The 144,179-nt window shown below is 33.5% G+C and overlaps 5 long non-coding RNA genes and 1 other non-coding gene across 8 annotated transcripts; 1 reads left to right on the forward strand and 5 right to left on the reverse strand.

The window, feature by feature from the left end:
- Window positions 1-15,841: 15,841 nt before the first annotated feature.
- LOC148764652 (uncharacterized) lies at window positions 15,842-22,074 on the reverse strand. Its single transcript, XR_016024177.1, has 3 exons — window positions 21,869-22,074; window positions 16,859-16,942; window positions 15,842-16,023 (listed from the first exon to the last, which is right to left on the reverse strand). It is a non-coding gene; the product is annotated as an uncharacterized LOC148764652 (long non-coding RNA).
- Window positions 22,075-23,878: 1,804 nt separating this feature from the next.
- Window positions 23,879-91,703, reverse strand: LOC108662221 (uncharacterized). 2 transcript variants are annotated; one of them, XR_016024133.1, is made up of 4 exons: window positions 91,165-91,703; window positions 90,967-91,058; window positions 74,456-74,541; window positions 23,879-24,060 (listed from the first exon to the last, which is right to left on the reverse strand). It is a non-coding gene; the product is annotated as an uncharacterized LOC108662221 (long non-coding RNA). The 2 variants fall into 2 exon arrangements; XR_016024134.1 differs by lacking the exons at window positions 23,879-24,060; window positions 74,456-74,541 and adding an exon at window positions 86,912-86,936.
- LOC148764653 (uncharacterized) lies at window positions 44,938-46,756 on the reverse strand. The gene is made up of 3 exons (XR_016025096.1): window positions 46,644-46,756; window positions 45,912-45,995; window positions 44,938-45,077 (listed from the first exon to the last, which is right to left on the reverse strand). It is a non-coding gene; the product is annotated as an uncharacterized LOC148764653 (long non-coding RNA).
- LOC148764654 (small nucleolar RNA R71) lies at window positions 70,642-70,747 on the forward strand. Its single transcript, XR_016024309.1, has one exon. It is a non-coding gene; the product is annotated as a small nucleolar RNA R71 (small nucleolar RNA).
- Window positions 79,614-81,496, reverse strand: LOC148764655 (uncharacterized). Its single transcript, XR_016027817.1, has 3 exons — window positions 81,390-81,496; window positions 80,661-80,745; window positions 79,614-79,789 (listed from the first exon to the last, which is right to left on the reverse strand). It is a non-coding gene; the product is annotated as an uncharacterized LOC148764655 (long non-coding RNA).
- A 1,778-nt stretch (window positions 91,704-93,481) lies between the features above and the next one.
- On the reverse strand, window positions 93,482-103,398 carry LOC148764656 (uncharacterized). 2 transcript variants are annotated; one of them, XR_016024135.1, is made up of 4 exons: window positions 103,268-103,398; window positions 102,535-102,618; window positions 94,494-94,577; window positions 93,482-93,658 (listed from the first exon to the last, which is right to left on the reverse strand). It is a non-coding gene; the product is annotated as an uncharacterized LOC148764656 (long non-coding RNA). The 2 variants fall into 2 exon arrangements; XR_016024136.1 differs by lacking the exons at window positions 93,482-93,658; window positions 94,494-94,577 and adding exons at window positions 100,676-100,890; window positions 101,634-101,699.
- Window positions 103,399-144,179: the final 40,781 nt, after the last annotated feature.

Below are 144,179 nucleotides of genomic sequence, written 5' to 3' on the forward strand. Positions count from 1 at the left end.
AAGAACCTTGATTTTTTCTAAACCCTCTTCTAGTTAGTCTCCAGTTTCTTCTTCCCATAAGCTTTCTGAAATTCCTTGCAACTAGTGCCAACTCATCATCATCATCACAAGATAGCTCTTTTAACTCTTCTTCAAGAATGTTGGCTTTCAATGCAATGCTCTTTTTCTTTTCTTTTGCTTCCCTCTTATCTTCTTCTTCTTCTTCTTTGAGTTCTAGTTCATGAGTAAGGAGAGAACCACAAATCTCATCTAGAGTAATAAAATTTAGGTCCTTGGCTTCCCCGATTGCAGTCACTTTAGGCTTTTAATTTTTTGGTAGGCTTCTACGAAGTCTTTTAACAATCTCATGCTTGGGTATTGGTTTACCTAATTGACTTAATTTGTTTGTGATGTTTGTGAATCTATCCAACATGCTGGTGATATCTTCACTAGGCTCTATTTTAAACATTTCATAATTATGGGTCAAGAGGGCTATCTTGGACTCCTTGACTTAAGAAGTTCCTTCATGGATAATCCTAAGCTTATCCCACACTTGTTTAGCTGTTGTACAGCTTGATACTTTATAGAACTTGGTGAGAGTGAGAGCACAATGTAATGTATTGATTGCCTTAAAATTTGTTAGGACTCTCTTAGTTTTAGCCTCGGTCCAGTCAGACCTTGGCTTTGGGATCATCTCATTTGTCACTACATTTAGAGTAAAGGGAATATATGATCCATCAGTTATAACATCCCACATATCATAATCAATTGCTCTAATATATATTAACATCCTAGTGCTCCAATAAGGATAGTTAGAGCAATCAAACAGAGGTGGTCTATTTGTTAATTGTCTCTCAACAACTACTGATTTTATTTGAGCCATTTGGATCCTCTCAAAGGGTGTTAGACCTTAATAACAGGGAACTAACTCTGATACCACTTGTTGGTCCCAAATTAAATGTGCTAAGGGGGGTGAATAGCACAATTTGGCTCCTTGAAAAATTGACTTTAAGTGTAGACAAATGCAAGATAAAAGAGAGAATGAAAATAAAAGAAAAATAGAGTAAATAAGACAGCAAAATTAAGAGTGGTTCGGTCCAAGACCTACATCCACTACCTTGATTATCCAACCAAGGATTTTCCAACCAATCCACTAAGAATTGGTGAAATTCACAAGCTTTCACCAAGCTTAACAATGGCTTTTACCAAGTTTAGCCAAAACCTTTCATAATAGTTCTTCCCTGGCTCAACTATAACCCAACACCTAACTTTTCAAGGCTAAGTTAGAGCCTTAACACAAATAAGCAATCCTAGCTTGATTAAACCCCTTAGAGTGACCCTTTCACTCTAAGAACATAAAGAGAAATGAAAAAGAAGTGTTCCTATGATCACAATGATGATCTAAGTGGTACAAGTTGAAGTGCAAAATACAATTACAAGGATGGGCGTTAATTACAGTGAAGTGCAGAGGATGTTTTCTAGTTTTTCAGCTCTTTTGTGTGTTCTTGGAAGCCTTCTCTCTGTTTCTAACCATTGGAACCCTCTTTTATACTTGGAGAAATAACTTTGATGGCAGTTTGACAGTTTTCTAGCCATTGGAAACAGTTGGGAGTTGGTTTTAGTCGTGAAATTGTCTTTTAATGCAGAGTTCAAACTTGTAGACAAAATGCTCTTGTCGACTAACCGATATCTTAGTTGACTAAGTCGTCTCTATCTTCTGTTCCCAGTTTTTGGTAGTTCTGGTAGTGTGCATTTAGTCGACTAACTTATTCCTTGGTCGACTAAGTTGGTTCTGTTTCTCAATGCTTTTCAACCCGCCAACCTTTGATTTAAATCTTAGCTGACTAACTCTTCATTAATCAACTAAGGGACTTTTGTCTTGTTGTTCAATTGTGACTTCCTTATATCAATGCTCTTTGATATGTGCATTTTAATGATTGAATATTTATTTACATACAATTTTGTCCTGCACACTCAAGTAGAAATATTAGACACAAATGATTGGAAATGTTTTATTATCATCAAAAACTAATGGAGCCAATAGCTAGGGCTAGGGGTTCCAAAAAAAAGGTCAATAGGTGCTAAACATGTCTTTAAGGTAATCAAACCAAAGATCATTTCTTGTCATTTGAAGGATCTTTCTCAAGACTTTAATCTTTGTATGCCTATTGGGTTCTTTTCTCTTTTTCTGTTTTCATTTTCTCTTTTTTGATGATTGTTTTCATCATTTATCTTTTTTTCTTTGTATGATGTTGAGAACCAATCAAAACAAGGCATTTTTTTTACCTTGAAGTAAAACATTAATCCTTTTTTGCATTTGCCCCCCAATGTAGAGGGTGATCCTTGGTTAAGGTTCAATTTTAAAAGAATTTAATAAGCTCAAAGAGGACAAAAAATGGATGGTTTCATATTTGTGAAAGGAATATGAAAAATGGCAATTTGTCATCATACATACGATTACTTTCAGTAAAGAGCAACCTTTGAAGATTTTCTTTGAATCTGTACATCTTAAGTGCATGATGCTACCATTAATTTTTTCTTAACATTTCAAGCTTGATTCACCTTAATTTCTACTTGAACAATAGCTTGCATACCACAACATCTATGCTAAGTCTTGGCATATCTTGACATGGTCATGTGCACACGTCCACATATTGTGACATGCCAATCAATTGTTTCAGTGCCTTCTTGATAAAGTGGTATCTCTCATTCTACTTGGTCGACTGTTCTTAACAAGTCAAGAGACAAAGTATAATCATTGCATTCTTTTCATTATCAAGTTCATCAATGTTTGTGTTTCTTTAAAAATCGAATCCCAAATTGTTATCATTGTTTTCACATTCATTATCCAAATACCTAGAAATGGGTAAATTGAAGAAATGTAAGGATGTATCATGAAATTAATGCATGAAAGCAAAACGAAAGAGGAGATATGAAAATGAACCGCATGAATCATTTTATTAGAAATGATGAAATGAATAAAAGATGCTCTTCATACATTAAAACCTTTTTAGTGCTATTGAGAAAAAGCACGAGACCACATGGGTCATTTCATGAAAAAAAGAAACCCATCCTACTTAAAACTTCCAAATGTTCTTGGGTATAAGCGTTACAGATTGTGATTCATTTCATCACTACCTAAAAGGTCTATAAATCCGTGGTAACTTTATCGCCTCTCAATTTCTTAACTCTAAAATGTTGCCACCTCATATTCACTTCTTTCTTCATTGATCATTCACATAAACCATCTCATCACCCAAAGCATTTACTAATGCCCCTAAGGATTTTTGTTGATTTTTGGCTCAATTTACTCTGAAAAGTTTAACAGTCTAACCCTAATCAAACCTTACACATTACGTTTTAGCATTGAGCAATTTTCTGTTGAATGTCCATGAATCCCATAGTGGTAGTCACAATAAGCATTAATATCATACCATTTTGGGTGAGGTGGCTTTAATGGATCTAAATGGACTAATGCCAAAAAGTGACTGTCAATGAGTTGGGGAAGTAAATTGGTATAAGATATGCAAATTGGGTCAAATTGGATTTTCTCTTGATTGTTCTCGAGTTCCCCATGATTGTTTTTAGTGTTATTTGGTCCAACATCAAATTGGGATGGTGGTACAGGAATTGGTTGTGGTACCAACCGATAAGGTAAGGTTTTGGGAGATATTTCTTAAAGTGGGGTAGTACGGTTGGTAAGGAGTGTACCCTCTCACTTAATGCCCATCATATGTGATTACTTGTGCTTCATTTTCCTTTTTCTTTGGCATGTTTCCTTCCTTAGGATCTTCAATCTTGCCATTCTTGACAAGGCCATATCTGCAAAGTTTTTGGTGGCATTGTCGATCAATCTTTTCATAGTATGGGGCCCTCAAAGTGTTAACATGTCAATCTCAGCTCTGCCATTCCTACATAAGATGCATATTTGCTTACTTGGGTACCTCGAAAATCGTTAAAGGACGGCAATGTACCAAATGGTACAACTAAGTTGATTTAAGCCTCGAACTAGTCCAAATAGAGATCTTAAGATGAAATTGAGAATTTTAAAACCTCAAAATGACTTAAAATGGTGATTCGGAGTTCGAGGACCGATTGAGAGTCAAATTGGAATTTTCATGACTTAGGGGCAAAATGGTCATTTTGCTACCCGAGGTTAAGATGTGAGTGTTGGATGAAATTTTTGACTAAGATTGATCATTTGGAGTATAATTTGAGCTTGAGAAGTGAAAAATTTTAATTTCGGCATTTTTTCGAGCATAAGGGTAAATAGTCATTTTGCCACTTCAAGGGCAAAATTGGAATTTTACACCACCCAACGTTTGTCCAGCACATGGATTTCACCCATTATTATTATGGATAATTAAAGGATTTTATGTGGTGGAGAAAGAAAGCTTAATAGTTAAGAATTTAAAAATGGACCAATGGTAAGGTGACAAGTGTCAAGCTTTTATTTCTTTATTATTTTCCTTATAAATTAGCACAAAATCAGCCCATTTCTCATTCTTATAGCTGGCCAAAACAAGAACAAAGGAAGAAAAGGAAGAACAAAACCCTAGGTGGAAAAATTCAAGGGAAAAGTGTGAAAATTCAAGGAAACAAGTGAAAAAAAGGTAAGATTTTTCAATTAAGCTTGAGATCTCTCTTTCTTAAGCATTTTTTCTTATTTTCCATGGTTGAATCACAAGATATCATGAAGGATAGTTTGCTGATCAAACCCTAGGAGAGAGAATTTGATGATGATTTAGATAGATTTTTAAGATATACGGATGTTTTTAGTTATTTATGGTGTTAAGTGTAAGAATTAAGCTTGAAATTCACATATTCCTCATGAGTTCATCATTGGCCGAATCTTCCTTGTAGAGTGTTGATGGTGGATTTGATTTTATTTCAAGTGAATTGGTTAGGAAATGATGAATTATGGTGAGAAAATCAAGTAGGAAAAATCATAGTGTTGATGCACCCACCATGGCCAAATTTTCCAAGAGAAAATGTGAGGATGATTTTGCCATATTTCAAGTTATGTAACTTGTGTTTGATAGTTTGGAGAATTGGAAGAAAAATGGAATTATTTGGAGTTGAATTGGACGTATTGGTCAATTAATCGGGTGATAGATCGAGTTAGGCCAACACCGCATGTAGACGATAATCCGAACAATTCACGTTCCATATCATGCATTCATATAGAGTTTAGATTAGTTCCATAACGATTTAGCACCAATGTGGTAAATTGCTTGATTTTGAATTATGTCTAGGTGGTGAATCCTCTGAAAAAGGGTAAAGAAATTGCACCCCGAGGATTAATAGTTAGAGTACTCCAAAATTCAAAGTCCTGATATAGTAAGTAACTTTACTATCATCTTAATTATCTAAAGTGGTCTTTTTATCCTATTTTGTGATTTTGTGGAAAATGAGTTTAAATAGTAAATCTTTATGTTTTATAAGCAAAATGTGATTAAATGAAATGATTTTATAAAATTGTCTTGAAATTGAAAGATGGTTTTGAAAATGGAGTAATTGAAGACTAATTGCTGTGTTGTAAATTATGGTTTGAATTGAATGGCTTATGATAATGTGGGTATGAGTGGCTAGATTTGGTAAATGTGCTGAAAAAGTATGAACTGTTGATTTGCTGTCACGACTCGGAATTCCCATTGAGCCCATGACAACCGCCTCGACGTCCCGATAGGCACTTATTACCCGAAATGCCGAACGGAACCCCGCAAGGCTTAGCATCAACTTCCGCATCTCCCCGGTGAGTGACAGTTATTAAATCTCACATTTTAAGAAATTATAAGTCATTTCCAAATCAAAACAATATAATATTATTTTCTGGCTCACAAGGGCATTTTCGTCATTTTGCTTCAAAAATATCGAAACTTGCCAAAAACATGGTGTGTGGGTGAAAAACACATGTTTCATAATTAAAAGTAAATTTAGATGTCTAAAATAATTATTTGAAATGAAATTATAATTGTTTGAATAAAATAATAATATTCAATGAAATATTCTATTTTCTAAATAAAAAAGAATATTTATAGAGAAATCCGTAATTTAATTTCTGTAGTGTAAAATCTAAATATATTCATACGTACTTTAAAGCAAATAACTGAAGTATAAAATTACTTTTACAGTGACACGTGAGCCCCCAACTAACCAATAAGGTGCGAGTCTGTGAACCTACAATTTTGTCGATGCAAGGCTAACTGAAGTCTTTGATGCAATCGGCTATCTACCGGCTATCCTAAGCCTGAAATGTGAGAAATTGAGGGTGATGAGATTATAAAATCCTAGTGAGTAAACAGACACCATCTAAACTATCTAAAGGCGAGTAAATAGAGACGAATTAAGATATTCTTTTCCAATATATGTTTCATAACATGAATATTCAGTTTACTCAATTAATCAACAAGGCTTATATATCTCACAAAACTTGGCTCCTGCCAAAATCGTTCTCGCAAGTGCTTTCGTCAAGGTATCCCACTACGACCACCTGTTAAATGTCCCATACCCATAAACATGTTTTTGCATCTGACACACAGCCATTCCTTGGCGTTGGCTGAGTCTTACTCTCACGCAGTGGTCCACGTGAAGTGCACTCAAATCTTTACCTCTAGAGAAACCCTTCACATGGCTCTTTGATCGAGGTAAGATATATCTGATTCAGTGCCCCCTCTTTTAGGCTGGTCCACAGAACCTCCACTGTAGGGATTATGGATTATTTTATCTACCACTTGATTTATAAAATCCTTATCTGCATGACATGGTAATTTATTGAAATCTAGCCTCTCAAGGCTGAATACATAGTATATATAATTTTGATACAAATACCGACTTTGCCATTCATGCTCACATATTGCTATAAGCCATATAATTTAAAACATAATTTATAACACAAGCAGGCACTCTTTAATTACTCTACTTTCAAAACCAGTATTCAATTTTTCAAAAAATTTATAAAATCATTTCATAAAATCACAATTTCTTCTAAAACATAGCAATTTACCATTTAAACCCATTTTCTATAAAATCACACAATTGTATAAAACTACTCTAGGTAATTAAGATGATAATAAGTTCACTCATAACTCTAGGAGTCGATGTACTCCTAATCCTAGTCTTCAAGCACAATCTCTAAATTTTTACCAGTGTAATTTGCTCACCACCTATCCACAATGTACAATAAATAATTCACCACATTAATGGTTGACCATTATAAATCAATTCAGGCTCGGTGTATATGCATGATATGATATGCAACTTATCCGACTACCTCTTAAATGCGGTGCTGACTTAATTCGGCCTATTACCCGATTAAATGACAATTGTGTCCGATTTGGCTCCAAATTGCTCCATTTCATTTCTAATACCTCAATTCACCAAACATTATTCAAATAACATCAATTTCAGCATCAAAACCCTCCCATTTCTTCATGAAAAAATTCGGCCATCATAGTGCACTAACACCGTAATTTTTCCTACTTAATTTTCTCACAATTATTCATCATTTTCTATGCCATTTCTCTTAAAATAATAACAATCCATCACCCAGACACATCAAGGAAGATTCGACCATGAAGATTCATGAGGAAAATGGATTCTTCTCTTATTGTTTTGCTTCTAAATATGCTAAATTAACTAAAAACACTAACATATCTTAAAATCAATTCAATCCAACATCTTTCTCTCTCCTTACCCATTTTGATCAGCCATGAATTCATCATGAAAACATGTAATTTAAGCATGGAAAATAAGGAGAAATGTTTAAGGAAAATAGATTTCAAGCTTAAGTTGAAAAATCCTACCTTTTTCACTTGTTTTCCTTGATTTTCCACACTTTTTCTCGTGAAATTCTTCACCTAGGGTTTGTTCTTCCTTTCTTTCCCTCTCTTCCTTGCTTGGCCGAATATTTGGAGAGATAATGGGCTGATTTATGCTGATTTTTAAGTTAAATAATAAATATCCTAAGCTTGACACATGGCATATTTCCATTGGTCAATTTTTAAAACTTTAAAAATTTTAAACCTTTTATCTCCACCACATGCTTAGTCAAAGGTCAAAATGAGGATAAGGGAAAACCATGTGCTGGACAAATGTCTTGGTGGTGGAAAATTACAATTTTGCCCCTGGAGTGGTAAAATTACCATTTTACCCTTATGCTCCGAAAAATACTAGGATTATAATTTTTCACTTCTCAACCTCAAATTATACTCCAATAAGTCAAATATGATCAAAATCTTTCAAAAATATTCCCATTTTGTCATCGAGAGGCAAAATTACCATTTTGCCCCTAGATAGTGAAATTTTTGGTTTGACTCCAAATTAATTCTCGAACTTCGAATTACCATTCTAATTTATTTTGGGACTTTAAAATTTTCAATTTCACCCTAAAATATCTATTTGATCTAGTTCGAGGCTTAAATCAACTTTGTTGTACCACTAGGTACAATACCGACTTTTGTCGATTTTTCAAGGCTCTCCTAGTATGTAAACATTCAGTCAATCACATGCATGTCATGACAAGTATTTTATAGAGTCTGGCTTGACATCTTCTCCCCCATTTGGATCAACCATATGATCCTTCTTCATGATTGATTTCGACATCTGACTAAATATTAATATTTTAATATTATTTTATTAATAAAATATTATTTCATTCTAAAGGTTTTATCTTGTCTCTTTGGTTCCCAAAATACCTTATTATGCCTCAATTCACATCCGATAAGTTTTATTTGTCACCACATCAAAGTATGGGGCATTTCATTTGCCTTGGGAAGTTGTAAAATAAAATAATTGCCATGTCATGCTATTGAATTTTATTGAATTGGTGGGTTATAAATTGGTCGCTGGAGTGGACGAGTTTCGTGGACCAGCCTATTAGAGGGGCACGGTAACCCTATTATATTCTTACCTCAGTATTAGAGGCGCGGATGGATAACTCCTAAGGTTAACACTTTAGAGTTCACTTCACGCCAAACCACCACGTGAGGGTGAACTCAGCCAACGCCAAGGAATGGCTATGTTTTCAAAATAAAAACATGATTTATACGTACATGTCTTTTTATCAGTGTTGTCGGACTCGGTTGGGATAGCCCTCGGCTAAGGTATCCCTGATAATTGAGTATGATAATGATTTTGGCACAAGCCAAACTTTTCAGAAAATCATAAGCCTCGTTGTTTATTTGGGTGAAATGAATCTATTTTATCTTATTAAAATGAGTTCAAAATGCTGTGAATCATTTTTATGCTAATCTATTTTAGCTGTCTCCATTTACTTAGTTTTAGATATTTTAGATGATAGTTGTTTACTCACTGGGATTATATAATCTCACCACCCTCATTTTCACCCATTTCAGGCTCAAGATAGTTAGTAGATAACTCATTTCGTTGACGGCTACAGTTGGACTGGTATCCTCAAAAACTGTAGGTTTACCGCTTTTGATACTTTTGGTCGTTCGTGGGCCCACGTGTCACTGTAAATTAAATCTTATGCTTTGGTTATCAATATTACACTATGTATGAATTTATTTAGCTTTTACACTACAAAAATTATTTACAAGTAACTCTATAAATATTATTTTATAAGAAAATAAAATATTTTATTAAATATTTTTATTATATTCAAATAGTCAAAATTTCATTTTAAATGAAGGTTTTAGACGTTTAAACTTATTTTTATTATGAATTATGCGTTTTATACTCGCATACTACATTTTTAGCTAGTTTCAAAATTTTCGTAGAAAAATGACCAAAATGCCCCTGTGAGACAGAAATAATTTTTTTATTGATTTAAGTTGGAAATAGCTTAAAATCTTTTAGAACATGATATTTGGCAACGGTTACTCATAGGGGAAATGAGAAACTAATATTAAAGCCTTGCGAGGTTCCGGTTGACATTTTGGGTAATAAGTGTCGATTGGGACACCGCGGCGGTTGTCACGAGCTCGAGGGGAGTACCGGGTTGTGACATAATAAACATGACTTTTTTTTCTTTATCAGTCAATGGTGGCTGGATTTGTGAGGTAATATCTCTTTATCTTCGAGCATAGTCTTTGAAGCCTTCAATAGTTTTATTCTCCATACTTGGGAGCGTCAAACGATCTAGAGCCATATCTAGAACATGTTTATATTAAATCCTTTTATGAGTGGACATAGCTTCTATCCAACTTGTTATACCATCTAATGGTTGATCTTGTGAGGCTATCTTGAAAACAATGGATCAACAACTCATGAGTGAGAGCAGCCATCTTACGACAATGCATGGTGACATGTGCCATTGGACATTTAGTCCCATCACACCTTTCAAAATCTCGAACCTTGATCTTTGGAGGAATCATTAGTCCAGGTACAAGACTTAGTTTCAATACATCAATGGAACCCAAGGCATTTGTCCCTTCCATAGTGCACAATCATTCTTCTAAGAGATCAAACTTTTTTCTATGTTCCCAAATTATCTACAGCCTTGGACATACCTCAACTTTTCTTGTTCTCTCATATCATCGAGGTCTAGAACTATATTAAGATTAACAGGATTTACTCTAGTAGTGGTTCCCTACACTAATGATTATCCTCCATAAGGATGTCCACCTATAAATGGTATGAGATACTGGTGTTGTTTTTTAGAAACAGGGGGTTGGTACATGGAACCATTGTTGCTTGAAATTTGTTGGCTAGTTTAGTTAGTAGGTTCTTCAACCATTGTTTTCCCTTTGCTCATGTTCATAATTACCTCCATCATCTGAGCCAACTGCTCTTTTATCTCTTCTTGAACCTACTCTATTTGATCCATTCACACAGCTTGTTAATTTTCCATAATCCTAATTTACAAGCGAGTATTGTATAAGTGACGAGTAGGTGGCCTTGGTGGTCGAGCTATTTTGAGGACCTTATTTTACCATAAAAATGAAATATGCTTATTAAGTAATTGTGCAAATGTATGTTCAAATGAAAAAAAATTCTTGGTTATGTAAAGGTATGTTCTAAATATGTTTTGGAAATTTGTCACACAACAATAAATGACGAAGGGAGATTCTTTTTAGTCATATGTCACGTGGCTAATATCCTTATGTGATGGATGCATGATGCAAGTGCATGATTGTAAAAAGACAAAAATTAAACAATAAGATATCTTTATATGATTGATGCATGATGCAAGATGCAAGTGTGTGATTGTAAAAATACAAGTTAACATAAAACAACATATAATACCAAAATCTTGTGTACCTATCTTCGAGTATTTTCTATGGTACATGGTTAAAGGGCTTTAACTTAGAGTTGTCTCCTTATGGTTCACTATTGGATTAGACATAAAGCTAAAGGTTCTCAAATTGTTCCCCATTGTTATCCACTTTATACTAGTAAGGCACCCCAATCCTTACCCATTATGGGCTACCAACGGAAAGGGTTCAATTTAAGTAGAAGTATTTTACTTGCCCACATAGAAGTTATCACCTCACGAGAGCAGGGTACTTTACTTCCTCCTAAAAAGGATAAAGCCTAGGTTGAAGGTTTATGCATGCATGGAAGTGTTATGTGTGAATAAATAAATTATGTACAAGGAATATGAACAAAATAATAGATAAATAAATAAATAAATTTAAACTACAAGGCTTAAGACAACAAACAACTAGTTATAGGCTCGACTCTTGAGATCACTAGTGGAGTCGCCAAGTTGTCATAACGTGGTGAGTCCTAAAACTCAACAGTTTGACTTAATAGAAGTCACTATCAATCTTTTTGGTTTAGGTGTAATTGATTATCTAGGTAAATCTATTTTTCTAATAAGGTCTCAAGCTTGACTTAGGTTCATTAAGATTAGGTTCTGGCCTACAAAACAAATTTAGGTTTAGGAGTACAGTTACGTGTAAGGAAGGTATTAGCACCTTTACAACGCCCATTTAATTGGTACTTAATTAATTATTTATTATCTTTAGCCTTATTCAATTTTATTCCATTCCCCAAAACAAACAAAATCTCTTTGATATTGAAATTTTTCTTGAAAATTCCAACAATTATGAAGAAATTCAAGAAAAATCTCTCACTTTGGAATTTGCAAGAAGCTATTATTCATAATCTTCTTGAAATTCCATCATTGGAGATTTTTTATTTATTTATATTTGTGATTGAAATAATCAAAAACTTGATACTGAAATATTCCTTGAAAACTCTAACACTTACGATAGAATTCAAGAAAAATCTCTCACCTAGAAATTTTCAAGAAGCTATTATTCTTAACCTTCTTGAAATTCCATCATTGGTAAGTCTTTATTTATTTAATTTAAACCCTCATTTTTTATGTCACAAATATCAAAATAAAAATAAAGATTAAAAAGAAAAGAGAAATAAAAATAAACAAAACTTACCTAATTGGCTAAAAAACCAACTGTAAAACTAGATACCAAATGTGTAATGTCAAGAATGAGGAATCCTCTCTAAACCTTATTCACGAAACTAGGACACTCTTTCTGTTTTTCTTTTCTAATCTCTTTCTTTAATCAAAATAGATTCCTTAGAAACTGAATTGATTCTCTTTGATCTATATAAAAAAATTGAAACCCAAGAACCCAATAACTCTAAAGAATATTATTTCTCTCCTTTGCCAATTGTTTTTTCTCAGTTTTCTCTATTTTTCTCTGTCTCCATGTCCCTCAGCATTGATGCTTAGGTATATTTATAGCCAATGGGTTCTATTTCTTCTTCAATTAGTGTCTTGAGTTTTAATGCAACCTAACTTAATCTCTTTTTAGATTTCCCAATTCATGTAAGAATAGGATTGGTGCACACATATTCTTATTCTTTCATATTTATCTCTTTTTATTTTCGTTTTTTATTTTTTTATTTTTTCAAAATAAAATAAGTAACCCAAACAAAATGGGGTGTCTACAACCTTTATCTAGGATTTTTACATGTAACTTGGATTATTTGTTTCTCTTTTACTTATTTTGAATGGGTATGTTCACGCTTATTCAAATCGAAAATTTATTGACCATTGATTACTTGATGACCAATTCGATGGGTATGGTATCTAAATGAGGCTTGACAAAGTTAGTTTAGATTAGACCTAGGTTTGGAAAATATGTGAACATATCACTTAGAAATTAAGTGCCTTGATTAGCATCTAGAGTAGACATACGCATGATGCCACATATAGTCAAAGTTAGTTTAATTGAATCTTGTAGACATTTAGAGAGCCAATTAATCTAGCCATTGTACAAACACTAGACATAGGATTGTACAAACATTAAGATTCGAGACCAACATAAACCCCCGTTGAATTAAGTAATTAGAGAAATAATAATCCAAATAAAATGTTGCATGAAACAATAATCCTAGACTTTTAAAATACTGCTTCCAATTTATTTTACCTTGCAATTCTTTAATTATCTTAAATAATTTGTTTGTTTTATTATTTTCCACACTTCGGTTAGCTTAGACAAGGTTAGCTTGACCTAAGTTTAGTACTTAGTGAAGAATTATAGTCAACTTCTCATGGGATCAATAATTGACTTTATTACTTGTTCACAGCACGTGCACTTGCATGTTAGTTTAAATTCATATAGGATTTAAGCCCGCAACAGTGAACAACAATTTAAATATAGTTCCAAAATGAAATCTTAGATTACAAAATATCAAGTTCATAGCATTTTTCATTGTACATTGCAATCACTCACCATATAAATATTTTTGTATCATAATTATTATTATGCATTTATCATTTATTCTTTGTTGTTATTTATATACAAGATTCGTTTTTATTTATCATTGCATTTTTTTATGTCTATTATTAACATATTAGACGTCAGTGCTTATATACAATGATGAGTGACAATCTTACACTTATTATTTATCTACAGAGGTACAATAATTAATGCCACTCTTTGGAGAGATTTAGCATATTGCATTGGTGACAACATCATCAGAATCAAATCAAAGCTGATCATGATCTTTGGAAGCATTGAAGGTCGATCATTTTCACAAATGGAATTCTTTCCCAGTACTCATTTTAGAAAATGAGACCATTGTCATCTCATGGCTTACATCTCAGAAAGACAAATCACAAAAAAACAATTTATTATTCAACAAGTTGGATCTTCAAATTAAAAATATTACTAGAGTTCATTTTGTCCATAGTCCTCGTGACGCTAATTTCTTTGTTGACTCAGTTTGCTAAAGAAGGGATATATGGAGTAAGAGAATTAGTTGCTTGAATTTCTTAATTCACTTACTTTCTAGTCTTAGGATCAAAGTTTCTAACTTTTTTGGGATCGATCTTTTCCTTTTAGTTTCATTTTTGGGCTTGTTTTATGCAATTATGCTCACCTTTTGCTTTGTGGTTGCTCTATAATCAACCATTCTTTAGGTTGGCGATTTCTCAAGATATCTAATGTCTTGTTATTGTTGACCTTTCTAGTATTTTCTTTCTTTTTAATAAGATTTCTTTTACTTTTCCAAAAAAATTAGTGAAAAGGTGAAAAAAAGGAAAAATTTACATTTAGTGTTTTTTTTAACATTTTAATTGTCATAGTTATATTTTTGTGAAGAGGGGAAAAGAAAGTAAAAAGAGGGAAGACTTACGCCTTAGTTGAAAGAGCTTGAAATAGAAAATGACATTTTAATTTTGTTACTTTCCTTCTTCAAATTAAAATATAAAAATACTTTTAGAAACCCTAAATCTCTTTTGTACCTTTCTAAATATATTACTAATTAATAAAGAATATTCTAACTTTCTCACTCAATGACTCTACAATCCATGTTAATATTTAATCATGTAAACATTGTAGTTTTGCACCCACTTAGACAAAAAAAAAAGATAAAAATTGTCCACCAATAAGCAACACAACCCATGTTGCTCACTTTTGATTTAAAATAGATGATAGATTTAAGGGTAAATTACTCTCAATTTTTAGGATTTGATCATAATTTACTTTGGGTCTATTAATATTGAAATTGACATTCCGTCTCAAAATAGTATATGTCATCGAAAACATAAATCATATAACTTGAATTTTCGTTGACTTGATGATGTGATATCAATTTCATGATCATTTTACCTTCTTAAGTTAAAGAAACAACAAGATTAGATTTTGAACTCAAAATGTTTTCTATCTTACTTCGATTTTGCATCGAATGTTTTAAGGCAATGCCGCATATCAAAAGGAAAATAAAATGTTGAGACAGTAGAATTGTGTTAGTTTCTTTATGTACAATAAATGCAGAATTTTTATTTTTTATTCAATAACAACAATAGTCATTTAATATAAAAGCCAAAGATTTATCGCAAGAAAATTATAAATCAAGATACACATACCTTAAAAGCAGTTCAAGTACCTCAACTCCAAAAGAGATTAAATTTTAGATCAAGATTCAAGTAGCTCAAAAGCGATTCAAGTGTCTCACCTCTAAAGGGATTCACATTTTTTTTGTCACGACCCGGTACTCCCCTCGAGCCCGTGACAACCGTCGCGGTGTCCCGGTAGACACTTATTGCCCGGAATGTCAACCCGAAACCCCGCAAGGCTTTACTATCAGTTTCTTTGTTCCCTTGTGAGCAACCATTGTCAAATATCGTGTTCTAAAATATTTTAAGCTGTTTCCAACTTTAAACAAATAAAATATTAATTTTTCGTCTCACAAGGGTATTTTGGTCATTTTTCTCAAAAATTTAAAAACTGGCTAAAACGTAATATACAAGTACAAAACACACAATTCATATTCAAAATGAGTTTAAAAGTCTAAAATCTTCATTTAAAACGAAATTATGGTTATTTGAATATAATAAGAAAATAAAAGAAATATTAAGTAAAATATTCTATTTTCTTATAAAACAATATTTATAGAGTTATACGTGAATAATTTTTATAACGTAAAAGTTAAATAAATTTATACATACTTAAATACAGTAAGCCAAAATATTTAATTTAATTTACAATAACAAGAGTGCCCCCGAATAAACAAAAGTAAAGAGGACTGTGAACCTACGGTTTGGAAAATGCAGATCCCACTGTAGTCCTCGATGAGATCAGCTATCTACAGTCTATACTGAACCTGAAATGGGTGGAAATGAAAGTGGTGAGATTATAAAATCCCAATGAGTAAACAAACCTCATCATAAACATCTAGAGTTGAGTACATGGAGACAATAAAGTAAATCATCATAAACTGGGTTATAGCATTAGAACACATTTTGTTCAAAACACGTAAAGAGGCTTATGAATCTCATAAAAATCTAGGCTTGTGCCATAAATCCATTCTCGGGGACACCTTGGCCGAGGCATCCTACCGAGACCGCCAAGGCTATTAAAATTCACATTTCACATAAATCATGTTTTTGTTTTGAAAACATAGACGTTCCTTGGCGTTGGCTGAGTTCCCCCTCACGTGGTGGTTTAGCGTGAAGTGAACCCTAAACTTTACCCCAGGAGATACCCTACGCGCCTCTCCGTTCGAGGTAAGAATATAATGGGGTTTACCGTGCCCCTCTAAAAGGCTGGTCCACAGAAACCCCCTACTGCAGTGATTAATTAATATATAATCCACCATATAATAAAACTCAATAACATGATATGGCAATTTTGTAATTCGTAGTTTTTCAAGGTAACCAAACAATTCGCATTTCAATACAATTGCCAACTAGCCAATCATGCTCGATTTATCATAAGCCAGTTAATTTAAACAATCAAATTACCACAATTAACAGTCTCCGTGTACTCTATTTTTCAAAATCACTATTAATTTCAAAACAATTTATAATTTAATTTCATTGAAACTCATTTATTCATAAAACATGAAAATTTATCTTTTTAAATTCCTCTTTCCATAGAATTCATGAAAGCATCTAAAAACCACCCTAGATAATTAAAATGATAGTAAGTTTACTCACAATGTCTAGAATGCAGACTTTCGAAGCACTCTGTCTACTGGTCCTCGGATGCAATTTCCTTGCCTTTATCGGAGGACTCACCACCTTGACACAGTACAAAATCGAGAGTTTCACCAAGTTGGTACTAAATCAAAATTAAACTAATTTAGACTACCAATACATGATATGGAATGCAAAAATGCACTGGTAACTATCTAAACCCGGTATTGGCCTAATTCGTCTTATCACCCGATTAAATTCCTAACGGGTCCGTTTAAACTCCCATTTAATTCTTTTCAGTTTCTATACCTCAATTGCACCCAAATTAACTTAATGTCCCTCAGTGTGGTGCAAATTATCAGTCCCAACAACAAATTACAAAAATACCCCTAGTGGGTAAAAATTCGTATTTTTGCTCCGAAAATTCCCATTATTTTTCTAGGCTCATAATTCATCATTCCTTAACCAATTCTCCTAGAATAAAATCAAACTCATCCTCACTCACTACATGGTAAATTCAGCCATTAATGGTTGGGGGAGAAAATAAATTCTTTTCTTGTTGTTTTGTTTCTAAATATGCTAAACTAACTAAAAACACTAACATAAATTAAAATCAAATAAATCCAATAACTTTCTCTCTCCTAACCCATTTTTTCAGAATTGAATTCATCATGAAAACATGTAATTTAATCATGGAAAATAAAGAGAAATGCTTGGGAATAAGAAAACTCAAGCTTAATAGAAAAAACTCACCTTTTTCACTTAATTTCCTTGAAAATTCACACTTTTTCTTTGATTTTCTCTCTCTAGGGTTTTGTTTTTGTTTTCTCTCTCTTCTTGCTGGTTTGGCCGGCCATGGGGTGGAAGATGGGCTGATTTTGTGCCTTTTAAAAAGGAAAATAATAAATTAATAAAGGCATGACACATGGCATCATGTCATTGGCCCGTTTTTAAAATTTTAAAAATTTAAACATTTTATCTCCACCACATGTTTAGTCAAGGGTCAAAGATGAAGACAAGGAAGACCATGTGCTGGAAAAAATATCCTGGTGGTGGAAAATTACAATTTTGCCCCTGAGGTGGCAAAATTACCATTTTACCCCTATACTCCAAATTATACCGAAATTAAAATTTTTCACTTCTAAACCTCAAATCATACTTCAATAAGTCAAATTATACTCTAATAAGTCAAATGGGGTCAAAAAAATCTTTTCTAAAATTTCCATTTTGTCCCTAGGTGGCAAATGACCATTTTGCCCCTAGTTAGTGAAAATTCCGATTTGACTCCAAATTGATCCTCAAACTCCAAATTACCATTTTAAGTCATCCATGAACTATGAAACTCTTAATCTCACCTTAAAATTCCTATTTGATCTAGTTCAAGGATTAAATAAACTTTGTTGTACCTCTAGGTACAATACCGACTTTTGTAAATTTTTCGGGACTCTCCTAGCATGCAATCATGCTATCATCACATGTATGTCATGAATAGTATTTTATAAGGTCGTGCTTTACAGCACTACCCCCCTTAAAATAAAATTTTGACCTCAAAATTTCACTTACCTGATTCGAATAAAAGATGTGGATATTGGTTTCTCATCTGGCTCTCGACTTCCCACGTCATCTCCTCCATTCGAGCATTCTTCCACAATACTTTCACCATTGGAATGCTCTTGTTCCTTAGCACTCGATCCTTTCGATCTAGAATACGTACAGGCTGCACTTCGAACTTCAAATCCTCATGCAACTCAATGGGAGGTGTCTCTAAAATGTGAGAGGGATCGGGAACATACTTTTTCAACATCGAGACATGGAAGACATTATGAATTCGATCTAACTCTGGGGGTAATTCAAGTCTGTAAGCCACTGGCCCAATCCTTTCAATGATACGAAAAGGTCCAATGTATCTTGGATTGAGCTTTCCCCTCTTCGCGAATCGAATCACACCTTTCATCATCCAATAAATACCACAAATTATCACAATAGTATAATCAAATAAGATTTAATACTTGGAAATTTCAAATTATTACCTTTCCAAGGAGAAACCTTAAGAAAAACTTTATCGTCGACTTCAAACTCTAAATCTTTCCTTCGTTTATCCGAATAATTCTTCTGCCTATCTTGAGCTGTCTTTAATCGCTCTCGGATAACTTTGACCTTATCGTTTGTCAAATCAATCAATTCCACATTCACCAATTTCCTCTCACCTACTTCATCCCAACAGAGCGGAGTTCGGCATTTCCTTCCATACAAAGCCTCGTATGGTGCCATCCCAATACTAGACTGAAAACTGTTATTATAAGCAAACTCCACCAATGGCAAATGTCTGTCCCAACTCCCGATAAAGTCAATGACACAAGCCCGTAACATATCCTCCAAGGTCTGAATGGTTCTCTCAGATTGACCATCTGTCTGTGGATGAAAGGCAGTACTAAATCTCAATTTAGTTCCAAGAGCTTCCTGAAATTTCGGCCAAAATCGAGAAGTAAATCGAGGGTCTCGATCTGACACAATAGAAATTGGGACTCCGTGTAATCTCACAATCTCATCTATATAAAGTCTTGCCAGCCTCTCAATAGAATACGTGCTATGGATAGCCAAGAAATTGGTGGACTTAGTCAATCTATCCACAATCACCCAAATAGCATCCTTCCCACTTTGTGTCCGTGGCAAACCCAATACAAAGTCCATAGTCACATGTTCCCACTTCCATTCAGGAATCGGTAAAGGTTGAAGAGTACCTGACGGTTTTTGATGCTCTGCCTTGATCTGTTGACATGTGAGACATTTCGCTACAAACTTTGCTATGTCTCGTTTCATACCCGGCCACCAATAACTTTCTTTAATAGTCCGATACATCTTGGTGCTTCCGGGATGTAAAGCGTAGGCGGAAGAATGAGCTTCCTCCAAAATAGCTCGTCTCAACTGATCATCCTTAGGAACACAAATTCGGTCTCTAAGCATGAAAGTACCATCATCGTTGAGTCTAAACTCACTAGCTTCTCCATCTTGCACCTTTTGAACTTCCTGTTTCAACCAATCATCAGATTTCTGCAATTCTCTTATCTGATTCAACAATGAAGGTCTCACGACGAAACTAGCAAGTAGGGTTCCATCCTCACCATTATTCAACTGGATCCCTAGAGATTTCATCTCAAGTAACATCGAAAAATAAGAACTTTGAAGTGTTGCTAACGACGATGAGGATTTACAACTTAAGGCATCCGCTACAACATTTGCTTTTCCCGGATGATAATCAATCACTAAGTCATAATCCTTAATCAACTCCAACCATCGTCTCTGTCTCAAGTTAAGCTCTTTCTGGGTGAGCAAATACTTCAAACTTTTATGATCAGAAAAAAATTCGACAACGCTCACCATATAAATAATGTCTCCAAATCTTCAATGCGAATACTACTGCTGCTAACTCCAAGTCATGAGTAGGGTAATTCGTCTCGTGCTTCTTCAACTGTCGGGAAGCATAAGCTATTACTTTCTCATCCTGCATCAACACACACCCTAATCCCAACTTAGATGCATCGCTGTATACCACAAATTCTTTTCCACTAACAGGAAGTGTTAAAACGGGAGCGGAGGTTAACCGGTTCTTTAGCTCCTGAAATCGATTCTCACAAACATCATCCCACTCATACTTAACTCCTTTACGAGTCAAACGAGTCAGAGGAGCTGCTATCAAAGAAAATCCCTGAATAAATCTCCGGTAATAACCGGCTAAGCCAAGGAAACTACGAATCTCAGTTACCGTTCTCGGTTGCTCCCATTGCAAGATTGCCTCAATCTTCTTGGGATCGACATAAATTCCAGCTCCGGACACCACATGTCCCAAGAAAACCACTTCCTTCAACCAGAATTCACATTTAGAGAACTTGGCATAGAGTTGTCTCTCGCGCAAAGTTTGCAACACAAAGCGCAAATGGGCAGCATGTTCATCATCATTCTTTGAATAAACCAAGATGTCATCGATGAATACTATCACAAACTTATCCAAGTATGGATGGAACACCCTATTCATAAGATCCATAAAAACTGTCGGGGCATTAGTCAAACCAAACGGCATCACCAGAAACTCATAATGCCCATAACGCGTCCTGAAGGCAGTCTTAGGTACATCCTGCTCCTTAATCCTCAACTGATAGTACCCAGATCTCAAATCAATCTTAGAGAATACCATAGCACCTCGTAATTGATCAAAAAGATCATCTATCCGGGGTAAAGGGTATTTATTCTTGATGGTCACTCGGTTCAGCTGACGGTAATCAATACACAATCGAAGAGTGCCATCTTTCTTCTTTACAAATAGAACTGGTGCTCCCCAAGGAGAAATGCTAGGGCGAATGAAACCTTTATCCACCAAATCTTGCAACTGGGCTTTCAGTTCCTTCAACTCTGCTAGAGCCATTCTATATGGAGGAATAGAAATAGGTGTGGTACTCGGAAGTAAATCAATAGGGAACTCAAGCTCTCGATTAGGAGGTATTCCCGGTAAATCATCAGGAAATACATCAGGAAACTCACTTACTATTGGGATATCCTCTAACTTAGGTTCCCCCTTTGAAGTATCAATCACGTATGCCAAATAAGTCGGATACCCTTTTTGCACTAATTTTGAAGCTTTGATGGCCGAGATTACACAAGATGGTAATACTCGACGTTCCCCTACAAACACAATCTCTGCTCCCTCCGAATTCCGAAGAACAACTTCTTTTCGGAAACAATCCACGTTCGCCCGATGTGCAGTTAACCAGTCCATACCTAATATTAAATCAAAATCCAAGATCTCTAGAGGAATTAAGTCACCCCTAAATTCTTCCTCACCTACCCTTACCCCACAGTCTCTATAACAAGTATTTCTAATCAACTGTTCTCCTAGAGGGGTATGCACTACAATTTCTTCCTCTAATGGTGACAGGTTTCTATCAGTAATTGATGCAAATGTCGTACTCACATAAGATCTATCTGAGCCAGAATCTATCAAAACATAAGCATCTTTATCAAATAAAGACATAGTACCTGTCACTGCTCCAGGTCGGACTCGTGCCTCATCTTCTGTCACAGCAAAAACTCTTGTTGCGGTACGAGTCTGTGGTCTCGAAGGCGGATGTGACGGGGTATTACTCTCCACACCAGACCGTATGGCTACTCCCTGTCTCGGTGGTAACCCAGAAGAATCTCTCCTCTGTATATCTGTGCGAGTTGGTGGAGATGATGCAGCTACAGTGGCTCGTCCTAACTGTGGGCAATTACTCCTAATGTGACCCGTCTGTCCACATTGAAAACATCTTGTTGGCCCTCTACATAGCCCACTATGATAATTTCCACAATTTCTGCATCTGTCAGAACCTCCGAGACTCTTCCCAGAACCAGTCATAGCAGATCTGCTAAACCTCGAAGGTCTCTGCTGTGATGGTGGAAATGAAGGTCGAGGAGATGTCACAGAAACAGAAGTAGTGCTCCCTGAAGTCGCTGAGTCCTTGCCTCTTTTTACTGGCTGACTAGAAGACATACCAGGATTCCTCCTTTTTGCAAACTCAGTCCGAATCCTTCTATTCTCAATCGCGAGCTTCTCAGCCCGTAAAGCCATCCGTACCACCTCCTTATGTGGCTCCCTACCAATCACTGTCATTCGCTCTCTAATCTCATTACGGAGCCCTTCCTCGAAATAGCTGGCCTGATCTTGCTCAGATTTCACCAGATCCGGCACATAAAACATCAACTCGTTAAAACGAGTCTCGTACTCCTCTACAGTTAGATTTTCCTGTTTCAAACTCAGAAATTCTCTCTTCTTTTCTTTTTGATGGAAATAAGTGAAATACTGACCATCGAATTCCCTGAGAAAATCGGACCATGTCTGAGGAGTAGCGGAACGGGACTTCACCGAATTCCACCAAGTACGAGCCCTCTTCTCTAATAATCTCGTAGCCACCATCAGCTTCATGTCATCATCTAATCCCATATCAGAAAGAGTCTCGGACACCTGATTAATCCAGTCCTTTGCCACAGTGGCATCCAACTCACCAGTGAAAGATACACAACCCAATTGCCTAGCCTCCTTCAGCTTCTTGGAAATGGATACATCCAGTATTGGTGGTGGAACTAAAGGAGTAGCTGGAGGCACTACAGGTGGAACTTGACCGGTCTGAGCTTGACCAACCATTGCTGCAAAGAAAGCTGCCAATGCCTGTGCTGCCTCAGTAGGCATGGCGGGAATACCAGTAGGTGGCTGAGGAGATGGAGGATGTGGAGGACTATCGGCCTGCTCAACAGCAGGTGCTGCCCGAATGGTAGATGCAGCTGATTCCTCCTCTACTGTATCTGGCTGATGACGTTGGGAACGACCTCTTCCCTTCCCATCCAATCTAGTGAGATGTGGGCGTCCACGTCGAGGAGGCATTATAATCTATAAAAAAAATACGAGCAAGTTTAGGTAACCTTAGGCTCTATATGCAAATGCATGCATTCTATTCAACCTAACCTAACTTAACTTCATCCGGGGCCACACTGATATTGTAAATATTTAAAACAACTTTAAAACTAAAAACTTTGATCTTGAAAACCAAAAGCTCTGATACCAATCGAATTGTCACGACCCGATACTCCCCTCTAGCCCGTGACAACCGTCGCGGTGTCCCGGTAGACACTTATTGCCCGGAATGTCAACCCGAAACCCCGCAAGGCTTTACTATCAGTTTCTTTGTTCCCTTGTGAGCAACCATTGTCAAATATCGTGTTCTAAAATATTTTAAGCTGTTTCCAACTTTAAACAAATAAAATATTAATTTTTCGTCTCACAAGGGTATTTTGGTCATTTTTCTCAAAAATTTTAAAACTGGCTAAAACGTAATATACAAGTACAAAACACACAATTCATATTCAAAATGAGTTTAAAAGTCTAAAATCTTCATTTAAAACGAAATTATGGTTATTTGAATATAATAAGAAAATAAAAGAAATATTAAGTAAAATATTCTATTTTCTTATAAAACAATATTTATAGAGTTATACGTGAATAATTTTTATAACGTAAAAGTTAAATAAATTTATACATACTTAAATACAGTAAGCCAAAATATTTAATTTAATTTACAATAACAAGAGTGCCCCCGAATAAACAAAAGTAAAGAGGACTGTGAACCTACGGTTTGGAAAATGCAGATCCCACTGTAGTCCTCGATGAGATCAGCTATCTACAGTCTATACTGAACCTGAAATGGGTGAAAATGAAAGTGGTGAGATTATAAAATCCCAATGAGTAAACAAACCTCATCATAAACATCTAGAGTTGAGTACATGGAGACAATAAAGTAAATCATCATAAACTGGGTTATAGCATTAGAACACATTTTGTTCAAAACACGTAAAGAGGCTTATGAATCTCATAAAAATCTAGGCTTGTGCCATAAATCCATTCTCGGGGACACCTTGGCCGAGGCATCCTACCGAGACCGCCAAGGCTATTAAAATTCACATTTCACATAAATCATGTTTTTGTTTTGAAAACATAGACGTTCCTTGGCGTTGGCTGAGTTCCCCCTCACGTGGTGGTTTAGCGTGAAGTGAACCCTAAACTTTACCCCAGGAGATACCCTACGCGCCTCTCCGTTCGAGGTAAGAATATAATGGGGTTTACCGTGCCCCTCTAAAAGGCTGGTCCACAGAAACCCCCTACTGCAGTGATTAATTAATATATAATCCACCATATAATAAAACTCAATAACATGATATGGCAATTTTGTAATTCGTAGTTTTTCAAGGTAACCAAACAATTCGCATTTCAATACAATTGCCAACTAGCCAATCATGCTCGATTTATCATAAGCCAGTTAATTTAAACAATCAAATTGCCACAATTAACAGTCTCCGTGTACTCTATTTTTCAAAATCACTATTAATTTCAAAACAATTTATAATTTAATTTCATTGAAACTCATTTATTCATAAAACATGAAAATTTATCTTTTTAAATTCCTCTTTCCATAGAATTCATGAAAGCATCTAAAAACCACCCTAGATAATTAAAATGATAGTAAGTTTACTCACAATGTCTAGAATGCAGACTTTCGAAGCACTCTGTCTACTGGTCCTCGGATGCAATTTCCTTGCCTTTATCGGAGGACTCACCACCTTGACACAGTACAAAATCGAGAGTTTCACCAAGTTGGTACTAAATCAAAATTAAACTAATTTAGACTACCAATACATGATATGGAATGCAAAAATGCACTGGTAACTATCTAAACCCGGTATTGGCCTAATTCGTCTTATCACCCGATTAAATTCCTAACGGGTCCGTTTAAACTCCAATTTAATTCTTTTCAGTTTCTATACCTCAATTGCACCCAAATTAACTTAATGTCCCTCAGTGTGGTGCAAATTATCAGTCCCAACAACAAATTACAAAAATACCCCTAGTGGGTAAAAATTCGTATTTTTACTCCGAAAATTCCCATTATTTTTCTAGGCTCATAATTCATCATTCCTTAACCAATTCTCCTAGAATAAAATCAAACTCATCCTCACTCACTACATGGTAAATTCAGCCATTAATGGTTGGGGGAGAAAATAAATTCTTTTCTTGTTGTTTTGTTTCTAAATATGCTAAACTAACTAAAAACACTAACATAAATTAAAATCAAATAAATCCAATAACTTTCTCTCTCCTAACCCATTTTTTCAGAATTGAATTCATCATGAAAACATGTAATTTAATCATGGAAAATAAAGAGAAATGCTTGGGAATAAGAAAACTCAAGCTTAATAGAAAAAACTCACCTTTTTCACTTAATTTCCTTGAAAATTCACACTTTTTCTTTGATTTTCTCTCTCTAGGGTTTTGTTTTTGTTTTCTCTCTCTTCTTGCTGGTTTGGCCGGCCATGGGGTGGAAGATGGGCTGATTTTGTGCCTTTTAAAAAGGAAAATAATAAATTAATAAAGGCATGACACATGGCATCATGTCATTGGCCCGTTTTTAAAATTTTAAAAATTTAAACATTTTATCTCCACCACATGTTTAGTCAAGGGTCAAAGATGAAGACAAGGAAGACCATGTGCTGGAAAAAATATCCTGGTGGTGGAAAATTACAATTTTGCCCCTGAGGTGGCAAAATTACCATTTTACCCCTATACTCCAAATTATACCGAAATTAAAATTTTTCACTTCTAAACCTCAAATCATACTTCAATAAGTCAAATTATACTCTAATAAGTCAAATGGGGTCAAAAAAATCTTTTCTAAAATTCCCATTTTGTCCCTAGGTGGCAAATGATCATTTTGCCCCTAGTTAGTGAAAATTCCGATTTGACTCCAAATTGATCCTCAAACTCCAAATTACCATTTTAAGTCATCCATGAACTATGAAACTCTTAATCTCACCTTAAAATTCCTATTTGATCTAGTTCAAGGATTAAATAAACTTTGTTGTACCTCTAGGTACAATACCGACTTTTGTAAATTTTTCGGGACTCTCCTAGCATGCAATCATGCTATCATCACATGTATGTCATGAATAGTATTTTATAAGGTCGGGCTTTACATTTTTTTTTTAGGGTTCTTTGTTTTCTAACAACTGTTGCTAATTAATTCTAATGGGCAACTAAGTAGCAACCCTCGCTTTTATAAATATACTAATAAACTTGGATCTATTAGACCCAATTAGAGTCCAACAAGATTTATATATAAAATTATGTGTGGAAACCTTAGGGATTGTCAGTTAAAATTCTACCTACACAAATATATGTATTGAACAGGTAGTATATTAGCAAGTAAAGTATCTATCTCTCAGAGAATTATCCTAAAAAATTACTAAGTACTAAAATTAAAACAATTTAATTTTATTCAAACAATCAAAATTTTGATAACTAATTAAACTAAAAACTAATCAACCACAACTAAAACTATTTATCAAAGCAAAAGATACTTTATTAGAAATCAAATTAGGGAAGCCTAGGATTACAAAATCCCTCACACTTCATTTAAATCTTACTTCTCTCTCTTGACTTAATCCAATGGGTTAAATTACTAACCTAGAGTTTTCAATTATTTATAATACTCTCCTAAGACTCTTATAAAAATATCCACTTTAACAAAAACACTATATTCCTATATGAATTGAAATTAAAATAGACTCATTAAGTTCAGGCTCTAATTTGGCTACATACGACATATAGTTATACCCCTATCCTATACTCAAATCAATTAATATGATCATATGCTATTCTAATTTTAGTCTACACTAAACTCCCTTTATATTTTCAAATCTCCCTCTAAAATTTTGATTATTTACCTTTGGCAACTTTGCTCTATTCCTCTTTACACCCGATAAATCAAATTTTTACCACAATTTACTCCTATTTCATTAAACTCACTGAGTCTTATTATTTAAGAATGTCAGGCCACTCTTAGTTGACTAAGAATTCCTTAGTCGACTGAATGCATTATGTTTTCAATGTGAGAGTCAAAGATATTCTTATAATTCCTTCACATTAACCATCCTCAAATTTCTTCTAATCTCACAAAATCTATCTTCACTTAGTGGTTTGATAAAAATGTCTGCTAATTGATGTAGAGAATTCACAAAATCTATTTTGATGTCATTTTTCACTACATGGTCTCTAATAAAATGGTGTCTAATTTCAATGTGCTTTGTCCTAGAATGTTGTACAAGATTTTTTGATATATTGATTGCAGTTGTATTATCACAGTATATCGGTACATTATGCATAGTTATTCCATAGTCTTTTAAGTGTTGCTTGATCCAAAGGATTTGTGCACAACAACTACCTAATGAAACATATTCAGCCTCTGCTGTAGATAGTGTTACTGAGTTTTGCTTCTTGCTGGACCAAGACACAAGCATCCTTCCTAAAAATTAGCATGTTCCACTAGTGCTTTTCCTATAAGTTCTACTGCCAGCAAAGTCAATGAAATACCCCATACTTTGATATGGTGATAAATAAAGTTGATCGAATGCAAATTGAGGTCAATTAAAATATTTAGAAGTGATAAAAGACGAAAGGAGTAGTTTAGGATAAAATATTCCGCAAGTGAGAAAATAACAATAAAATAATAATAATTTTATCGGAGGAGAATTTGTGAGATAAAAGGCGATTTGGAAGTCAAGTGAGGCATAATAAGGTATTTTGGGTACCAAGGAGACAAGATAAAATTTTTAGAATAAAATAATATTTTATTAATAAAATAATATTAAAATATTAATATTTAGCCGGATGTCGAAGTCAATCAAGAAGAAAGATCATATGGTTGATCCAAGTGGGGGAGAAGATGACAAGCCCGACTCTATAAAAATATTTATCATGACATACATGTGATGGAAAGCATGTTTGCATGCTAGGAGAGTCTCGAAAAATTTACAAAAGTCGGTATTGTACCTAGAGGTACAATAAAGTTGATTTAAGCCTCGAACTAGATCAAATAGAGAATTTACAATGAAATTAAGAATTTTAAAGTCCCAGAATGGTTTAATATGGTGATTCGGAGTTCAAGGATCAATTCGGAGTCAAACCAAAATTTTCGCTATCTAGGGGCAAAATGGTCATTTGCCACCTGGCGACAAAATGGGAATTTTTAGAAAAGGTTTTTGGCCCCATTTGACTTATTGGAGTAAGATTTGAGGTTTAGAAGTGAAAAATTTTAATTTCGGTATAATTTGGAGTAAAAGAGTAAAATGGTAATTTTGCCACCCCAAGGGCAAAATTGTAATTTTCCACCACCAGGACATTTTTCCAGCACATGGTCTTCCTTTATCCTCATTTTGACCATTGACTAATTGTGTGGTGGAGATAAAAAGAATTAAAATTTTTAAAATTTTAAAAACGGGCCAATGACATGATGCCATGTGTCATACCTTTATTATTTTATTATTTCTTTATAAAAAGGCATAAAATCAGCCCATCTTCCACCCCATGGCCGGCCAAACCAGCAAGAAGAGAGAGAAAACAAAAACAAAACCCTAGAGAGAGAAATCAAAGAAAAAGTGTGAATTTTCAAGGAAATTAAGTGAAAAAGGTGAGATTTTTCTATTAAGCTTGAGTTTTCTTATTCCCAAGCATTTCTCTTTATTTTCCATGATTAAATTACATGTTTTCATGATGAATTCAATTCTGAAAAAATGGGTTAGGAGAGAGAAAGTTGTTAGATTAATTTGATTTTAAGTTATGTTAGTGTTTTAAGTTAGTTTAGCATATTTAGGAACAAAACAACAAGAAAAGAATTTATTTTCCTCCATTACCATTATTGGCCAAATTTTCTAGGGGAATATTGGCTGATGATCTTGATGTTTATTTGAGGAATTATGATGGATTATGAGCTTAGAAAAATAATGGAAATTTTCGGAGCAAAAATACGATTTTTACCCACTAAGGGTATTTTCGTAATTTGCTACTGAGACTGATAAATTGAATCTCATTCACAGTCATGGAGGTAATTTAGTTATAATTGGAGTGTAGAAAGTGAGAAGAATTGATTTGGAGTTAAATTGGAGACAATAGGCCGAATTAGGTCAACACCGCATTTAAGCGGTTGTCGGATAAGTTGTATATCATGTCATGCATATATACCGAGCCTGAATTGATTTTATAATGGTCAAGTATTGATGTGGTAAATTATGTATTGTACATTGTGGATACGTGGTGAACAAAGTACACTGGTAAAAGTACAGAGATTGTGCTTGGAGACTGAGATTAGGAGTACATCGACTCCTAGAACTGTGAGTGAACTTATTATCGTCTTAATTATCTAGAGTAGTTTTATACAACTGTGTGATTTTATGAAAAATGGGTTTAAATGGTAAATTGCTATGTTTTAAGAGAAATTGTGATTTTATAAAATGATTTTATAAATTTTCTGGAAAATCGAATATTAGTTTTGAAAATAGAGTAATTGGAGACTGCTAGTTTGTGTTGCAAATTTATGGTTTTGAATTGAATGGCTTATGATAATAAATGAGCATGAATGGCTAAACTGATTTTGGTGTTAGAATTATTTATACTGTGTATTCAGCCTTGAGAGGCTAGGTTGCGATAAATTGCCATGTCATGCTAGAATGAATTTTATTGATTGGTGGATTATATATTAATTATTTACTGCAGAGGGGGTTCCGTGGACCAGCCTATTAGAGGGGCACGGTAAACTCCATTATATTATTACCTCGAACGGAGAGGCGCGTAGGGTATCTCCTGGGGTATAGCTTAGGGTTCACTTCACGCCAAACCACCACGTGAAGGGGAACTCAGCCAACGCTAAGGAAGGGCTGTATTTTTCTCAAACTAAAATATATTTTAAGTGTATACAAAATTTTAACAGCCTTGGCGGACTCGGTTAGATGCCCTGCGCAAGGTATCACCGAGTATGAGTTTTGGCACGAGCCAAAGTTTTAAGAAATTCATAAGCCAAGTTGATTACTCGATTTTTTATGGATTGATTTTATTTGGTTGAAATGAGTTGAAAGGTAATGAAATTACAGTATGATGATTTATTTTAATTGTCTCCATTTACTCGACTTTAGATAGTTTAAATGGTATCTGCTTACTCATTGGGATTTTGTAATCTCACCACCCTCATTTCCTCATATTTCAGGCTCGGGGAATTCCATAGTTAGCTGACTTTGAGAAGGACCTTCATTTGGACTCAAATCGATAAAAGCTATAGGTTTCCAACTTTCGATGCATTTTGGATAGATGTGGGCCCACGTGTCACTGTAAAAGAAATTTTATGCTTTGGTTATTTGCTTTATAGTATATATTAATATAATTAACTTTTACGCTATAAGAATTATGTATCGATAGTTTTACGAAAATTATTTTACAAGAAAATAGTTATTTTATTGAATATTTTTATTATATTCAAATGGTCAAATTTTCACTTCAAATGAACGTTTTAGATACTCAATTTGTATTTAAATCATTAAATATATTTTTTTTACTTACCTACTACATTTTTAGCAAGTTTTGAGATTTTTGACAAAAATGACGAAAATGCCCCTATGAGTCGGAAAACAATATGTTATGTTCTGATTTGGAAATGATTTGTAATCCTTCGAATTTTGATATTTGATAACTATTGCTCACCGGGGAAGTGCAGAAGCTGATACGAGAGCCTTGCGGGGTTTCGATCGGCATTCGAGGTGAAGAATGTCTGTCGAGGTCTCGCGGCGGTTGTCACGGGCCCGATTGGGAGTTCCGGGTCGTGACAGTCAACATTTGAATATCCAATTAAGCTAAGAGTTGAGTCTCTAGAGTACCATATTCCTATTTCTTGAGTGTCTATGAGGTATCTAAAAATTCTCTTAACAGCTATTAGGTGTGATTCTTTAGGCTGTGACTGAAATCTAGCACATAAACACACACTAAACTGAATATCTGGTTTACTTGCTGTTAAGTAAAGAAGAAAGCTGATCATACCTCTATAGAGCTTTTGATCTACATATTTTCCTTTTTCATCTATGTCAAGTTTGGTAGATGTACTCATTGGTGTGGAAATTGATTTCAGCTTCAGCATATCAAATTTCTTGAGCATATCATGAGTATATCTTTCTTGGTTGATGAAGATTCCTTCCTCACTTTGTTTGATTTGAAGACCAAGGAAGTACTTCAACTCTCCCATCATGCTCATCTCAAATTCACCCTGCATTTCCTTTGCAAAGTTCTTGCATAAAGCTTCATTAGTTGCACCAAATACAATATTGTCCACATATATTTGCACAACAATTAAATCATTTAAATATCTTTTTATGAACAATGTAGTATCGATGCTACCTCTATCATATCCTTTTTCAACTAGAAATTTTGAAAACCTCTCATACCAAGCTCTAGGAGCTTGTTTAATCCATACAATGTTTTGTGAAGCTTAAAGACATAATCAAATTTTTCAAAATCTTCAAAACCAGGTGGTTGTTCTACAAAAACTTCCTCTTGAATTAATTTTTTTATAATGTACTTTTTACATCCATTTGGTACAATTTAAAATTCATGAAGCATGCAAAAGCTAGCAACAACCTTATGGCTTCAATCCTAACTACGGGAGCAAAGGTTTTATCATAATCTATTCTTTCTTCTTGGTTGTATCCTTTTGTTACTAGCCTAGCTTTGTTTCTAACTACATTTCCTTGCTCATCTACTTTATTTCTAAATACCCATTTAGTACCAACAATAGGATGATTTGGAGGTTTAGGTACCAATGACCGTACATGATTCCTTGTAAAACCCAACCCTATAAACACATGTCATGACATACATGCACTGAGTAGCATGTTATTATGCTAGGAAAGCACTTAATAATAGAGGAAACCCGGTATCGTACCTAACGGTACACTTGAGTTAATTTAACCTCGAACTAGTTCAAATAGGAATTGTAGGATGAAATTTAATGTTTTATTGTCCAGGAATGACTAAAAATGATTGTTCAGAGTTCGAGGGTTAATTAGGGGTAAAATTAAAAATTTTGATGTTCAGGGGCAAAAATCGTCATTTTGCCACCTAAGATAATAATTTGATCATGGAGTGAAATTTTTGACCAAGATTAACTTTTTGGAGTATAATTTAATGATAGGAAGTGAAAATTTTCAATTCCGGCAATTTTCGAAACATAGGGGCAAAATGATAATTTTATCATCCCAAGGTAAAAACCATAATTTCACCACCCAAAACTTGTCAAAATCATAGGATTTATTTATTTTTGGTATGAACAACTATGGTATGTTAAGTGGTGAAAAATTCAAGTTTAAAAGATGAAATTTTAAAAATAGGCCAATGAGAAAGTGACACATGGCACTTTTTAATGATTTAATATTATTTTAATGAAAAGTCAGCCCATTTAAACCTCATTTTAAGTGATGGCCAGCCATAAGGGAGAACAAGAGAGAAAATAGAGAGGAAAGGAAGAAAAAAAAGAAAAACCAAAGAGAAACAAGAAAATTCAAAGGGGATTCGCGTTTTTCGCTTGTTTACGCGTCTAACGATAAGACTTTTCAACTTTTGCTTGATTTCTACCTTTCCTATGCCTTTGTTTCCATTCAGCATGCTTGAGGAGAGAGATCTAAAAGTGACATCAAGGGCTGGCCGAATTTCAAGAGGGGAGAAATTGAAATTTTTAGGTTTTGATTTTTAGTTAAATTGATGGTTTTAGTTAGTTAAATGTGTTTAGAAATTAAGTTGGGCAAGAAAGCATTAAATTTTCACAATACCCACCCTTGGCTGAATCTGCAATTAGGTATAATGATGATGATCTGATTTTTATTCTAAGAGAAATGAAGAGAAAATGATGAAAGATGGTTAAATGTGATAGAAAAACAAAGTAGAAAATTTACCGAATTAATGTCTAATTTTTGGCTGAATTTTCGAAGGAGGAAAGTGAACTGATTTTGGTGATTTTAGAAGGTTATTGGCTGATATTTAATGGTTAGAAATGTTGGAGAGAGAATGGGACGATTTAGAGCTAAAATGGAGCGCGTTAGCAATTTATCGGGTAAAATGCCAAAAATAGGTTAATACCGCGTTTAAGCCATTTTAGGCTATTTCATTTCATACCATGCATTAGTATAGGATTTAAGTCAATTATATAGTGATTTAGCATCAATGTGGTGAATTGGGTAAATTTTGCAATGCGTCTAGAAGGAGAGCCTTTCAGTAAAGGCAAGGAAGTCGTACCCGACCAATAGTGATCGGGGCACCTAGGAAGCATTTCATCTGTACAAATGGTGAGTAAACCTATAATTATTGTAAATTATCTAGAGTTTATTTTTAAATGCTCTTTATGTATTTTATGAAATGAAAATGAGATTAAAACAGGATTTTTGATGTTTCAGAAATAAATGTGACAAATAAAAATATATTGTGTTGATTATGAAATTGAGTAATTGGAGGCTACCAATTGTCTTGAAAAATATATTTTCTTATGAATGGCTTATGATATATAAGTATATGTGGCTATATTTTATAATTGCATTGGGAATAGAATGTAAGCTATCTTTTACTATGCAGGCTGGATAAATAAATAAAAGTCACGCTATACTGTCGAAATTTTATTAAAATAGGTGAGTTTAGTCACTGCAGTGACAAGTAAAATAGGTGGACTGCCTATTAGAGGGGCACGGTAAACCTGGTTTCATAGTTACTCCTGTTGTAGAGGCGAGGAGGGTAACTCCTGGTGCAGTGTTAGAGTTCACTTCACGTTGAACCCCCACGTGAATGTGTAACTCAACCAACGCCAAGGAACGACTTGTTTTCAAAACTAGAATGTGTTTAACATGCAAATATCTTAACAACCTTGGCGGACTCGGTTAGATGCCTCGACCAAGGTATCCTTGAGGACTAGATTTTGGCTTGAGCCATGTTTTTTAATAAAGGTTATAAGCCTTGACAACTGTTTTGGTAAATTACAAATGTTTTATGGTTTAAGAAAGAAATTGAAAACCTTATGAAATGGTTTGTGATTTGTTGTTTAAACTTACCTCCATTTTACTCGCCTTTAGATATTTATGATAATGTCTGTTTACTCATTGGGATTCCAAAATCTCACCCACCTCCTTTCCAAACATTTTAGGCCTGTGGTAGCTTGTAGATATTCGATTTTGTCGAGGATTCCAATTGACCCCTCTATCCCACAAACAGTAGGCTACTATCACCAATACTGGGTGTATTTATGGGCCACTTGTCATTATAATTATAATTGTACATTATAACTTTGTAAATTATTGTATGTATGAATTTATTTCATTCTCACGCTACAAAAATTATTTATGTATAGTTCTATAAAAATTGTTTTGTAAAAACATGAAATATATTATCAAATATTTTTATTTAGTTTAATTAGCCAACTTTTCACTCTAAATGAATGATTTAGATTATAAAAATTTATTTTTATTCGGCAATGGATATTTTTCTACCATACGTTGTATCTTTATCAGGTTTCAAAATTTTTTTGTAAAAATGACCAAAATACCCCTATGTGGCGAAAATTTTATTTTGATTGTTTTCGATCTAAAATAGTTTATATTTTCTTAAAACTCAATATTTAACAACGATTGCTCATAGGAAAGGCAAGAAACTGATTCGTTTGCCTTGCGGGGTTTCGATTGGCATTCTGGATAATGAATGTCAATCGGAACGTCGAGGCGGTTGTCATAGGCCCGAGAGAAGTTCCGGGTCGTGACATTCCTAGTGAATTGATCAAGTTCTTCTTGCATGGCCATTATCCAACTTTCCTCCTTTTCAGCTTTTTCAAAGTTTTTAGGTTCAATTTGAGATATAAAGGCTGAAAACTCACAAGTTTCTCTAGTTGCATTCCTAGTCTTAACTCTTTGTGAAATGTCACCTATTATTTGGTCTTGTGGGTGGTCTCTTACAAATCTCCAACTCCTTGGTAGATCATCATGCTGATTTTCTGCTCTTTGCAGATTTTCTAGAAATGGAGTTTTATTTTCTCTTCTAGATGAGCTTTCTTCATTATTTTTATTGTTCTCTAAGCTCATTTCCTCCATTTGTTTTTTTAGGATTTCAATATCATCATCATCATCATGAACTTCTTTTTGTGAAGCATTTGACTCAAAAAAAACTACATGGATTGATTCTTCAACGGTTAGGGTCCTTTTGTTAAAAACTCTATAGGCCTTTGAGTTTAATGCATATCCTAATAATATTGCTTCATCATTCTTCGCATCAAACTTCCCTAAGGGCTGTTTTTCATTGTTCAATACAAAGCATTTATAGACAAAACTCCTAAGGTGAGAAATATTTGGTTTCCTACCTTTGTAAAGTTCATATGGAGTCTTTGAAATTAAGGGTCTTATTAAGACTCTATTAAGAATATAAGCTGTTGTATTTATTGCGTCAACCCAAAGATATTTAGGTAGGTTTTTCTCACATAACATGGTCTTAGCCATTTCTTTTAATGTTCTATTTTTCCTCTCTACAACTCCATTTTGCTGGGGTGTTCTAGGTGTAAAAAAATTATGATCCAACCCCTTTTCATTGCAAAATTTTTCAAACTCATCATTCTCAAATTCTCCTCCATGGTCACTCCTTATGCTAACTATGGCTAGTCCTTTTTCATTTTCTACTTTCTTACAATAACTTAAGAATGCTTGTAGAGCATCATTCTTATGAGCAAGGAAGTATACCCAAGTATATCTAGAATAGTCATCAACTATTACAAAGCCATAAGATTTACCTCCTAAGCTAGTTGTGCTTATTGGACCAAATAGATCAATGTGCAACAATTCAAGAGGTCTCGATGTTGACACTATTTTTTTAGCCTTAAAGGATGTTCTAACTTGTTTTCCTAATTGGGAAGAATCACATATCTTATCTTTTTTAAATTTCAATTCTGACAGTCCAGCAACAAGATTTTTCTTTATTAATTTAGACATAGTATGCATGCTCACATGTCCAAATCTTCTATGCCATAACCAGCTATCATTCTCAGCATTTGCAATAAGACATTCTTCACTATTCACATCAAGGTCTTCAAGAAAAATTACATACATGTTCTTCAACCTTTTTCCTATAAATGAGATTTAATTTGTACTTATATCAATCACTTCACACTTAGTTGAATCAAAACATACTTTAAATCTTTTATCACATAATTGACTAATACTTAGTACATTATGCTTTAAGCCTTTAACTAGCAACACATGACTAATTTGAGTTTGGGAACTCTTACCAACCGTACCTATACAATGTATTCTGCATTTTGAATCATCTCCAAAGGATACGGTTCCTCCCTTTCTCTTATCCAACTGAGCAAACAGCATTTCATGTCCTGTCATGTGCCGTGAACAGCCACTATCCAAGTACCAGGGCTGTTTCTTCTTGCGTTGAGCTCTTGAACATGTCTCTTTTAAGTCCAACTCAACCTACAAAACAGAATTTCAGTTTTTCTTTATAGGTACCCATACTTTGATGGGCCTTTAAGTGTTAGTTGCAGCAAAGGATCCCTTAGGAACCCAAATTTTCTTAACTTTTTGCACTTTTCTTTTCTTAAAACAATCACATGACAAATGACCAGGTTTACCACAATTATAACATCTAGGTAATGCTTTAGCTGAATATTTGTTGTGGTATGCATATCTTTTTGAAGATTCATTTTTCAAACATTTAAGCGCTGTGTTTTCATCAAAAGTTATTTGCAAGGCTTCAGACTTATTTTCCAACTCTTGTTTTAAAAACTCAAAGTCTATTTTTGATTGTTCTAACTCAACTTGCAAAATATTTCTTTGCTCAAAAACAGAGGTGAACTCTTGTTTGATCTATTCCAAATCATTTTCAAGTAATGTAGCCTTTTTCTTCAATGATTTGTATTTAGAAAAAAGTTTTTCAAATTCATCGTAAAGGCATTCATATTCATCCTGTAAATCATCATAAGAATTAATGCAGGGGGATAAGGATACCTCTGATTCATCCTCTTGTGCCATTAAATAGATGTTTACTCTTTCCTCAAATTTTTCATCATTAGTTTCAGAGCTTGATGTGTCACTGTCCGACCATGCAGCAGCCACCATTGTTTTCTTGAATCTCTTATTTTTCTTAGGGGTTTCATCTTTCAACAATGGACACTTAGACTTGAAGTGACAAGGTTTCTTGCATTCATAGCAGATCATCTCCTCCATTTTGTTGGAATCATTTTTGTTCCTTATTTTCCATGAAGCACCTTGGTCTTTCCTGAAACCTCTTCTAGTTAGCCTTCGATTTCTTCTGCTCATTAGTTTTCTGAAATTTCTTGCAACTAGAGCTAAATCTTCATCATCATCATAGGAAAGCTCTTCTAGCTCTTTTTCAAGAATGCTAGCTTTAAGTGCAATACTCTTTTTCTTTTCCTTTGCTTCTCTTTGGTCTTCTTCTTCTTCTTCCTTGAGCTTCAGCTTATGAGTGAGAAGAGAACCACATATCTCATCGAGAGTGATGATGTTCAAATCTTTAGTCTCTCTAATGGCAATCACTTTTGGTTTTCAGGATTTTAGTAGGCATCTAAGTAGTCTCTTAACTAATTCATGTTCAGGGATAAGCTTGCCTAGCTGACTTAATTTATTTGTAATATTTATAAACCTATCAAACATGCTGGTGATGTCTTCACCAGGCTCCATTTTGAACATTTCATAACTATGTGTTAAGAGAGCAATTTTGGACTCCTTTACTTGAGAAGTCCCTTCATGGATTATTCTAAATTTTTTCCACACTTGTTTAGTTGTTGTACAGCTTGAGACTTTGTTAAATTCAGTGGGGGTCAAGGCACAATGTAATGTGTTAATGGCCTTAAAGTTTATTTGAACTTTCTTAGTTTCAGCCTCAATCCATTCAGAACTTGGCTTGGGCATCAACTCATTTGTAACTACATTCACGGTTGAGGGCATAAAGGATCCATCAGTTATGACATCCTACATTTCATAATCTATAGCCCTAATATAAATTGACATTCTAGTGCTCCAATAAGGGTAATTAGAGCCATCAAACAGAGGTGGTTTGTTTGTTGATTGTCCCTCAGTAACTATGGTTTTTTGTTGAGCCATTTGGATCCTCCCAAAGGATGTTAAGCCTTAAAAACAGGAAATTAGCTCTGATACCAATTATTGGACCCGTTGATATGTGCTAGAGGGGGAGTGAATAGCACAAATTGGCTTTTGATAAGGTGTGGAACTAATTTTCAGAACAAAGAAAATAAAAACAGAGTAGACAATGGACAACAATTTATAGTGGTTCGATCCAAGACCTACATCCACTACCTTGATTATCCAACTATAGATTTTCCAAACCAAATCACTAAAACAGTGGAATTCACAAGCTTCTACCAAGCTTTTACAATGGCTTTTCGTAGGCTCAGCCACAACCTTTACACTACTTTTTCCGAGCTAAACTAAAATCCAAAGTGGTTTTTCAAGGCTCAACCACAACCTATAACATTCAAGCTTTCCCAAGCTTGAACAACCCCTTAGAGTGACTCCCTCACTGTAAGTATACAAGAAAAAGTGGTAAAAGAAAGTACCTACGATCACTGGATGATCTGATTGGTACAAGATTGAGTGCTAATCACAGATGCAAAGAGTAGGCGTTAAAGTGCAGACAAGTTCAGTGAAGCTTTTCTGGATTTTCAACTTTCTATAGCTCAAATCTCATTCAAGCCTTAAAAAAAAACTTGTTTCTCATTGTTGGAAGACCCTTTCATACTTGGAGGTGCAACTCTGATGGCAGTTTGGTAGTTTATATCCATTGGAAACAGTTGAGGATGAGTTCTAGCCGTTAATCTATCTTGTAGTGCTCTGGTTCAAATTGCAGATAGAGAGCTCTTAGTTGACTAACTTGGTTGACTAAGTTGATTCTATTCCTGGTTTGCAGATTTTGGTAGAGGGCATTTAATCGACTGACTTGGTTGACTAAGTTAGTTCTGTTTCTCAAATTCTTCAACTCGCCATTGCTCCAATTTGAATTTTTGGTCAACCAATGTTCTTCCTTGTTTAACCAGCAAGCTTCCTCCTTATTATTTAGTTACATCTTATTGATTTTATTCCTGTTTTTCTTTCAAAGATACTCTTTGAAGAGTTAAGAAATTAATTTCATATATTAATTTCCTGCACACTCAAGTAAAGGTATTAGATACAAATAAATGGGAATGTTTTATTATCATCAAAAACTAATGGAGCCAACAATGGTTTCATAATTAATTTACCTTGAGAGCAAGTAGCATATGAGAATTCATTAGATTGAAAAATCTTCTAGTTTTTCAATAGATGACCACATGAATTTTTAATAATTTTTCACATCATTATTGATCCGAGATGGCCAATCTGTCATGTCATATATTAAAATTATTAGTAAACTTCTAGTTCAATATAACATGAGTTTCAATCATTCTAATTTTTGTGTAGTATAATCTAGAGGATAAAATGGGTAATTTTTCCAATACACTTCTTACTCAAGATAATAGATGTAATATAAAAGTATTAAATGTCTCTTTCATTTGCTGTTTCAATATGATATCTATTCTAATGAATATTTTTAAAACTTAATAATTTTTTTTGAAACTTACTAAAAAATAATACATCTTTTATTATAAACTTTGTTCCTCCTAGTAGTAAAATATTGGCTCTTCCAGAGTCTTCAATTAATCTTGTACTACTACATATTGCATTGACATTGGTTTCTTCCATTGTCAATTAAGAAAAATATTTCTTGTCTTCAAATATAGTGTGTTGTAACACTATTTGTTAGACCTATATCTATATCATTGATCTTGGATCCAATTAGATGAATATTCATGTTTAAAATAACATATATATTAAGAAACTTGCAAGTTAACATAAGATAACATTAAATATAGAATTTGTTATTAAAGCACATAACAAGAACATATCATTTCAATATAATGAGAACATATAAAAACATCTTTATAATAAAGTTATATTAAAACATACCAATAAAGTATTAAGAAATTTCATTTTTGAATATTTTAATCACTAATTGCAAGATCAATTCCTCTTTTAGGGTTAACAAGAAAAACGATCATCTTAAACAAATTTTTTTTGATATTTTTTCTCTTTTAGCTTTCTGTAATGCTTGATAAAGTTTAATAAGATGTTTCGATGTACGACAAGTACACGACCAATGGCCTTTCCTGCCATATTGATGACAAACATTTTTAATATTCTTTTTATTCAGTCCACTTTTGTATTTTTCGTATATTTCTTCACTACTCATCTATTTTTGGTGGGAAAAGAGTATTAATTCACTTTTTATGGGTTAAAGTATGCATCCACTTTTTGTGGGTAAAGGTATCCATCTACCTCTTCCACATCCACGACCATAATTATTAAATTATGTCACATTCACTTCAGGAAATGGACGAAGTTCATGATTTTACATTAGTAGCTTGTTGTTTTGTGCAACCATAGAAAGACATTAAATCCAAAACAAAACGTATTTCAGATTATCCAACTATAGTATTTTTCACTTGTTACAAAAATAAATGTCCTACAAATTCAGATATCATACAAAGTCAATTTCATATGTTTAATTCAAAAATGTCTTATGCAAAATCTCATAATATCAAAGATAGATCTATATATGTTGAGCAAAATCATAGTCAGAATTTAACAAATAAATTATATATTGAGCAAATCATATTCCAATACCAAAATAAAGAGATAATATATAATTATATATGTTCACGTGTTCAATTTGATTTAATAAATCAAGGGAAAAAATGATACATACTACATGATAGCAAGTTCACATTCCATTTTAATAAATCAAGAAACAAAATATATTATACACGACATGATAGGAAATTCACATTTAAGTTAATTTTTAAGGATTAAAACAATTAAGAGATATCAAGTTACTTACTTGATTTGCTAAAACCAAAAATCAAAAATCAACCATTGAAATCCTTTTGAAGCCTAAAAGAACTTCAATTTCGACTTTGAGATGATGTTGAAAATTAAAGAAAATTGAACTTCGACTTTGAGATAATGATGAAAACTAAATGATACTAAAGTTTGAAAGATTAGAGGATTGTGCTGATAACGTGTTATAAAATATAGCTTAAAAGAACAACTGTGATCATGATGTTGAAAATTGAAGAAAATTAAAATTCAACTTTGAGATAACGATGAAAACTAAATGATACTAAAGCTTGAAATATTAAAGGATTGTGCTGATAACATGCTATGAAATATAACTTGGAAGAACAACCATGAAAGAAAGTATTTAGAGGGAGCAAGAAGATCTTATTTGAGAGTGAGTTTACAAATGAAGTGAAGGGCTTATTAATATGCTAATAGCCTCTTATTTAGATAGAATTTACGAGATAAAGATAATACTTAAAGGATTTAATTTGGATGGATTAAATCTTAATCTTAATCCAATCTAATCTACATCCAAATATAGATATACATAATCAAATATAAGAGTTCACATCAGATTACACTGTTGGCTCCATTAGTTTTTGATGATAATAAAACATTCCCATTTCATTTGTGTCTAACATTTCTATCTAAGTGTGTAAAACAAAAAGTCATATGGAAATAATAAATCAACCTTTCAAATGTATATATCAAGCATCATGAAAATGAAGACAAGTGATTGATCAACTAAGAGGAAAGTCTTTAGTTGAATAATGAAGAATGTCGGTTGACTAAAATTTAAATTGGAGAAATGGCGGGCTAAAGAATAGTGAGAAACAGAACCAACTTAGTTGACCAATATAAGGGTTAGTCGACTAAGAAGCTACTACCAAAATTTGGACCTCAAGACAGAACCAACTTAGTCGACTAAGAAATGGGTTAGTCGACTAAGTGTACACTGCAAGAGTTGCCAAATACAGGGAGCAGAAAACAGAGACAGCTTAGTCGACTAAGATATCAGTTAGTCAACTAAGAGCATTCTACCTGTAAGTTTGAAATCTGCACTAAAAGACAGAGTAACTGGTAGAACAGACTCCCAATTGTCTCCAACGGCTAAAAAACTGTCAAACTCCCATTAGAGATGTTTCTCTAAGTATAAAAGGGTCTTCCAATAGTAAGAAACCATTTCTTAGAAGTTTTGGAAGAGATTTGAGTCATTAAGAGCTGAAAAACTAGAAAATTTTCTCTCCACCTCACTACACTTAAACGCCCATCATTTGTATTTATATTCTGCACTCAACCTTGTACAATTTAAATCAATTTGTGATCATAGGTACTTTCTTCTACTTCTCTTCTTGTATTCTTAGAGTGAGGGAGTCACTCTAAGTGATTGTTTCAAGCTAGGATTGCTTGAAAGTGTTAAGGTTTTAACTTAGCCTTCAAAAGTTAGGTGTTTGGTTATAGTTGAGCCTAGGAAAAACTAGTGTAAATGGTTTTGGCTGAGCCTAATAAAAGCCATTGTAAAGTTTGGTGAAAGCTTGTTAATTTCACCGGTTTCTAGTGGATTGTTTGGAAAATCCTTGATTAGATAATCAAGGTAGTGGATGTAGGTCTTGGACTGAACCACTCTAAATTCTACTGTCCTTTTTACTCTGTTTTGTTTCATTTTCTTTCCTTCATTTGTCTCACCCTTATCTTGACTTTGAGACAATATTTGAAAGAGCCAAATTGTGCTATTCACCCCCCTCTAACACATATTATTGGGACCAACAAGTGGTATCAGAGCTAGTTCCCTATTCTTAAGGTCTAAAACCCTTTGGGAGGATCCAAATGGCTCTTCAAAAATCTATAGTTGATGAGCGACAATCAACAAACAGACCACCTCTGTTTGATGGCTCAACTATCCTTATTGGAGCACTAAGATGTCAATTTACATTAGAGCTATAGATTATGAAATGTGGGACATCATAACTAATGGACCCTTTATTCCCTCAACTTTGAATGTAGTAACAAATGAGTTGATGCGTAAGCTAAGGTCTGAATGGACCAAGGCTGAAACTAAGAAAGTTCAAACAAATTTTAAAGCCATCAATACATTGCATTATGCCCAGACCCCCACTGAATTCAACAAAGTCTCAAGCTGTACAACAGCTAAGCAAGTGTGGGATAAACTTAGAATAATCCATGAAGTGACTTCTCAAGTCAAGGAGTTCAAAATAGCCCTCTTGACACATAACTAAGAAATGTTCAAAATGGAGCCTGGTGAACACATCACTAGCATGCTAGATAGATTTACAAACATTACAAATAAATTGAGTCAGCTAGGCAAACCAATACCTGAGCATGAAATAGTTGAAAGACTTCTTAGAAGCCTACAAAAAAATTGGAAGCTTAAAGTGACTGCAATCCGAGAGGCCAAGGACCTAAATGTTATTACCTTAGATGAGATTTGTGGTTCTCTCCTTACTCATGATCTGGAGCTTAAAGAGGAAGAAGAAGAAGATAGAAGGGAAGCAAAGGAAAAGAAAGAGAGCATTACTCTTAAAGCCAGCATCCTTGAAGAAGAGCTAGAAGAGTTGTCATGTGATGATGATGAAGAGTTAGCTCTGGTTGCAAGAAAATTCAGAAAGCTTATGGGCAGAAGAAACCAGAGACTAGCTAGACAAGGATTTAGAAAAGATCAAGGTGCTTCATGGAAAATCAGAAACAAAAGTGACTCCAACAAAAAAGAGGAGATGATCTGTTACGAGTGCTAGAAACCTAAACACTTCAAGTCCGAGTGTCCATTGCCGAAAGATGAGACTCCAAAGAAAAATAAGAAATCCAAGAAAGCAATGGTGGCAATTGCATGGTCGGACAGTGACACATCAAGCTCTAAAACTGAAAATGAAAAATTTGAGGAAAGAGCAAACCTCTGCTTGATGGCACAAGATGATGAAACTGAGGTATCCTCACCCTCTGTAATATTTATATTGATGATTTACAAGATGAGTGTCACGACCCAAATTTTGGGTCATGACCGGCGCATGCGTCCAATGGACGTAATCCACTAAACCCAAGCAAGCCTATTATTTATCTTACTTATGATTCTATTTATTATCACTAAGTCCTATTTCATGACTTTGAGTCAAAATAGTGATATACATTGCCAACTCGTACTGGCATTACTCTTTTAAAATTTACATTAAGTTCATCTATACATAACAAAATAATACTCGACCTCCAGCGGAGTGACTCGGATGGATATTGTCACGACCCGGTACTCCCCTCGAGCCCGTGACAACCGCCGAGGTGTCCCGGTAGACACTTATTGCCCGGAATATCAACCCGAAACCCCGCAAGGCTTTACTATCAGTTTCTCTGTTCCCTTGTGAGCAACCATTGTCAAATATCGTGTTCTAAAATATTTTAAGCTGTTTCCAACTTTAAACAAATAAAATATTAATTTTTCGTCTCACAAGGGTATTTTGGTCATTTTTCTCAAAAATTTTAAAACTGGCTAAAACGTAATATACAAGTACAAAACACACAATTCATATTCAAAATGAGTTTAAAAGTCTAAAATCTTCATTTAAAACGAAATTATGGTTATTTGAATATAATAAGAAAATAAAAGAAATATTAAGTAAAATATTCTATTTTCTTATAAAACAATATTTATAGAGTTATACGTGAATAATTTTTATAACGTAAAAGTTAAATAAATTTATACATACTTAAATACAGTAAACCAAAAAATTTAATTTAATTTACAATAACAAGAGTGCCCCCGAATAAACAAAAGTAAAGAGGACTGTGAACCTACGGTTTGGAAAATGCAGATCCCACTGTAGTCCTCGATGAGATCAGCTATCTACAGTCTATATTGAACCTGAAATTGGTGGAAAGGAGGGTGGTGAGATTATAAAATCCCAATGAGTAAACAAACATCATCATAAACATCTAGAGTTGAGTACATGGAGACAATAAAGTAAATCATCATATACTGGGTTATACAATTAGAACACATCTCGTTCAAAATACGTAAAAAGGCTTATGAATCTCATAAAAATCTAGGCTTGTGCCATAAATCCATTCTCGGGGACACCTTGGCCGAGGCATCCTACCGAGACCGCCAAGGCTATTAAAATTCACATTTCACATAAATCATGTTTTTGTTTTGAAAACATAGCCGTTCCTTGACGTTGGCTGAGTTCCCCCTCACGTGGTGGTTTAGCGTGAAGTGAACCCTAAACTTTACCCCAGGAGATACCCTACGCTCCTCTCCGTTCGAGGTAAGAATATAATGGGGTTTACCGTGCCCCTCTAAAAGGCTGGTCCACAGAAACCCCCTACTGCAGTGATTAATTAATATATAATCCACCATATAATAAAACTCAATAACATGATATGGCAATTTTGTAATTCGTAGTTTTTCAAGGTAACCAAACAATTCGCATTTCAATACAATTGCCAACTAGCCAATCATGCTCGATTTATCATAAGCCAGTTAATTTAAACAATCAAATTGCCACAATTAACAGTCTCCGTGTACTCTATTTTTCAAATCACTATTAATTTCAAAACAATTTATAATTTAATTTCATTGAAACTCATTTATTCATAAAACATGAAAATTTATCTTTTTAAGTTTCTTTTTCCATAGAATTCATGAAAGCATTTAAAAACCACCCTAGATAATTAAAATGACAGTAAGTTTACTCACAATGTCTAGAATGCAGACTTTTGAAGCACTCTGTCTACTGGTCCTCAGATGCAATTTCCTTGCCTTTATCGGAGGACTCACCACCTTGACACAGTACAAAATCGAGAGTTTCACCAAGTTGGTACTAAATCAAAATTAAACTAATTTAGACTACCAATGCATGATATGGAATGCAAAAATGCACTGGTAACTATCTAAACCCGGTATTGGCCTAATTCGTCTTATCACCCGACTAAATTCCTAACGGGTCCGTTTAAACTCCAATTTAATTCTTTTCAGTTTCTATACCTCAATTGCACCCAAATTAACTTAATGTCCCTCAGTGTGGTGCAAATTATCAGTCCCAACAGCAAATTACGAAAATACCCCTAGTGGGTAAAAATTCGTATTTTTGCTCCGAAAATTCCCATTATATTTCTAGGCTCATAATTCATCATTCCTTAACCAATTCTCCTAGAATAAAATCAAACTCATCCTCACTCACTACATGGTAAATTCAGCCATTAATGGTTGGGGGAGAAAATAAATTCTTTTCTTGTTGTTTTGTTTCTAAATATGCTAAACTAACTAAAAACACTAACATAAATTAAAATCAAATAAATCCAACAACTTTCTCTCTCCTAACCCATTTTTCCAGAATTTAATTCATCATGAAAACATGTAATTTAATCATGGAAAATAAAGAGAAATGCTTGGGAATAAGAAAACTCAAGCTTAATAGAAAAAACTCACCTTTTTCACTTAATTTCCTTGAAAATTCACACTTTTTCTTTGATTTTCTCTCTCTAGGGTTTTGTTTTTGTTTTCTCTCTCTTCTTGCTGGTTTGGCCGGCCATGGGGTGGAAGCTGGGCTGATTTTGTGCCTTTTAAAATGGAAAATAATAAATTAATAAAGGCATGACACATGGCATCATGTCATTGGCCCGTTTTTAAAATTTTAAAAATTTAAACATTTTATCTCCACCACATGTTTAGTCAAGGGTCAAAGATGAAGACAAGGAAGACCATGTGCTGGAAAAAATATCCTGGTGGTGAAAAATTACAATTTTGCCCCTGAGGTGGCAAAATTACCATTTTACCCCTATACTCAAAATTATACCGAAATTAAAATTTTTCACTTCTAAACCTCAAATCATACTTCAATAAGTCAAATTATACTCTAATAAGTCAAATGGGGTCAAAAAAATCTTTTCTAAAATTCCCATTTTGTCCCCAGGTGGCAAATGACCATTTTGCCCCTAGTTAGTGAAAATTTCGATTTGACTCCAAATTGATCCTCAAACTCCAAATTACCATTTTAAGTCATCCATGAACTGTGAAACTCTTAATCTCACCTTAAAATTCCTATTTGATCTAGTTCGAGGATTAAATAAACTTTGTTGTACCTCTAGGTACAATACCGACTTTTGTAAATTTTTCGGGACTCTCCTAGCATGCAATCATGCTATCATCACATGTATGTCATGAATAGTATTTTATAAGGTCGGGCTTTACAGATATACAGCTACTGAATGCCGAGACACCTACCAGAAGATGTACACAGATCTACAAGGACACCTCGTCCTAATTATCGGCTACCTCGTGATCTGAAAACATGAATTTGAAAATGGTGAGTATAAACCCAGTGAGTGAACAAGGAAGGGAACAAGCAACAATTAGGAAAAATTTAAAATCATGATGCACTTGTTTCAAACAATGCAATTTAGTTCATTCCTATTTAAAACCCCTCCAAACCCCAGAGTTGTTCGCTACAGCGAGCATGAATTTCGATGTAGTGAAAACAAAGCAACAAGAGAAACATTTTTCCTCACTCAACAAAAGCTATCCTGCTAAACTAATAAAATCAACCTAACATTCATGAAAATTCTCAAAGTATAATGTGTCAAATTTTACGTACATTACAACCATAAATCATTGTCCATCAATTTGCTATATCACACACATTTACATATGTATATATATATACGTATATACCCATCATCATCATCTCACCAACCCATCATCATCATCACCAGCTCATGCGCACTCCCTACTCGCACATGGCTGGGTCATCACCGGATTATGCGCACTCCCTACTCGCACATAACCGGGTCATCCTCGGCTTATGCACACTCCCTACTCGCACATAGCCGAGTCAACATAATTACACAACATTATATTCAAGCATATATGTATATCAACATAATGCAGCCACATAGAAATCCATAATAACCACATTTCATAACATAAACCTTTTCTCAAAAGCTTGTTCCCAAGGCATTCATTTTCATGAAAAATTTCATAAAATCATTCAAACACTTTGTTCAAAACAGTCATATTCCCAAAACAATTTTGATAGGCAGTCCACTCACAGGTGTCGAAAATTCAGATTTCGGGTGAACTCTGACTAATAGTCCTCAGGCGTAATTCCTTTGCCTTTTCCGGACGTCTCACCACCTTGACTCAGTTTAACGGAATAAGTTACTAACCTAGAGTCCTAAATTATTTACTAGTCTTTTTGCTTATAAGTGTATGTCTACCCTATATACAAATCAAACCACCTAATCAACTAAGTGCATTCGATCATATGTTATTCTATTTAAAATCTACCTAAATCTCTTTCGTCAAGGTTTAACCTGGATTTCCAATTCAATTTAATTTGTGATCTGGCAATTAGAAGCATTTAGAACAAGATAACATAAACAACTTAAATTCGTAAAACATAAGCAAAAGAGAGATAAATAAATCAAACTACATATTGAGTTCAATCATAATCTTAGTTTAAAAACTTAGTTCCCCATCAAGTTACACATCATTGTCAAATAAAGTTTAAACAATAAAAACAAACTAAGAAAATAAAAGAATAATAAAAAAAGATAAAACTCAAGAATTATAATCTTGATCTTTCAAATCTTCTTGAATCCTTCACATTCTTCTCAGCTTTAATGACTTTTTGGCTTGATTCTCAACTGTTAATCTAATGTTTCATTCTCTTTTTAAAAAGTCCTTCGAAAGGTTATTTTTATAAGGCTTTGAAGCTAGGCCAAGTTGAGTGAAGAAAGAAGTCAATTTAAGCTAGGATTTCCTCATCAGACTATATGGGTCGCAGCTTTGCCTAATTAATTAACAGAAATTGTAATTGCTCTAGGACTACTACAGTGCATCAAATTTGACAAAATTTTTTACCACCTTCCAAGCCGAACTGGGTGAAGTAGAAAACATAAAAGTTGTAGAGTTTTCTCTTATATTTCCAATGGTTTAAGAATCATCTCATTTGAAGCTTTGTAGAGATAGTTATATCTAAAATACCGAAACATATGCAATGGAAGCCTACACTTTGAAATTGCTCTCCTTCTTCCATTAAAATTCTTCTTTCATCAAACACCTGCAAAAGCATAAATAAATCAATAACAACCTATCTTAACCACATTAATATTAAATTAAGCATAAAATTAACTAAGATTAGATTGACTCACCTAAAATAACTAATTTAAAATAATTAAATAAAACTTACTAATTTTTATGCATTACTACAAGAACTTTGTTAAATTATTATCAAAATTAAGCCCAAATAACTTTATATCATAGAGTTATCGTACCCCCAAACTTAATATTTTGCTAGTTCTCGAGCAAAATATAAAAAAGAAACTAACTTATGAAAATCAAATTTAGTTAATGAAAACTAAAATAAATATAATTATTACTACTACTGTTACTATTACTACTACTACTACTACTACTAGAGATAAAGTGCACCAACTCAATGATCCCCTATAATTTTCTCAAAAGTATGTCTATCAATCATTAACTGAAGGAAAAATATAAGCCTCATTCAAATTCATGTTTCAATTACAATGCAAGCATATTCTAGAATGGATTTTCATGTGTGTGTGTAGTCTTTTACTAAGAATATCATGATATCTAGATGAGTTTATGCTAACACAAATATCAAATTAGTACTAGAATTCCATATGTTTACTTTTTATCTCTCTCTCCCCACTAATGTAGACTAACACCAAGGTAGGAATCAATAGGACTTTAATTGGCTTGTAATATATGGCTAGGGTCAAGGTATGATAAAGGATATTAATGTGGCTCAAATCACCCTAAGCACATAATTACTTTAGGACCTATATATGGAGCTTTATTCTCTTTCTCCAAGTACACTTTTTCTTCCACATTTGAACTTTTTTTTTCAACACATTTTTTTTAACACAATTTCAAAATTTTACACCCTTAAACTTATTTTCTTTGTATTGTAGGTAATGGGGTGATTGTTAATATTTTGAACTCTTTTTTTTTTTCACATCAATATCACCTTTCTACCTTTTACAACATTTAGCTCAATCTATATTTCCTAAAACATTATACATGCTTAAGGGTGAGGGTTGCAAAATTGAAAAGTTAATTTTAAGACTATGCTCAATTATTATGTAGTTAAATAAAGAAAAGTAAAATTAGGCTCAAAAGGGTATACTTGGTATAAAAATTTGACAAGGTAGGCTTTTTAGGCTCAAATGGTCTAAAAATGGCCTAAATCATCTCTCTAACTAAGTATTGCCTAAGATTCACCTCGAGAGAAAATCAAGCAAATTCTAGAATTTATGACATAATCTAAAATTTACATCAATATCAATCTTCTTTAAATATTCAGAATAATTCAAAGTAAAAGATATAGTGCTCAAAATATTGGAAATCACATCCTCGTAATGATACTTAGCAAAAGAATTTAAGATGAATCCAAATAAAAACCTTATTCACCAAAAGTTAAGAATTCAAGACAACTGGTTATCATTATTGGATAGAAAAATCATCGAAAAAATTGGCATAACTTTACTCTAGATTCCTAAAATTCGAACAAATAATAAATTCATTTACCAACTAATCCTAAATTATTTATAAATCTAGATAAAAAAGCAAATATAATTAAATCTAAAACTTTCATAAAATATTTTTCACCAGAAAAATAAATCCACCCTCTAAACTTAAACTTAACATTGTCCTCAATGTTAGAAAAAATAAAAAAGGTAAAGAATACTCCCCTAATGATTGGATGAATATGGTGACGCGCTAGTCCTCCTCCTCGTTTTTATTGTCATCTTCCTCATTCTCACTGCTAAGAAGAATTTTTTTTAACTGCAAAAAGAAAATAAATAAAGATTAATGTAGAGAAATAAAATAAATAATAAATAAAAATAACTAAAAAGAAAATAAATAAAGAAAAAGGGTTTTTATTGGGTAAGTGGGTTGCCCTTTGTTTGCAGCCCACTTCAGGGGGTTTATGTGATAGTGGTGTCACGACCCGGAACCATCCTTGAGTCCGTGACAACAGCCGCGATTTCTCAATAGGCACTCATCTCCCGAATACCATATCAAGACCTCGCAAGGCTTTCATATCAGTTTATTATCTCCCCTGTGGTTAATCGTTGGCAAATGTCGTATTTTAAAGGCTTTTAAGCCTTTTTTCGATTTAAAACAGTGGAAAAATAAATTTCACTTCACATGGGCATTTTGGTCATTTTTCATCAAAAATTTCAAGTTCGACCAAAATGTAGTACTTAAGCGAGAAATGCATATTTCGAAATCGAAATTAAATTTGAATGTCTAAAATGTGATTTAAAATGGAATTATAACCATTTAAATAAAATAAAAATATTCGACAAAATATTCTATTTCTTACAAATTAATATTTATAGAGTATTCTGAAAATAATTTTTAGTAGCGTAAAAGTTAAATATATTTATACAAACTATAATACGAAAAACCAAAGTATGAAATTTAATTTACAGTGCTACGTGGGCCCACAAATGAACAAAAGTAGTAAAGATAGTAAACCTATAGTTTTTGAAGTAGTATGGCCAATTATAGTTCTCGACGATGTCTGCTATCTACAGGCTAACCCGGCCTGAAATGATGGGATAAAAAAAAAAGGGTGAGATTATAAAATCTCAGTGAGTAAACAAACACCATCTAAATAATCCAAAGGCAAGTAAAGGGAGACAATTAAAAATAATTCATTTCAACAAATTTCTTACAACACGAATATTCATTTCAACCAAATAATCAATATGGCTCGTGAATTTCTCAAAACTTGGCTCATGCCAAATCCTGTACTTGGGGACACTTGGACCAGGGGTATTCAACCGAGTCCGCCAAGGCTGTGAAAAATTTTATATAATCATAAAGCTTGTTTTTATTTTAAAAAAAAAAAAGCAGCCGTTCCTTGACGTTGACTGAGTCTCACTTCAGTGGTGGTTAACGTGAAGTGCACTCAAAAAGCCAACCTCAAGAGATACCGTACTCGCTTCTACGACTGAGGTGAGAATATAAAGGAGTTTATCGTGCCCTTCTAATAGGTTGATCCACGGAACACTGCCACTGCAGTAGCTAATCTTTAATCCACCAATTGATCAAATTTCAATGGCATTGCATGGCAATTACATTACTAACCAATTTATCAAGGCAAAACAGACAATTCATATTTTTCAACACAAGTATAAATTCAGCCAATCATGCCAATTTATCACAAGCCATTTAATTCAAATAATAATTTACAATAAATCACATGGTCTCCAATTACTCAAATTTTCAAATCCAACATTCTATTTTCAAATCAATTTATAAAAATTTCAATTTATTTTATAATTCCATTTATTTTATAAATTCGTATTTTTCTCATAAAACAAGAAATTCATCATTTAAAATAATTTTCACAAATCAAAAAATTGAATAAAAACTACTCTAGATATTTCAAACGATAATAGGTTTACTCACAGGTTTCAAAAGTTCAAATTTCGAGTGTACTCAGCTTAGTGATCCCCAAGCGTAATTTCCTTGCCTTTGTCAAAGGGCACACCACCTTGACACAGTATAAAATCAAGGAATTTACTACGTTGCCCTTAAATTGAAATAACTAATTTGGATCACTAATGCATGGTATGAAATGCAAAAGGTCTAAATTTTGCCTAAACACCGTATTGACCTATTTTGGTCTTTTACCCGATAAATTGAAATATGCATCCAATTTAGCTCCAATTAATCCCATTTCTTTTTCTAATGCTTCAAATCACCAATGTCCAGCCAAATAACCCAAAAATCAGCAAAGCCACATTCATATTCCTTCTTGGAAAAATTCAGCCAAAATGGTGCATCATTGTCACAATTTTTCCTATTTGATTTTCTTTCCATAATTTACTAATTTTCGTATCAAAAACCATGATTTCATAATCAAATAACCTAAAATAACATCACATTCTTCCTCACCATTGACTTGAAAATTCAGCTAAGGCTAGGTAATGGGAAAAATGAATGTTTTTCTACATATTTTGTTTACTAACATGCTAAACTAACACTAAACACTAACATATATCAAAATCAAATCAATCCAACAATTTTCTCTCTCTAGACCCATATGACCAGCCACTAAATCACCATGAAAACATGCAATTTAATCATGAAAAATAAGGAGAAATGCTTGGGAATAAGAAAACTCAAGCTTAATAGAAAAAATCTCACCTTTTTCACTTAATTTTCTTGAAAATTCACACTTTTTCTTTGATTTTCTCTCTCTAGGGTTTTGTTTTTGTTTTCTCTCTCTTCTTGCTGGTTTGGGCGGCCATGGGGTGGAAGATGGGCTGATTTTTGTGCCTTTTAAAAAGAAAAATAATAAATTAATAAAGGCATGACATGTGGCATCATGTCATTGGCCCGTTTTTAAAACTTTAAAAATTTTAATCTTTTTTATCTCCACCACACAATTAGTCAATGGTCAAAATGAGAATAAGGGAAGACCATGTGCTGGACAAATGTCCTGATGGTGGAAAATGACTGTTTTGCCCCTAGGGTGGTAAAATTACCATTTTACCCCTATGCTCTAAAAAATACCAAGAATAAATTTTTCACTTCTTAATCCTCAAATCATACTCCAATAAGTCAAATGGGGCCAAAAATCTTTTTTAAAAATTTCCATTTTGTCCTTAAGTGGCAAATGACCATTTTACCCCTAGATAGTGAAAATTTCGGTTTGACTCCAAATTGATCCTCGAACTCCAAATCACCATATTAAACCATTCTGGGACTTTGATATTCTTAATTTCATCTTAAATTCTCTATTTGATCTAGTTCGAGGCTTAAATCAACTTTGTTGTACCTCTAGGTACAATATCGGCTTTTGTAATTTTTTTTCGGGACTCTCCTAACATGCAAACATGCTATCCATCACATGTATGTCATGACAAGTATTTTATAGAGTCGGGCTTGACATCTTTTCCCCTACTTGGATCAACCATATGATCTTTCTTCATGTCTGATTTCGACATCCGGCTAAATATTAATATTTTAATATTATTTCATTAATAAAATAATATTTTATTCTAAAAATTTTATCTTGTCTCTTTGGTTCCCAAAGTTCCTTATTATGCCTCAATTCACATTCGACCAACTTTATTTATCACCATATCAAAGTATGGGCCATTTCAAGTGGGCTGCCAACAATGGGCAGCCCACATCATAAGGGGTTGTGGCCTGCCCTTTAGTGGAAGCCACGACCCATGTCACAAAAAGGAGCAAGGCCGTGGCCTATGCTTCAACGATCCGTTGGGCCGCAGCCACCTTGTAGGGGAGCTGCGGCCTTAGTTATTTTTTTTTAAGGCTGCGGCCTAGAGCCTAGTGGGTCGTGGCCTGCATTCATTAAAGTTAATGAGGCTGCGGCTTACCCCCCCCTTTTTCTTGAAATTTTTGTTTTCAATTTTTTTACATGTTCCTTCAAAAATAAAAGAGAATATTAATAATTTAATAATTAAATAAATAAAAAAAAATAAAAGAAAGTAAGTTAGAGTGCTTGGGTTGCCTCCTAAGAAGCGCTTCTTTATAGTCACTAGCTTGACTATGGCATCCCCTTTTGCACTATTTTAAACGGCTTTAGACTTTCTTTATTGATCTTGACTGCTCCGGTAAGCCCACTATAATCTCGATAATATCATAAGGTTGAATTTTTACCACCTTAAAGGTGTTCCCCCAATATGGTCTAAGATTCCATGGCAAAAGATGGAGTTGTAAATCAGAAAATACTATTCACTGTCCAACCACAAAATCAAGATGACTGAAAAGTGGTGGTGGTTTTGTCTCAAGAGTTGGCGCTTGCTTCGTTGAAGCTGGTGGACTAGGCTTACCTTTACCTTCATTAACTAAATCCACTTTATGGCAACTATCTGTATAGGGGTATTGAGTTGTATTGAACAAATTAAATACCATTTCCTCCTCTTCAATTTTGGAAGTTATTTTGCCATTCTTCGCATCAACAATTACTCCAACTGTAGCTAAGAATGGTCTTTCCAAAATAAGAGGAATTTCAACATCATCTTCAATCTCGAGCATAATGAAGTCCACTTGAATGTATAAATGCCCAACTTTAAGCAAAACATCCTCTATAATCCCAACTGGGTACCTGATTGTTCTGTTTGCTAATTGCAAGGTAACTGTAGTAGTTTGTATCTCTTGAAATCCAAGGTTTTTGGCAACAGATAAAGGCATTATTGAAACACTAGCACCCAAATCACACAAAGCTTTAGAAATTTTAAAACTACCAATAGTGCAAGGAATAGAAAAACTCCCTAGATCCTTAAGCTTTGGTGGAAGCTTATTCTGGATTATAGCACTACACTCCTTAGTAAGTGCAATTATCTCAAAATCTTCCAATTTCCTCTTTTTGGTCAAGATATCTTTCAAGAATTTAAGATAACTTGGCATTTGTTATAAAGCTTCAACAAAAGGAATATTAATGTGCAGCTTTTTTGAATACCTTAAGAAATCTTTGGAATTGTTTGTCAAGATTTTGCTTGTCACGACCCGGAACTCCCCATCGAGCTTGTGACAACCGCCGCGAGGCCTCGACAGACATTCTTCACCCCGAATGCCGATCGAAACCCCGCAAGGCTTAGCATCAACTTTCGCATCTCCCCGATGAGCAACAATTATTAAATCTCGCGTTTAAATAAATCATAAGTCATTTTCAAATAAGAATAATAAAATATTAATTTTTGGCTCATAGGGCCATTTTCGTAATTTTTCGTCCAAAATCTCAAAACTTGCTAAAAATGTAGTAGGTAAGCAGAAAATATATATTTAATGATTTAAAAACAATTAAGTATCTAAAACGTTCATTTGAAAGCAAATTGTTGACAACTAGTACTATTCAAAAATAATAAATAAAATATTCTATTTTCTCATAAAATAAATTTTTATAGAAATATTCGTAAATAATTTTTCGTACATGAAAGTATAGTAAAAATTGTATGAATAGAAATACAGATAACCAAAATATAAGTTTTGATCTGCAATGACACGTGGGCTCCAATTGACCAAGATGATGTAAGACTGTGAACTCTTACTTTCTATAATGCAGTTTCGAGCTTAGTTCTCGTCCAACTCGACTATCTACAAACTGTCTTGAGCTTGAAAAATGTATAGGAAGAAGGGGTGAGATTTTATAATCCCAGTGAGTAAACAGATACCATCTAAAGTATCTAAAGCCGAGTAAATGGAGACAATTAAAATAAGTCATCATACTATAATTTCATTACCTTTAAGTTCATTTCAACCAAATAAAATCAATCCATATAAATCGAGTAATCAACTTGGCTTATGAATTTCTTAAAACTTTGGCTCGTGCCAAAACTCATACTCGGTGATACCTTGCGCAGGGCATCCAACCGAGTCCGCCAAGGCTGTTAAAATTTTGTATACACTTAAAATATATTTTAGTTTGAGAAAAATATAGTTGTTCCTTGGCGTTGGCTGAGTTCCCCTTCACGTGGTGGTTTGACGTGAAGTGAACCCTAAGCTTTACCCCAAGAGATACCCTACGCGCCTCTCCGTTCGAGGTAATAATATAATGGAGTTTACCGTGCCCCTCTAACAGGCTGGTCCACGGAATCCCCTCTGCAGTAAATAATTAATATATAATCCACCAATCAATAAAATTCATTCTAGCATGACATGGTAATTTATCGCAACCTAGCCTCTCAAGGCTGAATACACAGTATAAATAATTCTAACACCAAAATCAGTTTAGCCATTCATGCTTATTTAATATCATAAGCCATTCAATTTAAAACCATAATTTACAACACAAGCAGGCAGTCTCCAATTACTCTATTTTCAAAACCAGTATTCGATTTCCTAGAAAATTTATAAAATCATTTTATAAAATCACAATTTCTCTTAAAACATAGCAATTTACCATTTAAACCCATTTTTCATAAAATCACACAATTGTATAAAACTACTCTAGATAATTAAGATAATAATAAGTTCACTCACAGTATTAGGAGTAGAAATACTCCTATCTTCCGCCCTCGGGTGCAGTCTCTTACCCGAAACAATTGACTCTCCACCTATCCATAATCTATGACACAAAATAAAATACCCCATACTTTGATATAGTGATAAATAAAGTTGATCGAATGCAAATTGAGGTCAATTAAAATGTTTAAAAGTGATAAAAGACGAAAGGAGTAGTTTAGGATAAAATATTTCGCAAGTGAGAAAATAACAATAAAATAATAATAATTTTATCAGAGGAGAATTTGTGAGATAAAAGGCAATTCAGAAGTCAAGTGAGGCATAATAAGGTATTTCAGGTACCAAGGAGACAAGATAAAATTTTTAAAATATTAATATTTAATCGGATGTCGAAATCAGTCAAGAAGAAAGATCATATGGTGGATCCAAGTGGGGGAGAAGATGACAAGCGCGACTCTATAAAAATATTTGTCATGACATACACGTGATGGATAGCATGTTTGCATGCTAAGAGAGTCCCGAAAAAAATTTACAAAAGTCGGTATTGTACCTAGAGGTACAACAAAGTTGAGTTAAACCTCGAACTAGATCAAATAGAGAATTTACGATGAAATTAAGAATTTTAAAGTCCTAGAATGGTTTAATATGGTGATTCGAAGTTCGAGGATCAATTTGAAGACAAACCGAACTTTTCGCTATCTAGGGGCAAAATGATCATTTGCCAGCTAAGGACAAAATGAAAATTTTTAGAAAAGATTTTTGGCCCCATTTGACTTATTGGAGTAAGATTTGAGGTTTAGAAGTGAAAAATTTTAATTTCGGTATAATTTGGAGAAAAAGGGTAAAATGGTAATTTTGCCATCCGGAATCGAAAATTTAATTTTGAAAGGATTTTGATCAAATTTAATTATTTTGAGTGTGAAATGAGTATGAGGAGTGCAAATTATGCATTATGGCAAATTTTCAATTTTTGGGGTAAAAATGTAATTTTTGAAAAGTTCGGGGGCAAAAGTGTAATTTTGAAAAATTTACTCCACCAAAACTTTGGAAAAATCTGGAAATTTCACTTAAGACTTGGATAAGTCAAAGGGAATGCATGGTGGAAAAAGTAGGACAAATGGATGGCTAGAAAAAAAAATGAATTAATAAAATATTTAAAATATGAATAAAATAATATTATTTCATTAAACAATAAAAAAGGCATAAAAAAATCAGCCCACCCATTCTTCTTCTTCAACATTCGGCCAAACAAGAAACAAGAGAGAGAAAGGAGAAAATAAAACCCTAGCTAAGAAATTTAAAGGGAAAATAGGTGGAAATTCAAAAATCAAGTGAAAAAAGGTAACATTTCTTAAATTTGTCTTGTGCTTTACCTTTCCCATGCATTTTCCATCATTTTTCATGGTTGAATAATGTGATTTGAGGATGATTTGAATTCTGGTCATATGGGTTTAGAGAGAGAAAGTTGTTAGATAAATTTGATTTTGAGCTATGTTAGTGTTTAGTGTTAGTTTAGTATGTTTATGAGTAAAACAACAAGAAAAATATTTATCTTCTCCATGAATTTCCCTAGGCCGAATCTAGCCAATGGTATGTGAGGATGAGGTTGACTTTATTTTAAGAGAATTGGGTGGAAAAATGATGAATTATGAGGTTGGAAATTAAATGAGAATTTTCGGTGTAATAAATTGAAATTTTTACCCACTAGGGGTAAAAGCGTAATTTATAGTCTGTACTGATAAATTGGACCAAATTCACAGTCATTGAGGTATTGTGGATATAATTGGATAATTGAAATTGAAATGGATGGAATTGGAGTCGAATTGGGGATTTTAGGAATTTACACCGTGTATTGGCGAGTTAGGTCGGACATCGCAATTAAGCGATTGTCTAGACATTTCAAATCCTATTTAGTGCATACGTATGGATAAGAGCCTGAAATAATTTATGATAAATTGACACAATTTATTGAATTTTGTATCATGGATTATGGATAGGTGGTGAGTCAATTGTTTCGGGTAAGAGACTGCACCCGAGGGCGGAAGATAGGAGTATTTCTACTCCTAATACTGTGAGTAAACTTATTATCGTCTTAATTATCTAGAGTAGTTTTATACAATTGTGTGATTTTATGGAAAATGGGTTTAAATGGTAAATTGCTATGTTTTAAGAGAAATTGTAATTTTATAAAATGATTTTATAAATTTTCTGGAAAATCGAATATTGGTTTTGAAAATAAAGTAATTGGAGACTGCTAGTTTGTGTTGCAAATTTATGGTTTTAAATTGAATGGCTTATGACAATAAATGAGCATGAATGGCTAAACTGATTTTGGTGTTATAATTATTTATATTGTGTATTCAGCCTTGAGAGGCTAGGTTGCGATAAATTGCCATGTCATGCTAGAATGAATTTTATTGATTGGTGGATTATATATTAATTATTTACTGCAGAGGGGGTTCCGTGGACCAGCCTATTAGAGGGGCACGGTAAACTCCATTATATTATTACCTCGAACGGAGAGGCGCGTAGGGTATCTCCTGGGGTAAAGCTTAGGGTTCACTTCACTCTAAACCACCACGTGAAGGGGAACTCAGCCAACGCCAAGGAACGGCTGTATTTTTCTTAAACTAAAAATATATTTTAAGTGTATATGAAATTTTAACAGCCTTGGCGGACTCGGTTGGATGCCCTGCGCAAGGTATCACTGAGTATGAGTTTTGGCACGAGCCAAAGTTTTAAGAAATTCATAAGCCAAGTTGATTACTCGATTTATATGGATTGATTTTATTTGGTTGAAATGAACTGAAAGGTAATGAAATTACAGTATGATGACTTGTTTTAATTGTCTCCATTTACTCGACTTTAGATACTTTTGATGGTACCTGTTTACTCACTGGGATTATAAAATCTCACCCCTTCTTCCTATACATTTTTCAGGCTCAGGACAGTTTGTAGATAGTCGAGTAGGACGAGAATTAAGCTCGAAACTGCATTATAAAAAGTAAGAGTTCACAGTCTTACATCATCTTGGTCAATTGGAGCCCACGTGTCATTGCAGATCAAAACTTATATTTTGGTTATCTGTATTTCTATTCATACAATTTTTACTTTACTTTCATGTGCGAAAAATTATTTACGAATATTTCTATAAAAATTTATTTTATGAGAAAATAGAATATTTTATTGATTATTTTTGAATAGTACTAGTTGTTAACAATTTGCTTTCAAATGAACGTTTTAGATACTTATTTTGTTTTTAAATCATTAAATATATATTTTCTACTTACCTACAACATTTTTAGCAAGTTTTGAGATTTTTGAGAAAAATTACGAAAATGCCCCTATGAGCCAGAAAATAATATTTTATTGTTCTTATTTGAAAATGACTTATGATTTTTTTAAATGCGAGATTTAATAATTATTGCTCACCGGGGAGATGCGGAAGTTGATGCTAAGCCTTGCGGGATTTCGATCGGCATTCGGGGTGAAGAATGTCTGTCGAGGCCTCGCGGCGGTTGTCACGGGCTCGATGAGGAGTTCCGGGTCGTGACAATTTTATTGGTATCAGAGCATGGTTTAAAGATCAGATATTTTGATTTTAAAGCTTTGGATTTTAAAGTTTTTGATTTTAAGGTTGTTTTAAGAAATCTACACTGACACTGCGTGGCCCCAAGTCCAGTTAAGTTAAGATAAGTTAAGTTAAGTTAAGTTAGGTTCGATTGAATAGAATGTATGCATCTACATATAGAAATCTACTTACTTTTGAGATGCATAAATTATTATGCAATTACTATGTGATTGCATATAGGTTTTGAAGTGCACTAGTGACATACACACCATATCTAGGAGAGACGGTAGTCCCGACGCCTCTCATAGTATTAGTGAGGGATCGCTAGATTCTACTGCTAGGAGCCGATGGCAGCACGAACCGAGTAGTCCAAAAAGTGCAGATAGTAATAATATTAATGTAAGCATAAGAGGTTCCCTTTTGAGAGAATCTAAGGAATATGCTAAAGAAAGGGAAAATTAAGGATAGCCGAAAGAGGTATTCGTTCTAGGAAGAGTGTGACAGTAGTCCGACACTTTCCACCAGGCTGTGGGAGAAATGTAAGGGAACAACCAGAAAAGAATAAGGAGAAAGTAACAGTGGTAAGTAAACCCCGTAGGGGGGTGAACGTTGTACGATATTTTCCTCCTGGTTGTGGAAGAAATGTTGCACCGATAAGTGATGAGGAACGTAGGAGAATACAACAAGCCTGGATTGAAGAACAAAGGAGAAAATCTCAGGAGGAAGAGGATCCATTGATGTGCCTGGATCAGGACAATGCGAAACCTAAAGATGTTTAATACTTTAGTTGAAGTTGTATTGTCATAAATTTAGGCAAGTGTCGTTTAAGGGAAAATGTAGTAGTTACCTGTGTAAAGGAGTTAGGAGTGGCTTTTATTTTGTATGACTCGAACGGAATGTAAAATAGTAGTTTAAATAATTGGATATGTATGGGAATCTTTTACTATAACAGAGATAAATTGGTGATATAATTATTGAGGAAAGTTATAGAAGGAAGCAATAAGGTTATAAATGACATTCGGAATGGATAATGTGATTACGTTAATGATTGTAATTTAAGCATGAAGGGGATTATTCAGTGATGTTATGACACTATGAGGTAATAGTTGGGCACAAATATAAGCCCAATGAAGTTAAATTATGGAATATGGGGAATATAAAATTTTGATTCAGTAAGGATTGCGAGAATAAAGTAAGGAGGAAGCTGAGCTGTTTTCGTAGTTAATTATACCGAAAGTCAATAAGATTATTGGAGTATAAGACAAAGAAGATAAATGGGATAGGGATGACAATAAATTTGAGGAAAGTTGTAGATAGTAAGCAACTTATGTGTGGAGTGGTATATTTATTATGAATTTATTACACTATATGGAAAGGATGTTTTGAGGTGGAATTTTATGAATGTTGATAAAAGTCAAAAGATGACATGAGATGAAAGTATTAATCTGGCTTAGTGTGTAGGACAAGAAAATAGAAGGTATCTATACTTATGGAACTCATGATATATATCTAAAAGGGAATCCACTTGTTGAGAATGATTGATGTGGTGACTTTGAATGCAGACAAATAGCTTTGATGGAAAAATTTCTAATAGCTACAGTACTTCAACATTGACTGTTCAACGTTACACTGCTCCGAATACCTCACGCCTATGATGCATGAGTAAGATGGGAGTGACACGATAATGAGCTTACAAATTGAATTTTGGTTGTTGGTCATTGTGTTTTGTTATCTGAGAGTCTTAAATATTCTGGAGAATGTTCACCCAAATGAATTGAAAAACTTCTTTATTTCGTTGTATATGGGCATATAATTAAAAAAAAAAAATTGAAAGATTCTTGAGATGACTATATTGAGAAGAGATACCAAGTAATGAAAGTGTGAAGGAAGAATTACGAGACTGGTATAGAAAATCAGTTTATATAGAATATCATTACGAGAATTTGTAATATCTGTTTTGATACAGTAAAATGACAAGGATTAGTAACAACATGAGGCTAATTGTGTGGCACCCTAGAAATCTATGAAGATAAGTTAGGGATTGAATGGATGAGTACGTATTTATATATCTTTAAGATTAAGTGTTTTAGGAATACATAAACATCTTTGAGAAGAAATTATAATCATACACAGCAAGTATGAAACATAAAATTTTTTAAAACTTGCTGAGAAGCCTAACTGCTAAATCACAAGTTAAGGGATCATATGTTGTGAGACATAAGTTTAAGATAGATATTCCCAAGGAAAAACTCAAGAGAAGTTTTACTTTAGATCTCGTTAAAGCAAGCACTAAGTTATGTGTTTATAAAAAGGACGCTGTAAGCTGAGAGTGATATTAGTATTAATATTGAAAAATACTTGAGGAGAATCTAGTTTTAAGTTTTACAATTTCAAGTACAATTTATAAATTGGTTAAGGAAGAATGATGTTATGTTCATATGAAGGAGTGGAACAAAGGATGATAGAAGTTGACCTTGAAAATGAAGTCAGATAATGAAACTTTCCTAATATATTATGGAAATTGGAATTCGAAAATGCTTAAGGCATACATGATTCAAATGGGTTCGAGTCTTAAGTGACAAATCAATATCGTAATGCAAGAAAGATACAAGGTAATATAAAGGCATGAAAGATGATTAAGGACAAAAGGATGACTCTTAGGAATTATGGTATTGCATGAGATCCAATGATCAAGTTGAGATAAATCTTTGAGGCATCAATAGGATTATAAAGCATACACGCATAATGGATTATAATTCAATGGAGATGACATTGTGATGAATGATATATAGTATAAGGAAACTCAAACATATGGTTGGAAATGATATGAATGATATGAAGTTATACACAAGTATAATAAGAAGGTTGACATGCACTATAAGAATTATTATATTGAAACTAGGATTGGGATACGGATGAATAAAGGGGGAATGTAGTCCAAGGCATGTGAACACATGGATTCCTATATATAAAGAGAGATGTTGACATTTGAAAATGCATGTATCTATGTATATATGAAATTGATAATTTTATTAACTAAAGTGAAGAATGGTTATCAGTAATTGGGAGTTTTGAAATAGTGTCCAGAGAGGTCAGTGAGCTAAAGTGTTAATGAACATGTAATGAACGATTAAAGTTATGAATGACTTTGAAGGTAAACCTTGAATTGTTTAAGTTCTTAATGGAACTCTATTAAAGGAAGTGTATAGACCAGTATAAGATGGATGAATCAAGGTTGAGAAATTTGGTAGGAGCGAATTAATAAAATGATGATTAGGTATACATAAGTAAGTATGATATGTGATCGAAATCAGTATAATTGAGGTGAAGTTATGGTTCAAATTTAATAATGGTGATAAAGGCATGCTTAGTGTCTCGATATAAGAGATCATGGTTATGAAAAGTATTACTGATCCAGTTCCAAAGGATGATAAGTGCCATAAATAAAGCATTTAATTGAACTGAAGGTGAACGAGGTGAATAAATTGAATGTCCCTATAGAAGAAACAAGGAGTAGGATAATAGAAGGAGATTGATAACGCAACATTGACGGGAATTCGAGGACGAATTCTATTTAAGTGGGGGAGATTAAAATACCCCATACTTTGATATAGTGATAAATAAAGTTGATCGAATGCAAATTGAGGTCAATTAAAATGTTTAAAAGTGATAAAAGACGAAAGGAGTAGTTTAGGATAAAATATTTCGCAAGTGAGAAAATAACAATAAAATAATAATAATTTTATCAGAGGAGAATTTGTGAGATAAAAGGCAATTCAGAAGTCAAGTGAGGCATAATAAGGTATTTCAGGTACCAAGGAGACAAGATAAAATTTTTAAAATATTAATATTTAATCGGATGTCGAAATCAGTCAAGAAGAAAGATCATATGGTGGATCCAAGTGGGGGAGAAGATGACAAGCGCGACTCTATAAAAATATTTGTCATGACATACACGTGATGGATAGCATGTTTGCATGCTAAGAGAGTCCCGAAAAAAATTTACAAAAGTCGGTATTGTACCTAGAGGTACAACAAAGTTGAGTTAAACCTCGAACTAGATCAAATAGAGAATTTACGATGAAATTAAGAATTTTAAAGTCCTAGAATGGTTTAATATGGTGATTCGAAGTTCGAGGATCAATTTGAAGACAAACCGAACTTTTCGCTATCTAGGGGCAAAATGATCATTTGCCAGCTAAGGACAAAATGAAAATTTTTAGAAAAGATTTTTGGCCCCATTTGACTTATTGGAGTAAGATTTGAGGTTTAGAAGTGAAAAATTTTAATTTCGGTATAATTTGGAGAAAAAGGGTAAAATGGTAATTTTGCCATCCGGAATCGAAAATTTAATTTTGAAAGGATTTTGATCAAATTTAATTATTTTGAGTGTGAAATGAGTATGAGGAGTGCAAATTATGCATTATGGCAAATTTTCAATTTTTGGGGTAAAAATGTAATTTTTGAAAAGTTCGGGGGCAAAAGTGTAATTTTGAAAAATTTACTCCACCAAAACTTTGGAAAAATCTGGAAATTTCACTTAAGACTTGGATAAGTCAAAGGGAATGCATGGTGGAAAAAGTAGGACAAATGGATGGCTAGAAAAAAAAATGAATTAATAAAATATTTAAAATATGAATAAAATAATATTATTTCATTAAACAATAAAAAAGGCATAAAAAAATCAGCCCACCCATTCTTCTTCTTCAACATTCGGCCAAGCAAGAAACAAGAGAGAGAAAGGAGAAAATAAAACCCTAGCTAAGAAATTTAAAGGGAAAATAGGTGGAAATTCAAAAATCAAGTGAAAAAAGGTAACATTTCTTAAATTTGTCTTGTGCTTTACCTTTCCCATGCATTTTCCATCATTTTTCATGGTTGAATAATGTGATTTGAGGATGATTTGAATTCTGGTCATATGGGTTTAGAGAGAGAAAGTTGTTAGATAAATTTGATTTTGAGCTATGTTAGTGTTTAGTGTTAGTTTAGTATGTTTATGAGTAAAACAACAAGAAAAATATTTATCTTCTCCATGAATTTCCCTAGGCCGAATCTAGCCAATGGTATGTGAGGATGAGGTTGACTTTATTTTAAGAGAATTGGGTGGAAAAATGATGAATTATGAGGTTGGAAATTAAATGAGAATTTTCGGTGTAATAAATTGAAATTTTTACCCACTAGGGGTAAAAGCGTAATTTATAGTCTGTACTGATAAATTGGACCAAATTCACAGTCATTGAGGTATTGTGGATATAATTGGATAATTGAAATTGAAATGGATGGAATTGGAGTCGAATTGGGGATTTTAGGAATTTACACCGTGTATTGGCGAGTTAGGTCGGACATCGCAATTAAGCGATTGTCTAGACATTTCAAATCCTATTTAGTGCATACGTATGGATAAGAGCCTGAAATAATTTATGATAAATTGACACAATTTATTGAATTTTGTATCATGGATTATGGATAGGTGGTGAGTCAATTGTTTCGGGTAAGAGACTGCACCCGAGGGCGGAAGATAGGAGTATTTCTACTCCTAATACTGTGAGTAAACTTATTATCGTCTTAATTATCTAGAGTAGTTTTATACAATTGTGTGATTTTATGGAAAATGGGTTTAAATGGTAAATTGCTATGTTTTAAGAGAAATTGTAATTTTATAAAATGATTTTATAAATTTTCTGGAAAATCGAATATTGGTTTTGAAAATAAAGTAATTGGAGACTGCTAGTTTGTGTTGCAAATTTATGGTTTTAAATTGAATGGCTTATGACAATAAATGAGCATGAATGGCTAAACTGATTTTGGTGTTATAATTATTTATATTGTGTATTCAGCCTCGAGAGGCTAGGTTGCGATAAATTGCCATGTCATGCTAGAATGAATTTTATTGATTGGTGGATTATATATTAATTATTTACTGCAGAGGGGGTTCCGTGGACCAGCCTATTAGAGGGGCACGGTAAACTCCATTATATTATTACCTCGAACGGAGAGGCGCGTAGGGTATCTCCTGGGGTAAAGCTTAGGGTTCACTTCACGCTAAACCACCACGTGAAGGGGAACTCAGCCAACGCCAAGGAACGGCTGTATTTTTCTTAAACTAAAAATATATTTTAAGTGTATATGAAATTTTAACAGCCTTGGCGGACTCGGTTGGATGCCCTGCGCAAGGTATCACTGAGTATGAGTTTTGGCACGAGCCAAAGTTTTAAGAAATTCATAAGCCAAGTTGATTACTCGATTTATATGGATTGATTTTATTTGGTTGAAATGAACTGAAAGGTAATGAAATTACAGTATGATGACTTGTTTTAATTGTCTCCATTTACTCGACTTTAGATACTTTTGATGGTACCTGTTTACTCACTGGGATTATAAAATCTCACCCCTTCTTCCTATACATTTTTCAGGCTCAGGACAGTTTGTAGATAGTCGAGTAGGACGAGAATTAAGCTCGAAACTGCATTATAAAAAGTAAGAGTTCACAGTCTTACATCATCTTGGTCAATTGGAGCCCACGTGTCATTGCAGATCAAAACTTATATTTTGGTTATCTGTATTTCTATTCATACAATTTTTACTTTACTTTCATGTGCGAAAAATTATTTACGAATATTTCTATAAAAATTTATTTTATGAGAAAATAGAATATTTTATTGATTATTTTTGAATAGTACTAGTTGTTAACAATTTGCTTTCAAATGAACGTTTTAGATACTTATTTTGTTTTTAAATCATTAAATATATATTTTCTACTTACCTACAACATTTTTAGCAAGTTTTGAGATTTTTGAGAAAAATTACGAAAATGCCCCTATGAGCCAAAAAATAATATTTTATTGTTCTTATTTGAAAATGACTTATGATTTTTTTAAATGCGAGATTTAATAATTATTGCTCACCGGGGAGATGCGGAAGTTGATGCTAAGCCTTGCGGGATTTCGATCGGCATTCGGGGTGAAGAATGTCTGTCGAGGCCTCGCGGCGGTTGTCACGGGCTCGATGAGGAGTTCCGGGTCGTGACACAAAATTCAATAAATTGTGTCAATTTATCATAAATTATTTCAGGCTCTTATCCATGCGTATGCACTAGACAGGATTTGAAATGTTTAAACAATCGCTTAATTGCGGTGTCCGACCTAACTCGCCTATACACGGTGTAAAGTCCTAAAATCCCCAATTCGACTCCAATTCCATCCATTTCAATTTCAATTATCCAATTATATCCACAATACCTCAATGACTGTGAATTTGGTCCAATTTATCAGTTCGGACTATAAATTACGCTTTTACCCCTAGTGGGTAAAAATTTTAATTTATTGCACCGAAAATTCCCATTTAATTTCCAATCTCATAATTCATCATTTTCCACCCAATTCTCTTAAAATAAAGTCAACCTCATCCTCACATACCATTGGCTAGATTCGGCCTAGAGAAATTCATGGAGAAGATAAATATTTTTCTTCTTGTTTTACTCATAAACATGCTACACTAACACTAAACACTAACATAACTCAAAATCAAATTTATCTAACAACTTTCTCTCTCTAAACCCATATGACCAGAATTGAAATCATCCTCAAATCACATGATTCAACCATGGAAAATGATGGGAAATGCATGGGAAAGGTAAAGCACAAGACAAATTTAAGAAATGTTACCTTTTTTCACTTGATTTTTGAATTTCCACCTATTTTCCCTTTAAATTTCTTGGCTAGGGTTTTATTTTCTCCTTTCTCTCTCTTGTTTCTTGCTTGGCCGAATGTTGAAGAAGAAGAATGGGTGGGCTGATTTTTTTTTATGCCTTTTTATTGTTTAATGAAATAATATTATTTTATTCATATATTAAATATTTTATTAATTCATTTTTTTTTCTAGCCATCCACTTGTCCTACTTTTTCCACCATGCATTCCCTTTGACTTATCCAAGTCTTAAGTGAAATTTCCAGATTTTTCCAAAGTTTTGGTGGGGCAAATTTTTCAAAATTACACTTTTGCCCCCGAACTTTTCGAAAATTACATTTTTACCCCAAAAATTGAAAATTTGCCATAATGCATAATTTGCACTCCTCATACTCATTTCACACTCCAAATAATTAAATTTCATCAAAATCCTTTCAAAAATTAAATTTTCGATTCTGGGTGGCAAAATTACCATTTTACCCTTTTTCTCCAAATTATACCGAAATTAAAATTTTTCACTTCTAAACCTCAAATCTTACTCCAATAAGTCAAATGGGGCCAAAAATCTTTTCTAAAAATTCCCATTTTATCCCCAGGTGGCAAATGACCATTTTGCCCCTAGATAGTGAAAATTTCGGTTTGACTCCAAATTGATCCTCAAACTCTGAATCACCCTATTAAACCATTCTGGGACTTTAAAATTCTTAATTTCATCGTAAATTCTCTATTTGATCTAGTTCGAGGTTTAAATCAACTTTGTTGTACCTCTAGGTACAATACCGACTTTTGTAAAAAATTTTTTTTTTTTTGGAACTCTCCTAGCATGCAAACATGCTATCCATCACGTGTATGTCATGATAAATATTTTTATAGAGTCGGGCTTGTCATCTTCTCCCCCACTTGAATCAACCATATGATCTTTCTTCTTGACTGATTTCGACATCCGGCTAAATATTAATATTTTAAAAATTTTATCTTGTCTCTTTGGTACCTGAAATACCTTATTATGCCTCACTTGACTTCTGAATAGCCTTTTATCTCACAAATTCTCCTCCGATAAAATTATTATTATTTTATTGTTATTTTCTCACTTGCAAAATATTTTATCATAAACTACTCGTTTCGTCTTTTATCACTTTTAAACATTTTAATTGATCTCAATTTGCATTCAATCAACTTTATTTATCACCATATCAAAGTATGGGGTATTTCATTGCTTTTGAAAACGTTGAGGAAAAGGTGGTGGAGGTGTGGGAGCAGATTTTAATTATGATTTTTCTTTTGAATTTTCAACAGATTTTTCAGCCACAATTTCTTTTTCAGTAGTTTTTCAATTTCTTTCTCATCAGATTGAATTAAAATCTCATAATTTAAAGCTTTATTACTTACCTCTTTTCCATTGCAAAGAGTGATTGCCATATAATGTTCTTTACCTTCTTTTCTTGAGTTGGATTTAGTATCACTTGGTAAGGTACCATGAGGTCTAGTATTTAAAGCACTGGCAAGTTGGCTCACTTGTGTCTCAAGATTTCTAATTGACGCTGCTTGATTTTGAATGGAGGTATAAGTCTTTATCATAAATGCATCGATTTTTGTTATGAATGCATGAGTCTTTGTTATGAATGTATTAGCCTTTGTCATGAACTACATGAACATGTCGTTCATTGAAGGCTTTTTGTCTGACATAAGTGCTCTAGATGGAAATCTAGGAGGAAAGTTTGACTTAGCAGCTGATGAAGACCCTTGGCTATTATTCCATGAAAAATTAAGATGATTCCTCCAACCAGGATTATAAGTGTTGGAATAGGAATTATTTTGTTGCCTATTTCCAACAAATTGACAAGACTCAAAATAGATGGGACAATTGTCATCGGAATGTCCTTCTCCACAAAATTCACATGTCATAAAGGAGTTTTGAACAGCATTAACACTCAGTTTATCTATTTTTTTGTGAGAAAAGCCAATTATGTAGAAACAGTGTTTATCACATCTAATTCATGAATTCCAGCAATTTTTCTTGTACCCAATCTTTTAGATGGCCATTGATAATTATTATAAGCTATCTCTTTAAGCAAATCATAAGCCTCATCAATGGATTTACTCATAAGTGCACCTCCAATGATAGCATCAATGGTAGTTCTAAAAGGTCCCAATAAACCTTTATAAAAAGTTTGAACTTACAGCCACTTAGGTAATTCATGGTGAGAACACCTTCTTATGAAATCTTTATACCTCTCCCGAGCCTCATATAGTGATTCAGAATCAAATTGCATGAAAGAAAAGATGTCATTCTGCATCTTTGCTGACTTTATAGGTGGGAAGAATTTTGCTAAGTTTGAGCCAAATCATTCCAAGTATTAATGGAACCAGCAAGAAGCGAATTTAACCAACTCTTTGCTTATCTCAAAATAAAAAAGGGAAAAGCCTTGATCTTATGGCATCATCAGTAATACCATTAGCCTTGAATGTATTGCAGATTTTCAGGAAATTTACAATATGAGCATTCGGATCATCATTAGGCAAACCCCCAAACTGAATAGCAATTTGAATCATTTGAATGATTGATGACTTAATTTCAAAGTTGTTGGCTTGAATAGAAAGTCTTTGGATACTAGAGTGGAGATTTTGTACTTGTGGGACTGCATAATCCCTCAAAGGCTTGGTCTCTTCCTCTTATTGATCAGCCATTGTTTTACTTGGAGTAGAATTTTTTTTTTATTTTTCCTCTGGAGTTTTCGAAAAGTTTTTTGATTTCTGGATCAAAAGGAACAATTTTCAAATTTTGGGCTCTTCGCGTACAACGACCAAAAGTACCTAAAAAATTAAAGAAAAGAAAAATCTAGATTAAAATCATTCCAAGTATTAATGGAACCAGCAAGAAGCGAATTTAACCAACTCTTTGCTTATCTCAAAATAAAAAAGGGAAAAACCTTGATCTTATGGCATCATTAGTAATACCATTAGCCTTGAATGTATTGCAGATTTTCTGAAAATTTACAATATGAGCATTCGGATCATCATTAGGCAAACCCCCAAACTGAATAGCAATATGAATCATTTGAATGATTGATGACTTAATTTCAAAGTTGTTGGCTTGAATAGAAGGTCTTCGGATACTAGAGTGGAGATTTTTACTTGTGGGACTGCATAATCCCTCAAAGGCTTGGTCTCTTCCTCTTATTAATCAGCCATTGTTTTACTTGGAGTAGAATTTTTTTTTATTTTTCCTCCGGAGTTTTCAAAAAGTTTTTCGATTTCTGGATCAAAAGGAACAATTTTCAAATTTTGGGCTCTTCGCGTACAACGACCAAAAGTACCTAAAAAATTAAAGAAAAGAAAAGTCTAGATTAAAATTAAAAATGCTTGGTATTAATACTAACAAGAAAGAACCAAAAATCAATTTTCCGACAACGACGCCAAAAACTTATTGTTGATTTCTCATGCAACTACACGTATCGTTAACAGGTAATATAATGATGAAGTAGAGTATCGTTCTTACAGAAAATTGTTTAATTCCTACTGTTAACTACTAAAATTATAATACCCAAATTTTATCCAAACAATTAAAACAAAAAAAAGAAAATTAAAACTAATAACTGAAACTAAAATGAAATAGTAAATAAAAATAACTTAACTACCAAACCTAAGATTATGATGTCTCTTAGTACTTCATCTAAATATTTCTCTCTCTCTCTTAACTCAATTTAATAGATTAAGTTGCTAACCTAGAGTTCTAAATTATTTAGAAGTCTCTGTCGAGTTTCTCATAAAAATACCTCTCCCAATTAATTTATTATATATCTATGTAAATTATATTGATAAAAGATTCATTAAGTTCGTGCTCTAATCTTGGCTACGCATGGCTGATAAGTATATGTCTACCCTATATGCAAATCAAACCACCTAATCGACTAAGTGCATTTGATCATACGCTATTCTATTCAAGGTCTACCTAAATCTACTTCGTCAAGGTTTAACCTAGGTTTTCAATTCAATCTAATTGGTGATAAGGCAATTAGAAACATTAAGAATAGAATAAAATAAACGACTTAAATCCGTAAAACATAAGTAAAAGAGAGATAAATAAATTAGACTATATATTGAATTTAATCATAATCTTAGATTAAAAACTTAGTTGCCCATCAAGTCACACATCATCATCAAATAAAGTTTAAACAATAAAAACAAACTAAGAAAATAAAAGAATAATAAAAAAGTTAAAACTCAAGAATTATAATCTTGATCTTCCAAACGTTCTTGAATCCTTCACATTCTTCTCAGCTTCAGTGACTTTGTAGCTTGATTCTCAACTAGCAATCTGGTGTTTCATTCTCTTTATAAAAAGTCCTCTGAAAGGTTATTTTTATAGGGCTTTAAAGCTAGGCCAAGTTGGGTGAAGGAAAAAATTAATTTAAGCTAAGATTTCTTCATCAGACTATATGGGTCGCAACCTTGCCCAATTAATTAACAGAAATCGTAATTGCTCTATGACTACTACAGTATGTCAATTTCAACAAGATTTTTGACCACTTTCCAAGCCAAACTTGTCACAACCCGGAACCTCCCTCAGGCCCATGACAATCGCCGCGACGTCCCGATTGACACTCATTATCCAGAATGCCAACCGAAACCCCGCAAGGCTTACATATCAGTTTCTTTCCTTTCCTATGAGCAATCATTGTTAAATATCAAGTTTTTAGAGAATATATACTATTTTAGATCAAAAACAATCAAAATAAAATTTTCGCCACACAGGGGTATTTTGGTCATTTTCTTCTCAAAAATTTCGAAACTGGCTAAAACGTAATATACAAGTACAAAACACATAATTCATATTCAAAATGAGTTTAAAAGTCTAAAATCTTCATTTAAAACGAAATTACGATTATTTGAATATAATGAGAAAATAAAAGAATTATTAAGGAAAATATTCTATTTTCTTATAAAACAATATTTATAGAGTTATACGTGAATAATTTTTATAGTGTAAAGACTAAATAAATTTATACATACTGAAATACAATAAGCCAAAATATTTAATTTAATTTACAATAACAAGAGGGCCCCCGAATAAACAAAAGTAAAGAGGATTGTGAACCTACGGTTTGCAAAATGCAAATCTAATGGTAGTTCTCTATGAGATCAGCTATCTACAGTATATACTGAACCTGAAATGGGTGGAAAGGAGGGTGGTGAGATTATAAAATCCCAATGAGTAAACAGACATTATCATAAATATCTAAAGGCGAGTAAAATGGAGGCAAGTTTAAACAACAAATTTCAACCCATTTCATAATGTTTTCAATTTGTTTCTTAAACCATAAAATATTTGTAATTTACCAAAACAGTTGTTAAGGCTTATGTCTTTTATTAAAACAAAGCTCAAGCCAAAACTAATCCTCGGGGATACCTTGGCCGAGGCATCTAACCGAGTCCGCCAAGGGTGTTAAAATATTCACACGTGAAACATATTTTTATTTTTAAAACCAGTCGTTCCTTGGTGTTGGCAGAGTTACACATTCACTTGGGGGTTCGACGTGAAGTGAGCTCTAATACTACCCCGGGGGTTACCCTCCTCGCCTCTACAACCGGAGTAACTATATAACTGGGTTTACCGTGCCCCTCTAATAGGCAGTCCACAGAAACCCGTCACTGCAGTGACTAACCCACCAATTTTAATAAAATTTCAACAGTATAACGTGGCTTTTATTTATTTATCCAGCCTGCATAGTAACAACAACTTATATAAATTTCCCAATGCAGTCACAGAATATAGCCACATATACTCATTTCTCATAAGCCATTCCTAGGAAAATATATATTTTTCAAGTCAATTTGTAGCCTCCAATTAATCGATTTCATAATCAATACAATATATTTTTATTTGTCACATTTATTCCTAAAACATTAAAAATCCCGTTTTAATCTCGTTCTCATTTCATAAAATACATAAAGGGCATTTAAAAATAAACTCTAGATAATTTACAATAATAATAAGTTTACTCACCGTTTGTACAAACTAAAAGCTTTCTAAGCGCCCCGATCACTACTAGTCGGGTACGACTTCTTTGCCTTTTCCGGAAGGCTCTCCTCCTAGACACATTACAAAAATTTACACAATTCATCACATTGATGCTAAATTACTATATAATTAACTTAAATCCTATACTAATGCATGGTATGAAATGCAATAGCCTAAAACGGCTTAAACGCGATACTAACCTATTTTTGGCACTTTGCTCGATAAATTGCTAACGTGCTCCATTTTAGCTCTAAATCATCCCATTCTCTCTCCAACATTTCTAGCCATTAAATATCAGCCAATAACCTTCTAAAAACAACAAAATCAGCTCACTCCCTTCCTTGGAAAATTCGGCCAAAAATGGGACATTAAGTAGGTTAATTTTCTACTTTGTTTTTCTATCACGTTTAATCGTTTTTCATCATTTTCTCTTCATTTTCCTTAGAATAAAATCAATTCATCATCATTGTACAGCATTGAGCATCCAGCCAAGAGTGGGTATTGTGAAAATTTAATGATTTCTTGCCCAATTTAATTTCTAAACATATTTAACTAACTAAAACTATCAATTTAACTAAAAATCAAAACCTAAAAATTTCAATTTCTCTCCCCTAAAATTTCGTCCAGCCCTTGATATCACTTTTTGATCTCTCTCCTCAAGCATGCTAAATGGAAATAAAGGCATAAGAAAGGTAGAAATCAAGCTAGAATCGAAAAATCTTACCGTTAGACGCGTAAACGGTCGAAAACCGTGAATTTCCCTTTGAATTTTCTTGTTTCTCTTTGGTTTTTCTTTTTTTCTTCCTTTCCTCCCTATTTCCTCTCTTGTTCTTCCTTATGGCCTGCCAGCACTTAAAATGGGGTTTAAATGGGCTGACTTTTCATTAAAATAATATTATTTCATTAAAAAAATACCACGTGTCACTTTCCCATTGGTCCATTTTTAAAATTTCATCCATTTGTTTCCAAATTTTCACCATACACTTGTCTCACATATCCATAGCTTAGATAAAATTCTCAGACTTATCCAAAGTCTCGGTGGAGTAATTTTTAAAATTTACACTTTTGCCCCCGTAAAAGTGAAAAATTACATTTTTGCTCAAAAAACTGAAAAATTGCCCATAGACATATTTTCATCCCTTATACTCATATCATTCTCCAATTTGTCAAATTTGATCTAAATTCTCTCAAAATCTCAAATTTTGCTCGTGAGAGGTAAAATTACGATTTTGCCCCTACACTCCAGAAATCACTAGAATTAAACTTTTTCACTTCCTATCATTAAATTATACTCCAAATAGTTAATCTTGGTCAAAAATTTCACTCCATGATCAAATTATTATCTTAGGTGGCAAAATGACGATTTTGCCCTTAAATATCAAAATTTCTAATTTTACCCCAAATTAACCCTCGAACTCTGAACAATCATTTTTAGTCATTTCTTGACTATAAAATATTAAATTTCATCCTACAATTCCTATTTGAACTAGTTCGAGGTTAAATCAACTCAAGTGTACCATTAGGTACAATACCGAGTTTCGTCTATTCTTAGGTGCTTTTCCTAGCATAATAACATACTACTCAGTGCATGTATGTCATGACATGTGTTTATAGGGTCAGGTTTTACAAAACTGGGTAAAGTGGTAAATATAAAAGTTGTATATTTTTCTCTTATATTTCTAATGGTTCAAGAATCATCTTATTTGGAGCTTTGTAGAGAGAGTTATGGCTAAATTACCAAAACATGTGTAATGGAAGTCTGTACGTCAAAATTACTCTCCTTCCATTAAAACTCTTTATTCATCAAACAGCTACAAAAGCATAAATAAATCAATAACAACCTATCTTAACCACATTAACACCAAATTAAACATAAAATTAACTAAGATTAGAATGACTCACCTAAAATAACTAATTTAAAATAATTAAATAAAACCTACTAATTTCTATGCACTACTACAAGAACTATGCTAAATTATTATAAAAATTAAGCATAAATAACTCTATATCATAGAGTTATCAGGCCCTCAATTGAAAATTTTGTTTCCGATAAGTATCATACTTGAGAACACCCTCGTTCCATAAATCTTTCAACTCATCTATCAAATGCCTCAAAAAAACATCTATGTTTTGGCCTAGACTTTTCATACCTGGAATAACTATATTAAGAAATATATATTTTTGTTTCAAACACATCCATAGAGGTAAATTGTACGCAATGAGCATTACTGGCCTAAGAGAATAAGGTTTCACGGTTGGTCCAAAAGGATTGAAACCGTTTGCACATAATCCTAATATGATATTTTTAGATTAAATTGCAAATAACTCATGTGTGCAGTTGAAGTGTTGCCAAGCTTCACCATTAACAGGGTGTCTAAGCACTCCATCATCACTTCGGTTATGTGCAAGCCATTTACACAAAATCTTGTAAGGAATTTTCTTTTGTCTTTCGACACTTGATTTCCTCGCTCTATATCGATGATGACCACGTATCATACAATACTCAAAATTAGTAGTTTCCTTATAAAATAAGATGCAATTTTTTTTACATGCATGAATTTTGTCATATACAAGTCCAAGTGTTACCACTTTCCTTTTCATTGTATAGAAGTCACTAGGTAAAGTTTCATCTTCTGGCAACATATTCTTTATTATATCCATCAAACAATCAAAACATGACTTACTCAAATTAAACTTTGATTTAACATTTAAAAGTTACGACATTGCTGAGAGCGTTGTTTGCTTTGTGCAACCTAACCACAAAGGTTCATCTGCATCACCCAACAAAGAGTAAAAGCTCATTTCAATTTGATTTGGATCTTCCTCCACAGATCTTGAGTCATTATAATGACTAGCGTTCAAAACAATTTCTGAACGCATAGCATCCCGAACCATTCTAACATATTGATTTTCTATTTTCTCTTCATACATTGGTTCCCCATGTTCCCTATGACTAGAATATGGTTCAACCCCATATCTACTTCTTGATGATTGTCCAACTTCATGTTCCCCATGTAAACTCCATATTGTGTAAGCACCAGTAAAATCTTTTTTTAAAAGGTGCTCTGCCACCTTATCAGAACTTAGAAGCCTAGTGTTGCTACATCAAGAGCAAAGACATCTAATTTTGTTCCCCTATATAAATGTAGGGTTAGAATATGCAAAATTAATAAATTCTTGAACTCTATTCATAAATTCATCCTTCATGAAGCCATTATGAGTTAGTCGTTGATACATCCAAGATTGATATCTTTCCATTTGGTAGTCCTAATATTGTTTTCATAGAAATAATTAAAATTAAAATCCAAAGTTGTAATTAATGCAAACTTGTGAAAAGACTAGCCATGCATTCAATTTTAATATATATAAGATGTTATATACATCTATATATTATTGCCTTTTGTATTTGATCTGTAAATTAAAAATTAAATTATACTATTTTCCATGTTGTATTTGGATATGGGCAGCCTTTTGATATTTCATGACTAAATCTTGGTAATTCTCAACACTGTTACATTATTTTTCTTAATATTTTTTATCCTTTTACCAACCTTTTTAAAGCACTTTTATAATGGCATCAAACACTATGCAGAATGATGGAAAAGCACCAACCATATCACTTTAATAACTTTTATTATAACAGAAAATAGTTTAGAATTGTTTAAATGCTATATGATTTATCAATTACTTACAATTCCCAATGCAACACCATTGAAGGCAGTGTGGTACTCAAAAGTTGGAGTTGGAAGCTTAGGAGTAGGATAAGCAAAAAGTAAGAGAAAGCTCAGTGCAACCTAAAAGGATGTAATTGAAACAGGGAAAGTAAGCATAAATTAAATTTAGAAACTATATATTACAATTAAACATTCAAACACTACGGGACAAAAGTGAGCGACTCATAAAGTAATAATAATAATAACATTATCAAATGAAAATCTTATGTTAACAAAATGCTTTTAAATTACAAAACAAATCTGATTTTCATGAAAATTTTGGACTTTTAATCATTGAACTGAGTGTGATTTTACTTCCTTGCTCATCACTTCCTCCAAATATTTTCTTTCATAAACATCTAACTCATATTCCAACTTTACCAATGCAACTAATATTTTTCTACTATAAATATCATGCACCTAATCTATGCATAATCATAATTTGTTTAAGTAGTAATTTTTAGTTCAGAGATGATTGAATATACAATCAAGCATATATATATATATATATATATATATATATATATATATTCATTATTTTATTCAAATAGTGGACTATATAGAAGATTATCTATATCTTTGAACATAAAAATTTTGTCGTTGGTATACAAGATAATAATATATTATTAGTATTAGTAAATCATTTCAAAGTTAATAATAATTACCTAGTCTACTTTAAAGAAAAAATTGGCCAAAAAGATTTAATTAATTTATTACAAGAGCATTAATTTTTTTTATACAAGAACTAGAAGCTAAATTTCTTATTACTAAACTTAATTTTGATACAAGGAAAATAAAGTTTTCTACGTTGGTCTATAGATGATGCTTACCAAAACAAAGAATCAGAGTGCAAATAAGGCAGGTTAAAAAATGAACAATGAATGAAAAGAGATGTTTCTACTTAGTTCGTTCAACTTCATTTTACTATAAACTTTAGTATTTAACAGCCATATAACATTCCCCATATGAAAGCAGCTAACAGACAATTTATGTCACGACCCGGAACTCCCCATCGGGCCCGTGACAACCGCCGCGAGGCCTCGACAGACATTCTTCACCCCGAATGTCGATTGAAACCTCGCAAGGCTTAGCATCAACTTTCGCATCTCCCCGGTGAGCAACAGTTATTAAATCTCGCATTTCAAAAAAATCATAAATCATTTTTAAATAAGAACAATAAAATATTATTTTCTGGCTCACAGGGGTATTTTCGTAATTTTTCGTCAAAAATCTCAAAACTTGCTAAAAATGTAGTAGGTAAGCAGAAAATATATATTTAATGATTTAAAAACAATTAAATATCTAAAACGTTCATTTGAAAGCAAATTGTTGACAACTAGTACTATTTAAAAATAATAAATAAAATATTCTATTTTCTCATAAAATAAATTTTTATAGAAATATTCGTAAATAATTTTTCGCACATGAAAGTAAAGTAAAAATTGTATGAATAGAAATACAGATAACCAAAATATAAGTTTTGATATGCAATGACACGTGGGCTCCAATTGACCAAGAGGATGTAAGACTGTGAACTCTTACTTTCTATAATGCAGTTCCGAGCTTAGTTCTCGTCTTACTCGACTATCTACAAACTGTCCTGAGCCTGAAAAATGTATAGGAAGAAGGGGTGAGATTTTATAATCCCAGTGAGTAAATAGATACCATCTAAAGTATCTAAAGCCGAGTAAATGGAGACAATTAAAATAAGTCATCATACCGTAATTTCATTACCTTTCAGTTCATTTCAACCAAATAAAATCAATCCATATAAATCAAGTAATCAACTTGGCTTATGAATTTTTTAAAACTTTGGCTCGTGCCAAAACTCATACTCAGTGATACCTTGCGCAGGGCATCCAACCGAGTCCGCCAAGGCTGTTAAAATTTCATATACACTTAAAATATATTTTTAGTTTGAGAAAAATACAGCCGTTCCTTGGCGTTGGCTGAGTTCCCCTTCACGTGGTGGTTTAGCGTGAAGTGAACCCTAAGCTTTACCCCAGGAGATACCCTACGCGCCTCTCCGTTCGAGGTAATAATATAATGGAGTTTACCGTGACCCTCTAATAGGCTGGTCCACGGAACCCCCTCTGCAGTAAATAATTAATATATACTCCACCAATTCAATAAAATTCATTCTAGCATGGCATGGCAATTTATCACAATCTAGCCTCTCAAGGCTGAATACACAATACAAATAATTCTGACACCAAAATCAATTTAGCCATTCATGCTCATATATTGTCATAAGCCATTCAATTTAAAACCATAAATTTACAACACAAGCAGGCAGTCTCCAATTACTCTATTTTCAAAACCAATATTCGATTTTTCAGAAAATTTATAAAATCATTTTATAAAATCACAATTTCTCTTAAAACATAGCAATTTACCATTTAAACTCAATTTTTTATAAAATCACACAATTGTATAAAACTACTCTAGATAATTAAGACGATAATAAGTTTACTCACAGTATTAGGAGTAGAAATACTCCTATCTTCCGCCCTCAGGTGCAGTCTCTTACCCGAAACAATTGACTCACCACCTATCCATAATCTATGACACAAAATTCAATAAATTGTGTCAATTTATCATAAATTATTTCAGGCTCTTATCCATGCGTATGCACTAGATAGGATTTGAAATGTTTAAACAATCGCTTAATTGCGGTGTTTGACCTAACTCGCCTATACACGGTGTAAATTCTTAAAATCCCCAATTCGACTCCAATTCCATCCATTTCAATTTCAATTATCCAATTTTATCCACAATACCTCAATGACTGTGAATTTGGTCCAATTAATCAGTCTGGACTATAAATTACGCTTTTACCCCTTGTGGGTAAAAATTTCAATTAATTGCACCGAAAATTTCCATTTAATTTCCAACCTCATAATTCATCATTTTTCCACCCAATTCTCTTAAAATAAAGTCAACCTCATCCTCACATACCATTGGCTAGATTCGGCCTAGAGAAATTCATGGAGAAGATAAATATTTTTCTTGTTGTTTTGCTCATAAACATGCTAAACTAACACTAAACACTAACATAGCTCAAAATCAAATTAATCTAATAACTTTCTCTCTCCTAACCCATTTTTCAGAATTCAAATCATCCTCAAATCACATGATTCAACCATGAAAAATGATGGAAAATGCATGGGAAAGGTAAAGCACAAGACAAATTTAAGAAATGTTACCTTTTTTCACTTGATTTTTGAATTTCCACTTATTTTCCCTTTAAATTTCTTGGCTAGGGTTTTATTTTCTCCTTTCTCTCTCTTATTTCTTGCTTGGCCGAATGTTGAAGGAGAAGAATGGGTTATGGGCTGATTTTTTTATGCCTTTTTATTGTTTAATGAAATAATATTATTTTATTCATATTTTAAATATTTTATTAATTCATTTTTTTTCTAGCCATCCATTTGTCCTACTTTTTCCACCATGCATTCCCCTTGACTTATCCAAGTCTTAAGTGAAATTTTCAGATTTTTTCAAAGTTTTGGTGGAGCAAATTTTTCAAAATTACACTTTTGCCCCTAAACTTCTTAAAAATTACATTTTTACCCCAAAAATTGAAAATTTGCCATAATGCATAATTTTCACTCCTCATACTCATTTCACACTCCAAATAATTAAATTTGATCAAAATCCTTTCAAAAATTAAATTTTCGATTCCAGATGGTAAAATTACCATTTTACCCTTTTACTCCAAATTATACTGAAATTAAAATTTTTCACTTCTAAACTTCAAATCTTACTCCAATAAGTCAAATGGGGCCAAAAATCTTTTCTCAAAATTTCCAATTTGTCCCCAGGTGGCAAATGACCATTTTGCCCCTAGATAGCGAAAATTTCGGTTTGACTCCAAATTGATCCTCAAACTCCGAATCACCATATTAAACCATTCTGGGACTTTAAAATTCTTAATTTCATCGTAAATTCTCTATTTGATCTAGTTTGAGGTTTAAATCAACTTTGTTGTACCTCTAGGTACAATACCGACTTTTGTAAATTTTTTTCGGGACTCTCCTAGCATGCAAACATGCTATCCATCACGTGTATGTCATGAAAAGTATTTTTATAGAGTCAAGCTTGTCATCTTCTCCCCCACTTGGATCAACCATATGATCTTTCTTCATGACTGATTTCGACATCCAGCTAAATATTAATATTAAAAAAAATTTTATCTTGTCTCCTTGGTACGTGAAATACCTTATTATGCCTCACTTGACTTCCGAATCGCCTTTTATCTCACAAATTCTCCTCCGATAAAATTATTATTATTTTATTATTATTTTCTCACTTGCGAAATATTTTATCCTAAACTAATCCTTTCGTCTTTTATCACTTTTAAACATTTTAATTGACCCCAATTTGCATTTGATCAACTTTATTTATCATCATATCAAAGTATGGGGTATTTCAATCTCCCCCACTTAAATAGAATTCGTCCTCGAATTCCCGTCGATGTTGCGTTATCAATCTCCTTCTATGATCTTACTCCTTGTTCCTTCTATAGGGACATTCAACTTATTCACCTCGTTCACCTTCAGTTCAATTAAATGCTTTATTTATGGCACTTATTATCCTTTGGAACTGAATCAGTAATACTTTTCACAACCATGATCTTTTATATCGAGACACTAAGCATGCCTTTATCACCATTATTAAATTTGAACCATAACTTCACCTCAATTATGCTGATTTCGATCACATATCATACTTACTTATGTATACCTAATCATCATTTTATTAATTTGCTCCGTACCAAATTTCTCAACCTTGATTCATCCATTTTATACTGGTGCATACCTTTCCTTTATTAGAGTTCCATTAAGAACTTAAACAATCCAAGGTTTACCTTCAAAGTCACTCATAACTTTAATCGTTCATTACATGTCCGTTAACACTTTAGCTCACTGACCTCTCTGGACACTATTTCAAAATCTCCCAATTACTGTGAACAATTCTTCACCTTAGTTAGTAAAATTATCAATTTCATATATACATAGATACATGCATTTTCAAATCTCAACATCTCTCTTTATATATAGGAATCCATGTGTTCACATGCCTTGGACTACATACCCCCTTTATTCATCCGTATCCTAATCCTAGTTTCAATATAATAATTCTTATAGTGCATGTCAACATTCTTATTATACTTGTATATAACTTCATATCATTCATATCATTTCCAACCATATGTTTGAGTTTCCTTATACTATATATCATTCATCACAATGTCATCTCCATTGAATTATAATCTATTATGCGTGTATGCTTTATAATCCTATTGATGCCTCAAAGCTTTATCTTAACTTGATCATTACATCTCATGCAATACCACAATTCCTAAGAGTCATCCTTTTGTCCTTAATCATCTTTCATGCCTCTATATTACCTTGTATCTTTCTTGCATTACGATATTGATTTGTCACTTAAGACTCGAACCCATTTGAATCATGTATGCCTTAAGCATTTTCGAATTCCAATTTCCATAATATATTGGGAAAGTTTCATTATCTGACTTCATTTTCAAGGTCAACTTCTATCATCCTTTGTTCCACTCCTTCATATGAACATAACATCATTCTTCCTTAACTAATTTATAAATTGTACTTGAAATTGTAAAACTTAAAACTAGATTCTCCTTAAGTATTTTTCAATATTAATACTAATATCACTCTCAGCTTACAGCTTCTTTTTTTATAATCACATAACTTAGTGCTTGCTTTAACAAGATCCAGAGCAAAACTTCTCTTAAGTATTTCATTGGGAATATCTATCTTAAACTTATGTCTCACAGCATGTGATTCCTTAACTTGTGATTAGCCGTTAGGCTTCTCAGCAAGTTTTAAAAATTTTACGTTTCATACTTGCTGTGTATGATTATAATCTCTTCTCAAAGATGTTTATGTATTCCTAAAACACTTAATCTTAAAGGTGTATAAATACGTACTCATCCATTCAATCCTTAACTCATCTTCAGAGGTTTCCAGGGTGCCACACAATTAGCCTCATGTTGTTACTAACTCTTGTCATTTTACTGTATCAAAACAGATATTACAAATTCTCATAATGATATTCTACATAAACTGATTTTCTATACCAGTCTCGTAATTCTTCCTTCACACTTTCATTACTTGGTATCGCATCTCAATATAGTCATCTCAAGAATCTTTCAATTTTTTTTTCTTTTAATTATATGCCTATATACAAGGCAATAAAGAAGTTTTTCAATTCATTTGGGTAAACATTCTCCAAAACATTTAAGACTCCCAGATAACAAAACACAATGACCAACAACCAAAATTCAATTTGTAAGCTCATTATCGTGTCACTCCCATCTTACTCATGCATCATAGGCGTGAGGTATTCGGAGCAGTATAACGTTGAACAGTCAATGCTGAAGTACTGTAGCTATTAGAAATTTTCCCATCAAAGCTATTTGTCTACCTTCAAAGTCACCACATCAATCATTCTCAACCAGTGGATTCCCTTTTAGATATATATCATGAGCTCCATAAGTATAGATACCTTCTATTTTCTTGTCCTACACACTAAGCCAGATTAATACTTTCATCTCATGTCATCTTTTAACTTTTATCAACATTCATAAAATTCCACCTCAAAACATCCTTTCCATACAGTGTAATAAATTCATGATAAATATACCACTCCACACATAAGTTGCTTACTATCTACAACTTTCCTCAAATTTATTGTCATCCCTATCCAATTATCTTCTTGACTTTCGGTATAATTAACTACGAAAATAGCTCAATTTCCTCCTTACTTTATTCTTACAATCCTTACTGAATCAAAATTTTATATTCCCCATATTCCATAATTTAACTTCATTGGGTTATATTTGTGCCCAACTATTACCTCATAGTGTCATAACATCACTGAATAATTCCCTTCATGCTTAAATTACAATCATTAACTTAATCACATTATCCATTCCAAATGTCATTTATAACCTTATTGCTTCCTTCTATAACCTTCCTCAATAATTATATTACCAATTTATCTCTATCATACTAAAGATTCCCATATACCTTCAGTTACTTAAACAACCATTTTATAATACATTCTAGTCTTATACTTTAAAAGCCAAACTATTTTTACTTCTTTGTATAGATAATTATTATCTCTTTTACACAACATCTACTTAGAGTTAAGGTAGTGTAAAATCCTACGAAAATATTACATGTCCTTGGGATCATCATCTTAATCTAATCTTATCGAAAGATTCTACTCCGAGTCCTCCAAAAGATCCTCTTTCGGGTTTTCCTCCTCCTGAGATTTTTTCCTTTGCTCCTCAATCCAGGCTTGTTGTATTCTCCTATATTCTTCATCACTCACCGGTGCAGCATTTCTTCCACAACTAGGAGGAAAATGTCGTACACCTGACACTTTTCTAAGGGGTTTACTTGCCACTGTTACTTTCTCCTTATCCTTTTCTGGTTGTCCCCTTACATTTGTCCCACAGCCTGGTGGAAAGTGTCGGACTACTGTCACGCTCTTCCTAGAACGAATATATCCCCTTGCAATTTCTTCCCTCGTCCATTCTCTAGGGTGCTCTCTAGGTTGTTCCGAAAGGAAATCTTGTTCAGTTTTCGATGTATTGGAGCTACTCTCACTTTCAAAATTCTCGCTACTCTCGAAGCTCCCCTTATTATGAACACATTCTGATAAGTTCTTAGGAATTCTATTATCAAGAATTCGGGATGGAACACCTTCCGAATCACCTGTGTCAAGGTGCCATTTGCTTCTAGCCGTAGAATCTAGAGATCCCTCGCTATCACTATGAGAGGTATCGAGACTACCACCACTTCTAGACATGGTGTGTATGTCACCAGTGCACCTCAAAACCTATATGCAATCAAATAATAATTGTTTAATTATTTATGCATCTCAAAAGTAGGTAGATTTCTATATGAAGATGCATACATTCTATTCAATCTAACCTAACTTAACTTATCTTAACTTAACTGGACTTGGGGCCATGCAGTGTCAGTGTAGATTCCTTAAAACAACTTTAAAACCAAAAACTTTTAAATCCAAAGCTTTAAAATCAAAATATCTTATTTTTAAACCATGCTCTGATACCAATAAAATTGTCACGACCCGGAACTCCCCATCGGGCCCGTGACAACCGCCGCGAGGCCTCGACAGACATTCTTCACCCCGAATGTCGATTGAAACCTCGCAAGGCTTAGCATCAACTTTCGCATCTCCCCGGTGAGCAACAGTTATTAAATCTCGCATTTCAAAAAAATCATAAATCATTTTTAAATAAGAACAATAAAATATTATTTTCTGGCTCACAGGGGTATTTTTCGTAATTTTTCGTCAAAAATCTCAAAACTTGCTAAAAATGTAGTAGGTAAGCAGAAAATATATATTTAATGATTTAAAAACAATTAAATATCTAAAACGTTCATTTGAAAGCAAATTGTTGACAACTAGTACTATTTAAAAATAATAAATAAAATATTCTATTTTCTCATAAAATAAATTTTTATAGAAATATTCGTAAATAATTTTTCGCACATGAAAGTAAAGTAAAAATTGTATGAATAGAAATACAGATAACCAAAATATAAGTTTTGATATGCAATGACACGTGGGCTCCAATTGACCAAGAAGATGTAAGACTGTGAACTCTTACTTTCTATAATGCAGTTCCGAGCTTAGTTCTCGTCTTACTCGACTATCTACAAACTGTCCTGAGCCTGAAAAATGTATAGGAAGAAGGGGTGAGATTTTATAATCCCAGTGAGTAAATTGATACCATCTAAAGTATCTAAAGCCGAGTAAATGGAGACAATTAAAATAAGTCATCATACCGTAATTTCATTACCTTTCAGTTCATTTCAACCAAATAAAATCAATCCATATAAATCAAGTAATCAACTTGGCTTATGAATTTTTTAAAACTTTGGCTCGTGCCAAAACTCATACTCAGTGATACCTTGCGCAGGGCATCCAACCGAGTCCGCCAAGGCTGTTAAAATTTCATATACACTTAAAATATATTTTTAGTTTGAGAAAAATACAGTCGTTCCTTGGCGTTGGCTGAGTTCCCCTTCACGTGGTGGTTTAGCGTGAAGTGAACCCTAAGCTTTACCCCAGGAGATACCCTACGCGCCTCTCCGTTCGAGGTAATAATATAATGGAGTTTACCGTGCCCCTCTAATAGGCTGGTCCACGGAACCCCCTCTGCAGTAAATAATTAATATATACTCCACCAATTCAATAAAATTCATTCTAGCATGGCATGGCAATTTATCACAATCTAGCCTCTCAAGGCTGAATACACAATACAAATAATTCTGACACCAAAATCAATTTAGCCATTCATGCTCATATATTGTCATAAGCCATTCAATTTAAAACCATAAATTTACAACACAAGCAGGCAGTCTCCAATTACTCTATTTTCAAAACCAATATTCGATTTTTCAGAAAATTTATAAAATCATTTTATAAAATCACAATTTCTCTTAAAACATAGCAATTTACCATTTAAACTCATTTTTTTATAAAATCACACAATTGTATAAAACTACTCTAGATAATTAAGACGATAATAAGTTTACTCACAGTATTAGGAGTAGAAATACTCCTATCTTCCGCCCTCAGGTGCAGTCTCTTACCCGAAACAATTGACTCACCACCTATCCATAATCTATGACACAAAATTCAATAAATTGTGTCAATTTATCATAAATTATTTCAGGCTCTTATCCATGCGTATGCACTAGATAGGATTTGAAATGTTTAAACAATCGCTTAATTGTGGTGTTTGACCTAACTCGCCTATACACGGTGTAAATTCTTAAAATCCCCAATTCGACTCCAATTCCATCCATTTCAATTTCAATTATCCAATTATATCCACAATACCTCAATGACTGTGAATTTGGTCCAATTAATCAGTCTGGACTATAAATTACGCTTTTACCCCTTGTGGGTAAAAATTTCAATTTATTGCACCGAAAATTCCCATTTAATTTCCAACCTCATAATTCATCATTTTTCCACCCAATTCTCTTAAAATAAAGTCAACCTTATCCTCACATACCATTGGCTAGATTCGGCCTAGAGAAATTCATGGAGAAGATAAATATTTTTCTTGTTGTTTTGCTCATAAACATGCTAAACTAACACTAAACACTAACATAGCTCAAAATCAAATTAATCTAATAACTTTCTCTCTCCTAACCCATTTTTCAGAATTCAAATCATCCTCAAATCACATGATTCAACCATGAAAAATGATGGAAAATGCATGGGAAAGGTAAAGCACAAGACAAATTTAAGAAATGTTACCTTTTTTCACTTGATTTTTGAATTTCCACTTATTTTCCCTTTAAATTTCTTGGCTAGGGTTTTATTTTCTCCTTTCTCTCTCTTATTTCTTGCTTGGCCGAATGTTGAAGGAGAAGAATGGGTTATGGGCTGATTTTTTTATGCCTTTTTATTGTTTAATGAAATAATATTATTTTATTCATATTTTAAATATTTTATTAATTCATTTTTTTTCTAGCCATCCATTTGTCCTACTTTTTCCACCATGCATTCCCCTTGACTTATCCAAGTCTTAAGTGAAATTTCAAGATTTTTTCAAAGTTTTGGTGGAGCAAATTTTTCAAAATTACACTTTTGCCCCTAAACTTCTTAAAAATTATATTTTTACCCCAAAAATTGAAAATTTGCCATAATGCATAATTTTCACTCCTCATACTCATTTCACACTCCAAATAATTAAATTTGATCAAAATCCTTTCAAAAATTAAATTTTCGATTCCAGATGGCAAAATTACCATTTTACCCTTTTACTCCAAATTATACTGAAATTAAAATTTTTCACTTCTAAACTTCAAATCTTACTCCAATAAGTCAAATGGGGCCAAAAATCTTTTCTAAAAATTTCCAATTTGTCCCCAGGTGGCAAATGACCATTTTGCCCCTGGATAGCGAAAATTCCGGTTTGACTCCAAATTGATCCTCAAACTCCGAATCACCATATTAAACCATTCTGGGACTTTAAAATTCTTAATTTCATCGTAAATTCTCTATTTGATCTAGTTTGAGGTTTAAATCAACTTTGTTGTACCTCTAGGTACAATACCGTCTTTTGTAAATTTTTTTCGGGACTCTCCTAGCATGCAAACATGCTATCCATCACGTGTATGTCATGAAAAGTATTTTTATAGAGTCAAGCTTGTCATCTTCTCCCCCACTTGGATCAACCATATGATCCTTCTTCATGACTGATTTCGACATCCGGCTAAATATTAATATTAAAAAAAAATTTTATCTTGTCTCCTTGGTACGTGAAATACCTTATTATGCCTCACTTGACTTCCGAATCGCCTTTTATCTCACAAATTCTCCTCCGATAAAATTATTATTATTTTATTATTATTTTCTCACTTGCGAAATATTTTATCCTAAACTAATCCTTTCGTCTTTTATCACTTTAAAACATTTTAATTGACCTCAATTTGCATTTGATCAACTTTATTTATCATCATATCAAAGTATGGGGTATTTCAATTTAAGAATGGCCATCCAATATCTTTCTATCTGGTATTGGTGTAGCAAAACATTAAAATATTCTAATCATAAGATATAGAGTAGATGGATGAGTGTGGAAATGTTCATTTTTACTAAAAGAAATGTGCACAAAATAGCTTTCCAAACAAGATCAATTCCTTACCATCCAACAGAACACTACAACTAAAGTATCTTGCCCCTATATCACATCATCACATGAAGCCTGGATTACCTTTCATGAATGTAACCAAGAAAGATCACAAAATCAAAAATTTTAACTAAAGAAAGATGAACCAAGAGTGTATCCACCTACTTCTTGCAAATATCCAACTAATTCGCACAAATCAACCCAACACAACCTCTTAGGCAGTCAACATATACTACACGGTAACTACAGGCCACATTTTTCAGTAACCACAGGGAAGAGGTTAGTATAGGATGATTGGCTTATAATGGAAGTAAGCTTAATTTAAAATTTAGAAATATAGGAGGCAAAAGTAAAGTAATGCCTATATCCACGTTACTTAATTTAAAATTTACATTCATAAAAAATGTGGTATGTTGCAAATATAGGAGGCAAAAAATTAGTTAAGTATAAATAATAGAACTTGCAAGGATTTGAGAAAGACCAGAGAAATTGCCATTGATAACAAGCTGTGAGTCAAGCTTATTAGTGTATTAGTCTCTGAAGCAGTATATTTCATAAAATGCTAAGATGGAAAAAGTCTTAGGTTGTCTCAGTTAAGGTTGATGGAAAAGCTTAAAATCATTATTATTTTGTTAACATTTAGCTTTCTATATGAATAAAATAAGTTTTTCAAATAAAAATCCAAGTGGCCCTTGTCTCTAGCTTTGATCTTAAATGATAACTTAGTTTTCTCCTCCTCCCTAACGTAGAAGAAAATCAACGATGACAAAACTTCTATTACTTCTGTCATTTTTTGGATTATACTTCAATTTTTGGTAGGAATCTTTTGATTAGTATCAGATTAGTTGAATGCAATTACCCAAGTCAGGGCAACAAGCAATTGCAATCCCATAAAAAAAGTAAGCCGACCTATATGAGCTAACTAAAATGACAACTCCTGCATCAGTGTACATTTAATATTAATCAAGAGAATATTTTGATTAGTCTTTCACTGTACACTAATTGCATCTCAATGATGAAAACTGACATAATCTACTAGCATAAAATCTTACATGAGGGATTTAAGTTGCCCACAAGAAATGCCTATAGTTTGGCTTGCTGGAAACGTCTAGTAACGGGAATTTAACCTTCTGCCTTTCTGGATCTATAAATACAACCAGCACAGACAAAAAACAAAGATAAATAGACAAAATGAACTAGTTTTGTTATAAAAAAAAGGGGAAAGAAACAGTTCTACAGGTTTTTATTACCTTTGGCGCCTTTAGCTCACTTCAATACATGGTATAAGTTCCTTTTTAAGACAACTGCAATTAATTCAAACCCCCTAAACCTCCAAAATGGCAAACCTCAGTTCATGATCGAACCCAAAAACCTTCGATTTTTTGAACAAGATGAGATTCCTTTGTCTAGTAGCATAACAACCTCAGAAAAAAGAGAATAATCTAGAAGAAGATGAAAAACAAAGAGGAAATTGAGAGAAAAGAAAGGGGAAAAATTACTTCAACGAAATTAATGTGAAATATTAACTAAGATTACCACGCCAATCACTGATGTTTCAAAAGAACAAGAACCAGTATTAAATGGGGTCAGATAAGGGATCAAGGTAAGTAAAATCGTTTCAAAGGGTAATGATGGCATATTAACTTCTTATGCTCTTCAAAACCCCTAATTTTCTATGAGTAAAATGCCTATTTTGTTCTTTTCTTTAATGAATTGATTGAGTTTTGGAAGAAGAAAAAAAACCCTAAAACAATTAGGTAGAAAAAGTTGAAGGAAATGACATCGATAGAAAGACAGAAAAGGGAAAGGAAAAGATATGTTGTAGACACTAATTAAAAAAACCACATTATGTTCTTTTCAATGCATTTTTTTTGTTGGGTAAGGATTTTTCACTATTTTAAAAAAATAAATATTTAATGTACATTGAAGTAAATTCATAATTAAAATTTTGATGGCTTTAAATTTAGGTAAGATGTATGAAAATTGATTAATAAAAAAATTGATTAAATAAATGTTTATTTTAAATTTATTCAAAAGTACATGTGTTAATTAGTCTAAGATGAAAGTACATTACTAAATTATATATTTGCACATGTGTTAGTCTAAGATGAAATTCATAAATAACCATGGCCCATGGTTGCATATGAAGAATTAATATATATATTTGCACCAAAGTTTATGCTTAATATCATATATTAATTAATATTAATATATAATTTATATCATTTAAAATATATAATTACATGTAATTTCACATTAATTAATATAAATTTAGATATATATATATATATATATAGATATTTTCAATTTTAAATATTTATAAAAACTCAAATATGTACTATACACAAAAACTAAAATACAATATTTTTATTTTATCTAAATTAAAGTATTTAATTTTTTTTCATAATTTGGATAAGTGCTTATTTTCTCTACAAGGCTTTTTTATTAAGCAAAGCACAGTTATCCATGTTTTGGGCCTATTGTGTATGGTTTTTTTTTTTTTTACTTTTTTCTTCTGTACCTCAAAGTCCAAGGACTTATTTTTGGTTTTGGCACATTACAATCAAATTAAGTAAATTTAAAAAAATTGTATAAATATTATTAAAAATAACCTTTGTGACAGATTTTCAGTTACAGATTTGTGAGCACCAATTTTATTTTTAATTTAGCAAGATGTCTCTTTTTACCTTAAAATTATTTGTCAAAAATCTGTCACTATTTTTATTACAAAAATATAATATTAAATTAAACTAATCCTTGTGACAGAATATTCTGCCACAATAATCTATAACTATACTTAAATTGGTCACATGTTATTTACTTGGGCTACCCAAATTAAATTTCTGTCACAATTTCGTCTCTAATTTTGTCACTAAATAAGGAATCCTAATGTTGTAACGATCTCCGTCACAAGATTTTGTCACTAATTATTGACGCCAAAAAAAAATTTTCAAGCCCAATTAATTGTAACGGATTTAGTGACAGATTTAAAATACCGTCACAATTCTATCACAAACCTGTCGTTAAATCTATCACAAACTCTCGAAAACAAATTGTCATTAATTCTGTTACAAAACTGTCACAATTCTGTCACTGTAAGTCATTATGTGATAGAAAAATTGTCACGACCCGGTACTCCCCTCGAGCCCGTGACAACCGCCGCGGTGTCCCGGTAGACACTTATTGCCCGGAATGTCAACCCGAAACCCCGCAAGGCTTTACTATCAGTTTCTCTGTTCCCTTGTGAGCAACCATTGTCAAATATCGTGTTCTAAAATATTTTAAGCTGTTTCCAACTTTAAACAAATAAAATATTAATTTTTCGTCTCACAAGGGTATTTTGGTCATTTTTCTCAAAAATTTTAAAACTGGCTAAAACGTAATATACAAGTACAAAACACACAATTCATATTCAAAATGAGTTTAAAAGTCTAAAATCTTCATTTAAAACAAAATTATGGTTATTTGAATATAATAAGAAAATAAAAGGAATATTAAGTAAAATATTCTATTTTCTTATAAAATAATATTTATAGAGTTATACGTGAATAATTTTTATAACGTAAAAGTTAAATAAATTTATACATACTTAAATACAGTAAGCCAAAATATTTAATTTAATTTACAATAACAAGAGTGCCCCCGAATAAACAAAAGTAAAGAGGACTGTGAACCTACGGTTTGGAAAATGCAGATCCCACTGTAGTCCTCGATGAGATCAGCTATCTACAGTCTATACTGAACCTGAAATGGGTGGAAAGGAGGGTGGTGAGATTATAAAATCCCAATGAGTAAACAAACCTCATCATAAACATCTAGAGTTGAGTACATGGAGACAATAAGGTAAATCATCATAAACTGGGTTATAGCATTAGAACACATTTTGTTCAAAACACGTAAAGAGGCTTATGAATCTCATAAAAATCTAGGCTTGTGCCATAAATCCATTCTCGGGGACACCTTGGCCGAGGCATCCTACCGAGACCGCCAAGGCTATTAAAATTCACATTTCACATAAATCATGTTTTTGTTTTGAAAACATAGCCGTTCCTTGGCGTTGGCTGAGTTCCCCCTCACGTGGTGGTTTAGCGTGAAGTGAACCCTAAACTTTACCCCAGGAGATACCCTACGCGCCTCTCCGTTCGAGGTAAGAATATAATGGGGTTTACCGTGCCCCTCTAAAAGGTTGGTCCACAGAAACCCCCTACTGCAGTGATTAATTAATATATAATCCACCATATAATAAAACTCAATAACATGATATGGCAATTTTGTAATTCGTAGTTTTTCAAGGTAACCAAACAATTCGCATTTCAATACAATTGCCAACTAGCCAATCATGCTCGATTTATCATAAGCCAGTTAATTTAAACAATCAAATTGCCACAATTAACAGTCTCCGTGTACTCTATTTTTCAAAATCACTATTAATTTCAAAACAATTTATAATTTAATTTCATTGAAACTCATTTATTCATAAAACATGAAAAGTTATCTTTTTAAATTTCTTTTTTCATAGAATTCATGAAAGCATTTAAAAACCACCCTAGATAATTAAAATGACAGTAAGTTTACTCACAATGTCTAGAATGCAGACTTTCGAAGCACTCTGTCTACTGGTCCTCGGATGCAATTTCCTTGCCTTTATCGGAGGACTCACCACCTTGACACAGTACAAAATTGAGAGTTTCACCAAGTTGGTACTAAATCAAAATTAAACTAATTTAGACTACCAATGCATGATATGGAATGCAAAAATGCACTGGTAACTATCTAAACCCGGTATTGGCCTAATTCGTCTTATCACCCGATTAAATTCCTAACGGGTCCGTTTAAACTCCAATTTAATTCTTTTCAGTTTCTATACCTCAATTGCACCCAAATTAACTTAATGTCCCTCAGTGTGGTGCAAATTATCAGTCCCAACAACAAATTACGAAAATACCCCTAGTGGGTAAAAATTCGTATTTTTGCTCCGAAAATTCCCATTATTTTTCTAGGCTCATAATTCATCATTCCTTAACCAATTCTCCTAGAATAAAATCAAACTCATCCTCACTCACTACATGGTAAATTCAGCCATTAATGGTTGGGGGAGAAAATAAATTCTTTTCTTGTTGTTTTATTTCTAAATATGCTAAACTAACTAAAAACACTAACATAAATTAAAATCAAATAAATCCAACAACTTTCTCTCTCCTAACCCATTTTTTCAGAATTTAATTCATCATGAAAACATGTAATTTAATTATGGAAAATAAAGAGAAATGTTTGGGAATAAGAAAACTCAAGCTTAATAGAAAAAAACTCACCTTTTTCACTTAATTTCCTTGAAAATTCACACTTTTTCTTTGATTTTCTCTCTCTAGGGTTTTGTTTTTGTTTTCTCTCTCTTCTTGCTGGTTTGGCCGGCCATGGGGTGGAAGATGGGCTGATTTTGTGCCTTTTAAAAAGGAAATTAATAAATTAATAAAGGCATGACACATGGCATCATGTCATTGGCCCGTTTTTAAAATTTTAAAAATTTAAACATTTTATCTCCACCACATGTTTAGTCAAGGGTCAAAGATGAAGACAAGGAAGACCATGTGCTGGAAAAAATATCCTGGTGGTGGAAAATTACAATTTTGCCCCTGAGGTGGCAAAATTACCATTTTACCCCTATACTCCAAATTATACCGAAATTAAAATTTTTCACTTCTAAACCTCAAATTATACTTCAATAAGTCAAATTATACTCTAATAAGTCAAATGGGGTCAAAAAAATCTTTTCTAAAATTCCCATTTTATCCCCAGATGGCAAATGACCATTTTGCCCCTAGTTAGTGAAAATTCCGATTTGACTCCAAATTGATCCTCAAACTCAAAATTACCATTTTAAGTCATCCATGAACTGTGAAACTCTTAATCTCACCTTAAAATTCCTATTTGATCTAGTTCGAGGATTAAATAAACTTTGTTGTACCTCTAGGTACAATACCGACTTTTGTAAATTTTTCGGGACTCCCCTAGCATGCAATCATGCTATCATCACATGTATGTCATGAATAGTATTTTATAAGGTCGGGCTTTACAGCACTACCCCCCTTAAAATAAAATTTTGACCTCAAAATTTCACTTACCTGATTCGAATAAAAGATGTGGATATTGGTTTCTCATCTGGCTCTCGACTTCCCACGTCATCTCCTCCATTTGAGCATTCTTCCATAATACTTTCACCATTGGAATGCTCTTGTTCCTTAGCACTCGATCCTTTCGATCTAGAATACGTACAGGCTGCACCTCGAACTTCAAATCCTCATGCAACTCAATGGGAGGTGTCTCTAAAATGTGAGAGGGATCGGGAACATACTTTTTCAACATCGAGACATGGAAGACATTATGAATCCGATCTAACTCTGGGGGTAATTCAAGTCTGTAAGCCACTGGCCCAATCCTTTCAATGATACGAAAAGGTCCAATGTATCTTGGATTGAGCTTTCCCCTCTTCGCGAATCGAATCACACCTTTCATCATCCAATAAATACCACAAATTATCACAATAGTATAATCAAGTAAGATTTAATACTTGGAAATTTCAAATTATTACCTTTCCAAGGAGAAACCTTAAGAAAAACTTTATCGTCGACTTCAAACTCCAAATCTTTCCTTCGTTTATTCGAATAATTCTTCTGCCTATTTTGAGCTGTCTTTAATCGCTCTCGGATAACTTTGACCTTATCGTTTGTCAAATCAATCAATTCCACATTCACCAATTTCCTCTCACCTACTTCATCCCAACAGAGCGGAGTTCGGCATTTCCTTCCATACAAAGCCTCGTATGGTGCCATCCCAATACTAGACTGAAAACTGTTATTATAAGCAAACTCCACCAATGGCAAGTGTCTGTCCCAACTCCCGATAAAGTCAATGACACAAGCCCGTAACATATCCTCCAAGGTCTGAATAGTTCTCTCAGATTGACCATCTGTCTGTGGATGAAAGGCAGTACTAAATCTCAATTTAGTTCCAAGAGCTTCCTGAAATTTCGGCCAAAATCGAGAAGTAAATCGAGGGTCTCGATCTGACACAATAGAAACTGGGACTCCGTGTAATCTCACAATCTCATCTATATAAAGTCTTGCCAGCCTCTCAATAGAATACGTGCTATGGATAGCCAAGAAATGGGCGGACTTAGTCAATCTATCCACAATCACCCAAATAGCATCCTTCCCACTTTGTGTCCGTGGCAAACCCAATACAAAGTCCATAGTCACATGTTCCCACTTCCATTCAGGAATCGGTAAAGGTTGAAGAGTACCTGACGGTTTTTGATGCTCCGCCTTGATCTGTTGACATGTGAGACATTTCGCTACAAACTCTGTTATGTCTCGTTTCATACCCGGCCACCAATAACTTTCTTTAATAGTCCGATACATCTTGGTGCTTCCGGGATGTAAAGCGTAGGCGGAAGAATGAGCTTCCTCCAAAATAGCTCGTCTCAACTGATCATCCTTAGGAACACAAATTCGGTCTCTAAGCATGAAAGTACCATCATCGTTGAGTCTAAACTCACTAGCTTCTCCATCTTGCAGCTTTTGAACTTCCTGTTTCAACCAATCATCAGATTTCTGCAATTCTCTTATCTGATTCAACAATGAAGGTCTCACGACGAAACTAGCAAGTAGGGTTCCATCCTCACCATTATTCAACTGGATCCCTAGAGATTTCATCTCAAGTAACATCGAAAAATAAGAACTTTGAAGTGTTGCTAACGACGATGAGGATTTACGACTTAAGGCATCCGCTACAACATTTGCTTTTCCCGGATGATAATCAATCACTAAGTCATAATCCTTAATCAACTCCAACCATCGTCTCTGTCTCAAGTTAAGCTCTTTCTGGGTGAGCAAATACTTCAAACTTTTATGATTAGAAAAAATCCGACAACGCTCACCATATAAATAATGTCTCCAAATCTTCAATGCGAATACTACTGCTGCTAACTCCAAGTCATGAGTAGGGTAATTCGTCTCGTGCTTCTTCAACTGTCGGGAAGCATAAGCTATTACTTTCTCATCCTGCATCAACACACACCCTAATCCCAACTTAGATGCATCGCTGTATACCACAAATTCTTTTCCACTAACAGGAAGTGTTAAAACGGGAGCGGAGGTTAACCGGTTCTTTAGCTCCTGAAATCGATTCTCACAAACATCATCCCACTCATACTTAACTCCTTTACGAGTCAAACGAGTCAGAGGAGCTGCTATCAAAGAAAATCCCTGAACAAATCTCCGGTAATAACCGGCTAAGCCAAGGAAACTACGAATCTCAGTTACCGTTCTCCGTTGCTCCCATTGCAAGATTGCCTCAATCTTCTTGGGATCGACATAAATTCCAGCTCCGGACACCACATGTCCCAAGAAAACCACTTCCTTCAACCAGAATTCACATTTAGAGAACTTGGCATAGAGTTGTCTCTCGCGCAAAGTTTGCAACACAATGCGCAAATGGGCAGCATGTTCATCATCATTCTTCGAATAAACCAGGATGTCATCGATGAATACTATCACAAACTTATCCAAGTATGGATGGAACACCCTGTTCATAAGATCCATAAAAACTGCCGGGGCATTAGTCAAACCAAACGGCATCACCAGAAACTCATAATGCCCATAACGCGTCCTGAAGGCAGTCTTAGGTACATCCTGCTCCTTAATCCTCAACTGATAGTACCCAGATCTCAAATCAATCTTAGAGAATACCATAGCACCTCGTAATTGATCAAAAAGATCATCTATCCGGGGTAAAGGGTATTTATTCTTGATGGTCACTCGGTTCAGCTGACGGTAATCAATACACAATCGAAGAGTGCCATCTTTCTTCTTTACAAATAGGACTGGTGCTCCCCAAGGAGAAATGCTAGGGCGAATGAAACCTTTATCCACCAAATCTTGCAACTGGGCTTTCAGTTCCTTCAACTCTGCTGGAGCCATTCTATATGGAGGAATAGAAATAGGTGCGGTACCCGGAAGTAAATCAATAGGGAACTCAAGCTCTCGATTAGGAGGTATTCCCGGTAAATCATCAGGAAATACATCAAGAAACTCACTTACTATTGGGACATCCTCTAACTTAGGTTCCCCCTTTGAAGTATCGATCACGTATGCCAAATAAGTCGGATACCCTTTTTGCACTAATTTTGAAGCTTTGATGGCCGAGATTACACAAGATGGTAATACTCGACGTTCCCCTACAAACACAATCTCTGCTCCCTCAGAATTTCGAAGAACAACTTCTTTTCGGAAACAATCCACGTTCGCCCGATGTGCAGTTAACCAGTCCATACCTAATATTAAATCAAAATCCAAGATCTCTAGAGGAATTAAGTCACCCCTAAATTCTTCCTCACCTACCCTTACCCAACAGTCTCTATAACAAGTATTTCTAATCAACTGTTCTCCTAGAGGGGTATGCACTACAATTTCTTCCTCTAATGGTGACAGGTTTCTATCAGTAATTGATGCAAATGTCGTACTCACATAAGAACTATCTGAGCCAGAATCTATCAAAACATAAACATCTTTATCAAATAAAAACATAGTACCTGTCACTGCTCCAGGTCGGACTCGTGCCTCATCTTCTGTCACAGCAAAAACTCTTGTCGCGGTACGAGTCTGTGGTCTCGAAGGTGGATGTGATGGGGTATTACTCTCCACACCAGACCGTATGGCTACTCCCTGTCTCAGTGGTAACCCAGAAGAATCTCTCCTCTGTATATCTGTGCGAGCTGGTGGAGATGATGCAGCTACAGTGGCTCGTCCTAACTATGGGCAATTACTCCTAATGTGACCTGTCTGTCCACATTGGAAACATCTTGTTGGCCCTCTACATAGCCCACTATGATAATTCCCACAATTTCTGCATCTGTCAGAACCTCCGAGACTCTTTCCAGAACCAGTCATAGCAGATCTGCTAAACCTCGAAGGTCTCTGCTGTGATGGTGGAAATGGAGGTCGAGGAGATGTCACGGAAACAGAAGTAATGCTCCCTGAAGTCGCTAAGTCCTTGCCTCTTTTTACTGGCTGACTAGAAGACATACCAGGATTCCTCTTTTTTGCAAACTCAGTCCGAATCCTTCTATTCTCAGTCGCGAGCTTCTCAGCCCGTAAAGCCATCTGTACCACCTCCTTATGTGGCTCCCTACCAATCACTGTCATTCGCTCTCTGATCTCATTACGGAGCCCTTCCTCGAAATAGCTGGCCTGATCTTGCTCAGATTTCACCAGATCCGGCACATATAACATCAACTCGTTAAAACGAGTCTCGTACTCCTCTACAGTTAGATTTCCCTATTTCAAACTCAGAAATTCTCTCTTCTTTTCTTTTTGATGGAAATAAGTGAAATACTGACCATCGAATTCCCTAAGAAAATCGGACCATGTTTGAGGAGTAGCGAAACGGGACTTCACCGAATTCCACCAAGTACAAGCCCTCTTCTCTAATAATCTCGTAGCCACCATCAGCTTCATATCATCATCTAATCCCATATCAGAAAGAGTCTCGGACACCTGATTAATCCAGTCTTTTGCCACAGTGGCATCCAACTCACCAGTGAAAGATACACAACCCAATTGCCTAGCCTCTTTCAACTTCTTGGAAATGGATACATCCTGTATTGGTGGTGGAACTAAATGAGTAGCTGGAGGCACTACAGGTGGAACTTGACCAGTCTGAGCTTGACCAGCCATTGCTGCAAAGAAAGCTGTCAATGCCTGTGCTGCCTCAGTAGGCATGGCGGGAATACCAGTAGGTGGCTGAGGAGATGGAGGATGTGGAGGACTATCGGCCTGCTCAGCAGCAGGTGCTGCCCGAATGGTAGATGCAGCTGATTCCTCCTCTACTGTATCTGGCTGATGACGTTGGGAACGACCTCTTCCCCTCCCAACCGATCTAGTGAGAGGTGGGCGTCCGCGTCGAGGAGGCATTATAATCTATAAAAAAATACGAGCAAGTTTAGGTAACCTTAGGCTCTATATGCAAATGCATGCATTCTATTCAACCTAACCTATCTTAACTTAATCCGGGGCCACACTGATATTGTAAATATTTAAAACAACTTTAAAACTAAAACTAAAAACTTTGATCTTGAAAACCAAAAGCACTGATACCAATCGAATTGTCATGACCCGGTACTCCCCTCGAGCCCGTGACAACCGCCGCGGTGTCCCGGTGACACTTATTGCCCGAAATGTCAACCCGAAACCCCGCAAGGCTTTACTATCAGTTTCTCTGTTCCCTTGTGAGCAACCATTGTCAAATATCGTGTTCTAAAATATTTTAAGCTGTTTCCAACTTTAAACAAATAAAATATTAATTTTTCGTCTCACAAGGGTATTTTGGTCATTTTTCTCAAAAATTTTAAAACTGGCTAAAACGTAATATACAAGTACAAAACACACAATTCATATTCAAAATGAGTTTAAAAGTCTAAAATCTTCATTTAAAACAAAATTATGGTTATTTGAATATAATAAGAAAAGAAAAGGAATATTAAGTAAAATATTCTATTTTCTTATAAAATAATATTTATAGAGTTATACGTGAATAATTTTTATAACGTAAAAGTTAAATAAATTTATACATACTTAAATACAGTAAGCCAAAATATTTAATTTAATTTACAATAACAAGAGTGCCCCCGAATAAACAAAAGTAAAGAGGACTGTGAACCTACGGTTTGGAAAATGCAGATCCCACTGTAGTCCTCGATGAGATCAGCTATCTACAGTCTATACTGAACCTGAAATGGGTGGAAAGGAGGGTGGTGAGATTATAGAATCCCAATGAGTAAACAAACTTCATCATAAACATCTAGAGTTGAGTACATGGAGACAATAAAGTAAATCATCATAAACTGGGTTATAGCATTAGAACACATTTTGTTCAAAACACGTAAAAAGGCTTATGAATCTCATAAAAATCTAGGCTTGTGCCATAAATCCATTCTCGGGGACACCTTGGCCGAGGCATCCTACCGAGACCGCCAAGGCTATTAAAATTCACATTTCACATAAATCATGTTTTTGTTTTGAAAACATAGCCGTTCCTTGGCGTTGGCTGAGTTCCCCCTCACGTGGTGGTTTAGCGTGAAGTGAACCCTAAACTTTACCCCAGGAGATACCCTACGCGCCTCTCCGTTCGAGGTAAGAATATAATGGGGTTTACCGTGCCCCTCTAAAAGGCTGGTCCACAGAAACCCCCTACTGCAATGATTAATTAATATATAATCCACCATATAATAAAACTCAATAACATGATATGGCAATTTTGTAATTCGTAGTTTTTCAAGGTAACCAAACAATTCGCATTTCAATACAATTGCCAACTAGCCAATCATGCTCGATTTATCATAAGCCAGTTAATTTAAACAATCAAATTGCCACAATTAACAGTCTCCGTGTACTCTATTTTTCAAAATCACTATTAATTTCAAAACAATTTATAATTTAATTTCATTGAAACTCATTTATTCATAAAACATGAAAAGTTATCTTTTTAAATTTCTTTTTCCATAGAATTCATGAAAGCATTTAAAAACCACCCTAGATAATTAAAATGACAGTAAGTTTACTCACAATGTCTAGAATGCAGACTTTCGAAGCACTCTGTCTACTGGTCCTCGGATGCAATTTCCTTGCCTTTATCGGAGGACTCACCACCTTGACACAGTACAAAATTGAGAGTTTCACCAAGTTGGTACTAAATCAAAATTAAACTAATTTAGACTACCAATGCATGATATGGAATGCAAAAATGCACTGGTAACTATCTAAACCCGGTATTGGCCTAATTCGTCTTATCACCCGATTAAATTCCTAACGGGTCCGTTTAAACTCCAATTTAATTCTTTTCAGTTTCTATACCTCAATTGCACCCAAATTAACTTAATGTCCCTCAGTGTGGTGCAAATTATCAGTCCCAACAATAAATTACGAAAATACCCCTAGTGGGTAAAAATTCGTATTTTTGCTCCGAAAATTCTCATTATTTTTCTAGGCTCATAATTCATCATTCCTTAACCAATTCTCCTAGAATAAAATCAAACTCATCCTCACTCACTACATGGTAAATTCAGCCATTAATGGTTGGGGGAGAAAATAAATTCTTTTCTTGTTGTTTTATTTCTAAATATGCTAAACTAACTAAAAACACTAACATAAATTAAAATCAAATAAATCCAACAACTTTCTCTCTCCTAACCCATTTTTTCAGAATTTAATTCATCATGTAAACATGTAATTTAATCATGGAAAATAAAGAGAAATGCTTGGGAATAAGAAAACTCAAGCTTAATAGAAAAAAACTCACCTTTTTCACTTAATTTCCTTGAAAATTCACACTTTTTCTTTGATTTTCTCTCTCTAGGGTTTTGTTTTTGTTTTCTCTCTCTTCTTGCTGGTTTGGCCGGCCATGGGGTGGAAGATGGGCTGATTTTGTACCTTTTAAAAAGGAAATTAATAAATTAATAAAGGCATGACACATGGCATCATGTCATTGGCCCGTTTTTAAAATTTTAAAAATTTAAACATTTTATCTCCACCACATGTTTAGTCAAGGGTCAAAGATGAAGACAAGGAAGACCATGTGCTGGAAAAAATATCCTGGTGGTGGAAAATTACAATTTTGCCCCTGAGGTGGCAAAATTACCATTTTACCCCTATACTCCAAATTATACCGAAATTAAAATTTTTCACTTCTAAACCTCAGATCATACTTCAATAAGTCAAATTATACTCTAATAAGTCAAATGGGGTCAAAAAAATCTTTTCTAAAATTCCCATTTTATCCCCAGGTGGCAAATGACCATTTTGCCCCTAGTTAGTGAAAATTCCGATTTGACTCCAAATTGATCCTCAAACTCCAAATTACCATTTTAAGTCATCCATGAACTGTGAAACTCTTAATCTCACCTTAAAATTCCTATTTGATCTAGTTCGAGGATTAAATAAACTTTGTTGTACCTCTAGGTACAATACCGACTTTTGTAAATTTTTCGGGACTCCCCTAGCATGCAATCATGCTATCATCACATGTATGTCATGAATAGTATTTTATAAGGTCGGGCTTTACAAAAATAGTAATAGAAAATTTTCTATCATAGTTGCTTAATTTTTTTGTCACGACTCGGAACTCCTATCGAGCCCGTGACAACCGTCGCGACGTCTCGATCAACATTCATTACCCGGAATGTCAACCGGAACCTCGCAGGGCTTTAATATCAGCTTCTCATTTCCCTTGTGGATAACTGTTGCCAAATACCACATTCTAAAAGATTTTAAACTGTTTCCAACTTAAATAAATAAAATAATAATTTTTATCTCACAAGGGTATTTTTGTCATTTATCCCAAAAATCTCAAAATCAGTTAAAAATATAGTATGTAACTGGAAAATACATATTTCATACTCAAAAATAATTTTGGATGTCTAAAACATTCGTTTAAAATAGAATTATGACTGTTAGAATAAAATAAAAGTATTAAATAAAATATTCAATTTCACATAAAATAATATTTTAAGAACACTGCATAAATAATTTTTATAGTGTAAAAGCAAAATAAATTCCTACATACCGTAATGCAGATAACCAAAGTATAGAATTAATTTACAGTGACACGTGAGCCCACGAATGACCAAAAGTATCAAAAGAAATGTCACGACCCGGAACTCCCAATCGGGCCCGTGACAACTGCCGCGAGACCTCGACAGACATTCTTCACCCCGAATGCCGATCGAAACCCCGCAAGGCTCTCGTATCAGCTTCTGCACTTCCCCGATGAGCAATAGTTATCAAATATCAAAATTCGAAGGATTACAAATCATTTCCAAATCAGAACATAACATATTGTTTTCCGGCTCATAGGGGCATTTTCGTCATTTTTGTCAAAAATCTCAAAACTTGCTAAAAATGTAGTAGTTAAGCAAAAAATATATATTTAATGATTTAAATACAAATTGAGTATCTAAAACGTTCATTTGAAGTGAAAATTTGACAATTTGAATATAATAAAAATATTCAATAAAATAACTATTTTCTTGTAAAATAATTTTCGAAAAACTATCGATACATAATTCTTATAGCGTAAAAGTTAATTATATTCATATATACTATAAAGCAAATAACCAAAGCATAAAATTTCTTTTACAGTGACACGTGGGCCCACATCTATCCAAAATGCATCGGAAGCTGGAAACCTACAGCTTTTATCGATTTGAGTCCAAATGAAGGTCCTTGTCAAAGTCAGCTAACTATGGAATTTCCCGAGCCTGAAATGTGAGGAAATGAGGGTGGTGAGATTATAAAATCCCAGTGAGTAAGCAGATACAATCTAAACTATCTAAAGTCGAGTAAATGGAGACAATTAAAATAAATCATCATACTGTAATTTCATTACCTTTCAACTCATTTCAACCAAATAAAATCAATCCATAAAAAATCGAGTAATCAACTTGGCTTATGAATTTCTTAAAACTTTGGCTCATGCCAAAACTCATACTCGGTGATACCTTGCGCAAGGCATCCAACCGAGTCCGCCAAGGCTGTTAAAATTTTGTATACACTTAAAATATATTTTTAGTTTGAGAAAAATACAGTCGTTCCTTAGCGTTGGCTGAGTTCCCCTTCACGTGGTGGTTTGGCGTGAAGTGAACCCTAAGCTTTACCCCAGGAGATACCCTACGCGCCTCTCCGTTCGAGGTAATAATATAATGGAGTTTACCGTGCCCCTCTAATAAGCTGGTCCACGGAACCCCCTCTGCAGTAAATAATTAATATATAATCCACCAATCAATAAAATTCATTCTAGCATGACATGACAATTTATCGCAACCTAGCCTCTCAAGGCTGAATACACAGTATAAATAATTCTAACACCAAAATCAATTTAGCCATTCATGCTCATTTATTGTCATAAGCCATTCAATTCAAAACCATAAATTTGCAACACAAACTAGCAGTCTCCAATTACTCTATTTTCAAAACCAATATTCGATTTTCTAGAAAATTTATAAAATCATTTTATAAAATTAAAATTTCTCTTAAAACATAGCAATTTACCATTTAAACCCATTTTCCATAAAATCACACAGTTGTATAAAACTACTCTAGATAATTAAGACGATAATAAGTTTACTCACAGTATTAGGAGTAGAAATACTCCTATCTTTCGTCCTCGGGTGCAGTCTCTTACCCGAAACAATTGACTCACCACCTATCCATAATCCATGATACAAAATTCAATAAATTGTGTCAATTTATCATAAATTATTTCAGGCTCTTATCCATGCGTATGCACTAGATAGGATTTGAAATGTCTAGACAATCGCTTAATTACGGTGTCCGACCTAACTCGCCTATACATTGTGTAAATTCCTAAAATCCCCAATTCGACTCCAATTCCATCCATTTCAATTTCAATTATCCAATTATATCCACAATACCTCAATGACTGTGAATTTGGTCCAATTTATCAGTTCGGACTATAAATTACGCTTTTACCCCTAGTGGGTAAAAATTTCAATTTGTTGCACCGAAAATTCCCATTTAATTTCCAATCTCATAATTCATCATTTTTCCACCCAATTCTCTTAAAATAAAGTCAACCTCATCCTCACATACCATTGGCTAGATTTGGCCTAGGGAAATTCATGTAGAAGATAAATATTTTTCTTGTTGTTTTACTCATAAACATGCTACACTAACACTAAACACTAACATAGCTCAAAATCAAATTTATCTAACAACTTTCTCTCTCTAAACCCATATGACCAGAATTGAAATCATCCGCAAATCGCATGATTCAACCATGAAAAATGATGGGAAATGCATGGGAAAGGTAAAGCACAAGACAAATTTAAGAAATGTTACCTTTTTTCACTTGATTTTTGAATTTCCACCTATTTTCCCTTTAAATTTCTTGGCTAGGGTTTTATTTTCTCCTTTCTCTCTCTTGTTTCTTGCTTGGCCGAATGTTGAAGAAGAAGAATGGGTGGGCTGATTTTTTTTTTGCCTTTTTATTGTTTAATGAAATAATATTATTTTATTCATATTTTAAATATTTTATTAATTCATTTTTTTTTCTAGCCATCCACTTGTCCTACTTTTTCCACCATGCATTCCCTTTGACTTATCCAAGTCTTAAGTGAAATTTCCAGATTTTTCCAAAGTTTTGGTGGAGCAAATTTTTCAAAATTACACTTTTGCCCCCGAACTTTTCAAAAATTACATTTTTGCCCCAAAACTTGAAAATTTGCCATAATGCATAATTTGCACTCCTCATACTCATTTCACACTCCAAATAATTAAATTTGATCAAAATCCTTTCCAAAATTAAATTTTCGATTCCAGATGGCAAAATTACTATTTTACCCTTTTACTCCAAATTATACTGAAATTAAAATTTTTCACTTCTAAACTTCAAATCTTACTCCAATAAGTCAAATGGGGTGAAAAATCTTTTCTAAAAATTTCCATTTTGTCCCCAGGTGGCAAATGACCATTTTGCCCTTAGATAGCGAAAAGTCCGGTTTGACTCCAAATTGATCCTCAAACTCCGAATCACCATATTAAACCATTCTGGGACTTTAAAATTCTTAATTTCATCGTAAATTCTCTATTTGATCTAGTTCGAGGTTTAAATCAACTTTGTTGTACGTTTAGGTATAATACCGACTTTTGTAAATTTTTTTCGGGACTCTCTTAGCATGCAAACATGCTATCCATCACATGTATGTCATGACAATTATTTTTATAGAGTCGGGCTTGTCATCTTCTCCCCCACTTGAATCAACCATATGATCTTTCTTCTTTGACTGATTTCGACATCCGGCTAAATATTAATATTTTAAAAATTTTATCTTGTCTCTTTGGTACCTGAAATACCTTATTATGCCTCACTTGACTTCTGAATCGCCTTTTATCTCACAAATTCTCCTCTGATAAAATTATTATTATTTTATTATTATTTTCTCACTTGTGAAATATTTTTATCCTAAACTACTCCTTTCGTCTTTTATCACTTTTAAACATTTTAATTGACCTCAATTTGCATTCGCTCAATTTTATTTATCACCATATCAAAGTATGGGGTATTTCAATCTCCCCCACTTAAATAGAATTCGTCCTCGAATTCCCGTCGATGTTGCGTTATCAATCTCCTTCTATGATCCTACTCCTTGTTCCTTCTATAGGGACATTCAATTTATTCACCTCGTTCACCTTCAGTTCAATTAAATGCTTTATTTATGGCAATTATCATCCTTTGGAACTGGATCAGTAATACTTTTCACAACCATGATCTCTTATATCGAGACACTAAGCATGCCTTTATCACCATTATTAACTTTGAACCATAACTTCACCTCAATTATACTGATTTCGATCACATATCATACTTACTTATGTATACCTAATCATCATTTTATTAATTCGCTCCGTACCAAATTTCTCAACCTTGATTCATCCATCTTATACTGGTCCATACCCTTCCTTTATTAGAGTTCCATTAAGAACTTAAACAATCCAAGGTTTACCTTCAAAGTCATTCATAACTTTAATTGTTCATTATATGTTCGTTAACACTTTAGCTCACTGACCTCTCTGGACACTATTTCAAAATCTCCCAATTACTGATAACCATTCTTCACTTTAGTTAATAAAATTATCAATTTCATATATACATAGATACATGCATTTTCAAATGTCAACATCTCTCTTTATATATAGGAATCCATGTGTTCACATGCCTTGGACTACATTCCCCCTTTATTCATCCGTATCCTAATCCTAGTTTCAATATAATAATTCTTATAGTGCATGTCAACCTTCTTATTATACTTGTGTATAACTTCATATCATTCATATCATTTCCAACCATATGTTTGAGTTTCCTTATACTATATATCATTCATCACAATGTCATCTCCATTGAATTATAATCTATTATGTGTGTATGCTTTATAATCTTATTGATGCCTCAAAGATTTATCTTATCTTCATCATTGCATCTCATGCAATACCACAATTCCTAAGAGTCATCCTTTTGTCCTTAATCATCTTTCATGCCTCTATATTACCTTGTATCTTTCTTGCATTACGATATTGATTTGTCACTTAAGACTCGAACCCATTTGTATCATGTATGCCTTAAGCATTTTCGAATTCCAATTTTCATAATATATTAGGAAAGTTTCATTATCTGACTTCATTTTTTAGGGTCAACTTCTATCATCCTTAGTTCCACTCCTTCATATAAACATAACATCTTTCTTCCTTAACCAATTTATAAATTGTACTTGAAATTGTAAAACTTAAAACTAGATTCTCCTTAAGTATTTTTCAATATTAATACTAATATCACTCTCAGCTTACAGCTTCCTTTTTATAATCACATAACTTAGTGCTTGCTTTAACGAGATCCAAAGTAAAACTTCTCTTGAGTATTTCCTTGGGAATATCTATCTTAAACTTATGTCTCACAGCATGTGATCCCTTAACTTGTGATTAGCCGTTAGGCTTCTCAGCAAGTTTTAAAAATTTTACGTTTCATACTTGCTGTGTATGATTATAATCTCTTCTCAAAGATGTTTATGTATTCCTAAAACACTTAATCTTAAAGGTATATATATACGTACTCATCCATTCAATCCTTAACTCATCTTCATAGGTTTCTAGGGTGCCACACAATTAGCCTCATGTTGTTACTAACCCTTGTCATTTTACTAAATCAAAACAGATATTACAAATTCTCGTAATGATATTCTATGTAAACTAATTTTCTATACCAGTCTCGTAATTCTTCCTTCACACTTTCATTACTTGGTATCTCATCTTAATATAGTCATCTCAAGAATCTTTCAATTTTTTTTCTTTTAATTATATGCCCATATACAAGGCAATAAAGAAGTTTTTCAATTCATTTGGGTAAACATTCTCCAGAATATTTAAGACTCCTAGATAACAAAACACAATGACCAACAACCAAAATTCAATTTGTAAGCTTATTATTGTGTCACTCCCATCTTACTCATGCATCATAGGCATGAGGTATTCGGAGCAGTATAATGTTGAACAGTCAATGCTGAAGTATTGTAGCTATTAGAAATTTTCCCATCAAAGCTATTTGTCTGCATTCAAAGTCACCACATCAATCATTCTCAACCAGTGGTTTCCCTTTTAGATATATATCATGAGTTCCATAAGTATAGATACCTTCTATTTTCTTGTCATACACACTAAGCCAGATTAATACTTTCATCTCATGTCATCTTTTGACTTTTATCACATTCATAAAATTCCACCTTAAAACATCCTTTCCATACAGTGTAATAAATTCATGATACATATACCACTCCACACATAAGTTGCTTACTATCTACAATTTTCCTCAAATTTATTATCATCCCTATCCAATTATCTTCTTTGTCTTATACTCCAATAATCTTATTGACTTTCGGTATAATTAACTACGAAGACAGCCCAGTTTTCTCCTCACTTTATTCTCGCAATCCTTACTGAATCAAAATTTTATGTTCCCCATATTCCATAATTTAACTTCATTGGGTTATATTTGGCCCAACTATTGCCTCATAGTGTCATAACATCACTGAATAATCCCCTTCATGCTTAAATTACAATCATCAACTTAATCACGTTACCTATTTCGAATGTCATTTATAACTTTATTGCTTCTTTCTATAACCTTCCTCAATAATTATATTACCAATTTATCTCTGTTATACTAAAAGATTCCCATACATAGCCAATTATTTAAACTGCTGTTTTACATTCTGTTCGAGTCATACAAAATAAAAGCCACTCCTAACTCCTTTACACAGGTAACTACTACATTTTCCCTTAAACGACACTTGCCTAGATTTATGACAATACAACTTCAACTAAAGTATTAAACATCTTTAGGTTCCTCATCATTTATCGGTGCAACATTTCTTCCACAACTAGGAGGAAAATGTCGTACAACGTTCACCCCCCTACGGGGTTTACTTACCACTGTTACTTTCTCCTTATTCTTTTCTGGTTGTTCTCTTACATTTCTCCCACAGCCTGGTGGAAAGTGTCGGACTACTGTCACGCTCTTCCTAGAACGAATACCTCCTTCGGCTATCCTTAATTTCCCCCTTTCTTGAGCATATTCCTTAGATTCTCTCAAAAGGGAACCTCTCATTCTTACATTAATATTATTACTATCTGCAATTTTTGGACTACTCAGTTCGGGCTGCCATCGGCTCTTAGCAGTAGAATCTAGCGATCCCTCGCTAATACTATGAGAGGTATCGAGACTACCACCTTTTCTAGACATGGTGTGTATGTCACCAGTGCACTTCAAAACCTATATGCAATCAAATAGTAATTGCTTAATTAGTTATGCATCTCAAAAGTAGGTAGATTTCTATATGTAGATGCATACATTCTATTCAATCTAACTTAACTTATCTTAACTTAACTGGACTTGGGGCCACGCAATGTCAGTGTAGATTCCTCAAAACAACTTTAAAACCAAAGACTTTAAAATCCAAAGCTTTAAAATCGAAATATCTGATCTCTAAACCATGCTCTGATACCAATAAAATTGTCACGACCCGGAACTCCCAATTGGGCCCGTGACAACCACCGCGAGACCTCGACAGACATTCTTCACCCCGAATGCCGATCGAAACCCCGCAAGGCTCTCGTATCAGCTTCTGCACTTCCCCGGTGAGCAATAGTTATCAAATATCAAAATTCGAAGGATTACAAATCATTTCCAAATCAGAACATAACATATTGTTTTTCGGCTCATAGGGGCATTTTCGTCATTTTTGTCAAAAATCTCAAAACTTGCTAAAAATGTAGTAGTTAAGCAAAAAATATATATTTAATGATTTAAATACAAATTGAGTATCTAAAATGTTCATTTGAAGTGAAAATTTGACCATTTGAATATAATAAAAATATTCAATAAAATAACTATTTTCTTGTAAAATAATTTTCGTAAAACTATCGATACATAATTCTTATAGCGTAAAAGTTAATTATATTCATATATACTATAAAGCAAATAACCAAAGCATAAAATTTCTTTTACAATGACACATGGGCCCACATCTATCCAAAATGCATCGGAAGCTGGAAACCTACAGCTTTTATCGATTTGAGTCCAAATGAAGGTCTTTGTCAAAGTCAGCTAACTATGGAATTTCCCGACCCTGAAATGTGAGGAAATGAGGGTGGTGAGATTATAAAATCCCTGTGAGTAAGCAGATACCATCTAAACTATCTAAAGTCGAGTAAATTGAGACAATTAAAATAAATCATCATACTGTAATTTCATTACCTTTCAACTCATTTCAACCAAATAAAATCAATCCATAAAAAATCGAGTAATCAACTTGGCTTATGAATTTCTTAAAACTTTGGCTCGTGCCAAAACTCATACTCGGTGATACCTTGCGCAGGGCATCCAACCGAGTCCGCCAAGGCTGTTAAAATTTTGTATACACTTAAAATATATTTTTAGTTTGAGAAAAATACAGCCGTTCCTTAGCGTTGGCTGAGTTCCCCTTCACGTGGTGGTTTGACGTGAAGTGAACCCTAAGCTTTACCCCAGGAGATACCCTACGCGCCTCTCCGTTCGAGGTAATAATATAATGGAGTTTACCGTGCCCCTCTAATAGGCTGGTCCATGGAACCCCCTCTGCAGTAAATAATTAATATATAATCCACCAATCAATAAAATTCATTCTAGCATGACATGACAATTTATCGTAACCTAGCCTCTCAAGGCTGAATACACAGTATAAATAATTCTAACACCAAAATCAATTTAGCCATTCATGCTCAGTTATTGTCATAAGCCATTCAATTCAAAACCATAAATTTGCAACACAAACTAACAGTCTCCAATTACTCTATTTTCAAAACCAATATTCGATTTTCTAGAAAATTTATAAAATCATTTTATAAAATTACAATTTCTCTTAAAACATAGCAATTTACCATTTAAACCCATTTTCCATAAAATCACACAGTTGTATAAAACTACTCTAGATAATTAAGACGATAATAAGTTTACTCACAGTATTAGGAGTAGAAATACTCCTATCTTTCGCCCTCGGGTGCAGTCTCTTACCCGAAACAATTGACTCACCACCTATCCATAATCCATGATACAAAATTCAATAAATTGTGTCAATTTATCATAAATTATTTCAGGCTCTTATCCATGCGTATGCACTAGATAGGATTTGAAATGTCTAGACAATCGCTTAATTACGGTGTCCGACCTAACTGGCCTATACACTGTGTAAATTCCTAAAATCCCCAATTCGACTCCAATTCCATCCATTTCAATTTCAATTATCCAATTATATCCACAATACCTCAATGACTGTGAATTTGGTCCAATTTATCAGTTCGGACTATAAATTACGCTTTTACCCCTAGTGGGTAAAAATTTCAATTTATTGCACCGAAAATTCCCATTTAATTTCCAATCTCATAATTCATCATTTTTCCACCCAATTCTCTTAAAATAAAGTCAACCTCAACCTCACATACCATTGGCTAGATTCGGCCTAGGGAAATTCATGGAGAAGATAAATATTTTTCTTGTTGTTTTACTCATAAACATGCTACACTAACACTAAACACTAACATAGCTCAAAATCAAATTTATCTAACAACTTTCTCTCTCTAAACCCATATGACCAGAATTGAAATCATCCTCAAATCACATGATTCAACCATGAAAAATGATAGGAAATGCATGGGAAAGGTAAAGCACAAGACAAATTTAAGAAATGTTACCTTTTTTCACTTGATTTTTGAATTTCCACCTATTTTCCCTTTAAATTTCTTGGCTAGGGTTTTATTTTCTCCTTTCTCTCTCTTGTTTCTTGCTTGGCCGAATGTTGAAGAAGAAGAATGGGTGGGCTGATTTTTTTTTTTGCCTTTTTATTGTTTAATGAAATAATATTATTTTATTCATATTTTAAATATTTTATTAATTCATTTTTTTTTCTAGCCATCCACTTGTCCTACTTTTTCCACCATGCATTCCCTTTGACTTATCCAAGTCTTAAGTGAAATTTCCAGATTTTTCCAAAGTTTTGGTGGAGCAAATTTTTCAAAATTACACTTTTGCCCCCGAACTTTTCAAAAATTACATTTTTGCCCCAAAAATTGAAAATTTGCCATAATGAATAATTTGCACTCCTCATACTCATTTCACACTCCAAATAATTAAATTTGATCAAAATCCTTTCCAAAATTAAATTTTCGATTCCAGATGGCAAAATTACCATTTTACCCTTTTACTCCAAATTATACTGAAATTAAAATTTTTCACTTCTAAACTTCAAATCTTACTCCAATAAGTCAAATGGGGCCAAAAATCTTGTCTAAAAATTTCCATTTTGTCCCCAGGTGGCAAATGACCATTTTGCCCTTAGATAGCGAAAAGTCCGGTTTGACTCCAAATTGATCCTCAAACTCCGAATCACCATATTAAACCATTCTGGGACTTTAAAATTCTTAATTTCATCGTAAATTCTCTATTTGATCTAGTTCGAGGTTTAATCAACTTTGTTGTACGTTTAGGTATAATACCGACTTTTGTAAATTTTTTTCGGGACTCTCTTAGCATGCAAACATGCTATCCATCACATGTATGTTATGACAATTATTTTTATAGATTCGGGCTTGTCATCTTCTCCCCCACTTGAATCAACCATATGATCTTTCTTCTTTGACTGATTTCAACATCCGGCTAAATATTAATATTTTAAAAATTTTATCTTGTCTCCTTGGTACCTGAAATACCTTATTATGCCTCACTTGACTTCTGAATCGCCTTTTATCTCACAAATTCTCCTCTGATAAAATTATTATTATTTTATTATTATTTTCTTACTTGTGAAATATTTTTATCCTAAACTACTCCTTTCGTCTTTTATCACTTTTAAACGTTTTAATTGACCTCAATTTGCATTCGCTCAACTTTATTTATCACCATATCAAAGTATGGGGTATTTCAAGAAATGAACCTACAGTTTTTGGATGTGGCAAGTTCAACTGTAATCCTCATCGATATCAGTTATCCACAATCTATTCTGAGCCTGAAATGGGTGGAAAGGAGGGTGGTGAGATTATAAAATCTTAGTGAGTAAACAAACATCACTCAAAATATTTAAAGTTGAGTAAAATGAGACTATAAAAATATTTCATCAAACTGTAATTTATCATCTTTCAACTTATTTCAATGAAATGAAATCAATTTATTTAAAGCAAGTAATCAGTATGGCTTATGAATTTCTTAAAAAGCTTGGCTCATGCCAAAAATTATTATCATACTCAGTTATCTGGGATACCTTGGCCGAGGGCTATCCCAACTGAGTCCGCCAAGACTATTAGAAAGTCATGTTTTTATTTTGAAAACATAGCCGTTCCTTGGCGTTGGCCGAGTTCCCCTTCACATGGTGGTTTGGCGTGAAGTGAACTCTAAAAGTTATACCTCGGGAGTACCCTACTCGCCTCTCCAACCGAGGTAAAAATATAACAGGATTCTGTGGCCCTCTAATAGGCTAGTCCACAGAACCCAGCCCACTGCAGCAGGTCAAACCGACCATACAATAAAATTTTGACAGCATGACAAGGCTAATATATTACTACCCAGCCTGCAAGGGTAAAATCAAGCAGTTCATACAATTCATAAAAAATACTGTCAAGCCCGACCTTATAAAATACTTTCCATGTCATTCATATGATTGACAATATGCTTGCATACTTGGAAAGCCCTGAAAGAAAAAATCGTTAAAAGACGACAATGTACTAAATGGTACAATTAAGTTAATTTAAGTCTCGAACTAGATCAAATAGAGAATTTAAAATGAAATTAAGAATATTAAAGTCCCAGAATGGTTTAATATGGTGATTTGGAGTTCGAGGATCAATTTGAAGTCAAACTAGAATTTTTACTGTCCAGGGGTAAAATGGTCATTTGCCACCCAAGGACACAATGGAAATTTTTAAAAAAGAATTTTTTTAGCCCCATTTGACTTATTGGAGTATGATTTGAGTATTGGAGTATAATTTGAGGGTTTGGCAGTGAAAAAGTTTAATTCCAGTGATTTCTAGAGTGTAGGGGCAAAATCGTAATTTTGCCACTCGCGGACAAAATTTGAGATTTTGAGAGAATTTAGATCAAATTTGACAAATTGGAGAATGGTATGAGTATAAGGGATGAAAAATATGTCTATGGGCAATTTTTCAATTTTTGGGGCAAAAATGTAATTTTTGACTTTTACGGGGGTAAAAGTGTAAATTTCAAAAATTACTCCACCAAGACTTTGGATAAGTCTGAGAATTTTACCTAAGCTATGGATATGTGGGACAAGTGTATGGTGAAAATTTGGAAATAAATGGATGGCTAGAATTTAAGGAATTAATAAAACATTAAAAAAATGAATAAAATAATATTATATTATTTTAGCCTTTAAAAAGGTGAAAATTCCGGAATTCTCATCTTCTTCAGCTGTCCAAACCAGGGGAGAAAAGGGGAAAAAAAAAAACAAGAATCCTACCTGAAAAATTTGGAGAAAATCAAGAGAAATCAAGAAATCAAGCATTAAAAAGGTAAATTTCATTGATTTTCCTTGTGATTTTCACTACCCATGCATTTTTTTCTCATTTCCATGCAAAATTAGAAAGTGGGTATGGACACCCATGCTGGCCAAACCTCCATGGATGAGTTTTGAGCTTGATTTTTGGTTGATTTTAATTGAATTAAGTGATTTTAGTTAAGTTATATTGAAATATAGCAAAAATAAGCTAGAAATATAATTTTCTCCCATTGAAACCCATTATGCTGAATTTTCTAGGGGAATATTGGCTGCTGATCTTGATGGTTATTTGAGGAATTATGATGAATAATGATGAATTATGAGCCTAGAAAAATAATGGAAATTTTCGGAGCAAAAATACAAATTTTTACCCACTAGGGGTATTTTCGTAATTTATTATCGGGACTGATAATTTGCACCACACTGAGGGACATTAAGTCAATTTGGGTGCAATTGAGGTATAGAAACTGAAAAAAATTAATTTGGAGTTTAAACGGACGCGTATATCAATTTATCGGGTAAAAGACCGAAATAGGCTAACACCGCATTTAGGCAAAAATTTAGACATTTTTGCATTCCATATCAAGCATTAGTAGTCTAAATTAGTTTAATTTCAATTTAGTACCAATGTGGTGAATTTCTCGATTTTGTACTGTGTCAAGGTGGTGAGTCCTCTAATAAAGGCAAGGGAATTGCACCCGAGGACCAATAGTCTGAGTATTTCGAAAATCCTCACTCTAGACACGGTGAGTAACCTTACCATCATTTTAATTATCTAAAGTATGTTTTTATTCGGTTTTGGTGAATTTTATGAAAATGAGTTCAAATGGTAAATTTTTATGTTTTGTAAACAAAATGAGTTTAAATGAAAATATTTTATAAATTGTCTTGAAACGAAATAACGATTTTGCAAATAGAGTAATTGGAGACCACTGATATGTTGTAAATTTAAAATTGAATTAATGGCTTATGTTATTGTATTGGTATGACTGGCTGGGCTATGTTTTTTATGAATTGTATGAATTGCTTTATTTTACCCTTGCAAGCTGGGTAGTAATATATTAGCCCTGTCATGCTGTCAAAATTTTATTGTATGGTGGGTTTGACCTGCTGCAGTGGGCTGGATTCTGTGGACTAGCCTATTAGAGGGGCACGAAATCCTGTTATATTTTTACCTCGGTTGGAGAGGCGAGTAGGGTAACTCCTGAGGTATAACTTTTAGAGATCACTTCACGCCAAACCACCTCGTGAAGGGGAATTCGGCCAACGTCAAGGAATGGCTATGTTTTCAAAATAAAAACATGACTTTCTAATAGCCTTGGCGGACTCAGTTGGGATAGCCCTCGGCCAAGGTATCCCAAATAACTGAGTATGATAATAATTTTTGGCATGAGCCAAGCTTTTTAAGAAATTCATAAGCCATACTGATTACTTGCTTTAAATAAATTGATTTCATTTGGTTGAAATAAGTTGAAAGATGATAAATTACAGTTTGATGAAATGTTTTAATAGTCTCCTTTTACTCGACTTTAGATATTTTGAGTGATGTTTGTTTACTCACTGGGATTTTATAATCTCACCACCCTCATTTCCACCCATTTCAGGCTCAGAATAGATTGTAGATAACTGATATCGGCGAGGATTACAGTTGAACTTGCCACATCCAAAGACTGTAGGTTCATTTCTTTTTATACTTTTGATCATTCGTGGGCCCACGTGTCACTGTAAATTAAATTCTATACTTTGGTTATCTGTATTACGGTATGTAAGAATTTATTTTGCTTTTACGCTATAAAAATTATTTATGCAGTGTTCTTAAAATATCGTTTTATGTGAAAATTGAATATTTTATTGAATATTTTTATTTTATTATAACAGTCATAATTCCATTTTAAACGAATGTTTTAGACATCCAAAATTATTTTTGATTAAGAAATATGTGTTTTCCACTTACATACTATATTTTTAGATGATTTTTGAGATTTTTGGGATAAATGACAAAAATACCCCTGTGAGACGGAAATTATTATTTCATTTGTTTAAGTTGGAAACAGTTTAAAATCTTTTAAAATGTGGTATTTGGAAACAGCTACCCACAGGGGAAATGAGAAGCTGATATTAAAGCCTTGCGGGGTCTCGGTTGACATTCCGGGTAATGAATGTAAATTGAGACGTCGCGGCGGTTGTCACGGGCTCGATGGGAGTTCCGGGTCGTGACAATTAAGTTGGTATCAGAGCTGTTGGTTTGAAAGATTAGAGTTTTGGGTTTAAAGTTATTTTAAAGCTGTTTTAAAAATTTACAGTGTCAGTGTGGCCCCGAGTTAAGTTAGGTTAAGTTGAATAAAATACATGCATAAGCATATAGAGCCTGAGGTTGCCTAAACTCACTTTGTTCCCTATTATAGATTATTATGTCTCCTCGACGCGAACAACCACCTTTCACTAGATCAGCTGGAAGGGGAAGAGGTCGTTTCCAACGTCGTCAGTTAGGTGCAATAGAGGAGGAATTGACTGCATCCACCATTCGGGCAGCACCTACTGCTGAACAAACCAAGACTCCTCCACATCCTCCACCTCCTCTACCACTTACTAGTATTCCTGCTATGTCTCTTGAGGCAGTTCAGGCATTAGCAGCCTTCTTTACTGCTATTGCTGGCCAGGCTCAAGCTGGTCAAGCTCTTCCTACAGTTCCTCTGGCTGCTCCTTCAGTACCACCATCCCCACCTCCTGTCCCACCACCAGTGTTGGATGTTTCTGATTCTAAGAAGCTTAAAGAGGCTAGGCAACATAGTTGTGTTTCTTTTATGGGTGAGTCGGACGCAACCGTGGCTAAAGAGGTGGTGCGAATGGCTTTAAGAGCCGAGAAGCTTGCGAATGAAAATAGGAGTTTGCGAGCTGAGTTAGCAAAAAGGAGAAATCTGAGTGTATCTTCTAGTCAGCCACCAAAAAGGGGCAAAGACTCCTCTGTTTCAGGAAGTTCACGTAGATGCAGAAATTGTGGGAATTATCATGTTGGGCCGTGCAGAGGGCCTGCACGATGTTTTCATTGTGATCAACTGGGTCACATTAGGAGAGATTGTCCACAGTTAGGACGGGCTACGGTAGCTGCTCCATCTCCACCAGCTCATACGGATATACAGAGGAGAGATTCCTCTGGATTGCAACCGAGACAGGGATGATTTTGACATACCACCAAGGGTAGATTAAATAAGTTGAAATTAGTGCTCTAATAAAGTACGTATGATAGAAAGCTAGTTTGTAAGTTGTAGTTTTCATGATCATGAAATATATAAAGATTATCAATATATGGACATACATTTGGAGTTGTAATTTACAAGTTTGAAGTATTTAATATATGATTAAATGGAATTAGCATTAGTTAAGGTACGTAAATCTTTTAATTAATTTCTATGGAGTATGCGTGATAGTAGAATGGAGGAACATCGTGCAGTGATGCTATATGGTGAAATCACTATACAATATGGAAAGAGTATTTTCGAGTGGGATTTATTGACTGATGATAAGTGATGAACAATTTGAGATACATGTAGCTATGAATAAATTTGGAGATTTTTGCTTAAGCAAACTTGTATTAAATGTTATGGTAAAGATATATGAATGCTAGTGGCAAAATAAATACGTTAAATCAATGTTTTGATCGCAAACTTGTGATAGAAAGTTAGTCTTACTAATTGTGGTATAGACTCGAAGGGAAGCCACACGATTGTGAATAATTGAGGTAGTAGCTTTAAGGGTAGAAGAGTTGCTGGGATAAAGTGAAATCAAATAGTTGCAACGCCACAGTATTGACTCTCAAACACTGTCGCGTTAAGAACCCCTAATGGCTAGCAAGCAAGAGCAAATTAAGAGTGGCATGAAGATGAAACACACGAGTTGAAGAATGGTCATTGGTTTTCATGCTAAGCTTTGTTGTTTGGAGTCTTAAGTGCATTGGGAGGTATTAAGATAAAGATGATGAGTGAAATTGCAAAGTTTTTTTTTTTATTTTTTTATTATTGCCTTATATATATTGGCATGTAAGAGAAAGAAAAGTTAGAGAATTTTTGAGATGGCTACATAAAAATAAATTAACATGTGGAGTGTTAAGATGAATAATATGATGATTGAAGTCAAATCTTAAGAAATAAAGAAGACAAAAGATTAAGTCTTGTTAAAGACTAAAGAGGAAGCGAGCGAAAGGTTAGATGAATGTATGAGATACTGATAAGAGATGTCAATAGCAAGTGAGGAAAATGTAAATAAAGATTTCAATAATGATATAGCAAATGAGTTTATATAGAATATTGTTATGAGAATATACTGATCTTGTCTTGACCTTGTTGAAAGGAAAGGATTAGTAACAACACAAGTAAACTAGGTGACATGCTAGAAACCCATGGAGATAAATTGAAGCATGAGTAGTTGGGCATGCCTTTATGGAAATGATATACTTGGTGTATAAAAGAGTAAATAAGTGATTAAGTGTTTCAAGAATGTTTACACGCCCTTGAGAAAGAATTATAAGTTATACATGATGGGCATAAGATGCGTGACTTTGAAACTTGCTAAGGAGCCAAATGGCTAAGTTACGGGTTAAATGATCATATGTTATGAGACATAAATTTAAAATAAATATCCCTAAGGAAATACTCAAGAGAAGTTCTGCCATGGATCTTGTGAAAGCAAGCACTAAGTTATGTAGTTATAAAAAGGAAGCTATAAGCTGAGAGTGGTATAAGTATTAACATTAAAAAGTACTTGAGGAGAATTTAGTTTCAAGTCTTGTAATTTCAAGTACAATTTGTAAATTAGTTAAGGAAGAATGATGTTATATTCATATGAAAGAGTGGAATAAAGGATGATAGAAGTTAACCTTGATAATGAAGTCAGATAATGAAACTTTCTTAATATATTATGGGAATTGGAATTCGAAAATGCGTGAGGCATACATGATTCAAATGAATCTGAGTTTTAAGTGACAAATCAATATCGAAATGCAATAAGGATACAATATATAGGAGACATGAAGGATAATCGAGGAATAAGGATGACTTTTAGGAATTGTAGTATTGCATAAGATGCAATGATCAAGTCAAGATAAATTTTTGAGATACCAGTGGGATTATAAAACATACACGCATAATAGATTATAATTCAATGGAGATGACATTGTGATGCAATGATATACAGTACAAGGAAACTTAAGCATATAATTGGAAACGATAAGAAGAGAATATAAGTATATAAATGATGAGGAACTATACACAGGCATGATGAGAATTTGTATGAATTATGAAGCTTATTCTATTGAATCTTGATTGTGGATGGGAATGAATTAAGAGAAATTAGTCTGAAGGCATTTGAAAACAGAGACTCGTATACATAATGAGGAATATAGACATTTGAATGTATATGTATATGTATGTGTGGAGTAGTGATGTACCCAACTAAATGAATAATGGTTTTAGTGGTTCAAGATTTGAACTCAATATATTTGATGAGTTGTATAGATAATGTAACGATTAAGAATCTTATCAGAAGACGATTTATGGTGACCTAAGGAATTTTGGAGAAATAGTTAAGGGAATATAATCTATAGTACGATTAAGCCATATGAGATGGATTAATAAGATTAAGAAGATTGAAATTTCCTAAATGCAAAGTAAACATGAAATATGTAGAAATAATTAAAGCCATTAATTTTCCTGAACGCTGAGGATATGTACAGGAATGAGTATGGCGTGTTAATGATGTTGTAAACTACACAATAGTGTATGAGGATAGGATGAATGAATGAAAGTCGAGAAGTTTGATATGGAATGAAGTAATAAGATAGTGATTGGTATACCTAAATAAGAATAAAATGCGATCGAAATTGGTATGATTGAGATGGAGTTATGGTTCAAGCTTAATGATAGTAATAGAAGCATGCTTAATGTCTCAATATAAGAGATCATAATTGTGAAGGTTATTGTTGATCTGATTTTAAAGGATAATAATAGACATAAGCGAAGTACTTGAGTTGAATTGGAGGTAAATGAGGTGAACAAATCGAAATTCCCTATAAAGGGGAAGACATAAGAAGTCGAGCATTAGATGAGAAAATAATACCCCTACCTTTTCTTTGAGTTCAGTACATGAAATTTTGAGGTCAAAATTTTATTTTAAGGGGGGTAGTGTTGTCAAGCCCGACCTTATAAAATACTTTCCATGTCATTCATATGATTGACAATATGCTTGCATACTTGGAAAGCCCTGACAGAAAAAATCGTTAAAAGACGACAATGTACTAAATGGTACAATTAAGTTAATTTAAGTCTCGAACTAGATCAAATAGAGAATTTAAAATGAAATTAAGAATATTAAAGTCCCAGAATGGTTTAATATGGTGATTTGGAGTTCGAGGATCAATTTGAAGTCAAACTAGAATTTTTACTGTCCAGGGCCAAAATGGTCATTTGCCACCCAAGGACACAATGGAAATTTTTAAAAAAGAATTTTTTTAGCCCCATTTGACTTATTGGAGTACGATTTGAGTATTGGAGTATAATTTGAGGGTTTGGCAGTGAAAAAGTTTAATTCCAGTGATTTCTAGAGTGTAGGGGCAAAATCGTAATTTTGCCACTCGCGGATAAAATTTGAGATTTTGAGAGAATTTAGATCAAATTTGACAAATTGGAGAATGGTATGAGTATAAGGGATGAAAAATATGTCTATGGGCAATTTTTCAATTTTTGGGGCAAAAATGTAATTTTTGACTTTTACGGGGGTAAAAGTGTAAATTTCAAAAATTACTCCACCAAGACTTTGGATAAGTCTGAGAATTTTACCTAAGCTATGGATATGTGGGACAAGTGTATGGTGAAAATTTGGAAATAAATGGATGGCTAGAATTTAAGGAATTAATAAAACATTAAAAAAATGAATAAAATAATATTATATTATTTTAGCCTTTAAAAAGGTGAAAATTCCGGAATTCTCATCTTCTTCAGCTGTCCAAACCAGGGGAGAAAAGGGGAAAAAAAAAAACAAGAATCCTACCTGAAAAATTTGGAGAAAATCAAGAGAAATCAAGAAATCAAGCATTAAAAAGGTAAATTTCATTGATTTTCCTTGTGATTTTCACTACCCATGCATTTTTTTCTCATTTCCATGCAAAATTAGAAAGTGGGTATGGACACCCATGCTGGCCAAACCTCCATGGATGAGTTTTGAGCTTGATTTTTGGTTGATTTTAATTGAATTAAGTGATTTTAGTTAAGTTATATTGAAATATAGCAAAAATAAGCTAGAAATATAATTTTCTCCCATTGAAACCCATTATGCTGAATTTTCTAGGGGAATATTGGCTGCTGATCTTGATGGTTATTTGAGGAATTATGATGAATAATGATGAATTATGAGCCTAGAAAAATAATGGAAATTTTCGGAGCAAAAATACAAATTTTTACCCACTAGGGGTATTTTCGTAATTTATTATCGGGACTGATAATTTGCACCACACTGAGGGACATTAAGTCAATTTGGGTGCAATTGAGGTATAGAAACTGAAAAAAATTAATTTGGAGTTTAAACGGACGCGTATATCAATTTATCGGGTAAAAGACCGAAATAGGCTAACACCGCATTTAGGCAAAAATTTAGACATTTTTGCATTCCATATCAAGCATTAGTAGTCTAAATTAGTTTAATTTCAATTTAGTACCAATGTGGTGAATTTCTCGATTTTGTACTGTGTCAAGGTGGTGAGTCCTCTAATAAAGGCAAGGGAATTGCACCCGAGGACCAATAGTCTGAGTATTTCGAAAATCCTCACTCTAGACACGGTGAGTAACCTTACCATCATTTTAATTATCTAAAGTATGTTTTTATTCGGTTTTGGTGAATTTTATGAAAATGAGTTCAAATGGTAAATTTTTATGTTTTGTAAACAAAATGAGTTTAAATGAAAATATTTTATAAATTGTCTTGAAACGAAATAACGATTTTGCAAATAGAGTAATTGGAGACCACTGATATGTTGTAAATTTAAAATTGAATTAATGGCTTATGTTATTGTATTGGTATGACTGGCTGGGCTATGTTTTTTATGAATTGTATGAATTGCTTTATTTTACCCTTGCAAGCTGGGTAGTAATATATTAGCCCTGTCATGCTGTCAAAATTTTATTGTATGGTGGGTTTGACCTGCTGCAGTGGGCTGGATTCTGTGGACTAGCCTATTAGAGGGGCACGAAATCCTGTTATATTTTTACCTCGGTTGGAGAGGCGAGTAGGGTAACTCCTGAGGTATAACTTTTAGAGTTCACTTCACGCCAAACCACCTCGTGAAGGGGAATTCGGCCAACGTCAAGGAATGGCTATGTTTTCAAAATAAAAACATGACTTTCTAATAGCCTTGGCGGACTCAGTTGGGATAGCCCTCGGCCAAGGTATCCCAAATAACTGAGTATGATAATAATTTTTGGCATGAGCCAAGCTTTTTAAGAAATTCATAAGCCATACTGATTACTTGCTTTAAATAAATTGATTTCATTTGGTTGAAATAAGTTGAAAGATGATAAATTACAGTTTGATGAAATGTTTTAATAGTCTCCTTTTACTCGACTTTAGATATTTTGAGTGATGTTTGTTTACTCACTGGGATTTTATAATCTCACCACCCTCATTTCCACCCATTTCAGGCTCAGAATAGATTGTAGATAACTGATATCGGCGAGGATTACAGTTGAACTTGCCACATCCAAAGACTGTAGGTTCATTTCTTTTTATACTTTTGGTCATTCGTGGGCCCACGTGTCACTGTAAATTAAATTCTATACTTTGTTTATCTGTATTACGGTATGTAAGAATTTATTTTGCTTTTACGCTATAAAAATTATTTATGCAGTGTTCTTAAAATATCGTTTTATGTGAAAATTGAATATTTTATTGAATATTTTTATTTTATTATAACAGTCATAATTCCATTTTAAACGAATGTTTTAGACATCCAAAATTATTTTTGATTAAGAAATATGTGTTTTCCACTTACATACTATATTTTTAGATGATTTTTGAGATTTTTGGGATAAATGACAAAAATACCCCTGTGAGACGGAAATTATTATTTCATTTGTTTAAGTTGGAAACAGTTTAAAATCTTTTAAAATGTGGTATTTGGAAACAGCTACCCACAGGGGAAATGAGAAGCTGATATTAAAGCCTTGCGGGGTCTCGGTTGACATTTCGGGTAATGAATGTAAATTGAGACGTCGCGGCGGTTGTCACGGGCTCGATGGGAGTTCCGGGTCGTGACAAATACAGCCCAGCCAGTCACGCCAATAAAATAACATAAGCCATTAATTTAAATTTTAAATTTACAACATATCAGTGGTCTCCAATTACTCTATTTTCAAAATCATTATTTCGTTTCAAGACAATTTATAAAATATTTTCATTTAAACTCATTTTGTTTACAAAACATAAAAATTTACCATTTTAACTCATTTTCATAAAATTCACCAAAACCGAATAAAAACATACTTTAGATAATTAAAGTGATGGTAAGGTTACTCACAGTGTCTAGAGTATGGATTTTCAAAATACTCGGACTACTAGTCCTCAGGTGCAATTCCTTTGCATTTATCGGAGGACTCACCACATTGACACAGTACAAAATCGAGAAATTCACCACATTGGTAATAAATTGAAATAAAACTAATTTAGACTATTAATGCTTGATATGGAATGCAAAAATGTCTAAATTTTGCCTAAACGCGGTGTTAGCCTATTTCGGTCTTTTACCCGATAAATCGATATACGTGTCTGTTTAAACTCCAAATTAATTTTTTTTTAGTTTCTATACCTCAATTGCACCCAAATTGACTTAATGTCCCTTAATGTGGTGCAAATTATCAGTCTCGACAATAAATTACGAAAATACCCCTAGTGGGTAAAAATTCGTATTTTTGCTCCGAAAATTCCCATTATTTTTCTAGGCTCATAATTCATCATTATTCATCATAATTCCTCAAATAAACATCAAGATCAGCAACCAATATTCCCCTAGAAAATTCAGCATAATGGGTTTCAATGGGAGAAAATTATATCTTTAGCTTATTTTTGCTATATTTCAATATAACCTAACTAAAATCACTTAATTCAATTAAAATCAACCAAAGCTCAAGTTCAAAACTCATCCATGGAGGTTTGGCCAGCATGGGTGTCCATACCCACTTTCTAATTTTGCATGGAAATGAGAAAAAAGATACATGGGTAGTGAAAATCACAAGGAAAATCAATGAAATTTACCTTTTTAATGCTTGATTTCTTGATTTCTCTTGATTTTCCCCAAAATTTTCATGTAGGGTTCTTATTTCTTTTCCCTCTTTTCTCTACTGGTTTGGACGGCTGAAGAATATGAGAATTCTGGAATTTTGACCTTTTTAAAGGCTAAAATAATATAATATTATTTTATTTATTTTTTAATGTTTTATTAATTCCTTAAATTCTAGCCATCCATTTGTTTCCAAATTTTCACCATACACTTGTCCCATATATCCATAGCTTAGATAAAATTCTCAGACTTATCCCAAGTCTTGGTGGAGTAATTTTTTGAAATTTACACTTTTGCCCCTGTAAAAGTCAAAAATTACATTTTTGCCCCAAAAACTGAAAAATTGTCCATAGACATATTTTTCATCCCTTATACTCATACCATTCTCCAATTTGTCAAATTTGATCTAAATTCTCTCAAAATCTCAAATTTTGTTCGTGGGTGGTAAAATTATGATTTTACCCCTACACTCTAGAAATCACTGGAATTAAACTTTTTTACTGCCAAACCCTCAAATTATACTCCAATAAGTCAAATGGGGCCAAAAAAATATTTTCTAAAAATTCGCATTGTGTCCCTAGGTGGCAAATGGCCATTTTACCCCTAGACAGTGAAAATTTCGGTTTGACTCCAAATTGATCCTCGAACTCCAAATCACTATATTAAACCATTCTAGGACTTTAATATTCTTAATTTCATTTTAAATTCTCTATTTGATCTAGTTCAAGGCTTAGATTAACTTAATTGTATCATTTGGTACATTGTCGTCTTTTAACGATTTTTCTTTCAGGGCTTTCCAAGTATGCAAGCATATTGCCAATCATATGAATGACATGACCAGTATTTTATAAGGTCGGGCTTGACATTTTTGGTTGTGTATATATCACTATAATAATTATAACATATTAATACGTAAGATATTTATTATCATATATTAATATTAACATTAAGTTATATCAGGTAAAATATATATAACCTATAACTTCATATTAATGTAGGTTATTAAATATATATAGTTAATATTAAATTGTTATGATTTTGATTTGTATATGTACATATAACCAACTAATTAATATATTTTAAGTATATTATTAATTAATTAGTTTACTATATATCATTTTTCTTAATAATTTATATTAACTAATATTAGTACATCAAGTATTATTATAACTTATATATATAGTTATATATTTATAAATACCCATGATTTCAATTATTAAAATTATAATATGAAACTAATTGCAAAGGATGATGTACTCAAAGTAGTATTATAATTACCCAATATGAATATAAGATCAATGTGAAGCATGATGTTATAATGTTATATATAATTACAAAGTTTGTATAATTAATAACTAATTGTAAACAATATATATGTTATAAAAACAAAGGCAATAACTTTATTGTAAAATTATTAAGTGTAATAATCTAAATAAAATTTATTATAAATTATATTAATGCTTACATATAAATTAGATATATGTATATTATAATTAATTAATACATATATAATTATACAGTGGCATATATTTACATAATATTATCTATTACGAAATTTTATTATTATATATAAGTCTAATAATTATGACTTATTAATATGTATATATATAAAATGTTAATATATTATATTACTATGATTCTAATATATACATATAATAAATTGATATATTTTAAATATATTATATATTAATAAGTTTACTATATATAGTAGTCTTCTTAATTTATATTAACTATAGTATTAGTGCTTAAAGTATTATTAGTTTTTGTTTAATTAGATATTAGATTTTATAATCTCTTTTTATAAACTTAAAATGTTTATTATGTTATTTTTATAAACATTTTATAAATAACATTTCTGAATTTGGAACTGTTATATAATATTTATAATTCCGTTATAAGTTTTCAAAATATATAAAAAATAATAACCAAAGGAAAACATATTTAAATATTTAAAGCCACCAAACTCACTATGTATATATTTAATTTTCTTAATATGAAGGATTAATAAAATTTAAAATAATTATTAATATATTTTGAATAAAAAATTAAAAAAATAATAATACTAATGAAAGTTTCCTATGGAATATTCTGTTGAAAAGTTCGACTCCTAAAACTTTTCGATGGATTTCCGATGGAATAATTTTCGTTGGAAATTTTTGTCAGAAATTTCGTTGGAAAATTTGGAAGGATTAATTTTTTTTATGCCAAAACTATTTCATCGGATATCCGTCAGAATTTTTCAACGAAAAATTTCCTATAAAAATTTTTTCATAAAAAAAAGTTAGTTTTTTTGTAGTGTTTTTTGTAAGACTTCTTGATTCAAAAGTTTAATTAAAATTAAACTTGTTTTGAATCAATATTGACTATTCATTTAGAGTTAGAATGCATCATACATGTTCTATAATTATAAAAAATTATAAATAAAGAATAAACATTTTAATTCTTTAATTATAGTGTAGAGTTTATGATAAAATAGAACTCCATATTGAATAATAACTCTATTTTATTATTATTCATCTTTTTTAAAAAAATTAATAATAAAATAGCTTTCCATTGGGTGAAAATCTATCTTATCTACCTTAAACCATCCAACCACCTTTGACTTTCAATAGCTTTTCATGCTTTAACCTTTCTTTGATCTCATTCAACCTCCCTTTTGATCAATGAAAGTACATGCAAACTTAAATTTTCTATTTTTATCATTTATTTCATCTTTTTTTTATCATGTGTATCCACAAGTATTACATGCATTACTTTTGCTACCATGTGTATCTACAAGCCTTACATGCATTACTTTTGCTATGGTCTTCTAGGGAAAACCGCGCATGCATGTGTTGACTTTTCCTACTTTTTATGCATGCAGAAATTTCTCTTTCTTCCTTTATCCTAACTTTGGTCTTTTCTTTTTTGTCTTTTTCTTGTTGTACTTTTCTCCATTAAATCCACACATGGCCATCCATTCCTATTAATATAGTAAGCATGAAATGTTCATTCTTTTTATTTGTATCCTAAATAATGTTAAATTAAATAGTGCTAGACATGCACATTTGACAGCATATATACATTGATATAATAATGTGATAATACCAAAATATAATATAAACATTATAAATATAATATTATCTTTTCAAGACTTATTTACTCCATTATATTCACGTTGCATGCACTCCCCCACTTAATCTAGTGCACCAATTGCTTGTTTCTCATGTGCACAGTGAGTTTAACACTTGACCTATTTTACTAATAATAATAATAATATTATTATTATTATATTATTTTTTCAAAATGCAAATATATCCATTAAATATTCACTTAGTTTAAAATGGTGAAATTGCACATAGGTCCCTTAAATTTTCTTATTTACCATTTAACCCTCCAAACTTTTCATCCTTTACAATTTGGCCTTTCAAACTTTTCATAAATTACAAGTACAACCTTGACCCATCTCAGGTGATTGGCCATGAGAAAATTCGCTTGAGTGATGATTTGTCATATGAGGAGGTGCTAGAGGAGATCTTGGATAAACAGGTAAAATGTCTACGCACTAAAGATGTGAGGATGAGGTGACTTGAGGAGAAGATGACTTGGGACCCCGAGGACAAGATGAGCACAAAGTTTCGCTACCTATTTAAAAACTGAGGTATATAACTCTTGATTTAGATTTAAGGACAAGTTTTTCTTAAGGGGGAAAAATGTAAAACCCGCAGTTTTCGTTACTTGGATAAATAGGACAATTAACTTGGTGAGCTTAGGAAATGCTTTTGTTGACTTAAAAACCTTATTTGCATCCTTAAGAATTCATAATTTAAAAGTTATGGAGGTTGTGGAAGGGATTTAGAACTTAAAAAGTAAAACTTTTGTAAATTTAGACCAAAGAAGTCGACACTAGAGCATAGAGGGCTGATCTTATGAAGTAAAAAGTAAGGAAAATCATGTATTCTGGTCCAAGATCGACTATAAGCCCTCTATAGTCGATCTTAAGAAGGAAAAATGAAAGAAATGCAAAAATTCTAGTCTAGGATTGATTGTAGATGTTGGTCCCAATATTATGTGCTAGAGGGGGGTGAATAGTACAAATCGACTCTTGACAAGATGAGAAACTAATTTTCAGAACAAAGAAAATAAAAAAACAGAGTAGATAATGCACAACAATTTATAGTGGTTTGGTCCAAGACCTACATCCACTACCTTGATTATCCAACCAAGGATTTTCCCAACAAATCCACTAAGAACCGATGAAATTCACAAGCTTTCACCAAGCTTTACAATGGCTTTTACAAGGCTTAGCCAAAACCTTTAACACTAGTTTTTCTCGGGCTCAACTATAGCCTAACACCTAACTTTTAAAGGCTAAGTTAGAACCTTAACACCTTCAAGCAATCCTAGCTCGAAACAACCACTTAGAGTGACTCTCTCACTCTAAGAATACAAGAGAAGAGGTAAAAGAAAGTACCTATGATCACAAGTTGATCTAAATGGTACAAGGTTGATTGTAGAATACAAATACAAGAGATAGGCGTTTGGATGCAGCAAGGTGTAGAGGAAATTTTCTAGTTTTTCAACTCTATATGGCTCAAATCTCTTCCAAAACTTCTATAAACTAGTTTCTAACTGTTGGAAGACTCTTTTATACTTGGAGAAACATTTCTGATAGTAGTTTGATAGTTTTCTAGCCGTTGGAGATAGTTGGGAGTCGGTTCTAACCGTTTCTCTGTTTTTTAGTGCAAATTTCAAACTTACAAGTAGAATGCTCTTAGTCGACTAACTGATATCTTAGTTGACTAAGTCGTCTCTGTTTTTTGCTCCCTGTCTCTGGTAGTTTTGGTAGTAAGCACTTAGTCTACTAGCTCATTTCTTGGTCTACTAAGTTGGTTCTATTTCTCAATATTCTTCAGCCCGCCATTTCTCCAATTTGAATCTTGGCCAACCAACATTCTTCCTTATTCATCTAATGAGCTTCCTTCTAGTTAAGCAGTCATGTCTTATTATTTTTATCTCCCTTTTCTTCTTTTGATATTCACTTTGAAAGATTGATTTATTAATTTCATACATTAATTTTCCTGCACACTCAAGTAAAGGCATTAGAAACAAATGAATGAGAATGTTTTATTATCATCAAAAACTAATGGAGTCAACAATCTCCCCCTTTTTGATGATGACAAAACATTTCTTGATTAACAACATAGTGTCTTTTTACTTATTTTAGTTTCTACAGAAAATGAGGATTGCTCACCCTAAGCATATGCTCCCCCTTAGTGTGTGCATATTTTGCTTACTTTATTCTAGCATATTTTATTCTAGTTATACAGAAAATAACATTGTACATTTAAAGTATACATATGTGCATAATTTTGGGGTGATTTATAGCAATGAATGTTGATAGTTTTTCATAGAAAATTCAGCAAGGTCTCTCAACAACATATTGTCATCAGATTTTGTCTATTCCCTTCATAATTCAATCAACACACTATACACAACATCCATAATTATTTACAAACGTAATTTGTTCAATTATCAGCATGCAGTCAAATATGGTGCAGTAGCAGATTTTGTTAACAATAGTTAAAATATCATGGATAGTAAAATATCAGCAAACATTCAATTTTCAGCAATCAAACATCAAAGTCATATCAGCATTCATGTCTCACACTACCATATAAACAACAAAATTAAAATTAAGTGTTCAAGTGCCACCATGGCACAAATAGTAGTTAATCAAAAAGATTTTCCAAAATTGCCCCTAGACTGTTTTTACTTTCTATCCCTTATTTTTCTAAGTTCCTGCTCTTAGTTCATTTATGCTTTTTTTCTTCCCTGAGTTCCTTCCTGGTTCCTCCACCCTAACTTTTTTTTTTTAAGTATTTTTTGGTTCCTTCTCCGTTGGTTCTGTCATTCTACTCCTCCTTTTTGTCAGCATTAAAGCAAGGGGCTTTTAGTCTTCTGATGTGTCAAAGTGTGTGGATTCAATGTCGTAGAAAGGGTTTAGAGGAAAATGAGAGGGTTTTCTTAGAGGTGATGATTTTTTAAGGGAAGGTGCTGGTGAGGATTTGTCAAAGACATTGACTAGATCCTTAGGAGAAGAGACTGAAACTGGTTTGGATTTCTCTACCAATCGAAAGGACTTTCTTCTCTTGAGAAATGCTGTCTTTGTGGCCATAGTCTTCTTGCCCTTGGTTGGTGGCTTGGATATTGTTGTAGTGGCTTCCTTCTCTTGTGATGGTACAGTAACTTTATGCTTCTCTTTCTTAGATTTTACTTTTACTTTAGGAATTGATGGAGATGTTGCTTTTTGTGCTTTTTCCTTCGCTACCCCTTTCTTAGCTTATTCCTCTTGAACCATTTGTTGGAACAAACTCATGATTGAAACCTCTTCAGAGTGTAGAGGACATTGTTGAGGTTCTGGTTGAGGCTGAGGTTTAGTGGGGGTATTTTCTTGCTCATAAACAATCACGTTAGTACCTTGCTCAGATTCATCCTTATATTGTAACTCAGGTGAAAGTGATTTTCTTGGCTGTTCCTTTTTTGGCTCATGACCTTCAATTGGAACACCATAACTTACACCATGAGGAACAAATCTTTCTGCTTGCAAGTCTGAACTTCCAGCACCTTGCTGTGCTGGTGAAGCACTTGGTGTTTCAGAGGAATCTGCAGTAGCAAGTTTTGATGGCTTTTTATTTCCCTTTTAGTTCATTCTCCAGTTCAACAATTTTCTCTTCAATTTTCTGTAATCTAGCTCCTTGATCAATGAGCTTTCCATCTATCCTCATTAGTAGATTAAAAATCATTTCACTAGAAAATTGAGAGGATAGTGCCTCTGTAGGTGCTGGAATTGCAGAGACCTTAGGTGTTTTAGTGAATTTCTCTTCATCCAGCTTGTACCCCATTTTGATCAAACTGCCATAGTAAATGGCTTAATCTCTGGTCTTCACCATGTGAATTTCATACCTCTTTGCCTAACCTCTCTTTTTCTATACAAGGGATGTGATGACATTCCCATAAGGTAGATTTACCATCTCAAGTTTGCAAGCACCTCTCATTTTCTCAATCATAAATCTACCTGCATTTAAAGTAACCCCATTGAAGGCATGTTCCATCAGCCAAAAATCTTGAAGGCTGATGTAACTTAGACTTTCACTTCTGCCTTAGATGTTAGCCGCAACAAAATAGTGTAAAATTCTAATATGGGGGCTGATTATCAGACCTGAATTGCTCTTTGAAGAATACTTTTCCTTCCTCCTAGTGATGAATTCCCATAATGATGAGGGATCATATTTTTCTAGGAACTCATACTCACCTTCTTCACACTCAACTTTCAATAAACTACCTAAATCATCAGCAGTGTCAAGCCCAGCTTTACAATATGTTTATTATGCCATTCCTACATAAGAATGCATATTTGCTTACTTGGGTACCTTGGAAATCGTTAAGGATGTATTGTACCAAATGGTACAATTAAGTTAAATTAAGCCTCGAACTAGTCCAAATAGAGATTTTAAGATCAAATTGAGAATTTTAAAACCCCAGAATGACTTAAAATGGTGATTCAGAGTTCGAAGATTGATTTGGAGTCAAATTGGAATTTTCATGACCTAGGGGTAAAATGATCATTTTGCTACCCGAGGTTAAGATGTGAGTGTTGGATGAAATTTTTGACTAAGATTGATCATTTGGAGTATAATTTGAGTTTGAGAAGTGAAGAATTTTAATTTCGGCATTTTTTCGAGCATAGGGGTAAAATAGTCATTTTGCTGCCCAAAGGCAAAATCGAAATTTTACACCACCCAACACTTGTCCAGCACATGGATTTTACCCAATATTATCATGGATAATTGAGGAAATTTAAGTGGTGGAGAGAAATTATTTAATGGGTAAGTATGACATATGGACCAATGGAATGGTGACACATGGCAAATTTTTGTCCATTTAATATTTTCCTTTATAAAGCCAATTTGAACTCTTCCACATTCATTCTTATGGCCGGCCAAAGCAAGAACAAAGGAAGAAAAGAAAGAACAAAAACCCTAGAGTGAAAATTCAAGAGAAAATTGGTGGATTTCAAGTAATCAAGCAATCAAAGGTAAAATTTCTTGATTTTGACTTGCGATCTACCTTTCCCATACATTCTTTTGCATTTTCCATGGTTGAATCACATGATTTCATGATGAATCCCTTGCTGGCCGAACACTTAGAGGGAGGTTTTGATGCTTGATTTGGTTAGATTTCAATGTATTTTAGTGTTTTTAGTTAGTTAGTGATGTGTAGCATGAAAAGCTAACAAGAAAAATTCACTTCCTCCCATCACCCATCATTGGTCGATTTTTCCATGTAGAGTGTGGATGGTGGATTTGATTTTATTTCAAGTGAATTGGTTAGGAAATGATGAATTACGGTGAGAAAATCAAGTAGGAAAAATCATAGTATTGATGCACCCACCATGGCCGAAATTCCCAAGAGAAAGATGATTTTGCTAAATTTTATGTTATTTGACTTGTGTTTGATGGTTTGGAGAATTAGAAGAAAAATGGAGTTAAATTGGACATATTGGCCAACTAACTGGGTGATAGATTGAATTAGGCCAATACCATTTTATTTAGGTACATAATTGAATTTATATTGAACACCGTATTTAGATAGTTACCTGAGTATTTCACATCCCATTTCATGCATTAGTATAAAGCCTGAATTGGTTTTGCAACGGTTTAGCACAAATGTAGTAAATGGCTTATTGTGCATTATGTCTAGGTGGTGAGCTTTCTGGCAAAAGTCAAGCGATAGTACCCGAGGATCAAGAATCGGAGTACTCAAAATTTGACTCCCGAAATAGTGAGTAACCTTATCATCATCTTAATTATCTAAAGTGAATTTTAATTTGTTTTGTGATTTTATGAAAAATGTGATTAAATGAAATGATTTTATAAAATTGTCTTGAAATTGAACGATGGTTTTGAAAATGGAGTAATTGGAGACTACTTGCTGTATTGTAAATTATGTTCTGAATTGAATGGCTTATGATAATGTGGGCATGAATGGCTGGATGAGTATTTGTGTTGAAAATGTATAAATTGTTGTTTACCTTGATAGGCTAGATAATGATAAAATTGCCATGTCATGCTGTTGAATTTTTATTGTATGGTGGGTTTAGCTTGCTACAGTGGGCGGGTTCTATAGACCAGCCTTTTTGAGGGGCACGAAATCCTGTTATATTCTTACCTCGATCAGAGAGGCGTGTAAGGTAACTTCCTAGGTACAACTTTAGAGTTCACTTTACGCCAAACCACCACGTGAGGGTGAACTAAGCCAACGCCAAGGAAAGGCTATGTTTTCAAAATAAAAACATGATTTATGCGTACATGACTTTTTAACAGCCTTGGTGGACTCGGTTGGGATAGCCCCAAGCCAAGGTATCCCTGACAACTGAGTATAAGAATGATTTTGGCACGAGCCAAGCTTTTCAGGAAATCATAAGCCTCGATGTTTATTTTGAGTGAAATGAATCTATTTTATCTTACTAAAATGAGTTCGAAATGTTGTGAATCATTTTTATGCTAATCTATTTTATCTGTCTCCATTTACTCAACTTTAGATATTTTAGATGGTATTTGTTTACTCACTGGGATTATAAAATCTCACCACCCTCATTTCCACCCATTTCAAGCTCAAGATAGTCGGTAGATAGCTCATTTTGTTGAGGGCTACAGTTGGACTTGCATCCTCAAAAATTGTAGGTTCACAACCTTCATTACTTTTAGTCATTCGAGGGCCCACATGTCATTGTTAAATGTTTTGAATACTTGGCTGCGTGTGCTACTGTATGTAGGAATTTATTTTGCTTTGACACAATAAAAATTATTTACTTAGCACTCTATAAAAATTGTTTTATGAAAAATTAGAATATTTTATTTATTATTTTTATTTTTTTCCAGTAGCTATAATTTCACTTTAAATTTTGTGAAAAATGACCAAAATACCCCTGTGTAGTTGAAATTTTTCTTTGACTATTTTTGAATTGAAATTGTTTCATATCACTTTAAAACATGATTTAGTAACTAATACTCATAGGGGAAGCGAGAAAACTGATGTTATGCCTTGCGAGGTTTCTATTGGCATTTCAGGTAATGAATGTCTATTAGGACATCGCGACGGTTGTCACGGGCTCGATGGGAGTTTCGGGTCGTGACAAGCAATGACAACAAATTTTTTCCCATTCAAATACACATTCAGACCATTTTCGACATAGTCATCAGAATCCTCTAATTCTTTTTCTCCTAAAGCAATGCTAGAATAGAACTCCTTTACCAGACTTGCACTGTAAGATCTATTCTTAAAAGTGCTATATCCTTTCAGTTTTAATTCATTAAAATAGTTGGATAAACTTGTTTGAATTTCTAAGTTCTCATTAAAACTCTTCCAGTCATTATATTTGCCACAAGTTATAGGTGCATTCTCAATTTTTCTGAACCTCAGTTCATGCATCCTATTTTTGAACTTAGAAGAGGAAGAACTAGTACGTTTCTTAAGTGTGGATTCCTTGTCCTTCTTTTTTTTTTTTTTCTGTTTTCTGCTTCTTTTCTTTCAATTTCTCAGATATCTCTTTCACTGAAGTAGACGCGATTTTTTGTTTCTTTTTCAGTAATTCCATTTTTGATCCTTCTTCCACTAGTCTCTTTCCCTTCTTCTTTTCAATGATTTCTCTACTTTGAGATGTTTTTGCCATTTTGATTTTGAAAATTTCAGACTTGGGTTTGAGAGTTTTAGTTTTGGTATGAGTCGGTTTCATAGGCAAGAAAGTGGAGAGAAAAGGGTTTTGGTTTAAGATTTTTGAGTTTTAGGGGAAAGAAAATGGAGAAAAAGAAGTTGTCAGTAGTTTTAATTTCTCTTAGAAAATCATTCACCTCCCCCCTTAAATATTGCCCTATTCTATTTGCTCAAAATTTCAAAACTCCCTCTAAATTTTGGTTATTCACTTTAGGCAGTATTTCTTCTTTCCTTATCACTCGGTACACACATGCTTTATATTAGTTTATTCTTTCCTTATTTTATTCACTAAGTCTTATTATTTGATGCTACCAGAATACTCTTAGTTGACTAAGATTTATCTTAGTCGAATAAATGCATTCTGTTTCATGTTCATGAACCAAAGGTTTTCTCACAATTCCTGTTGACTAATCATACCTAGATTCTTCTAATTTCATAGAATTTATCTTCATTCAGCGGTTTAGTAAAAATATTAGCTAGTTGATGCAAAGTATTCACAAATTCAATTTTAACATCATTTTTCACTGCATGGTCTCTAAAAAAATGATGTCTAATCTCAATGTGTTTTGTTCTAGAGTGTTGCATAGGATTTTTTGATATATTAATTGCACTTGTGTTATCACAGTATATTGGTACGTTATGGATAGTCATTCCATAGTATTTTAATTGTTGTTTAATCCAAAGAATTTGTGCACAATAGCTACTTAGTGATATATACTCTGCTTCAGCTGTAGATAAAGCTACTGAACTTTGTTTCTTGCTGGACCATGGCATAAGCATGCTACCTAGAAATTGGCATGTTCCACTAGTACTTTTCTTGTCAGTTTTGCTGCCAGCAAAATCAGCATCTGAATAGCCTACAAGATCAAATGATGATTCTCTAGAATACCATAATCCTAAAGTTTGAGTTTCTAAGAGGTATCTAAAAATTCTTTTAACAACTGTTAGGTGTGATTCTTTAGGTTATGACTGAAATCTAGCACACAAACACACGTTAAACTGAATATCTGGTCTGTTTGCTGTTAAATAAAGTAGTGAACTGATCATACCTCTATACAACTTTTGATCTACATTCTTTCCTTTTTCATCAAGATCAAGTCTTGTGGATGGACTCATTGGTGTGGAGATTAGTTTCAGCTTTAGCATATCGAACTTTTTGAGCATATCTTGAGTGTACCTTTCTTGGTTGATGAAGATTCTTTCTTCACTTTATTTAATTTGAAGACCAAGAAAGTACTTCAACTCTCCCATCATGCTCATCTCAAATTCACCCTGCATTTCTTTAGCAAAGTTCTTGCATAAAGTCTCATTAGTTACACCAAATACAATGTCATCCACATATATTTGCACAACAATTAGATCATTTAAACATCTTTTAATAAACAATGCAGTATGAATGCTGCCTTTATCATAACCTTTTTCAACCATAAATTTTGAAAGCCTCTCATACCAAGCTCTAGAAGCTTGTTTCAATCCATATAAAGCTTTGTGGAGTTTGAAAACATGATCTAGTTTTTCAAAATCTTCAAAACCTGGTGGTGGTTCAACATATACTTCCTCTTGAATGAATCCATTTAAAAATGCACTTTTTACATCCATTTGGTACAATTTGAAATTCATGAAGCATGCGAAAGCTACTGACATCCTTATGGCTGTAATTCTAGCAACCGGTGCAAAGGTTTCATCATAGTTTATTCCTTCCTCTTGGTTGTATCCTTGGGCTACTAACCTAGTTTTATTTCTAACTAAATTTCCTTGCTCATCTACCTTATTTCTAACTACATTTCCTTGCTCATCTACTTTATTTCTAAACACCCATTTTGTGCCAACAATAGGGTGATTTGAAAGTCTAGGTACTAGTGACCATACATGATTTCTTTTGAATTGGTCAAGTTCCTCTTGCATGGCCATTATCCAACTTTCCTCATTTTCAGCTTCTTTAAAGTTTTTAGGTTCAATTTGAGATAGGAAAGCTGAAAATTCACAAGTCTCCCTAGTTACTTTTCTAGATTTGACACCTTGAGAAATGTCACCTATGATTTGCTTTTGTGGATGGTCTCTTACAAATCTCCAACTTCTTGGAAGATCACTATGCTGATTTTTTGTTCTTGCAGATCTTTTAGAGGTGGAGTTTCATTTTCTCTTCTAGATGAGCTTTCTTCATTATTCTTATTGTTCTCTAGGCTCATTTCTTCCATTTGGTTTTCTAGGATTTCTACATCATCATCATCATCAACATGACTTTCCTTTTATAAATCATTTGACTCATCAAAAACTACATGGATTGATTCTTCAACATTTAGAGTCCTTTTGTTGAAAACTCTATAAGCCTTGGAGTTTAATGCATATCCTAAAAATATTGCCTCATCACTTTTTGCATCAAACTTTCCTAGGGGCTGTTTTCCATTGTTCAATACAAAACATTTATAGCCAAAACTTCTAAGGTGAGAAATGTTTGGTTTCCTACCCTTGTAAAGTTCATATGGTGTCTTAGACATCATGGATCTTATTGAGACTCTATTAAGTATGTAAGCTACTGTGTTCACAGCCTCAGCCCAAAAATATTTTGTTAGGTTATTCTCACATAACATAGTCCTAGCCATTTCTTGTAATGTTCGATTTTTCCTCTCTACCACTCCATTTTGTTGGGGTGTTCTAGGTGTAGAGAAATTGTGATCCCATCCCTTTTCATTGCAAAATTTCTCAAATTCATCATTTTCAAATTCTCCTCCATGATCACTCCTTATGCTAACTATGGTTAGTCTTTTTTCATTCTTAACTTTCCTACAATGACTTATAAAAACTGATATAGCATCATTCTTGTGAGCAAGAAAATAAACCCAAGTATATCTAGAATAGACATCAACTATTACAAAGCCATATTGTGAGACCCTGTCAAGCTCGATTAAAAGACGGTATTGTACCGAATGGTACAACTAAGTTAAATCGAGCCTTGAACTAGTTCAAATAGAAATTCTAAGAGGAATTTGAAAATTTTAAAACCAACAGAATGGCTTAGAATAGTGATTTGGAGTTCAAGGTCCAATTTGGAGTCCATCAGAAAATTGACCAATTAGGGACAAAGCGGTCATTTTACCATTTGATGATAAAATTGAGATTTTTAGCCAAGATTTGATCACATTTGACCAAGAATAATTATATGAAATATAATTATGATTATTGGAGTATAAAATGATGTTTAGCAGTGAAAAATTGTGATTCTCGGTATTTATGGAGCACAAGGGCAAAATGGTAATTTTGCCACTAAAGGACTAAACAAAAATTTTTTTAAAACAATTTTTGCCCCATTTGGTTAATATTGATCAATATTAGTGTTATTTTAGGTTGAAAAGTAGAAATAATGAGATTTCGGTACATTTCGGAGTAAAAGGGCAAAATAGTAATTTTTTCACCCCAGGGGCAAATCGGTAAATTTTTCACCCCAGCACTTGTCAAGATCAAGGGATTTTAATTGTGGTAGGATTGGATAAATACCAGAATATTTGTGGTGGAAAATTAAGAAGAAAAAAGTCAAAAAGTTAAAAATTGGGCCAATAAGCATGTGACACATGGCATGCTTGATTATTTTATTATTTTCTATAGAAATCAGCCCATTAAATCCCCAATTCCCTCACCATATTCGGCCTAGACATCCAGCAACAAGAAAAAAGGAAGAACAAAAGGAAAAACAAGAAAACCTAGGTGGAAATTCAAAGAAAAAGTGAAGAAATCAAGGAAACAAGCTAGGTAAGTTAAAATTTCTTTAATTCTCCTTGATACCTAGCTTACCCATGCTTTTGTTCTTGTTTTCCATGGTTGAATATTGAGTTATCATGATGAATTCAATTCTGAAAAATGGGTATGGAAGAGGAATTGTTGTTGGAATAATTTGATTTTAGACTATGTTAGTGTTTAGGGATAGTTAAGCATGGTTATGAACAAAAACACAAAAGAAATATTCAATTTCTCTAGGGTTCCTTGTTGGCCGAACCATGAGGGCTGAATATCAATGGGGGATTGTTTTTATTTCAAGGAAAATGGCATGGAAAATGATGAAGTAAGGTGAAACGGTTATGTAGAAAAAAATTCGATGCTAGTACACCAAATGACCAAATTTTTTCTATAAGGAATTGTGAGGGTTCTAATGCTGAATTTGGCTTTATTTAAATGTATGTGGTAAATTAAGGTATTAGAGGAGAAATGAATTAATTTGGAGGTGATTTGGACACAATCGTCGATTAATCGGGTGATCGGTCGAATTTAATCGATACCGTGATTAAGCGGTAATCGGACATATTTTGCATTTACATATCAAGCATTAGTAGTTTAAATTAATTTATATCAATTTAGGGACAATATAGTAAATTCCTCGACTTTGTTGTTTGTCAAGGTGGTGAGACGTCTGGAAAAGGCAAAGGAATTATGCCTGAGGATTATTAGTTAGAGTTCATCCGGAATCCGGATTTTCGACACCTGTGAGTGGACTGCCTATCAAAATTGTTTTGGGAATATGACTGTTTTGAACAAAGTGTTTGAATGATTTTATGCAATTTTTCATGAAAATGAATGCCTTGGGAACAAGCTTTTGAGAAAAGGTTTATGTTATGAATTGTGGTTATTATGGATTTCTATGTGGCTGCATTATGTTGATATACATATATGCTTGAATATAATGTTGTGTAATTATGTTGACTCGACTATGTGCGAGTAGGGAGTGCGCATAAGCCGAGGATTTCCCGGTTATGTGCGAGTACTGAGTGCGCATAACCCGGTGATGACCCGGTTATGTGCGAGTAGGGAGTGCGCATAACCCGATGATGACCCAGCCATGTGCGAGTAGGGAGTGCGCATGAGCTGGTGATGATGATGATGAGCTGGTGACGATGATGATGGGTTGGTGAGATGATGATGATGGGTATATATATATATATATATATACATATGTAAATGTGTGTGTTATAGCAAATTGATGGACAATGATTTATAGTTGTAATGTACGTGAAATTTGACACATTATACTTTGAGAATTTTCATGAATTTTATGTTGATTTTATTAGTTTAGCAGGATGGCTTTTTGTTGAGTGAGAAAAACTGTTTCTCTTGTTGCTCTGTTTTCATTGCAGCGAAATTCATGCTCGCTGTAGCGAGAAACTCTCGGGTTTGGAGGGGTTTTAAATAGGAATGAACTAAATTGTATTGTTTTGAAACAAGTGCATCATGATTTCAATAAACATTCTTTATGGTATGCTTGTTCCTTTCCTTGTTCGCTCACTGAGTATTGTACTCATGTTTTATAAAAATTAATGTTTTCAGATTAGGTGACTGTTGGACCCTAGATCGAGGAGTCCTCGTAGTTCATCTCCTGGGTATGTGTCTGGCATTCGATAGTAATCCCTTTTATTGTAAATGTCTCCGCTGGAAGTCATGGGTCCTTTTGTATTATGAATACAATCTAACAATGTGAATATGTGTATGCAATGTAAATTGCTAAATACATGACTGGTATAGTGCATGTATATTATTATCTATAATGCCATTGTGTTTTGGCTATGTTCACACCCGAAAAAAAAGTGTGTGTGTATGCATGATATGATAAATTTGTTAAGCAAAGGTAAATGGATAGGCTTGCTTGGGCTTAGTGAGCTATGCTCATTGAGCTCATGCGCCGGTCATGGCCCGAGAAATTGGGTCGTGACAAACTTGGTATCAGAGCTCTAGGTTTGTATAGGTCCTAGGGCTTTCATTTGTTGGTCCAGCGGAGTGTCGGGTTTTTATGTGGGATCTTCGGTTGTGAAGTGTGAACCGCGGCACATTTTACGACCAAGGGACCGCATAGATTCCCACTCTTAGAAACCACCTTATCTCTTTAACTATGGTTAATGACAAGTGTTTGCTCTTGTCTAGGTAAGAATCCCACCTAAGACACGGGCCACCTTAAGACAATTTGGGGAGCAAGATGCCCCTACTGAGATGACTAATAGGCCACGGACACCCACCCGTAGGGGGCGAGGTAGACGTGGTAGGGTCGCTAGGCTGGTAAGAGCGAGTACGCTTGTGAATAGGAAAGATGAGGGACAACCTTTAGGTGATACTGTTAGGCCACCGGCGAGAGGCATTACTGTTGAGGACTTGACGACGGGTCTGCAAGGAGTCAATTGGGTTGTAGAAATGATGGCAACCCGTATGGAGGATATATAGGAGATAGTAGAGGGGAGACATGTGGAGCAAGAGTCCCCTAGTTCCCAAGGCCAGACAGATCGCCAACCTCTCGAGGGTGACAGAGGTCAGATGGAGGTTTCACTCACTGACTTTTTGAAGCTTAAGCCTCCCTCATTTATGGGGTCAGATGTATCAGAGAAGATTTGTAATGCTATGGGGTATTCTAGCGTTAGGTCAGTGGAGTTAGTAGCTTTTCAATTGAAGGATGTAGCACAGGAATGGTATGACTTCTTGTGAAGGGGTAGGTCGACAGATGCTACACCACTGACTTGGAGTGAATTTAGTACAGCCTTCTTAGATAAATTTTTATCGCA

Source organism: Theobroma cacao, chromosome 1, assembly GCF_053813885.1.
Source record: "Theobroma cacao isolate CCN51 chromosome 1, ASM5381388v1, whole genome shotgun sequence".
NCBI classification, from domain to species: domain Eukaryota; kingdom Viridiplantae; phylum Streptophyta; class Magnoliopsida; order Malvales; family Malvaceae; genus Theobroma; species Theobroma cacao.